This window comes from Nelumbo lutea, chromosome 1 (genome assembly GCF_056320005.1).
Source record: "Nelumbo lutea isolate HS-2025 chromosome 1, American lotus-T2T, whole genome shotgun sequence".
In the NCBI taxonomy this organism is placed as follows: domain Eukaryota; kingdom Viridiplantae; phylum Streptophyta; class Magnoliopsida; order Proteales; family Nelumbonaceae; genus Nelumbo; species Nelumbo lutea.
Window position 1 is genome coordinate 90493454 of NC_142684.1, and position 144179 is coordinate 90637632.

At 39.7% G+C, this 144179-nt stretch overlaps 2 protein-coding genes and 4 long non-coding RNA genes across 7 annotated transcripts; 2 read left to right on the forward strand and 4 right to left on the reverse strand.

The window, feature by feature from the left end:
- Positions 1 to 858: 858 nt before the first annotated feature.
- Positions 859 to 20897, reverse strand: LOC148876076 (uncharacterized). Its single transcript, XR_016099027.1, has 2 exons — positions 20684 to 20897; positions 859 to 1455 (listed from the first exon to the last, which is right to left on the reverse strand). It is a non-coding gene; the product is annotated as an uncharacterized LOC148876076 (long non-coding RNA).
- LOC148876077 (uncharacterized) lies at positions 20253 to 21180 on the forward strand. Its single transcript, XR_016099024.1, has 2 exons — positions 20253 to 20456; positions 20546 to 21180. It is a non-coding gene; the product is annotated as an uncharacterized LOC148876077 (long non-coding RNA).
- A 2853-nt stretch (positions 21181 to 24033) lies between these two features.
- Positions 24034 to 25288, reverse strand: LOC148876078 (uncharacterized). Its single transcript, XR_016105810.1, has 2 exons — positions 25092 to 25288; positions 24034 to 24294 (listed from the first exon to the last, which is right to left on the reverse strand). It is a non-coding gene; the product is annotated as an uncharacterized LOC148876078 (long non-coding RNA).
- Positions 25289 to 26116: 828 nt separating this feature from the next.
- Positions 26117 to 27617, reverse strand: LOC148876079 (uncharacterized). The gene is made up of 2 exons (XR_016105809.1): positions 26867 to 27617; positions 26117 to 26475 (listed from the first exon to the last, which is right to left on the reverse strand). It is a non-coding gene; the product is annotated as an uncharacterized LOC148876079 (long non-coding RNA).
- Positions 27618 to 28106: 489 nt separating this feature from the next.
- On the forward strand, positions 28107 to 31507 carry LOC148876080 (oxysterol-binding protein-related protein 1D-like). 2 transcript variants are annotated; one of them, XM_088945356.1, is made up of 4 exons: positions 28107 to 28882; positions 29855 to 30198; positions 30346 to 30487; positions 30917 to 31507. In XM_088945356.1, exons 1-2 carry the CDS (start codon positions 28589 to 28591, stop codon positions 30179 to 30181), a joined length of 621 nt encoding a protein of 206 aa, XP_088801482.1. In that variant the 5' UTR covers positions 28107 to 28588; the 3' UTR covers positions 30182 to 30198; positions 30346 to 30487; positions 30917 to 31507. The 2 variants fall into 2 exon arrangements, with proteins under 2 accessions (XP_088801482.1, XP_088801490.1); XM_088945364.1 differs by having other exon boundaries at positions 28243 to 28882; positions 30308 to 30487.
- Positions 31508 to 49884: 18377 nt separating this feature from the next.
- Positions 49885 to 108191, reverse strand: LOC148876081 (TOM1-like protein 3). The gene is made up of 10 exons (XM_088966016.1): positions 107808 to 108191; positions 107108 to 107254; positions 91879 to 91957; positions 72149 to 72247; positions 71935 to 72048; positions 70937 to 71082; positions 66404 to 66485; positions 52160 to 52245; positions 51889 to 52080; positions 49885 to 50893 (listed from the first exon to the last, which is right to left on the reverse strand). Exons 2-10 carry the CDS (start codon positions 107215 to 107217, stop codon positions 50209 to 50211), a joined length of 1593 nt encoding a protein of 530 aa, XP_088822142.1. The 5' UTR covers positions 107218 to 107254; positions 107808 to 108191; the 3' UTR covers positions 49885 to 50208.
- Positions 108192 to 144179: the final 35988 nt, after the last annotated feature.

Here is a 144179-nt window from a genome sequence, read left to right on the forward strand (position 1 = left end):
AAGCATTATCCATTAGGAGTTTTTGAAACCAACTTTGACCCAATTACCACTTAGGTTCAGTAATGTCAACCAACACACAGAAACAGAAATATAAGGATGGCATTAATGCAGGAAAGTCCATTGCAAGACAAATGATATAATGGATGGTCAAATGTAGCAAAAGCTACAAAGGTGCTTCGACAAGGCCGGTTATCAAGAACCTACACTTATTATCAACTCCTAATCCATATGAATAAAATTATAAGAACACATTCAAGCTGAACTGCCAATGCTTCTAGAAAAATTGATGTCCCCTATACTTGGTTGTCTATGCATGTGCTACATTTCCAATTCTATTCTTGTACTCCTAGGAACATAATGTAAGAGCTGTATATAGCTTCTCCCAGTATCCTGACTGAATGGAAAAAAAAGAAGACTCACAGGTGGTGATAAGGTGCAAAGTGGAGGAAAACAAACTGGGAATTCAGACACTACATCAGAGAAGTAAAAGTGCTCTGCAAAAATTGAACACCTCACTCAATTGGATCAGTTCAAAAACAGTTTCACTCACTCTTTTGCAAGGGAGGGTATGAACAGGGTGGTTGCATTATACATGGGGCCTGCCTTAGCAGCACAAGTACAGGATTAACGTAGTAGGGTATGAACAGGGTCCCATTAGCCGAAGCATCCATGAGCCCAATATGGCATTTGCCTCTTGAACAAAGCAAAAAAGGCCATTACCCAATTTTGGTCCTAGCTATTTGGATTCTTGGGGGGTATCCACTACTTATTGGAATTTTTGCATAAGGCTGTCTCTCTCTCACTCAAACACATGAAGGAAACAAGAAGAAGCAATATTTACGTGGTTCAGCATATTGTGCCTACATCCATGGAGGAACCATGCATATTTTCATTATTTCTGAAACAACTGTTACAGCATATATATATCCTTCTTTGTACAATGACTTTCTCATCACCTTGCCCGGCAGATGGTATTCTTTCCACAGGCAGCTCTCGGATATGTATTGTTTTTAAACACAGTCTGCTCGGGAAGATTGCGGAGATCCAAAACCTTTATGCAATGCCTCTTCTTGGCATTCTCAGCAATTCGGTAACCTTCGTGAAGCTTCCTCTTACTGGCATTGATTTTCTCACTGAGAGCATCACCCACTAGCATGGGTTCCACTGTCTTGGCCGTCTTCGTCTTAATACCATCTTTAGTCTCCTTCGCCTTCACAACATCTTTTGATGCATCCTTCGAAGTAGAATCAACCTTCTTCTCTTTACAGTCTGCGTCTGCTATCACTTTAATCTCCGTTTTGTCATACCCCACAGACTTTGAGCCGCTGCTCTTGTTTTCGACTCCCAATGACAAGATCTTCTCCATCAGTCTCTCCCTTTCCATACCGAACTCCTCCGGACGATCCAGAGCTGCAACCTTGATCGCTCTCTCGATGATGGTGAATATGTCAAAGCCTGTACCACCAAAAAAACCCCGCCAGTATTTCAGTAGACTGGATTCCGACGCCGCCATAACTGTCTAACCCGCAAGAACACAACTAGCAAAACCACAGAAACAATAGCAACCCAGACAACGAATGACTAAGCAGCAAACAATTGGACAAAAACAACATAACAGAGCAATGATTGCTCCGATCGATCAAGCTATTTATAAATCTTCGAAAGACTTAGAATCTGTTTCCAACAGTTCTTCTAAATTTGTCAACTTACTTAGTACGGAAGGTACGGCACCGACTAGAAGTCTTATAACTGAAAACTACCCACAAGATTGTCTCCACATCTCCGCCGTGTATTGAGGACATGTTCCGATGATGATATCATCGTTTCTGATATTATCAGCGGGAGATGTTCTAAATATACGGTGGAGATGTGCTGAGACGTTGTTGTAGGGGCTGATTTGGCCCCCTTTTATTCGTCTCTGCTCACGTGAATTGACACGGTTTTCGTGGATAAATTAATAATTACCTTCTGAGTAATAACAAAAGTATGGCGGTGAATTGGTGAGCTGCCGTGAACTGCCCAACTCTCTCGATACTTCAACAGGAAAGGCCCAACAGCCAAAGTTAACCCCTCAACGGTTTGGGTCAATTATAACCTCGGGCTATGGGTAATTGTTGGTTTTTCTTAGCTTGACTAGTGGCTTGTCCCAGATTCTTTTTTCCTTTGTTTAGCCTAGCAGGGCTAAATTCATTAATAATCCAAACAGAGATCGATTTCAGTCAGGGCAAAGCATGGGGAGATATTCTTAATGTAAGGATGGAAAAGGCGGTTAGAATGGTGCGGTCACAAGTTTGTCCTGTTGGAAGTCGATTTCATCCAAACAGGATACAGCCATAAAAAAGGGACTTGGCATTTAGTATTTAGTATGTTTTAGCATTTAGTATTAATAAGAACCGGGTCAATACTGTGCACGGTTCAACGGGTTAGGTTAGGTTGAGGTTAACCCTATCCCAACCCAATGTGATTTGAGTTCAGGTTAAAATCGAGCTACCCTAATCAGTGTTTTCAAACCTCCATTGACCCGGACGGTCGGGCCATTCAGCATTGGAAGAGTTTAGGCAACCGGTTTTATTTTATCTCAAACCCAGTCCATCCATTCGAATTGAATGGTCGAACTATCAACCCAAAAACCGATGGCTAGAACGGTTCCAATTTTAAGTCGGTTTTCAAAACATCCAATTCTTGTGGTTCTTTTTGCTTCTATAAAAGGGTAAATTACACTTCCTGCTCTCAGTGTGATTAAGAAGAAGAATCACATGAACATTTATTTCTCAAATGCCCATTAATTAGCAAAGCAAGTTTGGTTTGGTGCGGACATTGCTATCCATTCTGTTGTAACTATAGACATGAGCACGGTTGATTGGCTCACAAACCAAATAAAGCTTTTCAAATCAAGATTCATCATTGATATTGATTTACTGAAAGTCATATCTCTTCTATGGGATATCTGGATTGTAAGAAATGCTCTAGTATTCAATAATAGTAGGGGTGCTCATGGTTCAGTTAACCGAATCGTGGGGTTTTTTCTTGGACCGAACCAGTAATACCAATTTTTGGAAAACCGATAACCGAAACCAAACCAAAACCAGTTGGTTAACTGGTTCAGTTCATCATTTTTTTTTATTTTTTATTTTTTATAATATATATTATAAATATATATTTATATATATAATGCATATTTATTGATTTATAATATATATATATATATAATATAATATACATAAATATATATAAAATATATAGAAATATATGTATACTGGTTGGTTCAATTAACTGCCGGTTTTCTATATTGGTTAACCGGAACTGAACTGGTACCTTCGGTTTTTTAAAAACACCGAATCAAAACTAAATCAATCGGTTCAATTAACTGATTTTTCATTTTTTTTTGCTCACCCCTAAATAACACCCCATGGAATCCTCATATCATTATCCAATGCGCCACTAGTTTTGCTCATCAAAACATCATGGTAACTTTATGGATCCTACAAGGAACAGATTGATTCAGCCAATACACTAGATAAAGCCTCCCAATGGCTATCTAAAAGTTAACTTTGATGGAGCCAATTCCTCTCAGAAGTCAAGTGTGAGATTTGTAGTGAGCGACCACGCAAGTTCTCTCATCTTTGCGCGAGCTATTCCTATTAATTCTTCGCTTCCATTTGTTTCTGAAGCCATAGCTCTATTGGAAAGTATTAAATTTGCTATTTCCATGGGATTCTCTCATACCATCTCTGAAGGTGATAATGAAATTGTTATAAATCTCTTGTTGGAGGAAAACTCTCATCCTCCTTGGAATATTTTTATTCTATTATCTAGTTGCAGGAATCTCCTCAATCACCTTGATGGTTCCTCAATTACTTTCACTTCAAGATAATCATGTAGTTCACCACTTAGCTAAATTTGCTCTTACTTGTCAACTTCTTCAAACCTGGTCTTCAACTTATGAGTTTACCTCTTCTGTATTGGACAAGGATGTAACTGAGATTTAAAAGTTGAATGAAGGTGCCTAAGGGCTTTCAAAAAAAAATCTCATTTATTTATACAACAAATGACAACATCCTTTTGGGTAATTGATCCAAGTAAGTTGATATTTCAAAATTTTGATTTATTATGAATAGGGCCCTTGGGTGGCAAATTGTGAGATGCAGCTACGCAGTCCAGGTATAGTGTATAGGGAGAATTGCATTGGCCCATGATCAGACTTGTTGCTTGGCCTGAATTAGAGATCCAGCCCGTCTATTAGAGGGAGGGGCATATTGTATGCCCAATTTTGAGGCATACAATATGGATTTGCCCTAGAACAAGAACCAAATTCCATTATGAATAGAAGAATAAGGATTTCGAGAAGAGAAGAGATCTTCCTTTTTTTTCTATTTTCTCTTTTTTTTACATTAAATAAAACATCAGCTCCATGCTTATTCTTTTTTTTCTTTTACTTACTCTCTATCAAGATTTAAAATATCAAAATGCATCAGCGGTATCAATACCCTCCTGATACGCCCTTACAGTATGTGTTAATTTTGGGGTCTGACCTAGTTCAAGGGTAGATGGGCCTTAAACCGACTCCTTTGAACCAGGCCGATACGCCTTAACCGGCATTTCAGCCTGTATCTATATTTTGAACCTTACTCTCTATTTTTAATTTTATCATAAAAAATCATTATCTTCTTAGTTGCTAATTTTATAGGAGATTACTTTATTAAATACTTATTATATAGTATTAATTTTGAGTATTGAAATTAATATATATGAAATACTATCTTCCTAATATGATGGTTTTCCATGTTGTGGCAGGAAATTTAATTTTCTTAAAAAGAAAATTGCTATTTTTTAATTATATGCTTGTGGAATGGTATGTAAAACTAGGAAAGTGGGGTAAAACTATTTTTTTTCCTTTCATTTTATAGTTATGAAAATATATTGTAGCATCCAATTAAAGCTATGCTTAGTGATTAAGTGATTGTTAAAATAAGCACTTGTTTCCAAATCACTTATTGTGTTTTTTAAGCACTTATTGGGGTGGGGATGGTGAACTACTTTCCCCACATGTGCTTATTTTAGCATAAATGACAATTTTATCCCTCATTTCACCCATACATATAAACAATGTTTTTCACATATTATATTATACATTTCAATGAAACTAGGTACATCACCACCTCGTAACACATGAGAGCCCATGTGGGCCCACACATTGAGTGCGACATGGGCCCAAATATTTAAAAAAGTAATGAATAATAATAATAATAATAATAATAATAATAATAATAATAATAATAAAGCACCACCATTATGCAATGAGAATTTAACAAGCATTTAACTAATTATTAATCACAACAAAATATAAAAAACATCACAAATATTCATTTAAAAAATCAAGAAAATTTGCAAACATTTAACTAATTATTCATACAAAAAATCAAGAAAAAATTATCCAACCACATATTTCAGTGTATTTTTTGCATGATCCTCAACAAAAAAAAAAATCCTACTTATCTATAGCAATCACCACAAGACAATGCACAAAAACCTAACATAAATATTTCGGATTTCATTTATGAAAATTAAAAAAAAATCAATTTCAGCCAAATATTCACCCAAAAAGCGAAAACACAACATCAAACATGGAGGGGTGTTCGTTTAGGCAAACTGACATTCGTTTGTCAGTGTCTGGATGGTGGGTTCTCACCATTAAACACATCCCAAAATAGATCTGAGAACAAAAAAATGCAAGAAGTTTCAGGTGTGAGTACCATGGACTCCATGACCACCATGGCCTAGTTAGGCCTCCAAAGGTCCATGAGAATGGTGGTGAAGAGAGAGGAAGGGAGAGTTGGATGGTTGTAGGTAGAGGAGTAGAGAAGGAACCCTATGATCATAGGGTTATATGGTTGTCCGACGTGGGGGAGAATTATTCCCCTTTTTATAGAGAGGACCCCAAGGCTTGTAAGGAGAATGATATAAAAGGAGACATTTCCTATTAGGAAATGGATCTTTATCTTTATGTCGACTATTAAAGGAGCACCATTGAGATTTCACTATGTGTCTAACGAGATCCTTCAAAGACAAAATTTCTTTTCTCTTGAGGATTTTCGCATGGCACATGTAGGCTATGTCCCCTTACGGGTTTCCTATGGCCACATGTTAAGGACAAGATTTGGGTCTAACTAGCATGCTCAGATGTTTGCTCAATTGCCTTCAAGATGTCTCATCATAGCTTATTGTGACCATAAGGAATGTCGATCTTCTGTAGGTGGGTGTCGCCAGCCTCGAGATCTATCCACTATTCGTTACAACACGGCCTGTCATTTTGTGTCCATCACAAGGTGCTAGTAGTGTATTGGGTTCATCTTAGATTAGTGATATCATTTTATATCCATTACAAGTAGTCTCAGGCGGCGCTCATTACACATCGCATGTCTCAAGAGATGTTTTATGCTCATCGTAGGTCTTGGATGGCCCTCTATGCTCATCGCAAATCCCAGAAGGCATTCCATGCCCATCATACATCCTGAGTGGCTCTATGTGCTTAGGGGTATCAATCAGTTGGTTTTGGGTGGATCCAATTTGATCCAAATCTTATCAAATTGGATTTGGACGATCCATATAATTATTGGATTGGGCCAATCCAAAATAAATTGGTTCATATTCTTATTGGTCTGAATTGGACCTAAGCCAAACTTCCAATAATCCAATCATGAGGACAAACTCTTGTCCAATTTGAAACCAATCAAAATTGAAGCTGACATAAAATCACTTTTGTGAAAGTACTTTTATGAAAGCACTTTTATAAAAGTAATTTTATGAAAAGTACTTTTACAAAAGCACTTTTACAAAAATAATTTTACAAAAGCACTCACAAAAGTGCTTTTACGAAAGCACTTTCACAAAAGCACTTTTATAAAAGTACTTTTACACAAGAACTTTTATAAAAGCACTTTCATGAAAGTACTTTTACGAAAGCACTTTTATGAAAGTACTTATATAAAAGAATTTTTACGAAAAGCACTTTTATGGAAGTACTTTTATGAAAGTACTATAAAAGCATTTTATGAAAAGCACTTTTATGGAAGTACTTTTATGCAAGTACTTTTGTAAAAGCACTTTTACAAAAGTACTTCATAAAAGTACTTTTACGAAAGCATTTTTATAAAACCACTTCTGCGAAAGTACTCAAGTACTTTTACAAAAGCACTTATTTGAAAGTGCTTTTATAAAAGCACTTCTATGAAAAGTATTTTTATAAAAATACCTTTATGAAAGCACTTTTACGAAAACACTTATGAAAGTAATTTTACAAAATCACTTTTATGAAAGCACTTTTATAAAAGCACTTTCATGAAAGTACTTTTACGAAAGCACTTTTATGAAAGTACTTATATAAAAGAATTTTTACGAAAAGCACTTTTATGGAAGTACTTTTATGAAAGTACTATAAAAGCATTTTATGAAAAGCACTTTTATGGAAGTACTTTTATGCAAGTACTTTTGTAAAAGCACTTTTACAAAAGTACTTCATAAAAGTACTTTTACGAAAGCATTTTTATAAAACCACTTCTGCGAAAGTACTCAAGTACTTTTACAAAAGCACTTATTTGAAAGTGCTTTTATAAAAGCACTTCTATGAAAAGTATTTTTATAAAAATACCTTTATGAAAGCACTTTTACGAAAACACTTATGAAAGTAATTTTACAAAATCACTTTTATGAAAGCACTTTATAAAAGTACTTTGTCAATGCCAAAAGGGTATATTTTTGTAATTTTTAATTTTTTTATTTAAATATATTTTTTATAATTTTTATATGTTCTGTTTTTTATATATAATTTTTTATATTTCATTCGATTTGGATTGGATCCAATCCTATCCAAATAGTCCTTGTGACTTCTATTTGACAGGACAAAAATAATTGTACAACATGCTAACTAATCATCTCTTTTAAGAATTGATTCTCCAACTAGGATAGTTATAGAATTGGTACCATTTGACCTATTTTTTTAGGATCAATTTATTCAAAATCATATATTATTTGATCACAATTGTCCATTTACTGTACTAAAACCTAACAACGATCTACCCACATTCTCTTTTGTACATACATACATGTATATATCCCAACTTATTCCAACTTTTTAATACCTTTGTAAGATGGTGTGTCAAATGGAAAAATGAAAATTTGCTATTCTATAACCCGCTTTCACACTGATGGTGTATATTATGACTTTGCCCACAAGTTAGGCCAATTTCAACTTCTTGTAACCCACTTTCACACGATGGACCAAAAAAACAAAACAAATTCTCATTATCTCCTCTCTTTGTCCCTTCAAATAATGATGTTGATGATGATGATAATATGAGTAATTATAAAGAAGAAAAGCCTCACGAGTACATGATTTTGACTACCATGGCTATTGATTGTTGGCTCTTGGTGTCCATGTGGCTCAATTAATAAAGCGTTTATTTGTCATAGTTGTCGTTGCTCCAGAAAATAGCGTTACATCAGAAAAAACGGTGTTTTAGGAAATGGGCATTTGTTTGGAACTATTTTATATAAAAAACAGTGCTCTAAGTCATGCCTTGAAAATCGTAAAGGCATGGCTTGGAGCAACACCGAATTTGGTATTTCCTGGAGTTGCAGCTTGTTGCTGCCAACAGGGATGTGAGGTGGCAGTGATGTGGCACTAGATTTTTTGTAGCATTGGTACCAAATAGAAAAAATTGATATTGCTCTAGAAAACGTCCTACCTGATAGCAACGATTCCAAACAAAAAAGATACCATTTTCTCAGAAAATGATACTTCCAACCCATACATCAGCAGCACCATTGCTGTATTTACAGCATCGATGACAAACATATACAAAATAGTCAATCATCCACATAGCCTATTACACGTCATCTGTTGACAATAACCTTTCTGCTGGGGTGTTTCTTTTAGCGCAGATCAGGTCCCAATAAAGAGCCATAACAAGTCACTCACATCGAGAACATCTTGCCATGAAAGACAAGGGGATGTGTGGCTGTACTAACCAGGTGGGATCAATTTGAACTCCATTTCTTTTTTATTGACATGGGGGAACTCTTAGGAGAAACATGGCTAATTTAATCAATCTTGATTTATTTTCTCTTCAAACATGGATATCAAAATATAAGTTAATGGAAATGCATGTTAGGGAGTTCAATGGATGCCAAGCAATATTTGTCTTACCAAATAAGTAGAGTGTGTGTCCCATTCCTAATGTAAGAAGAGGAGTTAAGCATCAAATCTTGAGAAATTATACTATGGTATTTGAAATGCATGATCCAATACTCCCTTAGTTCCTAGAGCATATTAGTCGAATTTGATAGCTGTTAACCAATCGTTTTTCTCCACACTAGTTATAAATACATGTGAGAGATCCAAGTGATTTTGGATCATTTGCACTTTATGGCTATTATAGAGCAAATCGATTAGTCCCACAACTAGTTAAACAACCATCAATTTCAATTAATCTTTTCTCTGTGGGTACTACTAACGTGTGAAAAAGTAGGTTTTCACACAAGAAAGGAGAAACGACAACCTTCATGGGAATTAGGTCATAAAGTGGGATGCATGCAAAGAGTTGTGTGGCTCACAATTCATTTCTTGGCATATGATGTACCTATAAGGATCATTTTTTTAACAGGTAAAGTAAAATTTCATTGATTATAAGAGGTTGTAGATGAGAGTGTACTTACAAGAACTTTACGCCCCCCAAAAAAGTTTATATTCAAAACAGGAGAAGACAATGTATCATTTCTAAAAACATGATGTATAGATAGATGTCAGCACCTAATTTTTACTCATTTTGCCACCTGAACCCTTAATTTATCATGAACACCCAATTAGAACATTCCGATCACTTTAAAACACTAAAAATCCTAAAGAACCCAAGTTTCAGCTCAAAAACCCTCAAATCCACCATTAAATTTGTCCAATACCAATCTAATGGCCCCAATCAACACCCATCTGCACCCTAATTCTCATATCAAACACCACCATTAAACCACAAACAACCCAAAATACCTACCCACAAATTTCAGATCAAGATTCTTCCATTTACCCTCTCATCAAGCAAAGATTCCATTTCGAGTCATCTCATTATCCTAAAACACCCATAACCTAGATTATTTCGATCTTAACACATCCGAACCAATCAAACCAAACCATTAGACCCCGTACATAACAAAACACCTGCCCATAAAAGTTTTAACCCAAAATTCTCCCATTTACCCTTCCATCAAACCAAGATTTCGTTTTAGATCCACTTGTTGACCCAAATTCCTACAATCTTGACCTCCTGAACCAATCAAACATTACCGGTAGACCCTAGATACGTTAAATTAGGGTCTACCGGTTGACTGCACCAATACCCTTCAAAATCTACCCAATCTGGGCCTAGTTGGGCCAATTTGACCCAACCATTCAACTCAGAACATCCAAAAACCCCACCCTTCCAAATTTCAAATGAAAATACCCCTATTTGCCTTTTTATCATAAAAGATTCCATTTTGGCCAATCTCATTGGCCCACACATACAAAACCCCACTCTATGCCCAGACCCATCTCAGCCCTCTAATCTCTGACCCCAAAATCCCAACCATCCATCAGAGAAACCTAGTTTAACCCCATGAACCCAGTTTTATCCAAGTTTTCAGAAATTACAAAATTATCCTAAAATAACATGAAATTTACAAAAATGCCCTCGTAGCTCATTATAAATTTAAGGATAAATTTCTTAAACTACCCTTATGGTTTAGCTAATTGACTAAGTGTACCCTTACTGTTTAAAAATTGACTAACACTATCCTCACTATTTCTGACAACATTAAAAAGATGCTTTTACCCTTTATTCTTTTTCAAATTTTCAAAATAAAACAAGGTAAAGGGGAAAGAATAACATCCCTTAAAGACTTTAGAAACTGGATCATGGGAGATGAAGTCGAGTCTAAGGCAAACGACGGAGATCCATTCTCCGGGGATGATGACAAAGGGGGTGAATTTGAATTCGATGTGGTTGTGGAAACCCGCAAACCGAGCTTTCCAATAGAAAAACCATCAAAACCATTGCTCTCGAATAGAAAAACCAACAAAAGCAGCTTCACAACATCTACAACGTTTACAGATCCACCGGAGGCAGCATGGTGGAGAATAGTGCTCTTATTCGGGCCACAGTAATGATTTATATCAGCCTCGGACAGAGCAAGGATTAGCTTGAAGACATCAATACTACCATAAGTTACAACAACCATCAAAGGAGTTTTGTGCTTAAGGACTATCTACTTCGAGCCCTTCTGGCGAACATACCAAAGACCAATCTCATTGATAAAAGAGGCATCACTCTCCAATGAACGCTTGAAGCCTTCAACACAATTGTTAGCCATGAGCTCAAGTAAACTCTAGAAAGAATCTTTGGTTTCTACAGTCAAGTGATTCATGCTTTTCATGGGGGTTTTTCTTTCTTTAGAGGATGAGGAGAAGATGGCAAGAATGAGGTGACTTTAAGCCATGATCAAGCACTCCATTAACTTCATAGATCTCTCTTTTGTTCCAATAAAAACAGTGTTCACATTGTCACTACCATTTGAATGTGATCAACTCACTACAGGAATAGAACTCCCACTACTATGGATAATACCATCGATCGAAAGAGCGAGAGCAGTCCACTAAAAATGAATTTAAAATTTGTGACTTCCGAATCCTCAAATCTGAACAAAAGAACTCCAAAAACGAGATCCTTTATGGGGTTCGATTAGAAGTTAATGAAGATCCCCCTCTGCAAAACCCTTGTTTGCATTTAGAAAAAATCGGATGACTCCGATTGGATTCTTCTTCAAACTTTATCAATCGCGGCCTTTTCCTCTTTGATGCTATAGATGCTCATCAAACCAAGAGTGCCATTGTTAGCCCTAGAAGGAGAGGAGTTGGGTTTTGGATGAAGCGGTCGTCATGGAAGATAACTGGGCTTAGCAGCTTCACACGACTTACTTTTTGTAGCTAAACACTAAAAGTGTTATGAGCTTATGAATACCACTGCCTGCAACAGGGTTTCTGACAGCGAGAGGAAAGAAGCTGTCGATGGCGGTCTAACTAGAGCGGTGAACAATAAAGAAAGAGGGAGGGAGAGGACTGAATCCATCAGGAAAAAGAAGGGGAGAGAGAAAGAGGGGGAGGAGGTGGAGGGTAAAATTGGATTTTAAAAAATATATATAACGTGCGAATGAGTTCTGATGGAATATTAAAGGGTATAATTAGTCAATTAGCTTAAACCATAAGGGTACTTTAAGAAATTTACCCTAAATTTAATCGAAGATCGGATTTGCCTTAATCTCAAAGTTCACTATTCACGGCTACTATTCATCTTCTCCTTCTTCGAACCAAAACTAGAGGTAGCGACAATCTCCTTTTCCCCACCTCCGGTCATATTTCCCCTATATCACGCTCTTTCTTTCTCTCTCTTCTTCCTTTAGTTCTTTCTTTTTCTTCTACTTTTCAAATCCCCAAAGACACTATTCACCTTCATCTTCCCTGCAATTGAATCGAATCAAAGGCGATGAACGAGTTGTGACTTCCCCTTCCCTGATCTTTCTTTCCCTCTCTTAATTTCCCTTCTTGCACATTTTCTTTTTCTTCCTCTTCTTCTTTTCTCCTTCTCTCTTTTATTTTATTTTCCTTTTCCAATCGTCACTACTACTCTCGGCAACAGCAATCTATTTTCTTTGCACTATTTCTCTCTTCTATATCAATTATTCTCTCTCATTTTCTACTTGTCTCTCTCTTCTACACACACCATCTTTCTTTTCTCTATATTAATCTTTTACTCAGCACCGTTCCTGACTGCACCTAGGAATTTCTCCTACCTTTGCAACTGGTTGCAGCGCCAAGCTTAAACCCAACTAGTGACCACTTAATTCCCTTTTCTTACTCCCCCTCCATTTTCATCGCCGACCCCTCGACCTCCAACTTCTCATCATCAGAATCCGACCGTATACCCTATTTTCTTATCTCTACCATCAGCCGAACAAATCAGCAGTAGTGTGCATATGCATTGGTACCTATCTCCAAAACATGAACGTGGAAACTAGCAGCTAGATCTCTCCATTGCCATGAAGGATGTTAGGAGCGGCAGACTCCTAGTCCCCTGTTCCATTTTCCTTACTAGTTGAATAGATTTACAGTCATGGTAGTTCAAACGTTCCCTCTCGGTTCCAAACACGATCTCCCATTCAATATAGCGTTGCTTCTCATCGATCTCCTAACTGCAGCTCTGATAGCCATTTGTCATTCAAAGGAGACAGCCCCATATCAAATCAGCTCTAGTATCCCGTATCATCATTAGGTTTCAGGCCAAAACCCCGAATCAGGTAAGCTCCAACTTCAGTAATTTCTTTCTCTTTAGTTTTGTTAAACTATTTTTATTACACTCCTGCGATGCTCAGGATCTGAGGAGAGGGAAAGCGGGCAAAGCCGGTGATGAAGTTCCATTGAACTAGCTCTCTTAAGCTTTGGACTCCTACCCAGTCCTGTTACAGTTTTTCTTCCTATGTAGTGATCATATTGTGGTTTTGCTCTTCATCTGCTTGTTGTATAAAATAAATATAGAAATAATATCCCATAAGAAAATAAGAAAAATTAAATAATTGATAAGATCCAATAAAAATAAAAAATAAGAGAAAAGAATTAAAAATAAGATAATAATAAAAAATAAAAAAATATAAAACAAAATGGTTAAAAAAATAGAATAACAAAACTAAATAATAAAATGAAATCATAAAAATGAAAATAGGTAGAATTGACTTTCGTGTTGGTTTTATTCATGTGATTTGCTTTATTTAGTTATCTTTTTTTGTTTAACCCCTTCCCTCTTCCATTCGAGTCTTACCTAGACTATTTAGTCAGTGCCTTGGGTTTTGGAGTCACTATTAAAATGAAAATGTCTTTCAAAACCATTCTCGGAGGTCCGATCACCTCCATTTCCATAAGCGAGTCATTTTTCTGACGCTCACAATAGACAACCAACTCCTTAACATCCCATTGATCATCATAGAATCTTGTGAAGCTTTTTTCTCAAAAATCCTCAAGTTCCTTTTTGTCTAAATGGCCCACAAGACAACTAAAGGAACTACTGACCAATATGCTCTTCCTTTCCTTGACAAGCTTTGAATACCCCATTCTAGCAAAAGGTCCTTGACTGAGGAAGGAAAACACCAATGCAAGTTCGAAGCTCTTGAAAAGTGGCACCACACAATTGAGATGAAGCTACAATAAAGGAACAAGTGGCTTATTGATTCATCCTCCCTACTATAGAACACACACAATCCATCCTAGATAGGATGCCCCTTCCTCAATAGCATGTCCTCAGTTAAACATTTCTCTAGCACTACCACCCATGTAAAGAATTTCACCTTAGAGAGAGGCATTGAAACCCAGATAGCCTTGCTAGGAAAATGGTTCCTTGAGGCACCAACCAGGCCTTTGTAAAAGGACTTAACTGAGAAGACCCCTGTGGGGGTCCACTTCCAAAGTCTTGAATCCTAATTCTGCACCTCCAGAGGTTAAATTGAACTTGCAGTAGAGCTAACAAATCAGAGATTTGATTAATCTTTCAATCATTGAAATCCCTTCTAAACGAAGGCCTCCAGCAAATTGAACCACCATTCACTTCATAGCAATCTACCACCCAAGCCAACTTAATTGTTGTTTGTTATGCTATACAAAGAGGGGAATCTATCTTTTAAAGTGAAATCACCACATCAAGAGCCCAACCCAAACCTCACCTTCCATCCATCCCCTACTTTGAACAACAGCTCCCCATTAAAATTACTTAAAGCATTAGATATGCTTTTCAACAAACTACAACCATATGTAGATAGAGGCAGATATGTATCCCATTCATTTCTACTCAAACCAAACTTACTTAGCTCTGATTTTCCTCCACAAATTATTTGTTTGCAAAGGAAACCTCTAGAGCCACCAACCAAAAGAGCTTTGTTGAACAAATTGACCTTTCTTAACCCCAAACCTCTAAGCGACACAGGTTTCTAGACCTAATCCCAGTTTAAAAAGTGATACTTGGATGAGTCCTTCGCCTTCCAACCACTCCATAGAAAGTTTCCCATTCTCCTTTCTATCTAGTCAACTACTTTAGTAGGAATGAAAAGAACAAACATGTAATAAGTTGGAAGACTAGCTAGTACACTTTTAATTAGTGTTACATTTCCACCCTCAGATAGATACATGACCTTCCAAGAGGCTAGTTTCGAATCAACTTTCTCTATAACTAGAATCCACATGGCTTTTGAAAAGCACTTGGCCCCGAGGGGCAGTCCCAAGTACTTAGAGGGGAGGTGACCCATTTTGCAGCCTAAAAGGCTTGCCAAATCAACTACATTATTGACTTCCCCTACTACCATTAACTCATTCTTAGCCATATTTACTTTTAAGCCAAACACCACCTCAAACTAACACAACAGAAGCTTCAAGGATTGTCCGTTTCCTCTTAACTCTTATCTCTTAAGAGGAATATTACAACTTTAAGAGAAAAATCAGATGTTTGTTTCCTCTTATCTCTTATCTCTTAAAGGGGAATCTTATAACTTTTTGTTTTCCAATGATACCCTTAAAACATAAACAACAATTTTCATATATGGGGTTAAAATGGATATTTGAAAATTTTCAGAACTCAAAATTCAGAATTCAGAACAACATTCTTTGTATTCATAGTTCAGAGGAAGCTCAACAATAGAAATATACCTCTTAATGTAATTATTGCAGTTTTAGAAGTCAAACGCCAGAGCAAATGAACAAGCCCCGGTATTGATTACCTAGTCTAAAGAGGCATTACAAAAGAAAAGTGTATCATCAACAAATCACATAATAGAGATTTTTGTACCATGGTTATTGACCTTGAAACCTTCAACATACCCTACCTCAGTAGCCTTAGCAGTTAGCCTGCTTAAGCCTTCTGATGGTGCGCAATCCAGATGGTCTTAGCTATCAATGACCTTGCCTCCGACTAGAGCAACAGGGAACCTGAAATGGAGAAGACGAGGAATCTTCAGGGAGGAACCCAGTGAGATTGCTCCAAAGCTCAAGTTAGTATTCTCTTGAAGGCAAGATAAAACCAGATGGCGCAAAGTTCACATACCTTGTTGTTGGGGGGTAGGGAGCCTTTTATAACCACTTCACGCACTCACTCTGAGGCTTCCGTTAGGTCGGGTATGATTACTTTTGTGCTTCTTCCAGTTCGGGTGTCATCCCTTCTGTTGGGACAAAACCGCCACTACTCCTTGTCAGAGTCGTCTCTGTAACTGGAGATGGCAGTGGCAGGTGGTGGTGGCAAGTGGCCGTTTGAAGTGCAGCGTCAGATCCCAAGTCAGTCAGGTGCACTGCCCTTGGATACGGGCTTCCTCGGTTTCAGGCATGGTACAGTTGTTCAGTTCGACATCCTGTAGGTGAAGTGCTAGAGTGGTGAGCGAGTGGAAGTCTTGAGTTCGGATAGAGGTGTGCCTCGAACTGCCATGCGGCAGGCCAGTTCGGGTTATTGCCCTTTGTGTTCGTAAGGTTCAGGGCCTAAGGGAGAGCTCGGGCTCCTTGTAGGGAGTTCAGGCTCCTCATAGGGAGTTTGGACTGCTGGTTCCCCCTTTCAAAGTTTGCACCTCGAGTGTGCTGTTGTGCCGAGCTATTGCTTTTGCCACGTGTTGAGTGATTACGAGGTCGGGCCAAATCTTTCTTCATCAATTGCCCCCCACTCCTCGTGCTAAGGGACTTGCCCTAGAGCGGGGAGTTCGCGAAGTGGTGGGTGGATTTGTCCCGTACTTCAAATTGTTTGACTGATAGCGCGAAGTGCGCATTCGTCAGGATTTTTTTGGGTTTCTCAAGCGCCAAAGAGACGGGAATCGCGACAATTTGTCTAAAAATGCTGACAAACATGACGACGTGCGCTTATTTCAAATTTCAAAAAGCGCACCACTGGGAGACATGACAGCGAGTCTTTTCAAATTTGAAAAAATGCGTTGTTGCCGCTTTTAATGCGAGGAGACGTGCACTAGTGTTCTATCAATTTCAGAAAGACGTGCGCCGGTGTTCTGTCAGTTTCAGAAAGACGTGCGTCAATCACGTCTCAGTCTCAGAGGATGTGTGGTCAGCGCGACTGCGAGCCGTCAAATTGGCTTTGATCTGCGCTGTTGGTTCTCAATCACTGTGGGTATAAATAGTGGGGAACCCCAGTCGCTTTCTCACTTCTGCGCTTTGCTTCTTGAGCTCGCGCCCAAGCTTTTAGTTCGCTCTCAGGATTTTAGCTCGTGTTCTAGTTCCCGTGGTCTGTTCAAGCCTTGTTCCGAGTAAGTACTTTTCTGGAATCCATCTTTTCTCTTCGATGTCTAGCTCGGATAGCTCAGACGGTTCTTCAAGTGGGTCAGATGTAGGTTCTACGAACCAAGTTGCATCCCCTGGTGGTCCTAGCGAACCGGAGGTAGAGCTCGAGGAAGAGCTCGAACCCGTAGGCCGAGTCACCTCGGGTACTTTGCCGTCCACCTCTTGTCGAGGTCAAACGTTAGACAGGTTTGGTCCCTTGACCATGACGCCTGAGGGGCTCTAATCCCTTATTACCTATTACAACTTGCCTGAGGAGTATGCCCACTTCATACCTTCGGGCAGTTTCTCTTAGGAGCACGATCCTGATGAGATCGTGATATTCCGGGAGCAACTCGCTGCGGGGTTGCGCCTACCTTTTCACCCTCTCCTTGTCGAGGTCATGAACTACTTCAGCGTTACTGTCGGCCAGCTTCACCCGAACTCCATTCGTAACTTGGTGGGGACAATCTCCCTATTTTGCGAACAGGGCTTTTCTTTAGACTTGGAGATCTTCTCTTCCATTTTGATGCTTAAGAAGCAAGCGGGTCCGCTTTCCGGGCATAGGCGGGCGTATTACCTGTCTCCTCGCCCGGGCTTTAAGCTTTTACATGAACTTCCCAACAAGGTCTCGACATGGAAGCGGGACTACTTCGGGGTGCGAAGTGTACTGAGGTGGCCATTTCAGACCAGGTGGGGAATGGCCGCCTCTGACTCCGATGTTACGCTTGATAAAGAGACGGTGAAGGGCCTCAGGCAATGGGCACAGCTTGGGCTAAAATTCCATCAGTATCTGACGGAGGCCAAGCTCATTGCACCCAGCCTGAGTTCGGGTAGGTTCCTTGCTCATAAGTTTCTTGTTTTGCTTTGTTCTTTTGTTTTTTCTGATGCCGATTTCTTTTTTTTTTTTTCAAGTGTGGTGGACTCAGAAAGGACTCGTGATGGGCACCTGTTTCAAGGCATGAAGAGGAGGAAGCGAGTCACCAAGCGAACTCGTGTCGAGCTGCCTCAAGATGCAGAGCCCGAGGTACCAGACTACCTATCAGAGGATCCGCCCAGGGAGCCCGAGGTGGCTCCTCCAATGCAAGAAGCGGCAGGGGCCTCTTATGTTGAGATTACTTACACGGGGGCTCCCGTGAGCTCCTGCCTACTCTGATGCTCCCGCTTACTCTGGGTCCGCTTATACGCGAGCTGGGCCCTCAGGCTCGGGAGCCCAAGGGGAATTCAGGAGCGTATTGTCGCCGAACTATGCTCTTCAAAAGAGTAGGGAGGCCACCTTCCCCAAGGAGGTCGCGGCATGGACCGATTTTCCTTTGAACCAGGTCGCCTGTCGTGTTGCCACTTATGCCATGGTGGTGAGTCAGATTTCTTGTTGGGCTTCTTTGCTTCTATCCCTCTTTCTGTCGTTCTCTTAATCACTTGTTCTTTCCTTTTGGTAGGTGAACTCTTCTATCCATGCCTTGGCGGCCCAAGTGGAGAGGAGCTCGAGGCAGGCGCGAGTTGCTGAAGAGGCTTTCCGTGCTGTCGAGGCGACTTCCCGAGCTACTGAGGTGGCTGTTCATGCTGCTGAGGCGGCTGCTCGCGCTGCTATGGCCAGGTAGGTGAGGTCTCAGAGAGATGTCGAGGCCATGGGGGTTGTTGTGAAGCACATGGCGGACCTGAAGCAGGATCTGCAACATCAAGTTGAATAACTTCAGGAGGATATTAGGGAGATGACGCAGATCTTTTCTCAAGGCATCGAAGATGCCAAGAAGAAGGCCGTCGATGAGTACATCACCTCGCCGCGCTTTGATGACCTAATGGTGGACTTGTACAAAAGGGGTTTTAAACTGAGCCAGTGGATGATCCGGAACACGTATCCCAAGCTTGATATCAGTGCTATATCCACTTCGCGCATAACTTAGGAGATGGCCAACGCTGCTGATGGTGAGCCAGATACTGAGGGCGAGGCAGGACCTTCGGGTATCATTGAAGTGGCTTCTGATAATGAAGAAGTAGCTCCGGGCTTATGAAATGTAAATTATTTTTTTGAAATGTACACTCCCTTATTTTGAAATGGAATGACTTTTCTTTTGGTCAAGTGTTGGTTGTTCTTTCTCCCGAACTGACCATATGCCCGATCTGTTTCTTGCTCAGGTTATTGCACTCGCACGGCCTGTTTTGATGTTTAATACTTAGTCTCTAAGATGCCAATGTCCCTATTAGTTCGTTGTTTCTGCTTCGCCTGAGCCTTTAGCCGACACTTTTCTTTGCTTGCCTCTGCCGAGGTTCCTTCGTTAGCTCGGTATTCAATTCCTTAGGCTCTGGTAGCGATTTTGTCTAATTCGCTTGGTGGTCTATAGGTAGTATCGCCTTAAGTTGATGATGTTCCACGCTCGAGGTATTTGTTTTCCCTCTAAGTTTTCGAGCTCATATGCCCTCCCAACCGCTCTCTTTACTCTGTAGGGCCTTTCCCAATTTGGTCCAAGTTTGTCCGTGCCGGGTTCGGGTACCATGATCTTACGGAGAACCAGGTCACCGACGCGAAAGCTCTACTTCTTTACTCTGGCATTGTAGTACCGAGCTACTTTTTGTTGGTAGGCCGCTGTCCGGATTTGCGCGATGTCTCTTACCTCATCCAGTAAGTCGAGGTTAGTGCATAACTCGTCTCCGTTTGTCTGATCGTTATATACTTCTAATCGCAGTGTAGGTATTTCAATTTCCGCTAGGATTACCACTTCAATGCCGTAAGTGAGGTTAAAGAGGTCTCTCCCGTCTGACCATCTCTTGATTTTATATAAAAATCCTAAATATTAAACCCTACACCCTAAACTTGGAGTTCGAATCTACCCTCCACAAAGTTGCGCCCCAAAAACATTCCACGGCATCACAAGACATCGTGTGTTTTTCCACACGCGGATGCTTCTGCCTCGCCCAATAGCTCCCATTTCACCCAAAAAGTGAGTACAATTCCTCTCACTCCTCTCTTTGAATCTCAGTCTCCTCGAACTCTCGACTCGTGCTCTCTAAAACCGGCCAGAGGCCCAGAGTTTGCCGAGTTGAGTTCCCTCTTTCGACTCCGACGATCATTCTGGAAGATACACCGGAGGTACATCTCCCTTTTTACTCTCAGTTCTGACATTCTAGATCTGTTTTTCTCAGTTTTTTTAACTTGTTTTTTTTTTTTTTTTGCAATAGGAAAAACGCAGAAAGTGCGTACTCCTTGTTCCGGTAGATACAGGTGCGGATGGGGCGATCTTAGTTTCAGAGAGCGTAGGTCGAGATAGAGGAGTGAAAGACTGAGATTATAACTAAGAGTAAAGAGGGGAAACATACCTCTGGTGTATCTTTTGGAACAATCATTGGTGTCGAAAAAGGGAACTCAAATTCGATAAGCTCCGCGGGTTTCAAGAGCACATGTCGAGAGTTTGAGTAAGAGGCTGAGATTCAAGAGAGAGGAGCTCACTTTTTGGGCGAAATGAGAGCCAACGAGATGAGCTAATGGCATGAGGCAGAGGCGCCTCCGTGTGGGAGGACGCACGACGTCTTTGAGTGAGGGAGACCTAAACCCTAAACTCTTAAATTTATAAACTCTAACCTTAAAAAAGTCTAAATTGCATTTGGTCGGAAACAATTCCTCAGCCAATAATTTCTCATGTATATGTGGCAAATTGCGTACAACATTGCTTACTAATAAAAAAAATACTAGCATATCTCCATATAAAACATTTCATGGTTCCTAAATGGTCATGGGGAATCTCCAAGTTGACCATAATCTGGGGTGTATGAAGTCTTCCCCAAAAGGTGGCCAATACAATGGAATTATTTCTATCTAATAATAAGATTGCCTAGCTCGAAGCTTGATCTGGCCTATGGACATGTTTTCATTGCGTCCTTTTTCATCTTTCTTTCTATTATACGTATATACATGAAATTCATACTGACTTCTGATTTGATATTACTATACATCAAATGTCCACCGTCAATGCCTTTATTTCATGGTTAATTTGTTAGAGAATCCAAGAATTAAGGTATCGATAGGATATTCCTGATATGGAGTGTATTGTATTTGTATCCATGATCATGGATATAAGATACACTACAACTAAATACATATTTTATAAGTCTTGCGTATCGGTACAATATGCCTCTGCATTGAGTTGTATCGCATTGTATTAGTGGATACTGTCTAATGCACATTGTTGCAGAGGCGTATCCGTGTCTAGTTTGACAAAATTGTACATTGAGTACTTTTGGATTGTTTTTCATCTTTAATACAAGTTAAAAAATAGTATTATGAAAACTGAAATAAATAATTTAAAATTTAATTTTTCCAAAAAATTTATAAAAACTAAAAATTATAAAAATAATATATTTTATCTACCTTAGATGATTTATATATTTTATTTTACACATAATTATGTGTTAAAAATGAAACATAGTTATTCTTTGAAAAAATAGTTATTATATAAAAATACTAAATAAATAAAATTTCCCAACAAAATTAATGGAAAACAGAAAACTATAATTATAAAAACTGAAATGAATAATTTAAGATTCAATTTTCCCAAAAGATTTAATAAAAACTGAAATTTAAATGTAATTTATTTTATCTACCTTAAATGACTTATTTTTTTATTTTACAATTATGTGTACAATAAAAACATTATATGTTAAAAATGAAAACATATTTATTATTTTAAAAAATAGTTGTTATTTAAATAAAATACTAAATTAATAAATATTCCCAAAAATTAATAAAAAATGAAAATTATAATTATAAAATTGAAAGAATGATAATTATTGTAGAATGCTTGAATGTTCTAGAGTATCGGTATTCTTTATTGTAATATTTCTCTTCATATAACCTGTTGAGGTATGTATTTCTCATGTCTTTATATCTTATTCATAGATGATTCAGCTTTTGGTTTAGTATTATTAATGTATTAATTATGTGGTTTGAATGCATTTCACTAACGTATCCAAGTATTTTTTTATCTTTCGTTCATATCCATACATTTCCAAAATGTATCTACATCCGACTTATTCCATATTTTTCTGTTCACTTCATGCATTCTATATTATAGTACAACAGAAAGACTATTATGAAGTGACATGTCATTACTTAGGAGGTTCCTGCGTGCAAACTTGAGCCTGAGAATACAAGGCCCAACAAGCCTATATGTTGTATACGAGGGATTTTGAAGATGGGCCAGATCCCAATTACCCTCCCACTCGAGATGAGACCATATAGAACTTCCATTTTATCAGGTTCTCCAGAGAGCTGAAATTAACAGGATGGTGAATGAGCTCTTGGTCTTGGATAAGCAGCTGATACAAGTCAGTTCTAGCCCATATTCCTCTCCCATCCTCCTAGTTAAGAAAAAAGACAGGACCTCAACTGAGCCACTGATGAGGGTGAAGGTGAACCTAACTCGAACCAACCACCTAAACGCATTGCCACTCAGGCTTATTACCACAAGACCTTTAGACCGCATCAGCCTAAATTGTCAGAATTTGTTATAAGCACTGCAACTAGTTGTAATGGATGGAGCATAATGAATGGAGAGCAAGGAGAACTCACCCTAATTTCTTTTCTCCTTATTTTCTGAAGAAGCACCTGTGTTGGACAGTGCCCAACATCATATAACTACCAATGCATTTCAAAGAGAAAAGAATGCATGCCATGTCCTATATGCTATATATAATTGAAAATGATGAGAGGCGAGGTTCAAGTCTGTTATTTGTATTATGTTCCTCTAGGTGAGGAGGCAAATACTCATAAGTTGAGCTTGGCTTGGAATGGTAAAGCCACGACACATTTGAGAAATGTTTTTATATTCAACGGAAGGATTTGCGTTTGGCTCTAAGTTTGTGAACAACAGTCATTATGACGACTTGCTAACACTACCTTATTGAAACAAGGGGGAATTTTTCTTCCATTCAAGTTCAAGATTACTTGAGTTGTGAGGGAAGTAAACCCTGCACTAGATAATATGGCTAGACCGTGTTCTCAGTAAATGCATAAGACAATGGGATTTCTTTTTCTAACTGCCAATGAAGATTGTCCCGTAAGCTTGTAGTCTAAGTTTCAAGCTTTCTTCCTGCCTCGTTTTCTGCTGTTTTTAGCAGATATTGAGGGCCAAGGGCTAAAACATTTAAATAATCTTTGTTTGGAACTGATTTTCTATCCAGCCACTTGAATACAAATATAGCGTTGTTTGTTAATCTCTCCAAAAGAAATAAAAACAGCTCAAAGGTTGCTTTTAATTTGTTTCTTTTGTATGCTGCTCAGTTTTCTTCACATCCTTCAAACTGAAAATTTTGTTCAATTTCTGGTATTTCGTTTTTTTTCTGGAGCTCTACCATATACCAAACAATCCATCTTCTGTCTAGACCTCATCCAACAACCTTCTGACGTGTATGCAGTTCTTGACGGTTGGATGGGATAGAATGACTCTTACCACCCAGCAGTGAAAAATTACAGACAAAGCACAGACATCTGTGACCATCTCTGACCTGCCTTAATTATATTAAAGTGAAGTGTTAATGCTCTTAATAATGCGAATATTCTGAAGGAAAATAAAATGGATTTCAAGGATCAATGACAATCACCATTTCCTATTTGATGAAAGCAACAAACACGTATTATCCCCATTTGGATCCTAAGAAAGAAAAGAAGGCAGTTGAAAGGATTGGATCTTTTTAAATTTATCAATGTGGAAAGTGTACACGATTCACAGACAAAATCAGACCTGTATATGTTTCACCCAAACGCAGCAAAGTGAGACCACTAAAAGGCATCTTTAATTTCTAAAATAAAAAAAAAAAAAGTCATGACCGCTTTCATACTTCAGGTATTCCCTGAAAGGTTTCTCTAAATTCGTGTGCTTCAGAAATACATCTCTAAATCGAGATGTCTTGATCCACGGCTTGCTTTGAGATACCTGTGGCAACTGAGATATTAGACCTCCTAAGCAAGTAACATAGTATGACAATTGTTAGTTGTGCCCTAACATTAACACAAAATGAATATTATGAATATTTGTTAATTAGGGTTTAGTGAGGAAGATGACCAAAACAATTCCCAACACAATGCCAAGGAGAAACAAAACAAATAGCAAAACCAAGGATCTTGGTGGATTTGAACCACCATCCTCTTGAGATGTATTAGAGACAAAGCTCCATTTCCCAAGGTCTCTACCAATTGAGCTAAAGATCCAGATGTGAGTTGCATACCATCATCAATCCAAAAAGAAAGTCAAGAAGTAGAACACTTTGTACATTACCACATTCTATGATAATATATATTATTACCACACATAAAATGAAGCTCTTTATATGATAAAAATTTGTATCTCAAACACCTGGATTGAATGCAAGTCAAACATGCCCACAAAAGAATGTAAACCAAAATCAGTGCACTGAGAAAATGTGAAGGAAACACATTTTAAAGGTGGGATACCAATGCTAATCAGAAGTGAACCCACATTCAAGTAACAGGTTTCAATGTTGATCATGAAAAATATAATCCAATTATGACATGAACTACAAATACACACATAGCCCAATTAGAGTAGCAAAAGGATTCACATATATAACCCAATAAATGTTACCAGTTTAGGAATAATTACTTGAAATGAAGGCAGACCAGAAACTAGATTCTTTGATTTTGTTTAGTTTTTTGCCTCTCTTTGATCATCTTCTTAGTCATCCAAAGGTTACCAGTTTAAGACATGTATACCTTTGGATTTTTGACTCAGCTCCCAGACATGAGGTGCCAAAACATCCATCTCTCATCAATGATGAATAAGGTGTTGGATGTTAGGTCTCTGCATATCACCTTTGGTGAATGAAGAATTGTATCCTTGGAAATGTCAAGGGAGTATACTTCCAGGTTGAGACATCAGAGTTCCTTATGCCATGCGTCCTGTGCTGGTGCTTATTACAAGCAACAATGAAATTTAAAATAAAGTAAGCATCACCTTGCTTATTACAAATTACAAACCTACAACTAAATGTAAGATAAAGTTTGCATCAATTCACTTGGCTGACATTTCCAAAAATCACTGAATAATTTAAAATGAAATGAATTAAAAGTTAATTTAATTGTCTTGTAGTCTTATTTAAAAGTCCGCTTGACCATCCAAAGACATATGTTGAGGGATAAAGAACCTGATTGTTAAAAGAAACAATAGAAAGGCAAAGCACAGTTGAACATCATATGGACAAACCGAACTCATTACAAAAACAAGAACAATGTGAGAGTTAAATATGAATATGGTTAAATTTCTTATATTGTTGAGACCTTCAGCGAAAACAAGTAGTCGTAATAACACAGATAATTCATCATAAGATACACATTAAACCTAAACTCTTGCTTTGGAACTTGCTTGTATCAGCGATAGGAACTTGCTTGTATCAGTGAGAATTAAATATGCCTATACTTCCAGGAGCTGCAAACGCATTAAACCATCTTCATTGGGATTTATAGGAGTAGGTTCTGTTTGCATGTTATAAATGATTCCCAGTAAGGATGGTTGGTTTTCAACTTACAAAAAACCCTGCAAAGTGATGATATGCCTTGGAGTTTGAAGTGGATTTAAGATCTGTAAGAGAAATTAGTCAGCTCGGTCCTCCAATTAATGGTACTTCATGATATATATTTTTTTGTATGGTCTACCGCCAAGATGCTTGGATGTGTTAGCAAGCTACAAGGTTGATCTCAGTTTCCATCTTCAGTTATAGTTTCAGGGAAAAGTACGAGGGTTTTAGAAAATTACAGCATAAAAAAAGCATCAATCCAGACGAAGCCAAATCACTAAAAGCACAACAATACAAGGAACATGCGGATAGCCGCATACAGATGAATCAAAACATGGTGATGATTACATCCTTTGCAGATCATAAAAGAGAGATACCGATAAGCATATATAGTCGAAACGAAACATGCTAGTAACCACATCTTGGCAGATCAGATCATATATGAGAGATGCCGATAACTACAAATGGTTGAAACCAAGGTGGTATATACATGAACGCCACTGGTTGCTCTCTCCATGAAACCAATTTTACTCGCGAAGCATTTCACATCAATCATCATAAACATTGATCGCATCATCCACCAGCTGCAGACAAAAATAAAAGAGAGAGAGAGAGAGAGAGAGAGAGAGAGAGAGAGAGAGAGAGAGAGAGAGAGAGAGAGAGGAATTAATATTGCTAGACGAAATGTTCTACCTCAAGAAAAAATAGACAGTTTCCGAAGGGATTTCTGGAACAGAGATCAAAATCTAGAGAGAAACATTGAATCCATCGGAGGGATCGAGAACAAAGAATGAAAACCAGGACACCCAAAAACTTATCAACTGGATCACTATTTCAAAACATAATCTTGTAAAAGATGCATCAAAAGGTGAGAGCAACTAAAAAAAAGAGAACTTCAAGATGATCGGCAAGCGAAACGACCACAAAACCAAATAAACAAATACTTAATAAGATTATTGGAAATTTGGAGCTTACCTCTTGCAGAGGACAAGAGGAAGGGCGTGACGACTCGTGAGAAAAGCTTGAAAACAAGCTTTAATTTCTGGAATAAATTGACGAAGATTCGTCGCTTAATTCTTCCTCCTCCTCTTGTCATGGCCGGAATCAAAGACCCATGGTGCTTCTTCTTCAATTCCATTGCTTGGCGCAGTTGCTTGTCTCCAGCTTCCATCGTCAATTTCTGGAGTTTAGTGGATGAGGCAAGAGAAGCCGAGAAGGATTGAAGAAAGCTATTTGGGGGAAAAGAGAGGAGAAAGGCAGAAAGCTTGATCATGTCTCCTCCTTTTTCACTTTCTCTCTTTATATATAGACGTTGATCAGTTACTTGTGTGAGCTGTGTGCAAATGTGGAGGAGTAGGGTAACCTTCCTCTTTCCTTCCCCTTTCACACAGATTTGTGAGGGTGAACCAAGGAAAGTAGTAGTAACCCATTACCTTGCTTTCTTTTCGAGATCGGACGGTTAAATGTGTAAATCAACTTTAGTTGTGGGATGGCAGGAACAGAAACATATCATCAGAGATCAGACATTCCTTATCTTCTCTCTCTGCCTTATCAGCACGTGGTGCTAATCCAGACGCCACCAGGTCCACGCCACCATCTTTTGGAATTTGGAAGCTTCTTGCTACGATACTCAGGGCTGAGCGCGATTTTCAGCTTTTGAGAGTTTGCCAGCTGGCATATGCGTCTTGGTGGAATCACAACCAATTCACGTTTCATGTTCCAGTCCATGCGTGGCAAGCATCAGTTCCAAATACCAAAGTATTAGGGCTTAGGCGGATAAGGCAGGTAAGGGTGAAACTCGTGGGGCCCAACCTTAGTTTAGTCATCGTGCTACGGGGCTAGCCCTAGATATGACTGCAAATGGATCGAATCGAATCGGAGATAGGTGGGTCCCTGATTAATTTATATTGGAATTTGAATCGGATAATATTCAGTAGATATATCAATATTGAATAATATATATAAATTAGACTAAAAACGATCAAAATGTTATGGGAAAATCATGTAAAAGGTCACTTTTCCATATCTTAACCGGTTTCAAAAACAACCATTAAAATCACATTTGATAAAAGAAATTCATTTTATTCTCTCTGATAGTACCAGGACCCTTGTACAGTCACCTCCGGGGTTCTTCGCACCTGGATAGTACCAGGACCCTTGTGCCCCGGACTGCACTGCCCGCCCGAAGCCCGCCCTATGACCCACAACTCAAAATGAGCCTTGCGACGAGACGCGGACATTCCCCATGCTGCGGTTCCCTCCGGTCCGTTCCCGGGTTGGGTTAGGGGAACATCCGAGCGATTGCCTTCGCGGATCTCACCACCACTGTTGAATCATCGCTGACAACACTCGTTTCTCCTCGGTGTCACCTCGTTACCCTTGTACTACTTCAAGTGTCCTATTTGGTTTTATAAACAATGAGTTTCTCCCTTCCGTGCCATATTTGTTTTGCAGGTGAACGTGGATTTGTCATTTGTTTATGCCGTATGGTAGAAAGATGAAGATGAACTCTTCTTCCCTTTTTTTTTATATTTTACTTTATTCCTTAATATATACCCTCAGGAATCAAGAAGCCACACTGTTTTTTGACAAAAAATGTAAATACCTAGCTTTCTATGATTAAGCCAGAGCAAGACATTCTTGTAGTAAACTTCTAGCCTGTAACAAGTGGCTCTTATTTGGGTGAGCCACCACCCAATGATTGTTGCCTGTCACTGTGATGGGAGGGGCTGGAAATTCTGGGCAGACTCTAATCCGAAAGGCAAGTTTTGGGAGCGTTCGATACAGCTTGGTCCTGTTGGGGTTCTCACCCTTCAGTTTGAAGATGGAGAGACATTCCAGTGGAGCAAGGTCACCACTTCTATCCACAATATTATACTGGGTAAAATCTACTGTGCCCATTATGGCACCATGCGTATCAAAGGCAGTGGCAATTACTCCTGCAATCTCAAGTTCAAGGAACAGTTTATCATTGACCGAAATCCCCACCAGGTACTATTTTAGATGTTCCATAGCCTCATTTTGTCAGGACAATAGATTATAGGCCCAGATCTCCGTTTTTTGAGTGTTCTGCTAGTTTCGTCCTTTTTCTTTTATCTTACTTTATATGTGAAGAAACCCTAGTTGTTTTTAATGTGCTTATTCTCTAAAAGCAGTTCCTAGCAGTTCTACTATACAAATTACTGATAACCATCATCCAGACCTGAAATACTTGCCATTTTCCTCAAATCCTAGTACTAGTATCCTACCATTCTAAACATAAAAATTTCCATTCACCACTTGAATTGGAAAGTGTGGATTCTTGAGATGAGGAAACCCTCTTATTTTTCTCAATGAAATTCCATAAATTCATTTAGTAAGGGAGTTCATCAGGTTTTCTAAAAAGATAGCGGATTTATTACTGATAATTAGGACTGCCAAACAAGTCAAACTGTATACTCAAAGATCAGGTGCTTGTAGAAAGATGATTGGCAATGTGAGTGATTTACTAAAGTTGGCACTACCAGTGCTTTCTTTTTTTTTTTTTTTTTTTTTTGATCATTAACTCACAAAGAAATTTATTAAAAATATGGGAAAGTAGAACAACATGCAGTTGTGGAATAAACAAATAGACTCGACAGAGTCAAAATCCCCCTCAGAATTACAATTGATCCCAAAACATAGATTGTCTCTGAACCCCTTGCTTAGCTAGACCATCCACCAAGATGTTAGCAGACCATCCACTTCAATAATTAACCTTTCAAAACCCAATTCTTTGGCTTTCTCAACTCCGAAAACTATCGGTGCTTTCTTCAAAGGGGAGATTGATTTTCTTGGCTTGTAACTTGTTCGCATTGTCATCATAATGTTTGCCATACAAGTGGTAAATTCTCTTATTAGATCTGGTGTCCACTGGCTACACCTTCTCACTCCCCTCATGTTGTCATGGTATAGAAAAATAAATAAAAGAATATAAACATGCAGGTGCAAGCATTTGTTCAGGACAATAGAACTGGAAACAAGGTGGCAATGCTGGTGGGGAAATGGGATGAAGCAATGTACTATGTTCTGGGAGATCCCACTACAAAGCCAAAAGGGTGTGATCCCATGTCGGAAGCTGTGCTGTTGTGGGAACGCGACAAATCTGTTACCCAGACTCGTTACAACCTTACACCTTTTCCAGTTTCTTTGAATGAATTGACACCTGGCCTACTGGAGAAGTTGCCTCCTACCGACTCAAGGCTCAGGCCAGATCAGAGGCATTTGGAGAATGGAGACTATGAGCTGGCAAATGAGAGAAGCTCAGACTAGAGCAGTTACAGAGACAGGTATGCTCCAATTGATGCTTCTATTTCTTAACATTCACTAACTTAGGATATCATTTCTATGTACCTTGTACAAAATGAATAATTTTGTTTTTACTCAAAACAAACAAAGCGTGATGCTGATCGGTTGGCATATGCCATGGGGCGCAGTTTTAGATGTGAAGCTTTGCATGGGGATGTCTCTCAAAACTAGAGGGGAAGGACACTTTCTAGCTTCTGAGATGGGCACTTTAACATTTTAGTTGCTACAGATGTTGCAGCTCGTGGGCTTGATATTCCTAATGTTGATCTGGTAAGTTTTTTTTTTTCTGTTATTGTTTCTTGTCCACTTTTTGTTTGAGTTTTCTTTTTTGTTTCTTTCTTGATGTTTAAAGTGATCCCAAAAATCTGTCTTAAGGCACATTATTCCTGTGCTTGTGCTGCCTTGAATGGTTGAAGTGTTCTCATTTCTTTTTCCTGGATATTTTCTTCTTATGTGAAGTGATGTTCAATTCTTGGATCCTAGCCCAAAAAAGCATAAACTTTTTCCTTGTTTGTTCTATAAAGTCTTAGGTTGTCCATAATTGTTATATGGCCATATGAGCAATTTAGTGGATATATTCATACATTGAGAAGAACAATGTCTACTTGGATGGTGATGGTTTGTATAGTTGAGAGTAAGTCTAGCTTTGTTGTCCTTTTCATAATATCTGAAAGAAATGTTTGTACTTTGTACATGTAGGGAGAGACAGAGCTGTTGACCTATTAAATTTGATCATGCTGTTGACCTCCTCGTTGATGTCCTTGCCGTCGATGCCGTCCATACATGTCTTGTCATTCGACAGATCTGCACTCAACCATGTCTTTATGTTGCTCATCTTGAAATCAATGCCAGGTCCCTCCAGCTTCCGCAACTGCTCTAGAGACTGCTTGAGCTCATAGATGGAGTTCCCAATTTGGTTGACGCAGTCCTTCACGGTGGCCGCCTTCCTAGCTTTTAGGTCACGGCATTGTGATAACTTGGATACCAAGACTGATGTGGATTAGGGCGCTTGTTATGCTTATGTTGAGTGCTGTTTGAGCCAGCTTCCTAGGGCTGGCTTGGATGGAACTTGCAAAGGAAGAGAGAGAAGTGTAACAAAGGGTATGTAGTCACACTACAGGAAGTTCGAATTAAGCCAGTGGTGTTGGGGTTGCTAGTGTTTGTTGCTAAGCAGGTGTAGGTCTTCATGTTTGATGAGTTAAAGACCATCAGAAAGAGAAAGGCTAAAACTAAACCCTATCTATCTATATGCTTTCTTTACATTTAATGGATGCTAGGAAAATTTCCAAATTTCTTTCTTAGCAATTACTACTATTTGTTTTTTTTTTTGCTAAAATAAGCTTATGGGGCCAATATCTATCTAATACATATAAGTTTTTAGGGTCATTGATATGCTAAAATGGATAAGTTAGATAATTTTAATGTTTTGACCATTGTGAAGGACTCCTCTCAAATTATGAAACAAAAAACTTGCAAAAATAAAATAAAATAGTGTTTTAGTCAAAAGAAACTGCCTATACACAAAATGTCAATACATTGAACCTTGCTAAGTGAGAATAGTAGTAGTAAATAAACAACACTATTGAGTTTGGAAGATTACTTGATTTGATGATGATGATGATGATGATATGTGATATGAAATACTTTTACTGAATTTTTGTAAGAAAAACAAAAGCATATAAGAGTCCCTTTTTCAATTTTGCAAATTAATGTAAAAATTCCATCATAGAACCACAAAGGAGACTTGACAAATTATGTCTCATGATGAAGCAAATTAAGGCATCTTCAAACAAGGTTGGACCAAATCAGCTATGTTTCCAGTTCACTGATGGATCAAGTTCTTTAAAATGTTGATGTGAGGTTGAGACTTGCTAGAGGAGGGGTTGGCCAAATTGTGTTGCATTGAGCGAAGCCCATGATAAGCTTACCTTGTCTTTACTGGCTTACATCATATGTTTCCTATATTGCCCCCAATTAGAGACGTTTCTATAAAATCCTCTCACCTCTAAAGTAATTAGATGGTTGTATTTTTAGTGTTCTTCAATAAATGAATTCTCCTGGTTTGGTTACCTGTCAAAAATAAAATCATGTTGCCATGGGCTTTTATATGTTAAGACTTTAAATCTGGGCATCTTTGGCAATACTTATGAGAGTTAAGCCATTTACAAATGCAAGAGACTGGAAAATTTATGTTTTATATTTGGAAATCATAGAAATTGTATATTTAATGGTTTCCATCATACAACTAGGATCGCATTTCTTCAATTTCTACAGTTTGTCTTAAAACCTAAAATATAATGACATTAGTTTTCAAAGGACTGAAAACCCTTTATTGTCAATGATCTATATGATGCTGTATTTTCAGGGTTTTTTTGATCATTCCAGTTTAATTTTACAAGTCATATAAGTTTCAAGTAGGGTCATGTCTAGGGGTAATTTTGTCCAACCAACTATTTAATATTGTTTTGATGGTTTAGATTAAAAGAAATTAATGATTAGGATTCCTTTTAGTAGAGTTTGAGTACATGACATTATAACTCTGGCTTTCAGTCATTGGAAACGATCTTACATTGATTTTCAACATTCAAGAAAAGGACATGAGCTGTTTCGGGTTATTCAAGAATAGGAAATCAAAACTTTCATTCTATTTTACTTTGTACTTTCTTTTCTCTAACTTGCGTTACAGAAAAATCAGGACTTTGCAATTAAGGGGGTAGATTCCTTAGGCCACAAGGCAATGCAAGGTAACAAGAAATGACGCCTTGTTACCTAGGCACCCACCTAAGCTTCATAGGTGATGTCTTTTGACAAAGACCTAAAATCTTCAGTATATGTTTCTATGTTCCTATTAACTGTGTTACAATAACAGTATAATTGATAATACAAAGATAAAATGGAAGTTTGAACTAATTAAACAAAATTATAAATCACAAGCTCAAGGTGAATACCACTTGGGTTAAAAGGAAATTTCCATATAACAATAGTAAGGCCAGCAATACAGTATGGAGCAATGTTGGGCAGTCAAGAAAACATGTCTGAAAAAATGTGTGGCAGAAATGCATGTGCTGAAATGGATGAGTAGAAAAATTATGAAGGATAGTATTAGAAATGAAATCATTCAAAAAAAACCTAGGAGCAGCTTCAATCAATGATAAGATGAGAGAAAGTAGATTAGGGTGGTTTTGTGATGTGAATAGAAGACCATCTACACCTGTAAGAAAGAAGTGATTTGTTGCAAGTTCAAGGGGCTGGAAGGGCTAGGGGCAGAACAAAAAAGATATTGGTTGATGTAGTAAGAAATGATTTAAGTGCTCATAATTTAACAATAGATATTGCTAGATAGAGTCAATGAGAAACTAATCATAACCAACAAAAAACAAGTTGCTAAATATTAATTAGATTGCAAGAGTATAAGCAGCAAGGCAGGAATTTTATGCATATGCGTGGCAATGGGTTGCCTTGGCACCAAGAGAACCCAATAGCCTACCTAGGCACCCATCTAGATGACACCTTTTATCATGGTCTACCCAAAGGATTTTGACAATGGAAGCAAAAACTCTTTTTTTTTTTTCCCCTAAAAGGTGCAAATAATTTCATTAAGCCAAAGAGGGAAAGAGGATATCCCTCCCACAGATTACAATGGAATAAAGGGCCAGAGGTCCAAATACAACAAACTGATAATCCCATAAGATTCTTTGCCACTGAGATCTACAAATAGAATATGAAAGACCTATCAACTCATTGTGAACAGCTACCCACTTGAATAAACGTCTCTCCATCTTCCCAATCACAGCCTCTCTAGGGGAGCTTGAAGAATAAAATATTCTCTGATTTCTCTCCAGCCATATCTGCCAACAGATAACTAAGGGGGCCAACTTCCACAAAACAGAGCCTTTCCTATTGAGTAATTTAACAAGCCTATCTTTAGAAGAAGCACTCCTATTAGAATCTGAAATTGAATTTTCCTTCGTGTTGTTTGATGATATTCTAGCCACCATAAAAAAGATTAGCTTATTTATTGTGCCTTATTACATGCATTAGCACCTCATTAATTTCCGAGTTTTATTGTTTTCATGATTACACTGCCTTTGGGTGATAATAAAAAAGCCATTACCCAATGCTGGTCCCAGTTATCTGGGGACGTGGGAGGGATAGACTGGATTCAGAGTTGGGATCTCTTGCCAACAAAATATGCTCCAACACCCTACCAATTACATCTGGCACCGCACATCTCACCTTAAGACTAGGACCCACCATAAAAGTGAACCCCACCATGTATGAGATGTGTGGTATCAGATCATGTTGGGAGGGTGTGGGAACGTATTGGCAGGTGTCTGGACTCCTGGATGCAACAATTAAGGACCCCTTCTTGAAGGGTAGACTTGAAAGAAGATCCTTTCCATATAAGGCCTTGAATGGGGTCACTCCATCCAGACTAGAGTGTAATATAACACCGGGTCGATATTTACACCTTAAACAAACATAACTTAAGAGGATGGCAAGCTATAATCAGCTTTCAAACCACAAGACAACAAAGACCGAGTGGAGTACATTGCGTGCCAGAGAAGGCAGAGACGATTACATAGGCCAAGTTCTATCACTAAACATAATTCTCTGTAAACGCCGGATTTATCTAGGCTGTCAACTACAGTATTTAATTCCTTGGGAATCCAACAATTTTATTCAATGTTAAGGACAAAGCTAACATTTTAGTAAAATGAAGCCTTGTGAGTGCAGCCAAGATCTCTGCCTTTTTTTTAGAAAAAAAAAAGGTTAGGGAGGACAGATCTCTGCCTTTGTAGAATTAACATTCCCTATCATACCACTGAAAGCCTAACAAATACTCCCTTGCATTACACCACCAATTCCCACTGCCCCAGTAGTCCCTTGGGCACTCCCATCAATGTTTAGACTCATCATTCCCTCCTCTTTTGAATAATGTTTGTGGGTAAGAATACACCACGGGGAAGAGTAGAGGACTTCTATTACATTTTTAAATAAATAGGCAAAAATAGCTTTGGCCTGGTTTATGGTCCGACTTGAGTCAAGGCTTGGTCCACGGGCTAACCCGGCCTGCTGCACGGCATGGAACGACACTAGCCTACACGGGCATAGGCCGTGGACTATGTTGGGCTGGCCCCCAAAATTTTCACCAGGGAGGGCGGCACAGCCCATAGGCCAGCATGGCATAGCCCGCACTTTGCGCGGGCCGCCTGCAGGCTGTGTAGTGCCTGCCTGACACAACCCACTTTACACCTCTAACTCTAAATAGTTTATTTTAATAAACTGTGAACAACCTATAAAAATATGCATGAAAAATACAATTTGTTTTTCCTATGGCTATATGCACGAACTAAAAGAACAACTATAGAATTAAACTAAAAAGCAGGGAAGGTACTTACTTTCTTCAATATCACCTCTGGTTTTGATGTGGTAGCAAGAAAACAAATCAATGGGGTTGTGCAACACCACACCTGCAATACAATCAAAGATTTTAGTGAGGGTATTGTGTTTAGGAAAAAAAATCTAGGAGAAAGAAGGAGATGGAATCGACTGTTAGTGGTAATTGGCCAATTGAGATATAGAAAATATGAGAAGGGAGAGGGAACAACTGTTGGATGTTTGATTGCATAAACGTTACCAATTGGGATATAAAAAATATGAGAAGGGAGAGGGGAGAGGGGACAACTGTCGGATGTTTGATTGAAGAAGTTTGACCAGAAGAGTCAGGGAGATGAATAGTTTCTTGTGAAGGAGAAGAAGTTCGACCAGAAAAAGTTTGACTAGAAGAAGAAGAAGAAGAATATAGCTGTGATGGAGAGTGAGGGAGACAACTAGCCTCTTGGATGCTTATTGAAGGCATTATGGGTTTACGATTTCAAGAGGAGAAGTTCGACCAGAAAAGGGAACTAGGAAGAAGATAAGAATGTAACGGAGTATTCGCTTAACGGATAAGTTAAAACTCTTTTAAATTTTAATTAACATATAAAAAGCCAATTACCGGTTACTTAAATAAACCCAGTAATTGCTGTATACGTGGCAGCAGTACAACTTTTAGATTTGATATGGTTTTCCATGTCATAGTCGGACCCAAATGTTATATATTATTAATTAAATGAACAATAATGATTTTAATATTATATTTTATGAATGGGATGAATTGAAAATATAAGACTTTAACCTATAACACTTTTGAAAATACAACATCCACATCAACTTCAATTAAATTCTAAATATATATGGCATATATATATATATATATATATATTTTAAATCGAATCAAATTGGATTATATCGAATTAGATATGAGTAGATTTATATTTGAGTCAATTATAAATAGATTGAGTTCGAATCATTCTTAATAAATGGAATCAAATTCAAATTAAGACAATTGGATACTATTGGTAGCCATAATCTTGGACCAATAAGGGTGAGCATGTGCTTTATCCCTTAAATAGTCATACATTTTGAAAACACTTAAGAAAAATAAATAAAACTAAGGGGTCAATATAGTAAGAGAGACTAATCCAAATTGTAAATAACAGCTATATGAATTTAATGAATAATTAAGTTGAATGAGTGAGACAATTAAAGTAAGTTAACCTCTATGAGTATATGTTGAATTCAAAATTTGGGTTTTATAGAAAAAGGGAGAGTATGTATATATTTGTATCAAAGGCTAATTTGAAAGCAACATGAATATGAATTCAAAAAATAAAAAAAGGAATTGATGTAGATATTTCAATGTTTGACAACAAGAAGATAAAAAAAGAAGATTAAAAAATAAGAAACTATGGTAATACATTCAATTAATACAAATCAGTAATGGAAGTAGAGGCAGAGACACAAAACGGAACAATTCAGTGTATTATAAATAAAAGCTTCTATGTTCTACTTTGATTGAAGTGATGATGAAGACTTGCTAATAAGGGATCACAATAATCATCTAAAATTAGTAAACAAATTTAGTAAGGTTCTCGAAGCTTAGGAGAATTATATTAAGAAAAAGGATGACTGTCAAGCAAGAGATAACTATAGAGATCTGAACTACAAGTAGGGGTTAAACTACAACAATACCGTGGTTTGAATTATGGAGATTGGCACATAAATAATAGATAAAACTACAAGCAGTCATTAGTGGATCTTGAATGAGAATCCTTAAAACCGAAACAACAAAACTGATATAGTACTTATATGCGTAATGCGCCCGAATTCAATCTTGTTTGATGGAATGTTTGATGGAAGGTGTTGGTTTGTTCTTGCTGCAACCAGTATGCTGTTTTTGCATCTATCTTTGATATATCAACATGGATAAAACATGTCAATTTGGCGGTTCTATCCATCTTGTGTTTGAACGTTTCCAGCAGTTTGAGGAAGATGGTGGGTTGTGGAACAGCCTTGTTGTGAAGTCAAGTGAATGGATGAAGTAATATTTGCCCCATTGAAATGGGGTCACGAGGTTTCTATCACTCTTTTAGAGTGTGAGAGAAAGAATGAAAAATACCCCTTTTGTGTATCCTAGAATCTCCTAGGGTTTAAATATAGACTGAAAGAGAAAAAAAAAGGACATTGGGGGCATGGTTCCAAAAGGAAAGGGGAAGAATGGCGATTATGAAAGGTGAAAATTTGATGGAAGAAAAAAGAAAAAGGCAGAGATGGGAAAAAGAAGAGTGGGAGGGGAGAAGAGGAAAGGAAAGAAAAGAAGAAGAGAGAGATGAAAAAGGAAATGGGGCCCACAGGGGATAGAAATAAAAAAGAATAAAAAGAAAAGATGGAAAAAAGGTCCGCTACTTAACACATTTATGTCAATTTTAATTGGAGCTAATCGGCGAATTCAAGCGTTCAATGTGGACAAATTTGACTTAACCTCGGGTTGAGGTTTCAATCCCAATTTGTGCCACTAAAGGTAAACAACAGTCCTGATCTCCAACCCTAAAACCCACAAGGCATTATAATATCAAAAAATCCCATCAACGTCAATTTACAAGTGTTGCGATATTCTCAATTAAACCACTTTTGTTAGACAATGACATAATGACGGGCCACAAGGCTAAAACAACAAAAGCAAAACTTTTAATATATTATTATTGGTAAGGTCTCACCTCAAATTATTTTTGGAAAAGTATCCTGCACTCCACCACAGAATTTAAAATGTTAAATATTCCTATCCTAAACATTAATACTGGCCGGTGTATTAGCATCAATTTTGAATTGACATTTACTCCAATTGTACCGTGAGGTTAAGAATTTTGCAATTATTTTCGGGCAGGGATCTATCTGCTACCAATAAAATTCTCTCAATACCGTCCCAAGAGGCCACTGCAGTTATACTCTGATTAGTTGGGACATTGTTGTTTAGCAAATCTGAACTCATTATTCTTCCTTCTAAATGCATGCTGCAACATTGCTTCCGTGGTGTTGACTGTTGTAGTATCTCCTGGGTAGGGTGTAGGTAGAGTCTTGTGTGGGACCTATTCAACTCCGGTGAATAGGTTAATTGGAAGGGATGCTTATGGTTCGGTACATTAAACTGTTAACTTATTTTTCAAATCAAACCGGTATGATTAAATTTTGGAAAATTGTGAACCAAAATCAAATCGAAGCTAATCGATTAATTGATTGGTTCAGTTAATCGTCAATTTTTATATTGATTAATCGAAACAGAACAGATTAATTCAGTTCATTGGAATTTTTAATTTGGTTTTATAGGTTCGATTTATTTTTTCGTGTTTGATGATCACCCCATTGAATTGGAGGATGATGGGTCAATCATATCATATGCCATCACCTCAATACATATAGGGGATCTCATGTGGTGAATTCTGATTGTAGTATTGGACAAGTAATACTAGTTCAATTGAACAGAATAAAAACCATTTGGAATGACAGTTAGATAACTGATGCCACGTAATGTTCCAAATGTGTGGTTTAAGATGCACATGAAAAAGAAAAGGAAAAAGGAGATTAATTACCAACAATTAGGCTCTTAGTTTAGGTGGGCTTGGGTTGAGCATTTGTTAAATTTCATTTGAAGGGTCTGGGTCAAGTCTGAAGAAATGTAGTTTAAATTCTTTAAATTAAGCCTTTAAAAACCGAGTCGAAAATGGAACCGTTGTGGCCATCGATTTCTAGGTCAATGGTTCAATTATTAAGATCGAATGGTTCAGGCGGTTTGGTGAGACTTGAATATTAGGGCCTGGGCTTCATTACTTTAGTGTTTTATGAGAAAAGAGAGACATATATGTGGTTGTCGGCCGAAAGAGAGAAGAAATAAAGAAAAGAAGGAAAGAAAGAAAGAAAATAAAGGAAGGAGAGAAAAGAAAAAAATGAAGGAATGGAGAGAAAGATGGAAGGAGAAGACAGTGACGACATTCTCCAGTGATGGCGACGATGGCAACAGAAACACAGTCGCAAGGGGCAACCTTCGTACCTGTCTCTAATCTCGAATCTGAGAACTGAGATCTCAGTTCTAAGATATGAGATTTGATTTCTCTTCTCCCTCTCTCTCTAGGATCCCGGTAATCTCAGATCTGAGGTCATTTTGTCTCAGTCCCTCCACATCTCTCAATCTCCTCTGCTTCCTTATTAACTATAAACCACTGTTCGGGTCAAATGGGTCGATAGTTCGATCTCTTGGGTCAGTGGTTCTCTAACCAAGTCAACGGTTTTTGGACTAATAACAGGTAACAGCCCAATCATTCAGGTCAATAACAGTTCGAAAACACTGCTTTAAACATTCTTTAACCACTATTCAACATACCATGTTCTTGTAGGGCTACAAAGGGATCAGATAAAATCAGATATAGCTAAATCCAAATTTGATTCGCTTATTCTCAAATTTAAATTGAATGTTGTCTTTTAAATTTATACTGGATATGGATTGAATTCAAATTAAAATTAGATATTCAACAGCACTAATGAATTAAACTAAAAATGATCAAAATATTGCATATGTATCAATTATCTATTACTAATTTACTATATAATGCCAATACTTGCCTTTTCGATCATGTAGGTCATAAAAGTTACATATGATAAAAGGTTAATAATATCTATATCTTCACCTTTTTATCTTTACTTTATACATGTGCCCTCGTACTCGTACTGGTACTATATAATGCCGACATTTGCTTTGCTTCTATATAAAACCAAAAAGTTAAATCAGATTGTTTTGTAGCATTAGGTTAATACCGTCTATCTTAATTAATTAACTTATTTCCCTCTTTCCTCTTACTTGTGGAAATGCATGTATATCACACAACAATAAGTTATTGATAATATGAATTAAAATTGAATTTGATATTGTGTATCATGAAAATATATTGAAAATAAACACACACAATGTTCAAACGAATTTACTATATTAGATCATGGAATTTTGTGAAGTATGACCAAAATTTAAAATCATAACGTACATTAGCATGTAAGAACAAGCTGTTTGAGAACATTTTGCTGTAACACATGCAGTGCAATTACTTTCTTGCAACTCTCCGATAGAATAAAGGAACTGTGCTTGTCTTTTATGCAAGAAAATGCTTTAGGTGGTGTTTGGTACCACTGCTGTTTCTTAAAAAACATTATATCAATAAACATCCATGCAACAATAGTGTTATTGCCAGATGCAACAACATTGTACATAATCTCCTATTTGGTAAAACATTTTTATCACTGTTTTCTTAGAAAACGACGAGGGCAGATCAAGTCCTCACAAAGTTGTGCTCACACCCTTTTTAGCCGAGTATTGGGAACATCTTTATACAAGAAATGTCATGGAGGACATTTTATAGAAAATCGACTTTCTTGGGTTCCAAGGTGATTTTGTTTTTTGGAAAAACAACTTACCAAATAGAATAAGCCATCATTTTCTCAAAAACAACAATAGTACCAAACACTACCTTAAAACAGAAGCAATTTTGACACATGAAAATTTCTTTTTTTTTTTCAGATAAAATGTCTTTTTATGTAGATTTTTTATGTGAAACTTTGTAAAGTGGGGTGCCTTGCTTTATTATAAAACAACTAAAATACATAATATACTACTTAAAAGTTAAAATTGACTACCAAACGATCCTTATGGGTTATTGGTAGGGATTTTAATGCAATTCTGAGGCTGGATGACAAGAAGGGGTGTAGGGGCACAAACAGGGGAATGTGGATGTTCGCAGACTTCATTCAAAGATGGGAACTACTTGATCTACTGCTGAGTGGAGCTCAGTACACCTAGACCAACAACCAAGAGACTCCCTCTCTAATTAGGCTTGATAGGTTCATTATATTTATATACTGGGAAGACCTCTTTCCCAATACTTTTTAGGAATCCTTACCGAGAGTTATGTTCGACCACATCCCTTTGCAGTTGTCGACTGGCAGCCCTAGGAAGAAGGCTCAACCCTTCCAACTGGAACATTGTTGGATGGGCTCAAAGGATTTCCAAGCAAATGTAAAATCTTGGTGGGTGGAGGCTTTGTTTAAATGTTCAATGAGCCATATCTTGAGCAAGAAGCTTCAGTGGCTGAAAGGCAACATTAAGAAATGGCAGAGGGATAGGATGTCAAAAGATGAAAAAAAGGAAAGATAATTGTTTGAAAATCATAACAAAGATTGATTCAGAGTTGTAAGGGAGGCAAAGAGAGTGGAGAGACTCAAGGCTAAGATGGAACATGATTACTTAACTTAAGAAATGGCAGAGCTCTTTGGTTGAAATTAGGGGACAATAACACCGCTTTTATTTTCATAAGTTTGCAGATGCAAGAACAAGGAAGAATGACATCAAGAGGCTACAAGTAGGGGATGCTGTAGTGGATTAGGAAAAAGAGATTAACGAAGTTATTGTCAGTTTCTATGAGCAGCTCTATAGTGAACTATGCAAGGTTAGACCAACTTTGGATGGTCTCCATTTTGAGACGTTGTCTGAACATCAGTGGTTGAGGTGGAGAATCCCTTTAATAAGGAGGAGGTGAAGAGAGCTTTAGATGAAATGGAGGGGGACAAAGCACTAGGCCCTAACAGCTTCACCATCCTCTTTTCTAAAAAGTTTTGTATGTCCTAAGACCTGATCTGATGCAGTTTCTAGAGGAGTTTCATCATTCTGCAGCCTTTGAGCGAAGTTTGAATGCTTCCTTCTTATCCCTAATTCTGAAGAAGAGTGGTGCAGTGGAAATGAAGGACTTTTGTCCAAACAACCTAATTGGAAGCATGTACAAAATAAACTTAGAAAAGGCCTATGACCATGTCAATTAGGCTTTTCTAGATTATATGATAGCAATAATGTATTTTGGTAGAAAATGGAGATAAAGGATGAAGGTGTGTGTGACAACCCCAGGTTCTCTATACTAATAAACTAATAAATGGTGCTACTCGTGAGGACTTCAATAGCTCCAGATGATTAAGGCAACGCAACCTTGTCTCCATTGCTTCTTGTTGTAATGGAAGGTGATGAAGGAAGATTTGGCTCGACCTCGTAATCACTCAACACGTGACAAAAGCAACAGCTCGACACAACAGCATGCCCAAGGCGCAAACTCCGAAAGGGGGAACCAATGGTCCGAACTCCCTACGAGGAGCCCGAACTCCCCACAAGGAGCCCGAGCTCTCCCTTAAGCCCTGAACCTTACGAACACAAAGGGCAATAACCCAAACTAGCCTGCCCCATGGCAGCTTGGGACACACCTCTATCCGAACTCAAGACTTCCACTCGCTCACCACTCCAGCACTTCGCCTCTAGGACACCGACCTGAACAACCATACCATGCCTGACACCGAGGAAGCCCGTATCCAGGGGCGGCGCACCTGACTGACTTGGGATCTGACGCTTGATAGCCACACTTCAAGCGGTCACCTGCCACCGCCATCTCCAGTTACAGAGACAGCTCCGACAAGGAGCAGTGGCGGTTCTGTCCCAGCAGAAGGGATGACACCTGAACTAGCAGAAGCACAGAAGTAATCATACCCGACCTGACGGAAGCCTCGGAGTGAGCGCGCGAAGTGGTTATAAAAGGCTCCCTACCCCCCAACAACAAGGTATGTGAACTTTGCGCCATCTGGTTTTATCTTGCCTTCAAGAGAATACTAACTTGAGCTTCGGAGCAATCTCACCGGGTTCCTCCCTGGAGATTCTTTGTTTATTCCGTTTCAGGCTCCCTGTTGCTCCAGTCGGAAGCAAGGTCGTTGATAGCTAAGACCAGCCAGATTGCGCACCATCAATTGGCGTCGTTTGTGGGAACGCTTCTAAAAGCCTCCCTCTAAAACTCTCATAACCTCCTCTTCTTCCAAAAACTCCAACACCCATGGCTTCTTCCAGCAATGTCGGACGTGGCACAGAGATGAACACCATCGGGGAACAACTCCAAGTCCCCGTGGTGTGCATCGGACAGTGCGCCACAAGCAGTGGCGCTCGTAAACCTTCCTGCCCTGAACATCCCTCTTCCACTCCTTATCGAAACAAATTTTGTTGAACCAACTACTGTCCCCCTGGCGACCTACCAGAACCAGACGACCTGATCCAATGCATGTGGGCAATGCAAGCCCAAATGCAACAGTTCCAACAGCATCAACTCCAACAGTACCAAGTACTACACCACCTCTCTCAACACCACTATCAGCAGCAGTTCCCCCAACTACCCCTAAACCAGTCACTGCTTCCACCTCGACACCCCGCTCCGAAGCCAGTTAAGGCATCCCCTCAGGGTGGACGCCCTCACCAAGGAGAAGCCTCCCAGCTCCAGAACCCCCCTAACAGCTAGGCCTCATCCCCAGGCTGAAGGGAAAGGAAAATCACCCCCATCTCGCAGCTCACAAGCAGGTCGGGAACCTCGCCCGCAAAGTCAGCACCTCGGCGCTCCAAGCCTGAGTTCCCACTCACAGAGAACCGATTCAGCACCCTAGCAGCAGATTACCAACATTTTGGGCCATCGAGCTCGGCAACACAAAGGCCAGCAATGCCAGTACCAGGCCCACTCAACAACGAAGGCGCCGGCGAAGTCACCGAACCACCACCCGTGTCCTACCCGAGCTCAGAGGTAAGGAAGAGACGAGCTCGAATGAGGTAAAAGCTGCCCCAATTCTCTCAGTTCCTTCCCCCCTCGCATCAAAACTCATAGTAGTCCCCATGCCCAGAGACTTCAAGCTCCCACCTTTGGACAAGTATGACAAGTCCTTTGACCCCAAAGACCACGTCGATGCTTTCTAGTCCCAAATGCACCTCGCTAGGGCCAGTGAATCATGCATGTGTGTGGCCTTCACCACCACCTTCAGGGGGGTAGCCCGCACTTGGTACAGGAACCTGGCCCCCGGGTCGATAAAATGCTGGGCCCAGTTCGTGCAGGTCTTCACCGCACACTTTGTCACCAGCAAGCGGTGCCCCAGAACCAAGGAAAACATCTTCGGAGTAGTCCAGAGAGAAGGATAATCCATCCGGGGCTACATCAAGCAGTTCAATGAAGCATGCTTGCAGATACTACGATTAGACCCTGCGGTGGCCAAGAGAGGAGTAACACACAAGGAGTTCAAATGGCACATGGTAGCCAGCCAACCCGCGACCGTGGCCGAATTCCTCAAGCTCGCGGACAAGTTCATGAGAATAGAGGAAGAGATCAACCAAAAGACCAAAGGCGGGGTCGAGAAAAGGAAAAGAGAAAGTGAGCCCTCCAACCCAGGTGACAAAAGAAACCCGGCCCGGGAGGCAAAGCCAAGCCAGCAGTCCCAAGCTCCCTTAGTAGTTCGGACGGATTACACACCGTTAAACACGAGGCAGACCGAGATCTTGATGACGATCAAAGACGCCCCATACGTAAAGTGGCCACCTCGCCTAAAGGGGAATCCAAACGAGAGAAATAAAAATATGTATTGTAGTTTTCATAGAGATCATGGTCATAGTACTGAACAGTGTAATAATCTCCGGGATGAGATAGAGGGACTCATCCGTCGCGGATACTTGAGAAATTTTGTACAGCTTAATAATAATAATAACAAGGCAGGTCGGCAAGGGGAGCACGGAAAGGATGCCCTCAAATCCAGCAGCAGACTAGTCGAAGCGTTGCAACGACAGCCTCTAGAAGAGAGGCCAGTTCGAGGAACCATCAATGTGATAGTGGGAGGTTCAGTGGTAGCAGGGTGTACTTCAACAGCAACCCGGACGTCAGTTAGTGAGGCAGCCCGGGAAGGACAAAACCCTCCAAAGAGGCCGAAGACAGAAGAACCGATCTTCTTCATGGAAGACGATGCGCGAGGTGTCCACTACCCCCACGATGATGTGCTTGTCATAAAACTAAGGATTAGCAACTTCGAAGTCAGGCGCGTACTTGTGGACTCAAGTAGTTTGGCGGCCATCCTCTTCAAGTCAGCGTTTGACCAGCTACAGTTGCAGAGAAGTGAATTGAAGCCCGCAAACACTCCTCTGGTGGGCTTCAGCGGAGATGAAGTCAAGCCCCTCGGGAAGATAACAGTACCTATGGAAGTCGGCACATGGCCTTGTGCGGTCAGACTCAACCACGATTTCCTGGTGGTCGCAACCCCCTCCCCATACAATGCCATAATAGGGCGGCCAATTACGCATATTCTACGGGCAGTGGTCTCCACCTACTATCTAGCAATGAAGTTCCCCACAGACTTCAGTGTGGGGGTAGTGCGGGGCGACCAGCTTGAGTCTCGCAAGTGTTATGTTGCCGCCTTGAAGGGAAAACCAAGGCAGCCGACGACCTCGAGCTGGAGCGGCCTACGGAGCAGGGCGAGGAACAAGCTTCGGCCACAGAGGAAACGGTCACGATCTCAACCTCGGCTACGGATCCGGCTAACGCTACAAATCGGTGCTTCAGTCAAGGAGCCTCTATGGACCGAACTGGTGAGTTTCTTACTTCAAAATTTAGATATTTTTGCATGGTCCATGGCCGATATGCCCGATATTGACCATGGCCTTATAACTCACAAACTTAACACTGACCTTGGTGTCAGACTCATTAGACAGAAGAAATGCAACTTAGCCCCAAAATGCTGGAGGGCAGTCGATGAGGAGGTCGAAAAGCTCCTTGTAGCAGACTTCATAAGGGAAGTTCATTACTCGAGCTGGGTAGCCAACCCAGTACTGGTGAAAAAGGCAAACGACAAGTGGCGCATGTGCGTCGACTACACCGACCTGAACCGAGCTTGCTCAAAAGACTGCTTCCCCCTCCCCAGAATTGACCGCCTAGTGGACGCGACCTCGGGACATGAGCTACTGAGCTTCTTGGACACCTACTCAGCTTACAACCAAATCAGCATGGATCAGTCCGATGAGGAAAAAACCAGTTTCATAATCAAGTTCAGCATGTACTGCTACAAGGTCATGCCCTTCGGATTGAAGAATGCTAGGGCGACCTTCCTGAGACTTGTAAATAAGCTGTTTCGGCCCTTAATTGACACGAAAATAAAATGTTATGTAGACGACATGATCGTCAAGACACAGTTCTCACAAGAATTAATACAAGACTTAGATTCTATCTTCCAAATTCTGTGTCAGTTTAGCATGAAACTGAACCCCAACAAATGTGTCTTCGGTGTCACCTTGGGTAAGTTCCTAGGGTACATTGTCAACCAGCGCAGTATTGAGGCCAACCCGGACAAGATAAAGGCCATCCTAAACATGAGACCACCCTGAAAAGTAAAAGAAGTTCAGATGCTAAACGGTTGCATAGTCGCTCTGAGCCGCTTCATGTCCAAATCGGCAGACCGATGCCTGCCTTTCTTTAAGGCAATCAAAGGCAAAGGGTTCGAATGGACTTGAGATTGCCAGCTCGCGTTCGACGAGCTAAAGACCTACCTCGCTACTGTGCCAACCCTAGCCAGGCCCGAGGAGGGCGAGGTCTTAGAACTGTACCTCTCGGCAAGCGACGAGGTGGTCAGTTCGGTACTAATAAAAGAAGTAGACCGGGTCCAGTGGCCCGTCTATTATATTAGTAAAATTCTGTAGGGAGCAGAGACGAGATACCTACAAATAGAAAAGCTAGCATACGCAATAGTAATTGTAGCTCAGAAACTCCACCCATATTTCCAGGCTCACATTGTCATCGTCTTGACTGACAAACCTTTGAGGCAAGTCTTACTCAAGCCCAAGGTTTCCGGTCGGCTGACGAAGTGAGCCATCGAGCTCAGCGAGTACGACCTCCAATATAAGCCACGAACTGCTATTAAGGCCCAAGCCTTAGCAGCTTTTATCGTCGAGTGCACGTTCGGCCTCGAAGCCCCTGGGCTAGTTGAGCCCAAGATCCCCAGTTCGGGTGAGCCCGGAGCTCCCAAGCCAATAGAGTCTGAACCCCGTGAAGTAGCAGCCAATGTGGCACCTCTCCTGGTTAGGCCAAATGCGAACTGGGATGAGGGGCCCTGAATCCTTCACGTAGATGGCTCCTCGAACCAGTAGGGCAGTGGGGCTGGAATAGTCCTACATAGCCCGGGTGGCGTGAAATTGGAGTACGCACTACGCTTTGAGTTTGCGGCATCCAACAACGAGGCAGAGTCCGAGGCACTAACGCAAAAGGTAAGAGCAAAGCACATAGTTATCTGTAGTGATTCCCAACTCGTGGTCAACTAGGTTACGAGCGAATACGAAGCATGCGATCTCTCTATGATCGCATACTTGGCAAAAGTAAAGATGACTCTGCTCAACTTTCAGTCACACTTCATCAAGCAAATCCCGATGTCAGAGAACACCGAGGTCGACGCCCTGTCCCGGTTAGCCAGCACGAGTCACAACACCATGAGAATCGTGTACATAGAGGACTTACCTCAACCTAGCATTCTCGGTGGAGCAGAGGAGGTCGCTCTTGTCCTTGAAGCAGAGTCGAGCTGGATCGACCCACTTGCGAGCTTCTTGCTAGATGGAACTCTCCCTGTGGACCGCAATGCAACCAAGAGGGTGCAGCGCCAGGCAGCCAAATATGTCATAATAGACGAACAGTTGTACCGACGGTCCTACACGCTCCCCTACCTGCGTTGCTTGCGACCTGCCAAAGCCAAGCTTGTACTTCGTGACACTCATGAAGGATTGTGCGACGGACACCTGGGGGGCAAAGCCCTCGCCCAAAAAGTACTTCGACAAGTGTCAGAAGCACGCTAATATCCACCATCAGCCTGCTTCCGACCTCAAGTAACTCACCAGTCCATGGCCCTTTGTGCAATGGGGCATCGACCTCCTGGGGTCATTCTTGCCAACAACAGGTGGGAGAAAGTTCCTAATGGTGGCAGTAGATTACTTCACAAAATAGATAGAAGTTGAACCTCTGGCAATAGTATACAGAACTTCTTTTGGAAGAACATAGTATGTCATTTCGGGCTACCTCGGGTAATGATCTCCAACAACAACAAGCAGTTCAAGGATATCAAGTTCCAAGAATTGTGCCAAAATATGGGAATTTGTCAGAACTTCACATCGGTCGCACACCCGCAGGTAAACGGTCAGATAAAAGTAATGAACTGAGCCATCATCCATGGACTGAAAGCACGACTAAACCGAGCTAAAAGGTTGTGGACGGACGAACTACCAAGAATAGGAGAAAATATGTGCTTCATGAAAATGGCATGAGTCGATGACTCATAAAAAAAGCACACTATTAAATTATAGAATCTTGTATCAAAATGACATGGTAGAACCTATAAAACTTTTTTCAAGAATTCCATGTTAATCCCAAGATTGGATTAGCCAAACACGATAGCTATGTAACGGGGTTTGAAACCAATGATTCCACAGTAATTAAGTACATATGACCCGCAATTACTCATTCTCTCAGTTAAGCATTTATGGTTGGCATGGGAGGTTATCATTGGTCCCATGGCCCCACTACACAGTCACTGCACTCTACTAATTGGAATTATCTTAAGGTAAAAAACTTAAACATGCCTGAGTTTTTCTAAAGGAATTAAATATACTTTTCCGGCTAATTCTATTGGACTTAAACATATCCTTCATCAATGAAAATTCACATGTGAACTCATTTAAATTTTCTAAAATCCTATTTTGTCCTTTGGGGCAGAAAACAGAAGTGAGGTGAAGAAGAAGAATAAAGAACATGGGAGGAGAGAATTGAAAAAAGGAATAGTGAATAATGTTGAAAGAGAGAGAGAGATTGAAAAGTGATCTTATTCCATTTGTCGGATTTGATGGGTTGAAAGAGAAAGAGGATTGTTTCAACTTTCAAATTCCAACTTAAAGTCCCTGTTGCCCAGAAGAATTGTTTTACAGAGCAACATATTAACACTAGCATGTTTCTTCTTTTTCTTCTTATTCTTCTCTCTTCAATGCAAGTTGTGCTTTAGCATTCTGTACTAATATGTCCATCACCCACATGAGTTTGAAAAACTCGGGATATATTTTCAAATTTTGAAAGGAAATGGATTTTAAAAACTCAAGGTATGTTGAATCAAATTTATGAAAACTCAGGGTATGTTCATGCTTTAAATGCCACAATGCCAGATATCTTGCTGGCTGGTTTGTTATAGCAGAGATTTGGGTTCAAATTCCACTTTCACTAAATTATAAAAAAAAAAAAAAATCCTTCACTAGGGTTTAAGAGAGGCTGTCCCGTCATCTAACCCATTAAAACAAAAACAACAGAAAAAAGACTGAATAAGGAAATTGCAAGATACAATTCGAAAATGAAACCTATACCAGAAGAGCCATCCAGAACAAGGAGGTAGACACATTTGGAGGAAATCAAATGGGGAGAGTAGGGAGGCCCCTACATCCATGAAATATTCAAGCAAAAGACTATCACATTCATACACATGGATATATCGCATGAAGAATATCGTCTTTCTACAGCAAAATTAATAACAAATGGTGGAAGACAACGCAGGGAGTCCAAACCTCAAACAACTATTATCCTACCATAACACGGACAAACCACCAGCCAAAGTTCCAACCCGCTTTTATTCAATATCAAAGTCTCATCCTTGTGTAAAAGCCTGGTAAACCAACAAGTACCTATCAAGTAATGCCTCGGTAATCCACAAGATTGAGCAAGCACTCAAAATGATCTCTGACCGCCAGATTTAGAAGAGGAAGACTTGGCCTTTGCAAAATCAACCAGGTCCTTGAAGAGGGCATCCTCAGGTTTGACTTGTTTTGTTGAGATTGATGAATCCTGAGTATCAGTCTTTCCTTGGCTTAGAGAGAGATTCTGGGTCTGTCCTACTAATGCATCACATGACAATCCTGATCCACCACTAGCATTGGAAGGACCACCAGACAGAGCTTGCTGTTGTTCGAAGAACTGTTGTCGTTGATTATACTTGGAAGGTGGGGGTGGCAAAGTGCTAGGAGGCTGGATATCCCAAGGAGCTGAAGGAAGTTGCTCAGTGGATTTCATACTTTGTACAGGTTCATCATATTTGGGCTGCCCTGTAAACACAGAAGATGAAGTTAATTCCTTTGCTTGAGTTTGAGGGGATGAGAAAGGGTATGTTGGCATCAGAGGTGAGGTAGAGTTTGTGTTGTCCGAATGAAGTGGCACTGCAGGAGGTGTTCGTTCTGGCAGCTCAGGTTTTTCAGATCTGTAGACATCACCACTGAGATAATCAACTATGCCAGCATCTGCATTGACTGGATTCTTGGATGGAGGTGGTGGAGGAAGAAGTGGGCTAACAGCTATCTGGTCATTCTTAGCATTGGCAGACTTCCTAGCTTGCCCCAGCCCATTATCTCTTGAAGATCTGCAATTGCATGATTACATATTTAGCTTGGGCTTATAATAAACAGGACCAAGAACTCATTAGAAACTCATAAATAGAGAAATGAATTAAAAGATCAAATTTTGGGAAGTCAGCAGCAAAGAAATCTACATGCCATCTCACATACAGGTCAAGAGTTTACCAGCAGAGAAAGGAACTCTGTTGCATATTTCTTTGTATATTAGTACAAATCAAAAGTCGGATGCTTAGGGTGTTCCAACTTCTGTCATCCAAACCTTGGCTTCTACCAGCTGTAGCCATCCAAGCTCTTTCATCTCTTGCTCTCCATGTTATTTCTCTCTCTTTTTATTCTTAGATTTTTTTAGGTGTTTTTTTGCTTCTCTTTTCTTCTTGTTCTAGTTTTTTGAGGTTTTTCTTCTTTGCTCACAAATCACAGCAAAGGGGTTTCTTCTTGCTTGATCTGATTTCTAGAATTAGGATTTTCAATGTTTATACAATCAGTAGAATTCAAACTGATTGGAATATTTGGTACTTCAAATGAATTTGTATTTTCGAATATCCAATGGATATCTAATCAAATTCAAATCACTACTCTTTAATTGGAATCAAATACGAATATTCCTTGATTTGACTTGAATTCGCTCCATTTACTTGTTAGCTAAATTATGGATGGAAGGGATATACTGTACTGTGCTAACAAATCACCACTTGAGTGATTGGGCCTTTTCCTTTTGTTGCTAAGCCCTAGTCCTGTCATACATCATCTCATGTACATCCCCCTCCCCCCTTTTTTGGTTTAATGAATTTCTCAAAAAAAAAAAAAGAAAAGAAAAAAAAAACATAAAAGGTTTAGTTTGGGCACAACAGTCTCTTTGACTGAGACTTGTCACAAGGACAGAGGGTGATAAGGGAAACGGACAGAACCCTTTTGGGCACACAATAACAGAGCCAGTGGAATATTCCTTAGTTGTTTGTTCAACACTTTAACCAGGCAAAAAAAGGGAGGCAAATATCACCTGTGAGCTAACTGGGCAAAATCATCTTCTGATTCATCCTCTTCATGGTTCACATTTACAAGAGTTGCAACTGGGTCGACCGTTTTTCCTGCTCCTTCAGTAGGTTTTCCATTTACCATGTCATCATGTCGGCAAAGCACACGCTGCAGTTCATCATTCAATGTCAATCCCTGGCGTAGAAGCTCCTCATCTCTGGATAAGCAACTAGAACTGTCACTTCAAATGATTTTAAGCAACAGAAATCATATTAAGATTCAAGGCATTTACATACGTTGTGTTGTTCACAAGAATCATGACACGCTTCTGGTAAGAACGACACTGTTCAACAAGGTCCACAATAACTTCTTGTTTTACCCCCTGCCAAAAAGATGGATAGTTATAAGGAACCCAGACAACTAAATCAGTAACATGCATTAATATGTTCAACCATATTTAACTATTATTGTCATTACCCATGAACCCTGCCATATATCAGGTTCCATCAAAATGGAGGTTCCACAAGTTTTACATGAATGACTTATAGGGAGTAGTTTTATTGGAGGCCACAGTCTTAAGAACTTTCCCAACTTTCAATCTCATTCCAGTGCTCTTAAATGCCCTAGCAAAAAAAGTTCACTTAATTGCAGACTAGCAAGTGAAGGACAGCATCAATTGTTTGTACCATTCTGTGTTACCAGCTATGGCTCTTGCATTAGTTGGCCTTTGCCTTGGGAGATAATTGGATGAGTTTGGCATGTTAAGGAAGATGTCTGAGGGAGAAGTTTCTTAATTTCAGTCTGTTGGAAGAAGGTAAAGGAAAAAGTAACTTACCAATGAACAATTGGAGAAGATAAAGGATAGTCTCCACACACAATTGGTGTATATCAAGAGCGGATTTTTATTTATTTTATTTATTTATCAGTTATCAGGAGAGGATTTTGCAATGGCTATGGATGGTTACTTAGGCCCATGCAGCAGAGGTAATGCAGGACTGAATAAGGAAATAAGTCTAAGTAAGAATATAAAGTGAAAATTCAATTAGATTACTTGCTGCTTTGAAAATTTATGGGATTTGGTCTGAAATCCCAGAATTTTGGCTTTATCAAGAGAGAGAGAGAGAGAGAAAGCAAGAGACTTGAACATTTTCTTTGGGTAAATTGCTGAAACCTCCCCTGAAGTTTTGGACCACTGCTGAAATTTCCCCTGAAGTTTGGTAATTGCAATCACCTCCCCTGAACTTTTTGGCATAGTTGCAAATAGATCCCCTTTCTTTGAATCCTCTAAAAATAGGCATGAAAATGTCCAAAATACCCCCAGTTACTATTGAAGTTGGTTTCTACAAAATAAAATAAAATAAAATAAAATACGAACTTTGTGGACAAAAAAGTAGCAGTTTTACTTTTGAGCGATTGATACGAAGGGAAAATTTGGAAAATATATCAATTTTGGAAAAAAATTGGAAGGGTTTGGGATAGCGGTTGATATGAAAAGAAAATTTGGAAAATAAACATTTTAGTCAAAAATAATTGTATGGTAAAATTGAAGGGGCTATAAACTTGAAAGATTTTAGACCTATAAATCTCTTGAACAGCTTTTACAAAATTTTGGCAAAAGTGCTAGCTGAAAGAATGAAAGGGGTCTTCAACAGTGTGATCTCAAGTAATCAGTGTGCCTTTGTGCCGAGTAGACAAATGCTTGACTCTGTTCTCATTGCTAATGAGCTTATTGACTTGAGAAGCAGGGAGGGGATTCCTAGCCTGGTTTGCAAGCAGGATATTGAACAAGCCTATGATCATGTAAACTGGAGGTGCCTGGACTTTGTTCTTAGAAAAATGAACTTTAGTCAAAATGGAGGAACTGGATAAAAGTTTGCATCTCTTCCCCCAAATTCTCTATTTTGATAAATGGTCAATCTGCGGGTTTCTTTGAAAGTTCCAGAGGGTTAAGACAGGGAGATCCTCTTTCCCCCCTACTTTTCATTTGCCTCATGGAAGCGCTTTCTCAGTTTACCATGAGGGCTGCTGGAGTTGGGATCTGGGAAGGCTTTGCAATCTCTCTCTGGGAGAGGAAAAAGTGAACATTCTCCAATTTGTAGATGACACTCTTTGCTTTCTAGATGCCTCTCCAGATCAGTTGGAGGTTTTACTTGGGATCCTATGCTGGTTTGAAGTGGTTTTGGGTATTAAAGTAAATATGAACAAAAGCCTGATCATCCCAGTGGGTCTAGTTTCAAATTTGGATGAGTGTGCTCGGGTGCTGGCTTACCAGGTGGACTTCCTTCCTATGAAGTATTTGGAGCTCCCCCTCGGGGCAAAGTGCTCCTCTTCTGCTATTTGGGATCCAGTTATTGAGAGGATGGAGAAAAAACTCCCCTCTTGGAAGGCTAAATATCTCCCAATTGGGGATAGAGCGACTCTTATAAAGAGTACACTCTCTAACCTCACTATTTATTTCCTCTCTCTTTTTCCGATCCTAGCTAAAATAGCTAAAAAGCTTGAGAACTTGCAAAGAAATTTCCTTTCGAAAGGCTGGAAAGAAGAAAAGAAAATTCATCTTGTTAGTTCGGATCAAGTCTGCCTTCCCATGGAAGAAGGTGGGGTTTGGGAATAAGAAAATTAAAGGTGTTTAATTCTGCCCTTCTCAGCAAATGGATCTAGAGGTTTCGATCTGAAAGAAATTCGTGGTGGAGAAATCTAATAGCTGCTAAGTATGGGGTGGATTGGGGCCACTGGAATTCTCAAGATCCCCTTCCAAACTGGGGCTGTTATTTCTAGAAAAAAAAATTATGAAGAACCATCCTGTTTTCTCTGAAGGTTTGGGCTTCAAGGTGGGCAGAGGTGACAGGCTGAGATTTTGGAAGGATCCTCGGTGTATGGTAGCCCCTTGGCTGAGGCCTTCCCTCTCTCTTTCAATGTGCTGCTAACCAAGATGTCTCAGTGGCTGACTCATATATCTTCACTGGTAATTCAGTGATTTGGACACCCTCAGTTCAGAAGAAATCTGTTTGACTGGGAGTAGGGTGAGGTGTTAGAGTTGCTGGAACTTTTAAAGGGGCAGGGTATTGATGTCAATCAGGAGGATGAATGGATTTGGAAGTTGAGTGGAGATGGCTGTTTCTCAGTCAAATCCCTGGCTTCTAAACTCAGCAGCTCTGGTGATACTGATTTCCCTAGCAAGCAGATTTTGAATCCAATCTCTCTTTCTAAGTCTAACTTCCTGGTTTGGACCATGGTTTTAAATAAATGCCTTTCTAGAATCAGCTTGGAAAGAAGAGGTCTGCCGCTTTCAGATTTATCTTGTGGCCTCTGTGGACTCATGCCTGAATCCATAGACCGACTTAGAATCCATTGTTCTGTTTCTTCCAAGGTGTGGGAGCACTTCTTCCATGCTGTTGGGATCTGCTGGGTCATGCCAAGTTCTGTCAAAGACCTTCTGTGCTGTTGGAAGCAAGGTTCAAAGTAGATACGTATCATATCGGGAGCTTCCCGATAAGCCCCTACAGAGGGTTTATCAGGGTTTTGACCGGTTCAGGGGGTGGATAGACCTTAAACCGGCCCCTCTGAACCGGATTTGAAAAAAAAATACTAAGAAAAAACAGCCGATACACCTCTACCGGCATATCGGGTGTATCGATATTTGGAACCTTGTTGGAAGATCCTAGGCTTGAAGAAAAAAGGAAAAGTGGCTTGGAGAACCATCCCTGCAGCTATCTTATGGTCAATTTGGACCAAAAGAAACAATAGAATTTTCTGTAACAAACTGAAAAGTCCAGATGAATTAGTGCAGTGTGTGGGTGTCAGTAAATCCAGAGTTTAAACACCTGAATGTGTCTGAGTTGTTGAGGTCCCAGTCCCTATGGAGTCTGTAATCTGAGTTGATTCCTGGCTAATCTCCTTGTGGCTAGGAATCTGTTGTATCATTTGCTCCTCTGATTAATAAAGTTTTACTTTATCTTTCAAAAAAAAAAACATTGTATGGTATTTTGGAATTTTCGTGCCTCTTGTCATGTTAGAAGATACTAACAAAGGTGGTCTACTTGCAACTGTCAAAAAGTTCAGGAAGGTGATTGCAATTATTAAACTTCAGGGGAGGTTTCAGCCATTTACCCTTTTTTATCAACAGCAAGAGACTTGAACATTTTGAGTGCTAAAGGACATTAAGGATTGAAATTATGTATAGGAGTTGTATGGATGGTGGTTCAATTATATAGAGAAGTGGGGAAAAATCAATAGGAAAATTTAAAATTTTTTAAAGTGTACTCTTACCTCTATAACCCAATTTTATAATGGTTTCAAACAAAAACTTTTATTGGAACTTAGATGGCTGTAGTGGTTGATTCTAGCTTGAAGAAGATAATAGAAGAATGTGAAAACCCAAAGAAGCACTCCAAGGGATGTAATGGAAAATTCTATAAAGCATTCATGCAAAAGAAATCAATATTCATGCCTCTATTCATTCATCTCCTCCAAACAGAAGAGAAAGAACTATTTATATGTGAAAAGTATAGAGTGGAACACTGTTCACCATAATTCAGAAACACCACTGGGCCCCCAAAAAAGTATAAAACAAAAATAAAAAATGAGAACTCCATTGAACCTTATGACTGTAGAACTTGAAAACTTAACAAAACAATAACTAGATAATGACTCCTACTTAGTAGATTCCACTACAAATAAATTAAAATGACAAATACCCCTGGAGGCCAAATAAGAACATGCTGATTGGCTTTTTTACTGCCTAGAATAGGTCTTCAAGGCTTACAGTGAACCCCATCCAGAGGTCCCTAAGTAACTTACAAAAAGAAAAACTGGCAGAGATGGAAATTCAGCTGCATTGGACTAAGAGAGATGCTAATTGCTTAGAAGTTCAGCTGCATTCAAGTCGATCAACATTAGCCACAAAAAGAACCCCTTGTATCTATCAAGACCAATGGATTCAAGATTGGAAATGATGGTCAATGGTCAGAGGTTCAACTGCTTTGTCCCCTTAAGCTCATCGTGAAAGAAAGAGAGTTGCTTCAAGCCCAAGTGATTACAGCTGATAGGATGGAGAGTTGGCACCGCTGGGTTGCAATCAGTTCCAAGACGTTCAAGCTAGATTACAGTCATTTCAACAGTGACAGAATTGATGATTACAGAATGAGGAAGATAAGAATTACAGAGCCATGTCTCCTTGGCTGTCTCTGCCCATAAGTAATTTCGGCTGATATGGGGCTGCATAGAATTACAGAGCCATGTCATAACCAAGTAGTTTTCTTGGACCCACTTGGTATACGTAGGGTCTCCCTTGGAAGGTTCTGCCACATCTCCCAGGAGATACCCTACTTTGCCCCTTCCCCCAATAGCCATCATGGCTGATTAGGCCCATTCCAAATAGTTTGATCCATCAAACTTTACGATTGTAATCTGAAAACCTGTCTCAGAACCACCACCATAACTGCCGTTCCCAAAACTGTCTTCTGCCTGATTCTTAAACTCCATTTCGGTCAAGAACCAGAAGTCTCCAAATTAGGGTTACTAGGACTACCAACCACAATCACAAAATCAGTATAGAACCAATCTGTACTCACAGTAGATGTGCATGAAATATGTATAAAATTGATCTGAAATCAACAACCACACACAACAGCAACAGTCCGAACTGTTTTCACCCCTTTAGAAGTGTTCAAAACCCCAAAAGAAGACTGAAAATCAGTTTGAAGAACAATCTGATATGCTGAAGGCAATTTGAGGTTTTAACCAGTCCTAAAAACTGTACACTCCGGACAGTACCGTACGGATAAGGTTTGTATTAGGGTTAATATGAAACCTTAAACTGATCAATCTGATATGCTGAAACCCTAAAACTGAACTATTAGGATTTTCCGCAGGGATAAGATCACAAGGTTCAGTCCAATACTAGGGTTTGCCGCAAGGATAAGACAAAACCCTAGAGTGGTTCGGCCACCCTTGCTGGATAGGTTCAACCTATCTTCTCTGATGTTACTTCTCTCAGAAAATAAAAGACTTACAATAGGATGCAGTTCGCTGCCTACCAAGGTTACCCGAACCCTAGCCTCCTCTGATTCTTCCTGATCACCAACTCGCTGCAACTGTGGCACTTCTTCAAACAGCTGCTAATCCTCTGGAGATCTCCAAGAACCAGTCAACGAACTCTGCTTTCTCAGCTTCCAGCCTTAGATGGTTCTCATGTGGTCGGCTGGACTAGCCTCACATGAGAAGCCCTAGCTCTGATACCAAGTAGAAGTTCAGGATTGTTATCAGTCTTGAACCCTAATGGATTTCAGGATCGAAGATAAGAAGAAAGGTAAGAGGAAAGAAGAGGAAGAGGGAGGAGAAGCAGTAGAACACAAGGGTTGAAAGTAGGAGCAGAAGCTTCAAATTCTGCCGCCGCCACTTTAATTAATATTTATAGGTTATGCTCATTACATGGAAAGGACAGATCTGCCCTTAGTCTTTACATAACAAATAGAGCAAAAAATAAGACTGAAATAAATAACAACTGAAACAACTAAATGACCAATAGCTAACCCTAGGCAGACTAGAACATCTTCTACCCTACGAACACAGTGGGGCCGTAGCTGTGGGGCCCACATCAGTGTTCTCTACAAGGAGCTTGTATGAGACTCTCCCTAAAAGAGACAGAGGTGAGTTGGACAGTGAATCTTTTTCAAGAAGATTCCAAGCACTTGCTCTTGGCCAAGTGAACCTCAACGATGAGCAGACAGAGGAAGAATAACTACTATCCGAGCTGCTGAAAACAGGTAGGGAATATTCATCAGACTTAGCTGTTGGGGCGGCACAAGTAAATCACACAGCATCTGCATCCCTGAAGAAGGAAATAGCTTCGGGTGGAAGACCTTCACAAACACCCTGAAATTGCTACTCACCAGCAAGGAGAAGCCAAAGACGGATACCGCCTTGTCGAAGGACTTTCCAACTATTGAAAAAGGTAGAAGCAGAGTAGTGATTACCGGAGGACAGCCAATCATTTACATCATTCATCAGTCTGGACGGTTTGGAATATGGAAGACAGCTTTCATTTGCACCAAAGAACAAAGTTCAAGTTGGAAGGATGTAGAGTTGGGTCTCTCTGCAAACCTCCATACTTCTAATCTACTGCATCAGAAACCTCTGAACACAATTAGGGTGGTGGGGTTCACCCCTTCAAAGAAATTAGTTAACAATTGGTCCAAACTAGATTTTGTAATGGGCCCACGGAATAGGATCTCGTCACGGGTCGGTCCACAGGGAAAACCTCATGTTTTCCCTTGTTCCTCCCTTTTCTTGAGGAACTTATCTTGGCGCCTTAATGGTGATTTGTTCAAGAGAGCACCAAACTCTCCTCTGCTCTCTTTCTTGACTGAAATTTTCGATGATCTTATTAATATGCTCAACTCCTTAAATAGGAGATTACAAGAGATAAGAGTCCTACTTTTAGGAAGACTCCTTGCTAATTAGGAAGACTCCCTACTAATCTATCCTACTGAACTGATAAGATAAGATAAGATAAGACTCCCTTAATCTATCCTACTGAACTGATAAGATAAGATAAGACTCCCTACTAATCCATACTACTGAACTGATAAGATAAGAACACTGAATAGATAAGACTCCTACTAATCCCTACTACTGAAAGCAGATAAGGCAAGAATAATGAATAGATAAGATAGGATGAGAACACTAAATTGCTGCTGCTGAGAACACTAAATTACTGCTGCTGCGGCACTAAATTACTGCTGCTGCTGCCGGCGTCCACATCATTACTCCCCTCCTGGACTACGAGCATGTCCTCAAGCTCGAATTCAGGATGGGTGTCTTGAAACATAGTCAAAGGAATCCCGGATAGGTGGAATGATTTTTCCCTCCTGGATCGGGTTCCAATGAAGAGGGTTCATCCTCAGACAGCTGTAGTGAGATACCAAGATTTGACCATGCGTAGTTGCATTCTTTACCGCGGGCAACTGCAGCCTTAAGGTACTTCTAAGATGCCTTGAACTGTAGAGTACAAAGATTGTGAACGCCAAGCTGGTGCCACTGAACTGCATCATCTGGATCCTCTTCTATTGCCTGTTTTAGTGTGTACAGAGCTCGCTCTTCCACTTCCGTCAAATCATTATGTCCAGTTTCAAACATTGCTACAATTTCACGCTGAGCCTTGTGAACCATGGCAAGTCCAGCCCATGCTATCCGAAGCTCAATTGTTGTAGAGTCCCCTTCTTTGAGTATTGAAGCCATTTCATTCGCAGCCCATGAAAATTGTTCAGTGGGATCTTGAGACCTTTCTGCATCCTTGATACGATGAAGCGCAACAGCATATCGAGTTGACATGCAATTAGGCTCCAACTTTGTTGCCTTCTCCAAGCACTTTCCAGCACTTCTATGATCACCAGCCAAATAGTATGCATTAGCAAGATTCACTCAGATATGTGCAGCCCTAGGATCTAATCTGACTGCAGCTAACAAGCACTCTTTTGCAACATTTGCAGCCGCAACATGAGGCATACAATCTCCTTCACCAGCGATGACGACCTTGGAGTAGTTGCTCTTATTCTTCTTTGAACTCTTGTTGATGGAATCCTCGACAACACTGGATTCTTGCTTAATCAGAACATTCTGGGTGTTGCTAACCTACGCTAGGGAAACGACCTGCTGCTCACCGGACGATTCTGCCATGTCTGGCCGGCAGCCAGTTGTGGTTGCAGCCCCTTCCGGGTTCCTTTCCTTGCTGGAAAAGTACAACTCCATCAAGCACCTTAATTCTCGGACATCGTCCTTGATCTTGCGCACCCCCTTGTTGTTTTCCACGAGTTTGTACTCCAGATCATGAACCCTAGACGTCAATTGCTCAAAGTCACCCATGACGCCTTGCTCTAATACCAAATGTTATGGGCCCATGGAATAGGATCTCGTCACGAGTCGGTCCACGGGGAAAACCTCATGTTTTCCCTTGTTTCTCCCTTTTCTTGAGGAACCTATCTTGGTGCCTTAATGGTGATTTGTTCAAGAGATCACCAAACAATCCTCTGCTCTCTTTCTTGACTGAAATTTTCGATGCCTTTATTGAATATTATCAGCTCCTTAAATAGGAGATTACAAGAGATAAGAGTCCCACTTTTAGGAAGACTCCTTGCTAATTAGGAAGACTCCCTACTAATCTATCCTACCGAACTGATAAGATAAGATAAGATAAGACTCCCTTAATATATCCTACTGAACTGATAAGATAAGATAAGACTTCCTACTATTCCATACTACTGAACTGATAAGATAAGAACACTGAATAGATAAGACTCCTACTAATCCCTACTACTGAAAGCAGATAAGGCAAGAATACTGAATAGATAAGATAGGATGAAAACACTAAATTGCTGCTGCTGCTGCACTAAATTACTGCTGCTGCTGCCGGCGTCCACATCAGATTCTCTACTCATCTACGGGAGACGTGTGTTGATTGAACGATGGTGACCAACGGATAACACTGCCCCTGATAGCCTAGCCTTTGATGGTTAGGTAGTGATCCTTGGCCACCCTTTTCAACTCTGGACGACAGAGGTCTTCAACCTTTTGGAAAGCCTCTGTGGTGGTCTTGAGGCTATCAATACCATGACAAGGGATCTCTAGGAGATCCGTTATGCCAAAATCAAAGTGAAGGGAAGAGGAGTGCATGCAATCCCTCGCTCAATCCCAATTCTGGACAGGGATGTCTGGTTCTACTGCTCGATCGAGGTGGAGAAGACAAGTATGTGACAACTAGGCTTGGCCGAGTTGACTCACCACATTGTTCCAAGTGCACGTGACAAAACAGGAGAAGCTGAAAAGTCAACCGCCGATTAGAAATTGTGTGAAGTTCAAGGTCGAGGAGCTACAGAAGTGAGGATTCTTCACCCAGGAGGAAACACTTGAAAAAAAATATCCATTCTAGGAAACTTCATGGGAATAAAAAAAAGAAGGTAGATCAGAAAACGGAAAGGTCATTTAAATTTCAAAATCTTACAGAAAAAGAACTTTAAGGAGAGGGACGATAAAGTAGAAGGCAACGATAAAATCCAACCCTTTTTTGCCCCCCCGTGGCTCAAACTTTTCTTCAGTCAGCTTCGAGTCCTTGGGCCGAATAAAGACAAAAACCCAACCCATCTCGGCCAAGGGCATCAAAGATTATGCCAGCCCCCCTACTCCTATGTTTGTTGACGAAGATTTCCCAGACACCCCTCTTTCTATTGAAGTAGGCATAAGAGACACGAAACACCCTCCAACGCCATCAAGCTCGTCATCGAAAGATTCAGAGGAGGATCCAGACTCAGATTTAAGCTCTTACGAGTCCAAGGCTGACTTTGATGGCCACAAGGTGGCTCTGGAAAGATCTAAAGCTTTGTTCGAAAAAAGAGAGGTTTGGGAAAGTGTTGAAATCCTGGAGCTAATGCAGCTTGTAAATCCCAACTATGGACATTCTGCTATTAGAGACCTCGAAAAGAGAGGAACGAGTGAACCTGCGACAACACCCAGTTCATCCCACTCAGCACTCTCTTCAAATCCCTTGCCTTGTACTTCTTTTGAAAATTCTTCTCATACTGCTCACTTTGCTCCCTCTGTTTATGCCCAGGTGCTCGTGGTCATATATCCCAACCTGCAGCAAACCTTCAACAGTCAGAGACTGTTCCAAGCAACGAAGGTCAGGTGCTGGGGGTAAACAAGAGTAATGGAAAAGGCACGAGTGGTTTTGACAATTTGGCTAAGAATTTAGGGATCAATTTGCCAGACAATAGCGGTGGAGCCAACATTTCTAAAGAAAATCCAAAGGGAAGTAGCTCTTTCAGGACTACTGGACCTCAGTCAAAGAAGGGAACAAACCAGGAACACAAAATGCTACAATGGGGATTTGTTGATCAGATTACTTTGTTCGTGAACAACTCAGATAGAAGATCAGGTAAGGGAAAGGCTATAACAGAGAATCAATGAAGATATTGAGTTGGAACATCAGGGGTCTGGGAGGGAAATGGAAGAGATGCCTAATCAAAGAAACCCTTTGAAGGGAAAACCCGAACATAGCAGTTCTGCATGAACCAATAAAAGAAATTGTGGACAGAAAATTAATCAAAGCTATTTGGGGTATCCGAGGGATGAACTGGACTGGCCTTCCAGCAACAGGATAAGTAGGAGGGATTATCATCATTTGGAAAGAAGAGGTTCTTTTGGGTCTGGAGGTAGATAAAGGAGACTTCTCTGTCTCAGCTCTCTTCACCAATGTCACAAATGGTTTCAACTGGATCTTGGTAGGTGTTTATGGTCCAAACTCTCCTTCCGAAAGAGTAGGATTGTGGGAAGAACTGGGCTATTTACATGAATTCAAAGATTTGCCTTGGTGCATTGGTGGCGATTTTAATGTCACTAGATTTCGCAATGAGAACTCAAACTATAGGAGACTAACTAGAAGTATGAAGGATTTCTCAGCTTTTGTCGCAAGGCATAACCTTCGGGACCTCCCTCTTAATAATGGTTCCTTCACTTGGTCAAATATGCGAGAATATGTGATTAATAGCAGATTTGACAGATTTCTTATGACTGCAAACTGGTAAGAACATTTTCTTAATCTCCTGCAATCAACAAGGTCTAGTTTATTTCTAATCACTGGTCAGTGATTCTCCAAAATGAAGTAATGAGGAAAGTAAAGGCTCCATTCAGGCTAGAGAAAGTCTTAACAACTCATAGGGAGTTCCAACAAAAGGTGGCTATGTGGTGGGAGGAATACAGAGTGGTTAGCTAGGCAGACTTCCGATTCCTCCAAAAGCTGAAATACCTAAAGAGCAAGTTAAAAGTTTGGGGTAAAGAGGAATCTAAACTTTATACAAAGGAAAAGAACAAAGTGATCCAGGAGTTAGATGACTTAGACCAGAAGGAGCAATGTGGAAGTTTGGATGGAGAGGGCAGAAAAAGAAGGGAAGATCTAAAAAAGAAGTGGGAGCAGTCCGTAAGGAGGGAAGAAATCTTCTAGAGGCAACGATCTAGGGTGATTTGGTTGAAGGAGGGAGATAATAACTCTAAATTCTTCCATAGCTATGCTTCAAGGAGAAAGAGGAAGAACTTTATCTCAAAATTGAGGGTGGGGCAATTAGAAGTAGAGGATCAAAACGAAATTTCAGATGTTACTGTGAATTTCTTTAAGGAGTTATATTTGAAGGGGGATTTCAGTAGAACTTAAGTAGCATGCTGGGACGGCTCTAAGTTGGCAGAGGAAAAGAAGACTTGGTAAGAGAAAGCCTTTGATGAGGAAGAAGTGAAGCAAGCAGTGTTTAATCTAGATGGTGATAAAGCCCCGGGGCCAGATGGGTTCCCTAATCTTCTACCAAACATTCTAGAATACAATCAAATCAGACCTATTAGAGATTTTTTCAGATTTCTACAAGTCAACTATTGTGAATAAAGGCAATAAGTCCACCTTTATCACCTTAACTCCAAGAGCAGTATTGTGGGAATAAATGTGGATGAGTCCCTTATCGACAGGTACAAGGAGTTGTTGGGTTGTAGGGTGGAAAGACTCCCCATTTCCTACGTGGGGATGCCCCTTGGTGGGAACCCGAGAAACCAAAATTTTTGGGACCTGGTAGTGGAGAAGTGTGAGAAAAGATTGGCTGCCTGGAAGAAAAACTCTCTAAAGGAGGTAGGCTTACGTTAATCAAGACCTCTCTCTCCAACCTGGAAACCTACTTCCTCTCAGTCTTTCAAGTCCCAGGTAAAATAAAAAACAAGTTGGAGAAACTTCAGCGGGATTTCTTATGGGATGGAGGCAGTGACAAGAGGAGTCGAAGCAACTTGGTTTGCTGGAGGCAGGTTTCCAGGCCAAAGAAGGATGGTGGACCAGGCATAGGTCACATCAAGGTAAAGAACGTTGCCCTCCTTGGGAAATGGTTGTGGAGATACCCCACCCCCCCGGAGCATGAAGCTACATGGACAACAATCGTTAACAGAAAGTATGGGAGAGATGCCAATGGTTGGGACAACATTGCCCTCCTTGACCCAGGTAAAAGCAACTAATCCCTGGAAAGGTATCTCTTCTACCTACTCTCTCTTCATTCCTCTTGTTAGATATCAGGTGGGAAATGGTAACAAAATTAAGTTTTGGACTGACCTTTGGTGGGGAGAAAACACCCTTGCACTCTCTTTCCCCAGAATCTTTAACCTCTCCCAATCCCAAGAAGCCACAGTTTCCACTTGCCTCAGATATTCTCCTTTTTTAGATTGACTCATGGAGTGTAACCTTAGTAAAAATACAAATAGAAATAACAGATTATACTTGTATGGATTTTCTCTAAACTGTATATCGTTGGGCATTTAATTTTAAATTAATAAAGTGCTATAGTTTCCAATCTAAAAAATAAAAATAACAGATTAGTTAAGATTGATGAACTGGTGTGATTCCTTAAAATAGGAAACCTTGTATTAGTAGAAATTTGTGCGATGAGCATGTGTTTGGGAGGGGTTGATCTTGATTGGTGATCATGCTATGGGTATGATGTCCCATTGCCTGTTATTTGCAGTTTCTTTTTTATTTTAATTTAATTTACCTTTATTATCAAAAAAAAAAAGAAGAAAAAACAAGGAATCTTGTATAGCCGGCACATATTATTAAAGATGAAGGTGAAGTTTCACAGGACATCTACAAAATCAGCCACGCTTCAAAAAGCCAGATGTTGGAAAGCAAAAACATATCCATAAAATGAATGTAGTAGAGATGCGGATGATGAGATAGGCAAGTGGAAATACCGAGGGAGAGGTAAAAAGTTATATTTGAGGAATTTAATATTGGTTGTAAGATAAGAGAAAGTACGATAAATAAATAGAGTTTAACACGTGAAACTGTCACAATTGGCGAAAGATCATACAATATTAGTTGAAACTTCTAAATGAACAAAGGCAAGACAGAGAACAACTTGGGCTCAGATAGTAAGAAAAAATTCGATAATTTGTTATTTCTAAAATAGAGAAGAGTGTAGGATCAAGATTTGTACAGTCAACCCCATTCAGGTGAGATTAGGTAGATGGATATTTGTTAACTATGACCATGAGATGATGATGATGATGGTGACCTTTTGTCTCTCTGAAAGTTTTCCTTTCCACCCCAATAATTGTTAAACGTTACTCCTAAAAGATTAATTAGACACATTTCAAACAATTAATAAACACAAAGTGCATACTAAAATACTAAGAATGGCTGCAATGGGTATAGCTGTATAATTATGCCAGTGTAAAATGACTGCAATTTCTATAATAGTATTTCCATTCCAAGAGGCAAAATCCAAATTAGAGTGTAGGCTTGTAGCATTTGCCAAGTAATTCCTAAGTCACTATTATAGTAGGTCTGCAAAAGCAGATAATACAATTTTCAACTACAAGATAATAAGAATAAAACACTAGAGTAATACATTCTTTTGTTTGGGGAGGGGAGGGATTTCACGGGATTGTGGAACGAAAAAGATAGAAATTTATGAACCAAGCAAGATCTTCTCCAGTCTCCATAACCATCTGAAAGAACAAATTACCTTAGGATTATGAGGATCCAGGGCACTAAGCATTTCCATTAATACATCTGCTACACCATGAGCATTTTTAATTTCTGGAAGGCTACAGCAAAGACAAATCTTATAAGATGATTGAACAGACAAGAAATGCTTAGTTCATGGAACAAGTAGAATAAAACAATGGAAAGAAACTAACTTAACCAAATGAGTGCAAAAACAGTTTCATTAGTTTAATTGATATAATCAATCAATCCCAGATTTACTGTTACCTATGGCCATCTACATTGTACAGTATGGAAGCAGGCATTAAATAGCTTAATTCATGGTTTAAGTTGTGAGTCCTTCAATAATTTCTGACTAGTTCGACTCATGTTCTTTTTAGCCTGCCCCCAGTTCTAACTAGGCCCTTCAACTTGCATCAGATCACTTCTTATTAGTGCAGTAGTGATGCAGATGCAGAAGCAAGGAAAAAATTTATGGAGAGCCAAACCAATTTTCCAATTCTTATGCAAATTTCAGAATTTTTGGGTTATAGGATATTGATATTGTTTCAGTTTTTTAAAGGTTTTTATTGTTCAGTCCACCCATAAACTTTAGTACAGCTGGAACAGTAACAGGTGGGAGAATGAATAAAAATTAAAGGGGGGTAGTGAACCATAGGTGGAGTTGTTGGTAAATAAAACCCAAAAACCTAATAAAAATCCCTGATGTGAACTGAACTCTAAATTTCCCTTTTTTATTTATTTTCTGATTGTTGGTGTCTTAACAACAAGGTTCTGTTTCTGTTTTTCAAGTTTTTATTTCGAAATTACTGCTTATGGTAACTCTTGGACTTGCTACTTATAGTAATTCTCATAATTACTATTTTTAGTAAATTCATGAATTTACTATCATTAGTAATTTCAGGTGTCTTTAAATTAAGTTATTTCAGTGGGATTAGGGAAGTTTTATCAGAGTTGTTTAGGAGTTAGAGTCCTTATTTAAGTGTCTTTATGGGTTACATACAGATTTGGCTTAGTTCTAAAACGATCAGAAGTTTTGGGTCAGTTTCCTAGTCCAAATTGGAGTCAGTAAAAGGTCATCTGAGCTCCTGTTTTGAGTCTATAAATACAGTCATTGTAAATGGAGTTCAAGGAGTTTATTTGAAGAAATAAAGATTGGTCAGTGAATTCTGGTCAATGCCAGAAATTTTTCACTTTTCCCCTCTATCTCGCCTGCTTGTTCTTCTAAGTGACCTATCTCTTTGCTGTTTACCCTAACAGCAAGAGTTCTCTTCTTCTATATTCTTTCTCATTCTTTTGTGATAGCAAGCATTCTACTTGATTTTCCACCATATTCTTCATCAATCACCCATAGCCCTTCATTCACCCCACAAAGCCTACCACCAGATCCTAAGTTGGTAGGACCCCTACCCATGCTACAACAAGTAGGTGGGCTTCTATGCACATGCCCAAACAATCTTATCTTCACCTCATTTTATCCCTGATTTTAGCAGTTATCTTCTTAAATCTAACCCAGTGTTTTGACTTCTGATCAATGTTTTGAAATGCGTGAGACTTATGTCATGAGGCTTGCAAAACTTGAAGAAAATACCGAGGCTTATATCTACAAGGCTTTTTTTTTTTTTTTTTTTTTTTGGGGGGGGGGGGGGGTAAGAGATGCCCCACGCCTTAAGATGCTTTTTTTAAGAACATATATTTCATAAATTCATTGAAGTACCTAAATTCAAGAACAATTCAAATTTTTTCCACGTGTATCTGTGTCTTGTTTGAACCATTAATGGTTTTAACCAATCTGAGGTTTCATATTATGCGTTAATTACCAAATGGATAAAATGTCAATGGCACCAATGGAAGGGAATTATTACCAAATCACCACAGCTGAAGAGTATCAAATAGCATTTATATGGAAGTCCTTTTTCTTTCTTTCTTTCTTTCTTTCTTTCTTTCTTTCACTTCAATTACCAAGCAGGATTATTTTATCAGGGAAAATCAATGTATTGGTTGGTTACCAAAGAGTTAATTATTTCCTATTTTAAGGACAAAATTCAAAGATTAATTGGATCAAGAAATGCATGGTCCTAGTGAAGCTCAATTAAGAGATTCATTATATGTGTAGCAAAGTAAATGATTAAGTTAGGAGCTTTTTATAGCCACAGAAATGCAACTTCCAGTCGGTATGGCATCCCCTGATGGCTGATGCACACAATGCTCTTGAGAATTGCCCCATACATTTGGGTACATACAGACTGCAGAATTCCCAAAGCACAAAACCCAAGTGTAAGCCATTGTTTACTTGCACCAGGTAATGCAAGTAGTCTTCATCCTCCCATTTTGTTAAACTCAAAACATCTAGGTTAAGGAATAAAATGAAAATTATCTTCTCAAAAAGAATGGAATACAACCCAAAATTGATGTCTACTGCACCACTCATAGAAAAAAAGAGAAAAGCAGAAGGGAAAAGCAAAAAAAAAAAAAGAAAAAAAAAATCATTTTTTCTTTTGAATCACTTTCTGATCTGAGAGTAAACTTGGGGAAGAGTTGTGTAGCAGGGATTAATATGGAGGAGAAATAATTAAGATCTTTGGCGGAGACTCTAGGGTGTGAAGTAAGAATTTGCCATTGGAAAATCTTGGTCTCCCGTTAGGTGGAAATCTGAGGTCAGAAGTCTTTTGGTAGCTGGCCTTAGAAAGGTTCCCTAAAAAACTTGCTCTCTAGAAAAGAAGTTACATCTCTTTGGGCAGAAGAATAACATTGATCAGGGCAACATTAGCCAATTTACCTATTTACTATCTTTCCACCTTTAGAATTCCAGCTCGAGTTGCAAACCAACTCAAGAAAATCATGAGAAACTTCCTTTGGGAACCAGTGGACGAGAAGTGGGATCATCTTGTGAAGTGGGAGCAAGTTAGCAAACCAAAGGAGCAGGGTAGGCTTGGAATAGGGAACCTAACCTCCAGAAATATAGCACTGTTAGGGAAATGGTTATGGAGATTTCTGATGGAAAATGACAGACTTTGGCATAAGGTAATTGCAAGCATTCATGGGACAATGAACAACGGATGGGATGCAAAAGTTGCCTCTTCTGCAACCGCTATGTCTCCTTGGAAATCAATACAGGTATTGTTTTGGGAAGACCTTTGGCTGGTTAGAACCCCCCTTCAGTTTGCCTTTCCTAGCCTTTATTCCTTGTCGAACTATAAACAACAACTTGTCTCGAGATTTGTTTCCTTGACTACTTCAGGGATTAACTGGGTAAACTAACTACACCAAACTTTCCTTGATCAGTCAAGGGAGGACACTAGAATTTGGTCTTGTACCCCTACTGATATTTTCACTTGTGCTTCCTTCCTTAATGCTTTCTTGCAGTCCAATAACTTGAGGGAGAACTTTCCTATGAAAGAAGTTTGGAGCAAGCCTATCCCACCTAAAATCCAGGCTTTTTGTTAGGAAGTTTGTCTTGGAAAGATAAATACATGTGATTTGCTACAGAAAAGAAGGCCAAATGTTAGCCTCTCACACCACATACGCTTCCTTTGCCGTGCAAGTGGTGAAACCCTATCTCATTTATTGTTGCCTTGCTCTCTTGTTCTTGGTATTTGGGAATTCTGTTGCTCACTTTTTGGCTGCAAGTGGATATCTCCATAGGATATAGTGTGCTCATTCAGCCCAAGCTTCTTAAGACAACCAAGAAAGAGGGGAAGAACTATGTGAAAAGCAATTTGGGCTGCAGTAGTATGGACTGTTTGGGAGGAAAGAAATGGAAGAATTTTTAATGAGAAAAGTAGATCAAAGGAGGAATTATGTGAAGTTATTCTAATTAGAGCAGCTCACTGGATAAAGACAATTGGTGCATTCAAAGATTTCTCAGTTAAGGATATCATAAGGGCATGGTCTGAAGTGGCTGCCTCCTCAAGAGAAAAGGAAAAGAGGGTTATGATATGGTCACCCCCAGCAACAAATAAAATAAAATTGGATTTTGATGGGAGTTTCATGGGAAACACCGGTATGGCAGGTATTGGAGAAGTTTTTAGAAACTGCATAGGGAAAGCTTTGGCTATGTATTCAGGTCCTTTGGGATTGGGAGACTCATTAAAGGCAGAATTGATGGCACTACTTCAAGGCTTAAGACTTGCCAAACAAGTAAACTTTCAACAGTTGGAAGTAGAGGGGGATTCAAAGCTTATCATCTCTTGGGCAAAGAATATTCAGCTCACGCCATGGATATATAGGCATAATTTTAGGGAAATTGAAAGCATAAAACAGGAGCTGAACATTACTTTCAATTGGGTAAGAAGGATTGCAAATGGGATGGCTGATACTCTTGCAAAACAAGGGGTAAATAGGCAACAATTGTGTTGGGCGAAATTGTAACTTTTGTACCTTGTGGGTTTTGATTGGACTTATTGTAATTTCAAAATTTAGTTCATTTTAATAAAATTATCAGTTCTTTTTCTGATAAAAAAAAGCAAAAATAAAATCATCAAGCATAAAGAAATTGTTTGTTCCTTGTACTGGGGCAAGGTAAAATGGGATTTAGGATAGAGGGCATTACCTGAGACCAGATGGATCAGATTGAAGAGAGGCCTGCACAGCTGCTTCATCGTACATTGGAGCAGAACAAATTATTGGCTGGCTTTGGGGTGGAGTAAACAAAGGTACACTGTTCTCATCTCTAGGTGGAAATTCAACTCCAACAGACTGCCAATTATGGTAAACTTTGTTTAATGATCAACAATCAGGATAAAAAAATTGAGAAATAGATTTTACATCCAAAAAATCAAAAATTCAAAACACTGGGCATGAATGAAAGATTTGAAAAGCAATGTCATACTGACAAAGAAAAGAACACACTGTATGTGCACAGGGGCATCGCACAGACGAACTGAACTGGTTTACATATGTTCTGTTAACTCCATGTTTAGTGAAACTTAAATAATTATAACACTATAGTTCATGGAGAAAATAGGTATGAATTTGATGCAACCAGCCCCAAACACACATCATTAAGTCAATATGGATATAACAACTTCCTTTGATCTAAACATAACAACTTTTCTTCATAGACTGCCACTTTCCTCCTCAAACCTCAACACTTTCTGCCTAGAAAGCCCTATTGTCCAAAGTGGCCAGAAGCCAAGATTCCCGTGTTGCCATTAATTGTGAGGTCTTAGTCCTCTTGAACAAGGAATTCTTTTTTTCTAGAAAACACGTAATGGTCAATGGCCTATAAAATTAACTTTTTAATGGACTTCTAATACTTGATTGATTTGAAAAAGAGAAAAAAAGATCATATGGTGATGATGAGAGAAATTGTCTTCAGAAATTATTTTGCCTTAAATTATTCGAGCTATTACACTGAGTGGTTGAGATCATCTCTTGTCCATCTTTGTCCTACATCAAGCACCCATCTAGATCAGAATTAGAAATACCATATTCCCTGTAGAAAGGGAGAATGATTCAAAAACAAGCTTCCCTGTCTAACCCAGCAGAACAACTACTTCACAAATAACATCAAAGTAATAAAAACCAGAGAAAAAGTTAAATAAGCACCTTCAGCTCATTGTATGCAGCATAGTACTGGGGATACCTTCCACCAGGACCCCCAAAAGCTTCTTGCCATGTATCTATGAGAATTAATATCTTTTCTCTTACATTAAGGTCAGGCTGTAGAATTCAAAATTTGAAGAAATCAATAAATAGGATATTGAAATTGGAAAAAGAACATATAGGATAGAACTAAACCACAGGCAAGGAAAAACAGGACCTTCTTCTTCACTATTTTGACCATTTCATGTAAGATATCTCGCTCAACGATCTGCTGATATACGTTATCGCCACAATTTTTACTGAGAGTCTCTAGTACCTGGACAGCAATTTGCAGAATAATAATTAGGCAATTCAATAAAATGCAGAACACCCCATAAGGTTATTGTTATGTTTTGTCTTGAAAAGACTACTAAATAAGAATAACAATGTCAGGGACAGACGAAACAACAAAAACTTAATTAGAATTCTTTGACCTTCCATAAAAAATGGATCATTTATCATCTTTCTCTAAAAATTCATTATTGTTTTTAGCCCTTTCCATCCTAAACTCCTATGCACTTTTCTTTATGAACTTGACTTCCTAGCAAACTATACACTGCTGAAACTTAAGTGACCACGGTGGACCTGAAGAGGGAATATAAACAGCATAACATTTTAAAAGCTGTGTGTGAACCACCTCTGAAGCATCTATTTATGTATTACTGAGTTCACATGTTGACATATTTGCATGTTTGTGTGCAAGAGAGAAAGAGGAGGGGTAAAATTAATGTAAAGGATTTTATATTTATCAAATTTGATATCTGTGTGTGTGTAAGTGTCCCATGAGCAAATCCATCAATATATGAAAAATTAACTAAAATATAAAATTTTGCCAGGGCAAAAAAACTAATCAACCACATTGATAAGGGATCATAAAATATCGCATATTTTCTCTTTGGCAGCTTCTATATCAATTGGTATATATGTACTACCTTATAATGACATGGTTGTTCCAACCCAGTCACTTGCACATAATTATATGATTAATAAACCTATAAACTCCAATGATTAGATGGATCCTTTTCAAATACATATGAACGAAACCATATTTAGAGTCAGGATATCCCTTTAACAATCTGAAGAAAGACTGTGTTGAATAAGATCTGGAGGAAGGATGGGGTTGAGTGGGTGGAGCTGAAAGCGGATGGGTTGGCGGGAGGTAGTTTTTTTGTGGGATCCAGGGGTGTTCAGGAAGGTTGGGGAGTGGGCTGGGAGATTCTCGGTATCAGTCTGCTGGTCTTTGTGTGTTTGTGTATGGGTGGGTGGGGAGGAGGCTCTCTGAAGGAAAGGAATGGAGCATTGAAGAGTTGGTGGCGTCGGTTGGCAAACTCATCAGAAGCTGGATCATCTCCCTTCGAGAATTGAGCAAATCAGTCCTTCGGACTTTGCTGATTATTTCTGGGATTTATTAGAGATTCAAATTTGTAATGTGAATTAGTTTAGTCTGAACTGAACTTTGATGCATGTTTGCTTCGATTTGTGGGGTGTTATCTAGACACCTGAACAGCTTGTACCTGTTTTTTTTAATAAATTCTCTTTATTTACTCTTCAAAAAAAAACAATCTGATGGGGTTGGAGTAGGAAAAAAATTCAAGATAATAGAAAAAATGTGTTCATATCAATTCTCATATTTTGGATTGATTGATCACTCATCCTAGGTTTAAAGATGTTGGTAGATACTCTTTTGGTGTAGATTTATGGTCAATTCATGCTATAGTACTGGAGGATGTTCAGGCACTTCAGGGTGCTGTTTTTGTTTGGGGGATATTTTTGTTTTAAGATGATGTTAGATTTTTTTTTTTGTGTGAGAACAGGTACGGTAAAACTTTCTATTAAACCAAGAAAATAGCAGCCATGTACAAGGGACTGTATCCCAAGAGAAACAAACAAGCCCAATCAAGGCTTTACCCTCAGCATGAGAAAATTCAATAACTTGATTGAGTCCCTCGAGTTGAAGGAACCCACTCTTATACAGGCTGACTTTACTTGGTCTAATTTCCAAGATATCCCAATATGTTCCAAGCTGGATAAGTTGCTTTTCTCGGTAGATTGGGAAGATTTGTGGGAAAATTTGGTAACTAGAGCCTTACCTAGGGTTACCTCAGACCATTGCCCAACCTCTTTGGGGCAGGAACTGTTGTTTGGTGGCCCTTCTCCCTTCTGGTTTGAGAATATGTGATTGGAAGATCCCCACTTCAAGGAAAGGGTAAAAACTTGGTGGAATGAGGAAAGACCAAGAAATAGAAAAAAGAGTGTTAGATTTATAAGGAAATTGAAAGCATTAAAGGGGAATATTAAGGAGTGGAATAGGGACCTTTTTGGAAGACTTGAAGAAGCTCAAGAAAGAATCTCATCAAAAATAGAGGATTTGAATAGAAAGGAAGCCTTGAGAGAAATTAGCAAGGAGGAGAGAGAAGATCATTGGAAGCTGAAGGTGGAAATTGGAAGATCTGTTCAGAAAAGAAGAAATCTCGTGGAGGCAGAAGTCTAGGTGCAAGTGGCTCCAAGAGGGAGATGGAAATACAAGGTTTTTCCATAACCTAGCAAATGGAAGGAAAAAGAAAAATTGCATAACAAGTTTAGAGGTGGAGAGAGTTGAGGTTAAAGGGGAAGAGGAGATTGTCAAAACCTTTGTGGACCATTTTAGAGGTATTTTCTCCAATTCTGAAGGAAGTAGACAAGAACTCCCTGATTTGGATTGGGATATTGACTGATAGTCAATCAAATATGTTGGAGGCCGGGTTTAGTATTGAGGAAATTAAAGAGGCTGTCTTCTCCAATGGAAAGATCAAAAGCACCTGGGCCGGATGGGTTCTCTATGGCTTTTTTTTTCCAGGATTGTTGGGAGGTGTTGGAAAAGGATGTAAAAGAGGTGTTTGATGAGTTCCACCAGAAAGGGGAGGTCTCACGAGGAACAAATTCCACCTTCATTGCTTTAGCGCCCAAGAAAAAGGAAGCTAAAACTCCAAGGGACTTCAGACCAATTAGCTTGGTGGGTAGCCTTTACAAAATAATAGCAAAAGTTCTTTCAAGCAGATTGAAGAAGGTTTTACCCACAGTAATTTCCCAATCCCAAGGGGCTTTCATTGAAGGAAGGCAAATTGTTGATCAAATTTTAGTAGTTAATGAATGTGTTGCAAAGAAGAAGAAAAAGGGTGGAAAAGGTTTTATTTGTAAGTTGGACTTAGAAAAGGCTTATGACTTAGTGGATTGGTCTTTCCTTATTGAGGTTATGAAGAATTTTGGGTTTGGGGAAAATTGGAGGCGCTGGATCAAGGACTGCTTAAGCACAATTCACTACTCAATTCTGATTAATGGTTCTGCTAGAGATTTCTTTCCAGCCAAGAGAGGTTTAAGACAAGGTGACCCTTTATCTCCATTCCTCTTCACCTTAATTGCAGAGGTCTTAAGCAGAATGATCACAAAAGCAGAGTTTAATGGTTTGTTTAGAGGATGGAGGGGGGATGAGATTGTTGTCACTCACTTGCAATTTGCAGATGACATAATCCTCTTCGGTGAGGACTCCAATTCTGAGTCCCTAGGAAACCTTAAAGAGTTGGTGAGATCCTTTAAGAAACTGTTAACTTAAAGGGTCAACTTGGGAAAAAGTTGTGTGGTGGGGATGAATATGCAAGAAGAGGAAGTACTGATGCTAGTGGATCTCCTAGGTAAAGTCAAAAATTGGCCTTTGGATTATCTAGGACTCTCCCCTAGGTGGAAATCCAAGATCTGAGAGCTTTTGGAAGCCCGTATTGGAAAGATTTACTAAAAAACTAGCTCTCTGGAAGAGGAATTATATTTCATTCAAAGGGAGGATAACCTTGATCAAAACCACCTTAGCCAATCTTCCAATCTACTTCATGTGCACCTTTCGTATACCTGTCAAAATTGCTAGGCAATTAGAAAAGATAATGTGGGATTTCTTGTGGGAGACGGGGCATGGAAAGAAAGACCACTTAGTGAAATGGGAAAAAGTTAGCAGATCCAAAGAAGAGGGTGGGCATGGTTTAGGCAATCCAATTTATAAGAACTCAGCTCTTCTAGGAAAATGGCTTTGGAGGTTTCCTCTAGAAAGAAACAGGCTATGGCACAAGGTGATTTTTAGCATTATAGTCGGTCGGAAAATGGCTGGGATGCAAAGGTAGCCCCCAATGCAAACTCCTCTCCTTGGAAAACTATCTATGAAGTGTATCATTTCTTTATTAATCTCATTCGTAATGATGTTGGTGTTAAGCAGTTTTATATGCCCTTAACTTCAATCAAAATGATGTACTTTATGAGTTTATTGTAAATGAATAAAAGTGCATATTTGATTCATGTTGCCTTGGTATGTTTCTGCGTAATACCCTTAAACTGGACACTTAATGAGACTCGTGTTAGTTTAGAATGTTCACAGCCAGTGGGTCGGTCTGGGGAGACCTATCCTAACGAGGCTGACACTATGGTGCCACCAAGTCGGTTGGGGTGGTTTGTCTCAGCTACCGGGGTGAGACCCTAGGCACATACAATGTAGGATTATTTGAATCTTTGAACTAGACCAGACTTCTAGTATTGCCCTGGACCTTGGAGATTGATGGGCAAAACTGGAAAATTGCACCCGACCCCTAGACTCGATTATGATACTGCACTAGGTGTCGGATTGGGCTGTCTTTGATGTACCAATCAGTGAGATCCTTAGTGGGGGTCAAAACCTGGGTATGTTGGGACAGTCTGAGAATTCATCTGAGTGGGTGATCATAGTGACAGGATCAACCCCTTTGTCGGACAAAGGTAATGATCGGGGATGCACTCGCACTGATGGAAACCAAGACTGCCGGCAGCCGATTTCAATCGTTGAGATTTGTTTTGCAAAATATATTTTATATGAGATATAAAAGTAAATAAATTATGGTTTCGAAATGATTTGCAAAAGGTTTTAATTCCCGGGATCCATACTTGAGAGAGTGCAACACTGTTCCTTGCAGCCGAGGGAGAGGTCCTCTCTTGTCAAGCAGTGTATGATCATTATGGGCTGAGAGGTTAAGTGTAAGGCCATTGAGGATAATACCTGATGGGCTAATCTTGCATCTGCCCACAGTCCCTGGGAGTTACAAGGTGGTTTAGCCCAAGGACCACTTAGGGTAAGTGTTGGGCCCATAGAGCCCATCTGATGGGTTTCAGGGGGTGTATTGTCCATAACAGTGTATTCGGTCAGGCCTTGTAACAAAGGCTGGGCTGAACCCATGTGGTTGATGTGTAGATCAATGTTTGGGTCCCACGCCATACAAGGAAGCCCAACTGGGCAGCAGTTTGGAAGGCTAAATGAATACATAACCCTAAATGGGCCTTAAGCCCATTTCGAACTAGGCTAATTTGATTAGTCTTTAAGAGTCGAATTCTGAGATAAGATCAGCTGATAGGATTGGGCTCACACCCTATCCACTCAGAGAGTCCAAGATCTAAATGAGATTTAGATTTGGAAACTTCCTAATTAGATTAGGAGCTGGCTGATCTAATCTGCAGATAAGATAAGGATTATCCCTTATCTTAAAGGGACTTCTAATCCAGATATGATTTGGGTTAGCAACTCCTAATGGGATTAGGAGCTGATCCCTTTAAGTCTATAAAAGGAAGAGGGGGCGGCAGCCTTTAGACACACAATCACCAGCAATAGTCTTGTCTTCAGAGCTGAGATCACAGAAGAGAGAATTCTGCACCCTGCAAATACTCTCTAGCCGCTTCCTTCCTACAGCCGCCGTCTACAGCAGTTCGATCTCCATTGCTTGGGAGAAATCAAGATTGGATCTTGATTCCAATCTTTTGGAGAAAAGATTGGTGGGAGTTGTATTCACAAGCCGTCCAGGTGATTTTTGAGAAGGATCAGGTTCTTTTGGAAGAACACTGTTGATTCTGCTCCACCCTACACTGCGCCATTTTCAGTGGGAGCAGATTTTGGATCCTACCTTGGGCGTGAACACCTCCATTGAAAGATATTATTTCTCTGTATCAGGTATTATCTCTCCCTACTCCTTTTGGTTCAGATCTGGTTCAATTTATGGTTCAAGAATGATCCTTGAAAATATGATTTTCTAAATAGGGAATTCGATTCCCAGTTGAAGGGAGAGAAAAATTTTTTGAAATTCGCCCCCTTTATTCTGCAATCTTGGGCATCCATGTGATGGATTTCCTATCCCTTCAATGGTATCAGAGCCATGGTTCAAATCTTGAACCATTCTGTTTCAGATCTGAACCTGCGCAAATAGGGAGAAGGCGTTCTACCCAATTTGCGCAGATATGGGTTTTGGGAAATTTGTTCCTAAAACAGATGGGCAAATAATCTGAAATTAATTTTAAATAAATATGATTATTATTTAGAATAGTTCTTTATAATTTTCTTGATTTATGGGTTGTTCGTACAAGAGGAGATCGAATTCTTGGTTTGCGTAGGGAGAACTGCAAGGTTTGCAGTTTATTGAATTTATTTATTACATTTGGTCTGTAAATAATTTTTTTATTTTTAGACTTAATGTATAGGCATTCGATCTGATGTAATAATTAATAGAAATAGGATTTCTATTTATTTTTAAATTTGGATCGAAGATGGCGGCACAGAGAAGCAGATTTCGCAGATGGGAGATTCGATATCTGCGATTTGCAGTTTGAGAAACTGCAATTTGTGATATAACCTCTGTTTTGCAGGATGGAGTGTGCGAACAACCCTGATTAACTGATTATTGATTTTCTTTTATCAGTTATTTAATTTCAGATTATTTTCTTGAATTAAGGATTTAATTAAAAATCAAACCCTAAACCCATTCGAACCAAGATTGGTTCAAACTGTTTGGACCAAATCTAGGGTTTAATCAAGGTTGAAAGTCAGCCCTAATTTTCCCACTAATGGGCCTGAGGATTGATATTTAATTAAATGGTTAATTCGGCCCAACCTATAAAGGCCCAGTTTTAAATAGTTAAAACTGCAAAAGCTCACTTTAAAGGATACAAGCTATATGGGCCGAACTGGGTAACCCTAATTCAGCCCATATACCTGGATAATATTAATGGTTAATATTATGGATTTTTTAACGGGCTTCCAATGGGCCTTGTAATCTAAAGAGCTATACTCGAAGTAGCAAGGAAGAGAAGAGAACCACAGAACTGAAGAGAATATCGAACTGTACTATCCAGTCAACCAGTCCTTTATTTATAGATGAATATAGTACAAGGTACAAGAAATTACTGGGATGCCCCTGATTAGTGATGGGACACCCAGATGACTTAAATCATTAAACAGGATTAAGCCCATTAACACAAGCCCAGTTACAAGATAAGTTAAACATAAGAATGGGCTAATAAGAACTCTTATCAGCCGAACATCACTCTAACATTCTAACACTCCCCCTCAAGCTAAGCATGAATATCAATCATGTTTAGCTTGCCAAGTATGTCCCTGAACTTCGTTGATGCCAGCCCTTTAGTTAATACATCTACAATCTGCATCTCTAATGGAGTATAAGGCACACAAAGTTCTCCTGAAATAATTCTCTCTCTGCTGCACAGGATTGTTGGCAATGTTGATAGCAGCTTTATTATCACAATACAGCTTGAGAGGACCCTCAGTCTTGATACCAAGCTCATTAAGGAGAGTCCTGAGCCATAAGAGTTCAGCAACCCCGTGTGCCATAGCCCGGTATTCTGCTTCTGCACTTGATCTAGCCACAACATTCTGCTTCTTACTACGCCATGTGACTAGGTTTCCTCCCAAGAATGTACAGTAACCTGAGGTTGATTTTCTGTCTCCAACGGACCCAGCCCAATCAGCATCAGTGTAAGCTTCAATTTCAAGTTTGATGTTTTTTCTGAATAGAATTCCTTTCCCTAGGCAAGTCTTCAAGTATCTGAGGATTCTTTCCACTACTCTCATATGAGGGGTCTTTGGTGAATGCATGAATTGACTGACAACATGCACTGCATAGGCAATGTCTAGCCGAGTAAGGGATAAGTATATCAGTTTTCCTACCAACTTTTGGTACCTTTCCTTATCACAGTATTCCTCACCCATTGATTCTTGTAATCCATGGCTTGGTTCTATTGGAGTGTCTGCTGGCCTGCATCCCATCATGCCTGTTTCCTCTAGGAGATCTAGCACATACTTTCTTTGACATATGTAGATTCCTTCTCTTGATCTAGCAACTTCAATTCCAAGAAAGTATCTCAGATTTCCCAGGTCTTTGATCTCAAATTCTGAAGCTAAGAACTCCTTCAGCCTCTTCATCTCTTTCACATCATTTCCAGTAATCACCATATCATCCACATACACAATGAGTGCTGTAAGTTTGTCATCCTGTCTCCTTGTAAACAATGTATGATCTGCACTGCTCTAAGTGTACCCTACTTTCTTCATGGCCAAACAAAGTCTCTCAAACCATGCCCGGGGAGATTGCTTCAAACCATATAATGCTTTCCTTAGTTTACATACCTTCTTTCCAACATCATATCCAGGTGGGGGTTCCATGAATACCTCTTCATGAAGATCACCATTTAGGAAGGCATTCTTCACATCCAGCTAATGAAGTTCCCAAGAGAATTTTGCTGCTAGTGACAGTAGAACCCTGATTGTGTTGAGCTTTGCTACTGGGGCAAAGGTTTCTTTGTAGTCAATTCCTTCCTTTTGTGTAAATCCCTTTGCCACAAGTCTGGCCTTGTACCTCTCAATTGACCCATCTTCCCTGTGCTTTACTGTGAATACCCACTTGCACCCAACAATGCCTTTCCCTTCTGGCAGGTCCACCAATTCCCATGTCCTTGCTTTCATTAGGGCTTTCATCTCCTCATTCATGGCTTCTTTCCACCTTGGATCAGATGCCGCCTCTGAATACCTGGAAGGGACACATACAGAGGAAAGAACAGACACAAAGGAATGATAGGCAGGGGATAAGTGTGAGTAAGAAACATAATCGGCTATGGGATGCCGAGTGGTACAAGAACGAACAGGCTTACGGAGAGCAATAGGAAGATCCAAATCTGAATTAAGTGAATCAGAATTACCTTGGATTGCAGAGACAGATTGATCTGAGTTCAACTGGTTGCAATCATGAGGTTGAGGGGCCTTCTTCCTTCTACTGTATGTAAGTATCTCTTTCTCTTGTTTACTGGAACCTTCAGAAGCATCAACCGAATCTGGAGAAGCAACTGGCACAATGGAAGTCTCACTAGGTTGACCCGGAATGTTACAGCTAGTAGTAGTGGAAGGTGATGAAATGGGAACAAAAAAGAAGGGAGAATGAGAAACCTCTTCCATCCCACTACTCTCCCCCTTAAGAGGATTCTGAGAAGACTAGAAATAGGGTTGAGACTCAAAAAAGACTACATCCCTAGTGACATATTTTTTCTTGGAGACAGGATCATAACACTTAAACCCCTTCTGCGTAGGAGAGTACCCCAAAAATATTCCCTTTGTAGCCTTAGGATCCAGCTTGGTCTTCTTTGGATCTTTCACATGTATGAAGCATGTACAACCAAAAACCCGCGGGGGAAGAGGAAATTCTGGAAGAGTGGGACACAAAACAGAGAAAGGGGTCTTCATACCCAGTACCTTAGATGGCATCCGATTTATCAGGTATGATGCAGTGAGAACAGCTTGAGACCAATATTGCTTGGGCACATTGTGCTGGAAAAGAAGGGCTCGAGCTGTCTCCAATAGATGCCTGTTCTTGCACTCAGCAACCCCATTTTGCTGAGGGGTGTAAGCACATGATGATCGATGTAACATACCTGCATCTTCCATGAATGAGTTCAGGGATCTTCCAAAGTATTCAACTGCATTGTCTGAACGGAATTGCTTGATCTTTTTATCAAATTGTGTTTCAACCATCTTGCAAAACATCATAGTTATTCGGGGAACTTCTTCACGTCCTTTCAACAGATAAATCCAAGTGCACCGAGAATAATAGTCAATAAAACTGATAAAGTAACAGAAGCCATCAATGGAAACAATGGGTGAAGGACCCCAAACATCAGAATGAACCAAATCAAAAGGGGCTTGAATTTCATTACTAGAAATTGGATACATTGATCTACATTGTTTTGACATTTGACACACATCACAAATTAAACTCTGACTCGGAATGCCCTTACATAATTCGGGAAACAACATTGCTAAGGAAGAAAATGACAAATGACCTAGCCTAGCATGCCACAAGTGCAGCCTAGCTATTGACTCCACACTTTCCGGACTAGTAGTAGAAGCTTGCAGGGCTGAGCTGACATCTTCATCAAAATAGTAGAGGCACCCATACTCATGACCACTCCCAATCGTTCTCCTCGTCAATCTGTCCTGGAAGACACAATGAGAAGGAAAGAAAGGTATACTGCAGTTCAAGTTTTTTGTAAGCTTTGAAACAGACAACAGATTTGAGGTAAGACTAGGAACATGTAGGACTGATTTAAGAGAGAGATCCTTGCTTAGGTCAACCACCCCCTTTCCAGAGATGGTGGAGAGGGACCCATCAGCTACTCTCATCTTATCCTGGCCAGACAACAAATGATATGTGGAGAATAAGGAGGACATATGTGTCATATGGTCAGTGGCTCCGGAATCAATCACCCAAGAGGTAGAATTAATGGAACTAGATGCACTAAATGCAGAGGTTGTACCTGACTAGCTGTGAAGCCCAAAGTACTTGGTCCAGAGGAGTCAGCAGCCTGCCTTGCGGTGGAAGATGACACTGTCTGAATACTCTGTGAGTTGTCACTACTGTTGTTGGTGGCAAGATTCCCACTTGCTGTGTGGCCCTTATGTTGCTTTTTGTCCTTTCTCAGAGCATCTGGCTTCAGATGAGGGTACAGGACCCAACATTTCTCCTTTGTGTGTTTCTCACCACCACAATGTGTACACTTGAGGGACTTCTTGTCTGAAAATCTATTCCCCTTAGTGGAGACTAAGGCTGAATGTTCTCCAGGTATTTTTGTTGATTGTGTCTGGGAGTCAACTTGCATCTCCTTTCTCCTTACTTCTTCATTCCTCACCAGGTAGTAGACATGGTGAAGCTCAGGTAATTCATCTCTCCCTAAAATCTGTGACCTTATACCTTCATATACAGGGTCAAGACCCGCCAGAAACTTGAAGGCTCTGCCCTCCTCAATCTGCTTATCATGCCTCCCCTTATCATTAGCATTTTCCCAATCCAAAATCAAATGGTGGTCAAGCTCTTCCCAGAGGCCTTCCAGTGTTGCAAAGTAGGTTGCCACGGACATGTCTCCTTGCCTTAGGGTTGCAATGTCTTGGTTCGGCTTGTAAATTCTAGCATTGTTCTTTTCCTGGCCATATGTCTTAGATACTTTCTCCCAAATTTTAGCAGCTGTGGGGAAGTGATGAACAGTTCTGGCCACCCTAGGAGTCATAGAGGCCAGCAACCAAGACATGACTGTGGCATTTTCCTTGCACCACACGTTGTATTCAGGACTGCCAATTTCTGGTTGTTTCTTGTCTCCATCCAAATAGCCTGTGAGCTCACGAGAGGTAATAAACAGCATTGCTGAGACAGACCACTCTCTAAAGTTATACTCATCTAGCAGCACACTTGTAATCTGCAAGCTGTGCAGATTAGGGTTTTCCAGGTTTGAGGACCTTGTAACAGGTCTGTTATCTCTAGAGGAAACTTCACCGGATAGTGAGGACATCCTGACTTCAATCCAAGAGTTGTTCACAGTGCTGTAGGTGGTTCTGTTTAGGACTGACCGAAGTGGTCACAGTGTTCACAGTGCTGGTAGAAGTGTTCACAGTTCGGGTACTGTGCAGTGCTGTTTAGGACTGGTCGAAGTAACTGAACCAGTTCACAGTGCTAGTAACTGAAGTTACTTCAATTAGGGCTTGTTCTGCAACCTGAAGTAACTGTGCAGTGCAGTAACTGAAGTTCACAAAGTAGGACTGATAACCGACCTGAAGAGAATCTGTAACTGAAGTTACCACAATCCTGCCCAAGTCTTGTTGGGGCACGAAGCTGCAACTGTAGAGAAGGCTAAGTCTTTACCACTTGTTCTGCGCAAGTCTTGTTGGAGCACGAAGCTGCAACTATAGAGGAAGCTCTCCCCCTTTCGGCTAGTGCTAGGACTGCTGAAATCAATCCTCAACTAGGTCTGTCCTATACAGACCTCTCTTAGTAGCCCAATAGCTACTATTTGCTGGAGATAATCTAGTAGGACATCTACTTCTGGGTCTTACTTCCCTTGAGTCCTACAACCAAGAGAAACCCTAGGTTCGAACTTGCTTTACTCTCTTACACTCCTAGGTCTTCACTGCAGCAACCCAGAAAAGGAAGAGAGAAGATGAAAAGACAGCAAGAGAAAAGAGTGCGCCTGCTGAAACCAAGAAAGAGCTAATGCTCTGATACCATGTAATCTGAAGAGCTATACTCGAAGTAGCAAGGAAGAGAAGAGAACCACAGAACTGAAGAGAATATCGAACTGTACTATCCAGTTGACCAATCCTTTATTTATAGATGAATATAGTACAAGGTACAAGAAATTATTGGGATGCCCCTGATTAGTGATGGGACACCCAGATGACTTAAATCATTAAATAGGATTAGGCCCATTAACACAAGCCCAGTTACAAGATAAGTTAATCATAAGAATGGGCTAATAAGAACTCTTATCAGCCGAACATCACTCTAACATTCTAACAGGCCTTACAGATAATTAATTGATTGGATCAATTTATCCCTACATGAGATGTATGGATGTGTGATGTGCTGCGTACATGGGCCATAAGTACTTGGCCCATGCTCATTCGATAGTGGCTCTTGCGCACACCATGGCTGAATGCACATCATTACCATGGTGTCCCTTTTGGTCATTGGATGACCTCCCTCAGTGGTGGGCCCCCACACCTCATCAAGAGGTTACGTGCGGAACCCTAGCCAATTTAAGGCCCACCGAAATCTGGCTTTATGAAAGTCAGTGGGAGCCACTTTGGTTTGACCTAAATCAAACTAGGGCGTAATTATTTGTTCCCTCCAGCTAATATGAGTGCAAGTGATAAGGAGATTCATATGATGAACTCTCTAAAGGCCTTCCATCATTAGCATGAGGATGGGTCCTTCAGTAATGAGGAAACGCACCAGAAAATGGGCTATCCATTTGTTGTTGGGCTTGTCCGAGTGTTTCATAAGATGATAGGGGCATCATAGACCGATGTGGGAGGGACTTCACCAGAAAATGGGATTCTAGCAGATTTATGCAGCTAAAACAGTTGGCTCCATGCACCCTATGTGATTTCCCACATTTCCAGAGACAACCCGTAGTCTCCGTCACTGAGAAAGGAGGGAAATCTCAGAGATGAATAAATGGAAATGGATCGTAGATTAAAATCCATATCTATGAAATGAACATGAATCAAATTAGGTTGTGGACTGATGTTTGTTCTTTTATCAGAAAATGGCAAACGGATCTTTTGCAAAGCTTCTTGACGACAACAAGCTTAAGGGCCCAAACTATGCCGACTGGTACAGGAAACTTATGCTGGTCCTAGCTTCAGAAAAGCTGGACAAAGTGGCAAAGAATCCTGCCCCGGAGCGTCCAGGTGACAGGGCTTCTGAGGCCCGAAGGAGAGACTATCAGGAATGGGAGGAGAAAAACTCCCTAGCCCGGTGTTACATCATTGCCTCCTTGGACAACCCAATACAGAAGCAGTTCGATCAGATCAAACTTGCCAAAGACATATTGGATAGCCTGAGGACGATGTATGAAGAGCAGAATCGTTCTACTCGACAAAAGGTCTTGAAACAGATCATGAACACACAAATGTCCAAGGGCCAACAAGTTCACGACCATTGTCTTCAGATGATGGGTTACATCAACGAACTGAAGGCTCTTGGATCCGGGCTGGACCTCGCAACCCAGATAGATGCTATCCTTAATTCTTTGCCTCATTCCTTTAATCCGTTCATCATGAACTATAACATTAACAAGCTGAATGTCAGCTTGCAAGAGCTCAGCAATATGTTGCAAAGAGCTGAAGAACTGATTAAAAAGGATGAGCCTGTAGCTATGCTTGTTGAAGCTAGCAAAACGGGCAAGAGAAAGAGGAAGGCAAAGAAGCCTCAGAAGAAAGCCACTAAGAGCAAGAGGCAGAAGAAAGAGAAAGCATCGGATGTCTGTCACTTCTGCAAGAAGACCGGCCACTGGAAAAGGAATTGTCCTGCCTACCTGGAATCCAAGAAAGGTAATTTCGAAACTTGTGTTATAGAAACCAATTTATTGGTTGCTTCTGCGTCCTGGTGTATTAACTCCGGGGCTTCAACTCATGCATGTAACTCACTGCAGGGGTTCAAGGTAAGCAGAAGGCTGAGTGAAGGAAAAGTCACTCTCTACTTGGGGACTACTGCAACTGTTGCAGCCGCAGCAATAGGAACCGTGGAGTAAATTTTTAGAGAAGGAAAAATTGTACTCAAAGATTGTCTTTATGTACAAATTTTAAGAAGAAATTTGATTTCTGTTTCAAAACTGTGTGGAGATAGTTATTCTATCTTCTTTAGTAATACGATTACTATTAAAAGAAATAACAGATTCATCGCATACGGGGAACTGGAGAACGGTCTCTATGTTTTGCATCCTTCTCTAGAAACTAACATAACCAAAACTACATCGGCTGAAATCCCCAAGAAGAGAGCCCGTGATACAGTTAATCCCACATGCCTGTGGCATTACCGACTTGGCCACATCAGTGTTGACAGAATCACAAGGTTGGTAAAGGATGGTCCTTTGGATTTTCTAACTATAGAAGATCTTCCCACCTATGAGCCTTGCCTACAAGGCAAGATGACGAAATGGCCATTTAACGGTAAGCCTGAAAGATGTACAGGCACACTTGACCTAATACATACTGATGTATGTGGTCCCCTGAGTGTTAGGACACGAAATCAACACGTGTATTTCATCACCTTCACAGATGATTTCTCACGATATGGTTACGTGTACCTAATGAGATACAAGTCTGAATCCTTTCAAAAGTTCAAAGAGTTTAGACAAGAGGTCGAGAAACAGTTGGGGAGAGAAATTAAAGCCCTTCGATCTGATCGAGGTGGCGAGTATCTCTCTGACGAATTCAGGGACTACTTAAAAGACAATGGGATAGTATCACAATTAGCTCATCCTACTACACCACAACTTAACGGTGTTTCACAGAGGAGGAATAGGGTCTTATTGGATATGGTCCGGTCACTTCTCATACACTCAAAGTTACCCACGTCCTTTTGGGGTTACGCATTAGAGACTGCGATTTACGTGCTGAATCGAGTTCCAACCAAATCGGTTCCGAACACTCCATATGAACTTTGGACCGAAAAGAAACCAAGTGTCAGACACTTGAAGATTTGGAGTTGTCCAGCACACGTTAAAAGAACGAGTGCAGACAAATTGGAATCCAAGACCAGTCGTTGCCTATTTGTAGGCTACCCAAAAGGCTCTGTAGGTTACCTTTTCCATGACCCAAGTGAGCAGAAAGTGTTCTGCAGTCGAAATGCCCAATTCTTGGAGACCGATTACATCCTGGACACCCATCGTCAGGAAATTGTTCTTGATGAGGAGAGCTTAGGAGCAGTGGGAGATGTCCCACAAGTTCCAGGTAGTGACCAACCTAGAAGATCCACTCGAGTATTCAGACCACTAGTCCGTTATGGTTATGACCAGGATAGTTACCTGGTGGAAACCTTGACTAGTGAGGAGGATCCGGTGACTTACGCGGAAGCTATGTTGGACATAGATTCCCAGAAGTGGGTGGAGGCCATGAGAGCAGAGATGGACTCAATGGAGACCAATGGAGTCTGGACTCTAGTAGATCTGCCCTGCGGGGTAAAAGCAATCAGTTGCAAATGGATTTACAAGAGGAAGAAAGGCCCCGATGGTAGGGTTGAGACCTTCAAAACTCGTCTGGTGGCGAAAGGGTACACTCAGAAAGAGGGCATCGATTATGAGGAAACCTTTTCGCCTGTAGCCATGCTTAAATCCATTAGTATCCTACTAGATGTAGCAGCATACCATGATTATGAGATTTGGCAAATGGATGTCAAAACTGCATTCCTGAATGGAGATCTTACTGAAGATATCTATATGCAGCAGCCGCAAGGCTTCATAGCTGCAGGTCAGGAAAACATGGTATGTAAACTTAATAGATCCATTTATGGACTTAAGCAAGCTTCTAGAAGTTGGAACATCCGTTTTGACTCTGCTGTCAAGTCATTTGACTTCGAGTAGAATCCGGATGAACCCTGTGTTTACAGGAAATACAGTGGAGATAAGGTTACCTTCTTGGTTCTGTATGTAGATGACATTCTACTCATTGGGAATGACGTAGGAATGTTGACTACGATGAAAGCATGGCTTTCACAGCAATTCTCCATGAATGATCTTGGAGAAGCCTCCTATATACTGGTTCTTCGACTCTATAGAGATAGATCAAAGTGGATAATAAAATTATCCCAATCTGCCTACATTGACAAAATAGTCAAAAGATACAGCATGGAAAACTCCAAGAAAGGAAATGTTCCTTTCAGGCACGGAGTCACTCTCTCCAAGAAGATGTCTCCCAAGACTTCTAAGGAGATTGATGGCATGAAAGACATTCCCTATGCCTCTGCCCTAGGGAGCATCATGCATGTCATGCTGTGCACTCGCCCTGACATTGCTCAGGCAGTGAGTGTAGTAAGCAGATTTCAGACCAACCCAAGGCAGGAGCACTGAACTGCTGTGAAAAACATATTTAAGTACCTTCGAAGGACAAGAATTTTGTCTAGTATTCGATGGTAGTTCACTACAGATCCAAGGGTATGCAGATGTCGATTTCCAGTCGGATCTAGATGATAGAAAGTCTACATCTGGATATGTTTTCACGATAGGATCGTGTGCTGTTTGCTGAAAAAGCAGCAAACAGGGGTCCACTGCAGACTCCACGACCAAGGCCGAGTACATTGCCGCAAGTGAGGCTGCCAAAGAAGCCGTGTGGATGAAGAAGTTCGTTCACAAGTTGGGAGTAGTTTCGTCCAGCACATCGCCCATCCCATTGTTGTGTGACAACAATGGAGCTATTGCTCAGGCTAAGGAGCCACGAGCCCACTCGAAGTCGAAGCACATCGAGAGGAAGTACCATGTACTGAGGGAGATTGTTGGTAAAGGGGCGTCCTGATTCAGAAGGTAGCGTCAGCGGAAAATGTAGCAGATCCATTGACAAAGCCACTATCACAGAAAGTGTTTGAGAAACACGTGGAAAGCATGAGACTCCAGCTAGTACCTGATTGGACCAAACTGCAAGTGGGAGCTGTTAGACAGTTTTATATGCCCTTAGCTTCAATCGAAATGATGTACTTTATGAGTTTATTGTAAATGAATAAAAGTGCATATTTGATTCATGTTGCCTTGGTATGTTTCTGCGTAATACCCTTAAACTGGACACTTAATGAGACTCGTGTTAGTTTAGAATGTTCACAGCCAGTGGGTCGGTCTGGGGAGACCTATCCTAACGAGGCTGACACTATGGTGCCACCAAGTCGGTTGGGGTGGCTTGTCTCAGCTACCGGGGTGAGACCCTAGGCACATACAATGTAGGATTATTTGAATCTTTGAACTAGACCAGACTTCTAGTATTGCCCTGGACCTTGGAGATTGATGGGCAAAACTGGAAAATTGCACCCGACCCCTAGACTCGATTATGATACTGCACTAGGTGTCGGATTGGACTGTCTTTGATGTACCAATCAGTGAGATCCTTAGTGGGGGTCAAAACCTGGGTATGTTGGGACAGTCTGAGAATTCATCTGAGTGGGTGATCATAGTGACAGGATCAACCCCTTTGTCGGACAAAGGTAATGATCGGGGATGCACTCGCACTGATGGAAACCAAGACTGCCGGCAGCCGATTTCAATCATTGAGATTTGTTTTGCAAAATATATTTTATATGAGATATAAAAGTAAATAAATTATGGTTTCGAAATGATTTGCAAAAGGTTTTAATTCCCGGGATCCATACTTGAGAGAGTGCAACACTGTTCCTTGCAGCCGAGGGAGAGGTCCTCTCTTGTCAAGCAGTGTATGATCATTATGGGCTGAGAGGTTAAGTGTAAGGCCATTGAGGATAACACCTAATGGGCTAATCTTGCATCTACCCACAGTCCCTGGGTGTTACAAGGTGGTTTAGCCCAGGGACCACTTAGGGTAAGTGTTGGGCCCATAGAGCCCATCTGATGGGTTTCAGGGGGTGCACTGTCCATAACAGTGTATTCGGTCAGGCCTTGTAACAAAGGATGGGCTGAACCCATGTGATTGATGTGTAGATCAATGTTTGGGTCCCACGCCATACAAGGAAGCCCAACTGGGCAGCAGTTTGGAAGGCTAAATGAATACATAACCCTAAATGGGCCTTAAGCCCATTTCGAACTGGGCTAATTTCATTAGTCTTTAAGGGGCGAATTCTGAGATAAAAAGAATGTATAAAGTATAGTCTTCTGTAAGTGAAAATAAAGGGGAGAGCTAATGTATGTACCTCTGAAAAGGGTGCTTGTAAATATGTATATTTTATTGTTTTATAATTAATAAAATTGATGGTTACTTATCAAAAAAAAAAAATAGAAACATATACACAAAAGTAGGTGATAAGAAATCACCAAGGAGACAACAACCAAACACACAAGAAAACAAAAATTCCATTCCAAAACCAATCTCCACAATAGATAACCTTCTAAACCAACTAATGGAAATGCACGCCAACCTCCACATAAGAATAAACAGACACCTCCCGATGTTACAAGATACCAATAGAACAAATACACATAGTTGACACTTAAAACCACAAGACACATCAACCCCCAATTTCATACAGGACATAATAATAAACATTACACAACTAGACCCTTCTAGAAATAACAATAAAATTCAATACCTCCCCTAACTCCCCGTGAAAAGCTTCAAAAGCATCATCTAATCGGAGTGCATCCCAACCACAAAACCAGTCACTTCAAACAGGGCACAGTAATAAACATTATCACGGTATTCACACAACTCAATCCTTTCAAAAACAATAAAATTCAATACCTCCCTTACCCCCCCCAAGAAAAAAAAAAATCCAGAAACATCATCTCCTACTCCACCCTAAATATCTATTCCACTTTTTTTTGATAGATAAAGGTTATTTTATTAATCAGCACAAAGGATACATCTTACAAAAATCCCCACAAAGAAGCATGAGATGCCGCCTCTAAACTATATCATAAAGCTTACAAATGAGCCCATAAAAACTGCTTCCTATGTACCCCTTGTTTGGCTAAAGAATCTGCCAACCCATTTGCCGATCTTCTTTCCCATTGAATTGTGATCGTCATATTTGATGTTGACTATCTGAACCTTCTCAAAGCTCCTCTATAGGACCATGCTGCCATTTCCAGCTCTTTTAACCACCTGACAACCAGTTTAGAGTCACCTTCAATGATTAGTGTTCCATTGCCATCTCCTTAGCAATCTCTGCTCCTTTTAGAATGTTTGAACTTCCGCATTGACTAAATCTCGCACACCTATAGGACCAGAATATAAAGCTAATCTGCTCCTTTTAGAACTGCTTGAACTTCATCAATATGCTCATCAGTATCTGGATTTGTGGTTTCAGAAAGCATTGTTTTCTGTTACTTCAAAGAAGATATTGTACAATATCATAGTTGTTTGGCAAAGTACTAGTAGTCCAGTCAATCCAAAATTCAAAAATAAGGAAATTACCATCTCATGATACAGCAATGGAAAACTGCCCCACCTCCAAATAAAGATATATAAAAAAACATTGTACGCTATTATGTTTCTGGTCTATAAGACATCAACAATTTTGAACATAAATCTCATGACCAAAAAAAAAAAATCCTTTAAATGCATAAAACAATGAAAATAAATCTTACAAAGAGAGCAAGAAGTTGTATTTTGGGATTTTTACTCCCAAGGCGCTTCTTAAGAGTCTTCAAGGCATCCTTTGCTTGCCTGTAATTCAGAACCAAATTAGGAAAAATGAAATACCAAAATTAGTGGAAATCTTTTTTTTTATTTTGATAACTGCAAATCTATTTTAATAAGAAAAGGGTGAGGAAAAATAATTGAGTGAGTATTATACAAGTCTGCAATTAGAAATAATTAAATAAATTGTAGAAGGCCAATAACCATAAAAATGGAGAAAACAAAGAAGAAGGCCAACTTCCAAAACTTTTGCAAGTGGTAATGTGGAAAAGTAAGAAAGCTCCATCCATTTATTTCTACAACTGACAACTACTGTGGATTTAAAAAACACAGAGAACTATCTTTGTAGGACAAAGGTGGTAACATATAACAGAACCAGCTTCAACAGGGAAATATCACAAGCTTTTGAATTGTTGATACAGGGACATGTTTGCAATCTTCTTAAGTAGAGGATAAACCAACATTTTCTAAATTGATCCTAATATAGCAAAAACCTTATTCAAATCATGCACTCACATTTCATAGAATCATAGTTTGGAAACTGACTTCATGCTCAAAAACCAGTCAGCCAAAATGACAAATTTACTTGATCAGAAATCAGAATTAACCAACTTTAACATAAAGAGATGCATAAAAATGTGCAAAAGGGAGGGCTAACCCCAAATACAACTCTTCAAATTAAATTCCTTCTCTAGCTAAACAGTCTGCTAAAAGGTCGGCCGATCTTCAAACCCAATGGAATGAAATGTTGGCTCTTGAGGCCAAATGTCCAGTTTCCCTCATAAAAAACCAATGTTTTAAAAACCAACCGAGAGGCTGAACCATTTTTTGTCTCCAGGTCACTGGTCAGCAGTTCAACTGTCTGGGTCAAATGGGTCAGACTGTGAAATGCAGCACACACACACATGTATAAACATGTATTATATCAATTAAATAATGTATAATTATATTTTACACGTGACGTATGTATGCATATATGGTTAATATTAGGTAACATTTTTTATTTTATTTCAGTTTTTTATTTTTAAAAACAAAAAAGATTAAAAAAATGAAATTTAAGGCCAAAAAAGGGGTTTTTTGGCAAAAATATGGGGCATCGATGCCTTGGAATGTGTAGACCCAGAAAAGATATCCAAAATAAAAAAAAAAAAGATCACCCCAGTCCAACAACTGAGCACAAAGATATGGCCTCCTAAAGTTTCAATACATTGAAGTGTGTAACCCATGACCCAGTGACCGGGTCAAATGGGTCAACAGTTCAACCGCCCAGGTCAGTGGGTCTCTGACCAAGCCAATGGTTTTTCACAAATTTGCAGCTTTTAGGAAAACTGAACCGGGAAAAAGGGCCAGGTGACGATTCGGACGGGTCAACAGTCCCCCTCAAAAGACATCGTCCCCCTCAATTTTTGGTGTGGTAAGGCCTAAGGCAAACACCAACCACAGTCCCTGAAGTAATGAAAGATCTCGGCTTGGTAGGATCCCCTGCACCTATGGGCCAAGAATTAATTTTTTATTTTTCAAATCATGAAGTAGATATAAGTTTATACATTTGAGTTAGGTAACTGTTGTGAGGATTATTTAATTGTTATTTGATAGTTGTTGTTAGTGGGTTTAAGATGCTGTCAGTTAGTTATTTTCTTTCTTTCTTATTAGTTTGTTTCTAGGGAGTGCCGCCAAGGGCATACTTGTAATTTCCATTCTTTTTATATTAAGTTAATATAAATAATGAACTGGCGGCAGCCAGAAGGAGTTTTTTCCTTTTCTCTCAATCATATCTTCCACTTCTTCTCTTTCTATCTCTCGTCTCTCTCTCTCCATGAATGATTACATGGTATCAGAGCAAGATTCTGGGCTATAAAAGAATTTTGGTCTCTCCTATTAGAACCTGCTTCGTCCTCTTTTCCTTCCTTGATTTCTTAGACGTGGAAGATAGAGAAACCCTAGCAGACTACTTGTGCCTCTTCCTTTGGGTTCTTCCTTGGTCATAATATCAAGGAAACCCTAGTCGAAGAAGGGCGATGCAGAAAGAGACTCCCTTTCTTCTCTGTTCGATGTTGTGAAGTCAGTTTCTGGTTGGCACCTTCGTATTTTTTTTTTTTTGGCCCATGGTGTGAAGGCCTTATTCCTTGGTTCTATACATTCGTTTGGATGCTGGATTGTTAGACTGTATGGACTGTAGTCGAACTGATAGTTACTATTCTAACGTCTGCCTTGGCTGGTGTTGGACTGATTACCGTGCTGGTTTAATGACCGAACCATCACAAAGTTGATTTCAGCAGTTTTTTTGTTTTTTGTTCCACATCCCATAAGTAAATTTCTTGAGGGCTGGTATTTTGTTTGTGGTTGTTGTGTAGTTGTATGGGATTTGGTCTGATTTCAGCGGTACTCTATGGCAAATTATGATTCAACTTCATCGGGGGTTACACCGACTCGCAGCACAGCTGGTATGGGAGGTGAAAACATGATGTTTCCCATGCCCATTACCCCTTTAAATGGTCTAAACTACCTGGAGTGGGCTAAAAGTGTAAACTTTATGTAACGGCAAGGGGAAAAGCTGGTTACATAAATGGAAGGGTGAAATAACCCAAGAGTGAGATAGCTGAACATGATAGGTGGGACCAAGAAAATAGTATGGTGATGTCTTGGCTCCTTGCAGCCATGGAACCTGATGTGAAGAAGAACTTTATGTGGGCAGACACCGCTAGTGAGACCTGGGAATAGGCCAAAACTACCTATTCTAAGCAAAGGCATTATGCCAAGGTTAATCAGTTGCAAGCTGAATCCTCAACCTGTAAACAGGGAAATCGTAGTTTGTCTTCCTATTATTCAGCCCTTACTTCCATATGGAAAGAATTGGATAATTATCAGGCTATAGAGTGGAAACATGATGATGATGATGCTAAGGCCTACAGGAAGCTGGTTTCTCAGCAACGTGTGTTTGCCTTGTTGTTGGGACTGAACCCTGCCTATGAAACCTTGAGAGTTCAGATCTTAGGAAGCAAAGAGTTATTGTCGGTTCACGAGGTATACTCTCTTGTTCAATCGGAAGAAAGTAGGTGGAGTGTGATGGTTACAACCGAGGGGGAGCAACAAGTTGCTTTGGCTGCAATGAGTAATAACAACATGGGGAAGAAAGGTGACACCAAAAAGGCTGATGATAAAGACAAGTTGTTTTGTACCCACTATCGGCGCTCACGGCATACACGTGACACATGTTGGGACATTCACGAGAAACCCAAGTGGGCAGTGAAGAACCAAGAACAGGGTAATGGGCAAAGTCAGAAGAAGATGAACACAGCACATAATGCAGCACATGTGGCAACCCAAGATACTCAGGTTGTCGGTACTACCCGGGACTACCTTAAAAATTATGACCCCAAGGAAGATATAGTGAATTCCTTCAGAGACAACTTGGAGTCATATGGTAGGGCTTTGCGACAAATGGATAGCTCAGTCGCTAGTACTCCTACTTCATTTGCATCTACATCAGGTAATACGGCTTCTGCATTCCATGTCACTCCCACCGGTTCCCCTTGGATCATTGACTCAGGGGCCTCTAACCACATGACCAATAAGCCGAACTTGTTTTAGACTTATAGCCTTTTGTCAGGAAGGGATAAAGTGAGACTTGCAGATTGCTCATTCTCCTCCATTGCAAGCCAAGGATCAATATCTCTTCCACATGGCCTTAACCTGAATTGTGTATTGCATGTCCCTTAACTTCCTATAAATTTGCTTTCAATTAGCAGTATCACAAGCTCTTTAAACTGTAGTGTAACATTTTTTCCTATCTCGTGTGTTTCAGGATCTAACTTCTGGGAGGACGATTGGTAGAGGGAGCCTAGTGGATGGTCTCTACATTCTCGACAACAAAGCTGGTCTCTCGGTGTCATCCTTTAGAGTCACATAGTCAGTCAAATAAGAGTCAATTTTTTTTGTGGCATAGTCGGTTAGGTCATGTTTCTTTTGAAATAATAAAGTCTTTGTTTCTGGTTTTATTTAAGTCATGTTCAGTGTCAGAGTTCCGGTGTCAGACGTGTCAGTTGAGCAAACAATGTAGAACAACTTTTCACTCAAATAATAAAAGATCAAGTGTTCCTTTTCATGTTGTGTATTCTGAGGTATGGGGGCCTACTACTGTAATCTCTAAGGGCGGATATAAGTACTTTATCACATTGATCAATGACTACTCTCGCTATACATGGGTATTCCCTATGCGTAGTAGAGACGAAGTTCCAAAGATTGTGAAAGACTTCCAGAGGATGGTATTTACGCAATTCCATGTTGAAATACAGATCTTCCAATCCGACAACGCAAAAGAATACTTCCATGGTGAGCTCAATGAGTTCTTTGCGTCCCACGGATCTATTCATAGGAGCTCATCCGCCAGAACACCACAACAAAATGGTGTTGCAGAAAGAAAAAATAGACACCTCCTTGAGGTAGCTCGCGGGATGATGTTACACATGAATGTTCCAAAAAGGTTTTGGATGGATGCTATACTTGCAGTTGCTTATGTCATCAATCGCATGCCCTCCAGAGTGCTGAACTACATGGCCCCTCATTAGTTGTTGTTCCCTCAGTCCCCTCTATTTTCCATTCCCATGAGAGTTTTTGGTTGTCGTGCCTTTGTACATGATTTGTCTCCGTCTCGAGGTAAGTTAGACCCTCGGTCCATTCCTTGTATCTTTCTGGGGTACCCCTCCTCTCAAAAAGGGTATCAGTGCTTTGATCCCGTTAGTCATAAGTCTTTTGTGTCTATGGATGTGTCCTTTGAGTCTGAGCCATTCTTCCCTGCTTCTCCTTAGGGGGAGAGTAGTAGTGTGGAAGAGGAGAAGCAAGTTCAGGTCAGCCAAGTCTCTCTTCCTTCTATTCCGGACCTTGCTCCCTTTCGTGTCTCCCAACGTACACGTCATCAAGATCAGCAATGTGATAGAGATGTGGAGCAGCCAAACATTGACCAACCGACACCGTTAGACTCCCAGAAGGTAAGTCCAATCCCTATTGCACCTACTGATACCCCTACTCCTACTATGGATGACCTTGACATTCCTATTGCTCAAAGAAAGGGAGTCAGGTCATGCACTACCAAGCACCCCATTACCCAGTTTGTCTCCTATGATCACATTTTCCCCTCATACAGAGCCTTTCTATCCGCAGTTGATTGCATCCCTGTTCCCAGAAATGTTGCAAAAGCCTTAAAATGCCCCGAATGGACAGATGCCATGAAGGAGGAGATTAATGCTCTTCATAAAAATAAAACTTGGGAACTAGGAATTGCATCAACTAGACATAAAGAATGCTTTTTTGAATGGTGACTTAGAGGAGGAAGTATACATGGTTCAACCCCCTGGATTTTGTGCCAAGGGAAGTGAAAATAAGGTGTGCAAGCTGAGAAAGTCTCTTTATGGTTTAAAACAATCTCCCAGAGCTTGGTTCAGTAAATTTCACATGGCAATTCAGCAGGTGGGCTTCGAACAATGTCAGTCTGATCATACACTCTTTGTGAAGAGATGTCAGGAACAGGTTGTTGTATTGATAGTGTATGTGGATGATATCATCATTATAGAAAATTAGAGTTTAGAAATACAAAAATTGAAACAATTCCTTGCATCTAAATTTGAAGTGAAATATTTATGTCCCCTAAAGTATTTTCTTGGAATTGAAGTCGCCCACTCAGAATATCTTCATTTCTCAAAGGAAATACACCCTTGATATATTACAGGACACGGGCAAATTAGGTGCAAGGCTAGCAGATACTCCCATGGATGTTGACCACAAGTTGGGTGACTGTGATGGTGAACCTCTGAAAGATGTGAAACAGTTCCAAAGGTTAGTGGGAAAGTTGATTTATTTGTCCATGACCCATCCAGACATTGCCTATTCAGTTGGGGTTATAAGCCAATTCATGCACTCTCCTAAGAAACCACACATGGAGGCAGCAGAGAGAGTTCTTAGATACTTGAAAATGTATCCCGGAACAGGTATACTATTCAGCAAACATAATCACCTAAAGGTGGAAGTCTTTACAGATGCTAATTGGGCAGGTGTTGTGGATGACATAAAGCCCACGAGTGGATATTGCACATTTGTGGGAGGAAACCTAGTGACCTGAAAAAGCAAGAAATAAAGTGTGGTAACAAGGTCAAGTGTTGAAGCTGAATATAGAGCTATGGCACATGGGGTGGCTGAAGTCCTTTGGCTAAAAAATCTTCTAGGGGAGTTTGGAGTTGTTGTTCATAATCCTATGTCTCTTTACTGTGACAACAAGGCAGCCATAAACATCGCCAACAACCCTGTCCTACATGAGAGGACCAAGCACATTGAGGTGGACAAACACTTCATAAGGGAAAAATTGGAAAAAATGAAATCCACATCCCTTATGTCAACTCCAAGGAACAACTCGCAAATGTCCTCACAAAAGGGCTTCCATACTCGTGGCACAATGAGTTATGTGACAAGCTGGGCATGATAGACATATTCAACCCAACTTGAGGGGGAGTGTTGTGAGGATTATTTAATTGTTATTTTATAGTTGTTGTTAGTGGGTTTAAGATGCTGTCAATTAGTTATTTTCTTTCTTTCTTATTAGTTTGTTTCTAGGGAATGTCGTTAGGGGCATACTTGTAATTTTCATTCTTTTTATATTAAGTTAATATAAATAATGAACTGGCAACAGCCAAAAAGAGTTTTTTCCTTTTCTCTCAATCATATCTTCCTCTTCTTCTCTTTCTCTCTCTCGTCTCTCTCTCTCCATGAATGATTACAGTAACTATAGTCATATTAACTTGGATGTAGAAATTGTAGTTCAATTATGATTTTCTTAATCCAACACAAACATCAGACCACAAAGCCCTCAACTTGTTAGTTTGAGATTTAGTTTAGGTTTGCAAAATAAAATAGGTTGTACAGTACTTAAGAGAGTTTACATAATCAGTAAAAAGTGAAAACAGAACCAGTAAGTTGGTAAAAAGGATTTGATATGTTAAAATAATTTAGTTGTTGATCTTAGGGTCTATTTGGCTAGTTAAAGTGTTTTTTATTTCATCTTTTTCCTTTTTGTTATGTCTGTTATTGTACTCAGGGGCACAAGGGTCTTTTCCCTTGTTATTTCTGCCGCCCTATATATATTAAAATAAAGGATGGCGCCGCCAGCACTGTTACATTGCAAAACCCTTCTCTCTTCTCTCTTCTCTCTTCTCTCTTCTCTCTTCTCTCTTCTCCACTTCTCTTCTCTTCTCTTCTCTTCCTCTTATTTCTGGATGGCCATACTGTCAAGATGGTACCAGAGCGGGAATACTGATTAAAGAGAGCAGATCGAACAACCTTAACTATCTCTTCTCTTCTCTTCTCTCTTCTCTCTTCTCTCTTCTCTCTTCTCCACTTCTCTTCTCTTCTCTTCTCTTCCTCTTATTTCTGGATGGCCATACTGTCAAGATGGTATCAGAGCGGGAATACTGATTAAAGAGAGCAGATCGAACAACCTTATTGAGAGAATAGATCGAACAGACTTGCTGAACCTGGGCAGAACAGAAATCTGATTCTGGACTAAAAAAACAGCTCTACAACTAGTACAGTTCTCCCTGTTTTCTCTTCTTTACCCTCCTTGGTCATGTGCCAAGTGAAAACCATATGAGTCTGGGCGGCTGAATGCTATCGAACCTGTATACCCCTGTTTTTTTTTTATCGTGTGATCTTGTTCATGTGTTAAGACAACTGTAGGTCAAGGATGACCTATCATCTCAATGATTTGATTTGATTATAAGTGATAAGGATCTCCCCTGCTGATTAGTGGCTGTTAGACATTCTGGAATTTTGGTAGGTTGGGACTGTTAAAACTGTACAGGTCTGAATCTACCGAATACTACCTCTGTTTTGTCCTGAATTTGGTACTGTTTGTGCTCAACCTGGTTTTTAAACCCAAGTGTGTGGGTGTGGACTAAGTGGAGCATTGTTTTGTGGAGTAAGGAGTCCTAAGTCCGGTGTTTGGGACTGATTATCTGTTTGACCAATGTTGACTGAGAATTCTGTTACTTCAGAGATTTCAGGGAGCCACAATGGAGTGAGTGGGGGAATGGATATGAGCTTTCCCATGGTTGTTATTCCCTTTGATGGTCTAAATTACCTTGTGTGGTCTAGGGGAATAAAACTCTACATCACTGCTAGGGGGAAAATAGGATACATCAATGGGAGAGTGAAGGAACCGAAGTATGGAAGTGCTGAGTATGATAGGTGGAACCAAGAGAATAGTAATGGTGATGTCTTGGCTCTTGGTTTCAATGCTGCCACAAGTAAGGAAGACTTTTATGTGGGCTGAAACTGCTTGTAAGATATGGGAACAAGCGAAGTTCACCTATTCAGAGCAGAGACACTATGCAAAGATATATCAACTATAAGCTGAATCCTCTACTTGCAAGCAGGGGGAGAGGAGTCTCTCAATGTACTATTCTGATTTGACATCAATATGGAAAGAACTTGATCATTATCAGAATGTGAATTGGAAGTGTGATGAAGATGCAAAGGCCTATAAGTCACTTGTATCTCAGCAACGAGTTTTTGCTTTCCTCCTAGGGCTGAATCCTTCGTATGAGTCCATCAGGGTGCAGATCTTGGGTAGTAAAGACTTGCCATCAGTTCAGGAGGTGTATGCCTTGGTGCAATCAGAAGAAAGCAGAAGTGTGATGAATGGTGTAGAAGGGGAGTCAGTTGCCCTAGCTGTCCGGGGAAATTCAGATACAAATGTCGGAGGTGGTTTTAAAAATGGTGACACTCAGAAAAAACCAGATGATAAGAGCAAACTTTGGTGCACACACTGCCAGAAGACACGACACACGAAAGATACATGTTGGGATTTCCATGGAAAACCTAAAAGGGCCCAGGATTTGGGTAAGAAGTCAGCACCTGATCAAGGCAAGAAACCAGGCCAGCAGAATCAAAAAAGGTATAACTCAGCTAATATGGCATCGACAGAGACTAGTCCTTTGGTAACTCAGGAGAGGCATCCCAATTCTGACCCTAAGGAAGATATTATCAACTCCTTTCTTGAACATTTGGAATTGTATGGTAGGACTCTCCGCCAGATGGATTCTGGTCCTACTCCCTCTACCTCATTTGCGTCTACATCAGGTAATGCCACAGCTTTCCATGTGTCATCTCATACTACTGATTCTCCTTGGATTATTGACTCCGAAGCCTCAAACCACATGACAGTAAGTCAAATTTGTTTCAGACATATAACCTTCTCTCTGGGAGAGATAAGGTAAGACTAGTTGATGGTTCTTTTTCTACCATAGCTAGCCGAGGTACCATACATCTCCCACTTGGCCTTACCCTTCCTAATGCACTGCACGTTCCAAAATTACCTATTAATTTGCTGTCTATTAGTAATCTAACTCACTCCTTAAACTGCTCAGTCACTTTTTTTCCGTCTTCATGTGTGTTTCAGGATTTGGCCTCGGGGAAGACGATTGGTAGAGGAAGCATGGTGGATGGTCTCTACGTGTTGGAGAATAATGCTGGTCTAGTGGCGACAGAGTCCATGAGTTCGTCAAGTGAGAGTCAAGCCTATTTATGGCATAGTCATTTAGGTCATCTTTCTTTTGAGTCGTTAAAAGTTATGTTTCCAAAGTTGTTTGAGTCCTTGTCAGTGAGTCAGTTATAGTGTCAAACTTGTCAATTGAGTAAGCATTGTAGAAGTTCTTTACCTTTACGAAATAAAAGATCTGAATTTCCATTCCATATTGTTTATTCTGATGTTTGGGGCCCTGTTACTCTACCTACTGAGGCTAGCTATAAGTATTTCATTACCTTGATTGATGATTATTCTAGATACACTTGGGTTTACCCTATTCGATCTCGAGATGAAGTGCCACAAATTGTGAAAGATTTTCAACGCATGGTGTTCACTCAATTCCAAACGGAAATCCATATCTTCCAGTCGGACAATGCGAAGTAATATTTCCATAGTGATCTCACAAAGTTTTTTGCTTCGAGTGGGTCACTTCAGCGAAGCTCTTGTGCCAGGACACCCCAACAAAATGGTGTGGCTGAACGGAAGAACCGCCACCTTCTCGAAGTCGCTCGTGGCTTATTGATTCATATGAATGTGCCAAAACGGTTTTGGATGGATGCAGTCTTGTGTGCTACGTATATCATCAATCGCATGCCCTCTCAGCTACTAGAGTATAAGGCCCCACATCAGCTCTTGTTCCCTACAGCCCCGTTGTCCACCATTCCGATGCATGTTTTTGGGTGTCGTTGTTTTGTCCATAACCAATCCCCTACTCGTGGTAAGCTTAATCCTCGGGCCATTCCTTGTGTTTTTCTTGATTACCTTTTATCTCAAAAGGGGTATCGCTGCTATGATCCCATTGCTCGCAAGTACTATGTTTCCATTGATGTCTCATTCTTTGAGAATCAACCTTTTTTTTCGGTTTCTCCTCAGGGGAGAGTAGGGTTGAGGAGAAACAGGCGACGACTCAAATTCAACTACCTCCTTTACCCGACCCTCCTCCATTCCGGGTTTTTCATTGTCGCCATAAGAGCCAGCAGAGTTCAAGAGCTGTGGAGCCTGACACTATGCAACCAACATCATCGGATTCACCCAAGGAAGATCTGTCTCATCAGCCAGGTACACTTGCTCCCATTGATATGTCTGTTCCTCTAAATGTTGGTTTACCTGTCACCAATGATCTCTATATTCCTATTGCTAAGAGAAAGAGTGTTAGGTCTTATACCACTAATCATCCTATCTCTATTTTGTGTCCTACGAGCATGTTTCGCCTTCATATCGTGCCTTCCTCTCTTCTGTGCACAGTGTCCCCGTTCCTAAGACTATGACAGAAGCTTTGTCTAAACTTGAATGGACAGATGCAATGAAGGAAGAAATTGATGCTTTACACAAAAATGGCACTTGGGAGTTGGTAGACCTTCCTGAAGGGAAGGAACCAGTGGAGTGCAAGTGGGTGTTTACAGTGAAACACAAGGCTGATGGAACTGTTCAAAGGTACAAGGCTAGACTGGTAGCAAGAGGCTTTACACAGGTATATAGAGTGGACTATGCATAGACTTTTGCTCCAATAGCCAAGATGAACTCTATTAGGATTCTTCTTTCCTTGGCAGCAAATCTTAACTGGGACCTTCACCAATTGGACATAAAAAATACTTTCTTGAATGGTGACTTGGAAGAGGAAGTGTACATGACCCAACCCCCAGGGTTTTGTGCCAAAGGTAGTGAACAAAAGGTTTGTAGGTTAAAAAAATCTCTATATGGGTTGAAACAATCACCTCGGGCTTGGTTCAGTAAGTTCCATTTAACAGTTCAACAAATGGGATTCAAACAATGCCAGTCAGATCATACTCTATTTGTGAAAAGAGGTGAAGGTAAAATTGCAACTCTTATTGTGTATGTGGATGACATAGTGATCACAGGAGATTGGGAGGCTGAAATCCGGAGACTAAAAAAATTCTTAGCCACTAAATTTGAGGTGAAGGATCTAGGCCCCTTACGTTACTTCCTTGGAATTGAAGTTGCCCGCTCACACAAGGACATCTTTATTTCCCAACGGAAATATGTACTAGATCTACTAGAAGATACAGGCAAGTTGGGGATAAAACCATTTGATTCACCAATTGAACCTAATCATCTTCTAGGAGACAGTCAGGGAGAGTTTTTGAAATATGTAAAGATGTTCCAGAGACTCGTGGGGAGACTTTTGTATTTGTCTATGACCAGGCCTGATATTGCCTATGTAGTGGGTGTCCTTAGTCAATTCATGCACAGTCCTAGGACAACTCACTTTGAGGCTGCAGAGAAGATCTTGAGATATCTCAAGAAGTTTCCTGGAGCCGGTTTGTTGTTCCAGAAACACAGTCACTTAAAAGTGGAAGTATATACTGATGCAGATTGGGCAGGAGCAGTCAATGACCGAAAGTCTACCAGTGGGTATTATGCTTTTGTAGGAGGAAACCTTGTCACATGGAGAAGTAAAAAACAAAGTGTGATGGTTAGATCCAGTGCTGAAGCAGAGTATAAAGCGATGACTCATAGGGTTGCGGAAATCATGTGGATAAGAAATCTGTTAGGTGAATTGGGTTTCGCAGTGAACAATCCTATGTCACTCTACTATGACAATAAAGTTGCCATCAATATTGTTGCTAATCCAGTCCGGCATGATAGGACGAAATACATTGAAGTGGACAAGCATTTTATTAGAGAGAAACTTGAAAGTGGAGAAGTGTGTACACCATATCTCAGCTCAGAAGAACAACTTGCAGATATCTTCACCAAAGGTCTTCATCATGTGCGGCACAAAGATTTGTGTGACAAGTTGGGCATGATTGACATCTATGCTCCAACTTGAGAGGGAGTGTTAAAATAATTTAGTTGTTAATGTTAGGGTCTGTTTGGCTAGTTAATGTGTTTTTTATTTCGTTTTTTTCCTTTCTGTTATGTTTGTTATTGTACTCAGGGGCACAAGGGTCTTTTCCCTTGTTATTTTTGTCGCCCTATATATATTAAAATAAAGGTCGGTGCCGCTAGCACTGTTACATTGCAAAACCCTTCTCTCTTCTCTCTTCTCTTCTTCTCCTCTTCTCTTCTCTTCTCTTCCTCTTATTCCTGGTCGGCCATACTGTCAAGATGATATAAGGCCTATAAGATGGTTAAGTAAAACGAAAGGCTAGTGGAGGTCTGGAGAGGTCATAGGGACTTGGAAAATTAAAGATGTAGTCTCTGGTGTTTTAAGAGAAGTGCATAAAACCTGGAAAAAGAGAAATAAATAGGAAAGAAGAAAGAAGCTAAGAGAATGATGTACATTTTCTCATGTATTCTTTCTCTCTTTAATGAAAACCAGTTATCTTCTCTCAAAAAAGAAGTTAGAGAATGAATAAGAAATTAAGATGGCCATAACATAGTTGTCAAGGCAACAGCTGAACAGCAAGGCACCCTTGGAGGGTCGCCTCACCCAAGTGACTACACATTTTTGTATAAGGCACCGCATAATATTTGTATATTTTTATTTTTATGATATAATAATAACACAATAGATATTTTATTATACTAAGTTATTCATTTGTGGGTTTATTACATTTTATTATTCTTATCATAGTCTCTTTTTATCATTATCATTTTTGTTTGGATTTAATCGACACATAAGTCAGTGGCATAGTCTTGAACCCTTTAAGACTTCAAAAGGGTTCAATATAAATAAGGAAGAACTTGAAGATTTCATCCAATCACTACACATAAGTCAGCGGCATAGTCTTGAACCCTTTTTATTATTTTCTTTCTTCTTTTTCTTCTCATAAATATGTTGATTTTCTATGATTTGATATGAGGTTTATACTTATTTCATGAGGATTATGGTAATTAGTAATTAAAGATTACTGCTAATTACTATGATACCTAGGAAATTACCCTAGCACTTACGTTCATTATAAAAAAAAAAAGGGAAAAAAAAACGTTGCCAAGGCAACTAGACGACAAGACACCCTCCCTGTCACCTAGCTTCATCTTGGCACCTTGTAAATTATGGACTAAAACAATGAAAAAAGAATATATTTTATGACAAATGATAGAGATTCAACCAATATTATGCACATTTCAACAAAACACCTGCCGTAAAACTAAGAATAAGTAAGAGACCCTAAGGGAGTCGTGCCTTCAGTCTTGGAGTCAGCATGGAATGAAAGAAATTTTACGAAAAATACAACTTCCATTCATTCATTAATTCTCAAAAGAGTCTTTACAATGATATATATATATATATGGGCAAACATCAAATCTCTTTGAGATCTAGAAGATAATGACCCTCCTGATAAATGCAACTAAACAAGGAAATACCAGCCAACAAAGGAAATATATTCAAGTTTAAATGAAGTTAAAATATTTTCTCAATCCCTATCGAATCCTTAATTTGATTAAGAAAATCTCCAAAGAGCCCCACTTGAAATGGCCAAATCTACTAGAATGGGCCCAAGCTCATGAGCCGTCATGGGTGTCTTGAGTGTGGGTTGCAAGTATGGGCTGTGAGGCCCATAGTCTTAGAACAGGGCCTTCTTTTTAGCCCATGTTTTTCTATATCATTAGGCAAGTTTTTTAACTTATAATTTTATCCCATCAACCTATATCGAGGTAGACATCACATTCAGCATGTCCAACCCACAAATTTACAATAGCTAAACTTCCTTATATAAAACCTGGGAAGCTTAATATGTGTCCATAAATTTTTAGTCTTAACCTTTTTTGGGGAGTGGTCCTGTTTGGATTAAGGTATTACGCACTGCTTGAGGCTTTCCCCAGTTTTGCTAAGGTAATGGCTAGTTTCTTATCCTTCATATTCCTAACAATAACAATTCCATTAGATGTTTTATTTTTTTCCACTGGATGCTTTATTAACCCTCCTTGTATGACATTCTATAACTTCAGCCTTCAACAACAATATTCCAACTCTAGTAGTAAAGAATATTGAACTATAAAAATGATTTCTACCCATGATATTGATCTCAAAATTTAAACCCAGTATTGACTACATTAAAACAAATGTTAGCTTAACAAATTTTCATAAACCAAAGTAATAGTGGCTAAAGTTAATCTTTGACAAGAATGCACAGCATTCGCTGGTGCTATCTAGAAAAAAAGTATCTTATAAATTGACAGTTACTAGCATGAGACCGTTTAAATGTCTTATGCCCAGTTTTTGGGATAAGTTTATCACAACCAAAACACTTCTCATGAGCCTCTGATTGTTCAAGGATAACTATTAATGGCCATTAAAGGTTAAAAATTATTCGACCAATGTCATCATAAAAGTGAAGGTCAGGGTAAATCTAAACATCAAATCATGTGATCTGTCCTATTAGAGATTTGGCAAAATGGTTATGTTCTAACAATCTTTCTACTTTCTTGTGTACTCTCATTCTAGAAATACATATAACTCAAAATTAGCATGATTTACATACATGCATGTGTGTATGTGTGTAGAGAGAGGGAGAGAGAGAGCACAAGAAGATAAGCTTTTCTATAACAAAGGAAATTCTTTTCAGGTATACCAAGTGGTTTAGCATTAGAAAATTGGAGATGCCAAACATTACGAAGACAACTAAGCGAAGGAAAAGTACAATATAACATTTCCATCCACCAAAAGGAAGAAAAATAAGTCCAGAAAAAAAAAATACCCTGGGTCTGTATTAATAATATCGCATATCTCAATGTTTATTGCCCAGTCCGGACCAATCAACATGTCACTGGTCGCCCTCTCAACACACGCAGCAGCATTATTAGCCATGTTTACACCCTCGCTTACTTCTCCAGCTTTTATCCTCCTAAAACCACAAATAACAATAATGGCATATACCATTCAGTCTCCGAGATCTCCCAAATAGAAAATAATGGCAAATTAAACATCTTTCTAATGCGTCTTTTTGATAAATTGAAAACAATTTTAAGTAAATTTTTTGCAAGGTCTTAACTTCATCACCTATGTGGACGAAAGGAATTACAAATGCAAAAGCAGACAATTTTCAAGAATGAAAATTGAACTAGGACCAAATAATCCACTGTAAACACTACCACTTAATCAAACCTTTTCTCCAGCCCACTGCTGGGAACTGAAAGAAAACCATAATTCAAAGCAACAAACAGCAACCCATTTGAAATTTAACTGTGAAAACCATAAACCCATTAAAATAAAACAAAAAGAACCCACGTTTCTGCTTTCCCTGATTCTGATCATAAGAGAAGAAACCCAATAAGGTTTCTACCTTTCCCAATTCAAAACAGGTGAGATGAAACTGAAAACCCATTTCGGATACATCGAGAGGAAGAAAATCCCAGGCGAAAATCACGAAGACAGAGATCGAATACCAGACGAGTTACCTGTCGATAGAGAGAAAGAGCTAAACTAAAAGGAGGGTTTAGGTGGTTGGCTTGCTCTTGCGTGCGTGTGCTTGATGGTGGAGAAAGTTGAACTCTGCCAACGACAATATGTATTTGACTTTTGAAGTTTTAATTCCTCCCTTGATACTGGCTTCTTCCTCCGATCACTTTTGTTTCCTCCTGCCTTATTCTTCGAATCCCCCGGTTTGTAATTTTTATATTTCCATGTTTATGTGCCTATCTGTGCTTCTCTGCTAATTTCTGTCTTGACTTTTCTGTGAGGTGAACGACGCTTCCTATAATACGCCGTGGGCGCGTTATGCGCAAACCCCCCAGTCGAAGGAAGTTGAGTTGAGACGATGGCGGGTGGGCTCTGGCCGTGTGAAGGAGCAAGGCCGAGTGGCTTACATTTGAACATCAGACATGTGCCGGTCGACCCTGGTCCAACAGTTGTCTGGCTGAGCCTGAGACTTTGGTGGAGGGCCCAATGAATCTAGTCAAAACTGGCCCAGATCGCGAAAACGTTAGATGTGTCTCGATTCTCGGCTCTCCTCATGCTCAAAGGATGTCAACGGGTCGGGTTTTGTCTATATTTGATTCATCCCAGCCCGGCCTAATTCACACACGAAGCCACCCGGTTAAATGAGGGTTTGTCAAAAAAAAACATAATATATAAATATATTAAGCTGAAATGTTTACGTAAGAAGGGAAGGTTGAAAAATAGAATCTAATAGTATTTTTTGCCGTTTTCTTAGAAATTATAAGAATGTCACTATCTACTAGTACTCTCTCTTTTGCTTTTTTTTTCTTTTAAATTATAAGAATGTCACTCTCTCTCCTACCAATTCACTTTCTCTTTTTCTTACAAATTACAAGAATGTCCTGCCATCTCTCTCCTTATTAATTACAAGAATGTCACTCTCTCTCCAACTGAGGGAGACATCAACTCGGCATCCCAGTTGCTAGGGGACCCGTAATCAAAGGTAGTCGAGTTCGACTAGACTCGAGCTCGAACTTCTGAGCTCGAGCTCAAGTCTCTAATTCGAATCAAGCTTAATCTAGATGACACCTCGACCATTGAGGGAGACCTCGGCCACAGAGGGAGATCTTGGCTTAGCACCTCAACAACTGAGGGAGACCTCAGCTCGGAACCTTGTCAACTAAGGGAGACCTTAGCTCAACACCGCACCTGTTAGGGAAACCTCAACTCGACACTTCAGCAGCTGAGGGAGACCTCGATTTGGCACCTCGGCTCGGAATCTCAGTTTGGCAACTCGGCTACTTGAGAGACCTACAATCAAAGGTAACCGAGCTCAAACTTCTGAGCTTTTGACTCGAACCGAGCTCAAGTCTCTAATTCAAATCGAGCTCAAGCCTGATAGTTTATGAGCGAACCCCTGCAACGCAGGGCTCCCTCCACTAGTAAAATATTAAGTTACACAAAAAAAAAATGTAACATAAGTACAAAAAAAATGAAAAATGAAACATTTTAATAGATAGACATGTATTACAAATAAAACGGAGAATTTTAATATTATATTTATACACACAAACATAGAGAATCTATTTTTATAAATTTGAATATATTTAATATTATAAAAGGGGCTAGTTATTTAAATATACTTTGTTATCAAAATACAAAAGTATAACCCTTATAACCCTATGATTTGCAAGATTTCTTGGATATGCCTTGTAAGATGGCCCCACATAACACAAATAGGTCATCTGTTAAGGAAACATATAGGGCCATTTCACATGCCCATTAAATTTTTTTTACAGATGCTACCCCCCCCTCCCCCCCGCCCACCCTCTTCTAGTTCTAAGATTGATGGCCAAACAATTATAAAGGCCAATCTAAGCTTGGGTAGGGAAATAAGGGGGTAGAGAAGGAACAATCCAGACTTAGATATTAATTGAGCAAGTTGAGTGTTATGAATAATGTGTTGTTGATAATGGTTTAGTTGTTAAAATTATGTCATTGATACAACTTACTCTATCTTGTATAGGAAGGTATTTGACTCTAAAATTAATTGAAGGCTTGCAATTGCTAGTTTTGACAATTAATACCATCAAGGAAAGTGGATGTGAGACTGATGGTATTGTGCTAAGTGCTGAGGTGACAGTGTTGTGTTGCTATTTATTTTCCATGTATAAGATTAAGAAGAAGGGCATTATTGTTAAATTTAATAAATAGTTAATAAGAGGGGCATGTTTTGAAAATTTAATAAACAATTAAGGGCATTTTTGTTCTTTTATTTGTTTTTCCATTAGGCTTAGAGTAAAATGCTTTAACAAGGCATATTTAAGTAGTAGTTATGCGAAGTTACAAACCATAGGTTAAGTGTTTTGGTCAAACAGCATGATGTATTTAACTAATTAACCCTATAAAAATATATTTATTATTATAAAACACATTTAAAATAAAAAATCATATATTTTATTTATTAGTTTACAATTAGGTAATAAATTCCAATTTTTCCATTTTGGCTAAGAAGAATTAATGCATTGATAATGGATTTTTAGTTGTTTCTACATAAAAGGAAAGCTATATATTTGTAGCCCATTTTGATTTGTCATATTCAAGTTGTATTTTTATTTTAAGTTGTTTTACTAAATTTAAGCAGCAACTAAATAGGTAATAGATGCCATTTTTGCATTTTGGCTAAGAAGAATTGTTGCACCAATAATGGATTTTTAGGAGTTTTTGCACAAAAGGAAAGCTATATATTTGCAACCCATTTTGATTTGTCATATTGGAGCTGTGTTTTTCTTTTAGGTTGATTTACTAAATTTAAGTAGTAATTAAATATGCTTTAGACTATTTTCTTCATGTTTTTCATGCATATGGTTCATTAGGTAAAACTCTTGTTATTGATATTTTTCTCCAAGATTTTTTTTATCACATTGTACAAGATTTGGGAATTTGGGGGCGGTGCAGGGTAGGGTGCACACGAGGTCCAAAAGCCACACCACAAAGAGCCTATAGTTCCAGGTATTTGATCCCATGCCTCCTATTTGGAGGGATGCCAAATGACCATCTCAACAAACCAATAATCAGCTTTATTGTTTGGATAATTAAAGATGCTTTGAGATTGTCGTAAGAATCTATTAATGTTTCTTGTTGTTTTTTATTATTGAATTCCAAGAGGTTTTGTACGTATAACTTAAGAAATAAAATTCTATATTTGCCAAGAATTGTAGGGTGCATAATACCTTCCTATTATGCCATTAAGTTCCAAGTTTATCAAATAATATTAGCTTTCTTATTTTCCTTTTTCTTAAAGAAAAAACTTTACTAGTGATTTTATTATCCATTTGATTTAAAATTCATACTCATATATCCTAATGAGTAAAAAGTCGGTTTACATGTTGAATTTTTTATTGGAAAGTGGTTGATTCAAGTTTCATAAAATATATTCTCAATAATATTTTGTTCATATATAGTATCAAATTAATTTTTAGTTCATTTTATTAAACATTAATGTAAGGGCACGTACTATGCACATGTTCAAGCAAATGTAGGGTAAACCTATCTGCAACATGATATTTTTATTAAACTTGTACAAAAATCAAGGCAAGTATCTACTTTATATAATATAGATGTATAATTTAAATGAACCAAAATTTAGAGATAATTGACCAAACTCTTTTACATCCAGCCCTCACGACAAAAAAAAAAGTTAATATTTGTAGGGCTATTATTTAAAATTCACATTCACTTTTCCCCATATTTCCTAAACTTACTCTGACTTTTTAAAACCTCTAAATACCTCATACTACAAGGAGACCATTGGTTTTTATATATTTATTGTATACTACCATCCCTTTAAATATGCCATGAATGCAAATTGTGCATGGACGAAACATATTGCACTACCCTCCATTTGATATTTGTGGGTTCATTTATATATATATAATTGTACTACCATCCTATGAAGCTATGGAACTGTCACAAATGAAATGTTTACATGAACTTTACATTATTTCACATAAATTTAGTACTAGGAGACAATGCCTTGCCCCATGCCACAAGACAATTAGAGTGATGCGATGTGCCAAAAACCAAATTTTCCATATTCCGCTATATTACATGCTCAAGTCTCAACATTTCTTTCCATATATTCTCAAAATATAAAATCTTCTACAGATCTGAAAAGAAAATATATCAAAATATGCAAGAGAATATTAGGAGATATGCTACTCTACCACATCATTAATTTAGCAAGTGATTCTTCAAAGAAGAGGCAAGACTAGTTGGCATAATCTCAAGACTTGGACAATAAGTTACATCAGAATATTCAGTTTATATTTTTGAACTATATACTATTTTCCTAGATTTTATTTTGTTATTGCAAAAGGGTTTGGGATGTAACCTAAGCTAGTATATATATTCCAGTCACACCCTTTGTAATCAATTTTGATTTTTTTTAATAATGAGTGGAATAGCCTTGTTTTGATGCAATTTTTTTCTTTATCATTTTTTTTTTATTTTTAGGAAGAAAAATAAAAACTATGCACTAACAACACAAACCCTACTGTATGGGGTCCCACACATATCCTTCCATATTATAGGCACAATATTAGCATGATAATTAACATAATAAGAAAATCTAGAGTTTTACTTAAAAAGCTTTGTTAGCTAGCCTATCATCACACCTATTAGCTTCCCTATAGTAGTGAGATATAATTATTGCGATTATGCCTATCACTTTGGCCACCTTCACGGCTTCAAAGTTGTGATAGTTGATATAGAGTCATGCTAAATAATGAGCATAAAAAGCCATTGTTAATAGTTTGGTTAAGCCCATTATTGATAGCCCATAGTTCAACCATGTCATTTGAAGTACCCCCAATGAAAACATATATAGTATTCTATACATCACCTCCCAAAGTGACCCTGAAAGATTACAATAGTCATTGCTAAGCCTAATTGACCACTTAAGCTTCAATCATAGTTAAGCCTAAACCATCAAGTTGGAGGAGACTTCCATAACTCATTTCCATAATTTAATAACATTTCTTAAGACAACATTAGTATAGAGAAAATTTTGAGAGTGAAGGCTAATATCATGCCAAGCACATTCAACATCAATAGGTTTATTTTGAAAAAAAAAATCATTACAAGACTTATCCATTGGGAGTAACAAACCAATGTTAAAGCTCAACTTTCAAGAGACTTTAATGGTTATATTAAATAGTTTGTAAAATTATAATGAGGGGGTTGGGTAGAAATGGTTTTATATAGCATAGGATAAAGTACATTGGGGGAAAAAATGAAAAACATCAACTAATTCTAAATTACAAATTGAGCAAATTGGGTTATTGATGTGGTCTGTAATTTCCCTATCACTAATAACCATAAAAACACTGCTAAACACAATAATGACAAGGGGTTTTCCAAATTTAATTCAAACAAATATTTGATTGTCCAAACTGAGTTTGGAAGAGGAAATCATAAGCAAATTGAATAGATACTGACCATTTTAGCTTAAACCTCATATCCATGAACCAAATTATTTGTTTCCTTGAGGTAATGGAATAGCATAAATCCTTTGAAGGATATTATGTGGAAGAGGCATGGAAACTATGTGAAGGTCCCATTCAAAATTCACTATACAATTAACAACCTCTGCAGGCTATTTCTTTGGCAAATGACCAGGTAACCAAATTTCCTTAAAGGGATTATTAAGGATATAATATCATGTCAAAAATTAGTATAAACTCCATCATCAATCTTTCTTTGTAAATCCTTTTTAGGAGTTAACAACCCTTAACCAAAATTTTCAAACACTAGGAATCAAAAAGACAAGGGTTGAAAATTCATAAAAAGATAAGTCTCGACCATATTTGGAAAGAAAAGTAGTAGTCCAAAGTGGAAATTGGCTATTCATCAATCTCCAAGATAACCTGATGAGGAAAGCTTGATTAGTAACGGATGTATCTTTTAGACCCAAACCCACCATGTTTTTTGGATTTAATTAAGAATTTATAGGCTATAAGATGTTCGCTACTTTGCTTGTTTGAACCCAAAAGAAAATTCCTCTTAAAATGATCAATACATTATGTGACCTCTCTAGGAATTTGAAAACTTTGAATGGAATGATTGGGAATATTTTCCATAATGATATTGATCGAGGTATGTTGACTAAGAGAGGGTAAAAACTCTTGGATTTATACATTTTCACATGGACAACTTGGATTTAATATGATCCAAGAGATGGTAAAAACTCTATTTTGTGACTTTTCCACTTAACATGGACATACCCGGGCATCTTTCTAAATTTGAATACAGAGAAATACCACAATTATTTGATTGCATCTAATGCCATATTTTAAAGGTATTTGATGAGGATATTATGAAAGATTTACCAAAATTTATGGTTTTTTCAACTTGGGAGCAATGAGAGTAATGAGCATTTGGATAAGTTCCCTAGACATTTTTCCTTGTTAAAAAATGGCATTGACAATTGTACCCCCAACTATATCCCAATGTTTACCATATGGGCCTAGGCTTTTATTTTTGGGGAGAAACCAAAAAGTTTGTTTTGTTTCCACCTTAGATAAAACTCTAAAATAGTCTTAAAAAGTGTCAAGAATTGATTGGATACAATGACAACAAAAAGAGCTAAAGGGGTTAGAAAAGCTACAAAATAAGTTTTAGATCCTTAGGGCTTAGGGTATAGGTATTTTGGACATTTTTGTAAAGACTATCACTTTATTATAATGACATCTACATAAAATTGTCAAATCACCCTCACGTTACCAATGAACCCTAAATTGATGCTTCCAGAAAATTTTTCTCTTGATTTAGAATGGCCATATACTCTTTTTGTAAAATTACTTCAAGATTTCTAAGGTAAGAAGATTGATAAGGCTTCAAAAATCTTTGAATCCCTTTTAATCTCTTAAAAACATGGCTCTTCCTAGTAAACAAATTGCTAATAATTATTTGACTTCATGATTTGATATTAGGAGAATAGCATCAGATGCATGAATATAATGATATAACAATGAGATGGAGTGTTCCAAGCTTCGTTTATATCCAAAATGAAATTAGGGTGCTCAAGCCACGTGTTTTTATTTTGAGCGGTATTGAAGAGGACAATGCATACTTGTAGTGTTTAGAAACAGAGGGCAATGATCAAAAGACACCCATAAGAGATAAATTAGTTGAGCTTGTAGACAAGGCATCATAGGCTTCATTATAAAGAACTTGATGAACCTTGGGCCATGAGACTACATTTCGATGAGTTTGTATATATCAATTGTGTCATGAAAATTTTTCAACTTGCAGGAACTACGAGGCCAACGACCTTGTTTATTGGAAAATTAAGGCCATATTTGAGGGTGATTATGTTAAAAATAAGAACTTATTTGACTAAACACTTATTTGCATTTAGCACCCAGCTTTTTTAAGTGCTTATTTTTTAAAATAAGCATAAATTGGGCATTTGGTAGTCTTTTTCTCCAATAAGCACTTGTACCTATTTTATCCTTCATTTTCTTTCAAATTTTCAAAATTTATCGTGGGTGGTGGACTTTCTCTCACTATCTCTCTATTCATTTCTCAAACAGTCAAATTTTATAATGGGTCTCATTTCCTTTCATGTTTGATAATGAATAGCCATTAGAAACCTTAGTACTCACATTATCCTCCCTCCTTCCTCTTACTCTGTCTCTCTCAGACATAAGCATCCAGATTTCCTCTCCCTCTCTCCCAAATAAGCAAAGCAACAACTTTTGTTGTATTTTGTTCTCTACAAGACCAACAATGAGTTTGCAAGGTTCTAAACCGTCAAAATCCTTAAGACCACCAAAAACTTCAACAACATCAACATCATCACCATCATCAATTATAGCTTCATTAGCTCCAAGATCATCCTCTTTCCTCCCACTTTGCCATGATTAAGGTCAAGTTCATTAAAATGCAAAGTTTAGGCAATTTTCTTTAATCAACGGAATCTAGTAGTAATTGTAACTCTTTGATAATCAAGTCTAATTGGTTGGTGTTCTTCAAGCATTTAATCATAGATGTACACCATGTTGCCATGGTCAATACAACAACCTCCATCAGGGCCTGCTCGAATTGTCATGTCATCACTGAGTGCTCAACCCATTACAGAGCCTACGAACTTGAGCCTGTTTCCATCAAATTAACCCCTCTTGGTAGTTTGTACAAAGTCAAGAAGGCCATAGAAGAGGGCCTTACAGTACAATAACTTTTTAGTACGTTGGTAGGACTATGGAGCTCATCGGTCTGAAGAAGTTCGAGAAGGAAGGAAAAGCATGACGGATTTTGATCAATGAAATACTCACTGGCCTTGTTGAGTTGCATGTTCTAGTTCTCGTCAAACATTGCTCTAAATAGCAAGTTGTAACCGGCGTTACCTAGGGTCATCCTTGTTGTTTCGAAGATCCTACCTCCAACATTAAACCTCACCAATCTTTCTAAATTTCCATGGTTTGTCAAAAAATTGAAAGATTCAACTGAGCTTTATAGAAGGAGATCGCCATGAAGCTATGCCCCAAGAATTGCAAAATTCTTAACAATTAGAGCATCCTCACTAAGGCCGTGATCTTGCTTATTGTCGCAAGTCTTACTAACCAAAGAAGAAGAAGACAGTATCTCTAATTGGGGATAGTTTTAGTAGAAAAAAATCCAATAAGTACTTACTGATTAAGCACATAAAAAGGCTAAAAAAATTGGGCTTAAAAATAAGCACTTATTTCGGGCTTATCTCCCAAACACCGATAAGTGCTTAATGGTGTGGTCATGTCCCAAATAAGTACTTATTTTTAAGCACTCCTAAACATAGCCTAAGAGCAACATTAAAATCCCTTATCGTCATCCATGGTTGGGGATGAGTTCCTTAGACTAAAATTACATCTATGTTTCATGGTTATGAATAGGGTCTGGGTGATAATAGAATGCTAATAATAACCAAGGAGATTGAGAATGATAGAATTGAATAACTACATGCACACATTGCATAGAGATATTGGTGGCGTCCACAGGAAGATGCATTTGGATATGATCAAGAAGAGCATTTTGGAATGCATTGTTTCCTACCCCTTGCATTCCAACACAAGATTTTCATTTGAAGAAAATCAAAGAAAGATAAAGAAACTTGAGAAGAATTACTTGACCATTAGGGACAACATAGAGGTAGCCAATGGGGCCACAGTTTCCCCTTGTCAAAGAAATTAACTATTAGATTCATCATTAGGTTGTAGATACATGTAACAGTCATTTTCTATATATTCAATACACTGGAAAGATTCTTTGTTGTTATTTCAACGTTCTTGTGGGAATGAATTATAAAAGGATCATTATAAGGTTGGTGAATGGACTGAAGTCAAGTGAGATATTTTGGGTTTTGGGTATTATGAAGTGCCTTGCTATTGTGACTAGTAGGTTTTTAGATGCAAAGATGGGAGCTTTTTGTAACAATGGCTGTTATTGGCTAAGAGTTGGTCTTGGATCTAGTACAGGTAAAGACTAAGAATGATCTATATGATGGGGAGGAAGATTGTTCTCTAGGAAATTTTGTTAAATGAGCATCATTAGCATCCATAAGTTAATTATTGGGTTCCATACGATCATTGGGTTCGATAAAAGAATCAAGGGAAATGGTTGGATGATTATGTGAAAACATTTCATCCAAATGTGAAGTTGGATCTAATAGACCCCTAACTATTAGATCTTGCCATGAGATGATGAGATTGTGCTGAAGTCACCATATGACAAGTTTTATTATTAATAAAAGACTTCAAAGATTCCTTAGTATGGGTATTTGTTGAAGACACCTACACATGATGCAAGTTTATATTGGTTCAGCCATATTGGGATCTCACATTGGAAGAGGAGGTTAACATGACATCATGATCAAATGCCTGAAAATTTTTAACATTATTGAGCCTTTTGTTGAGCAATTGGTTCTCGATCACCTTCCATGCTGGACAAATACTCAGGGACACCTATGTCATTCATCGTAGCATTAGATCTTGCATAAGATTTTGGTTGTTGTTGTTGTGTAAAACTTAGAGGGATAATATGCTTAAGAAGAGAAACAACACTGGCACCTGTTGTAAATCTGGGAGATTATGATATGGGAGAGATTTTTCATGAGAATATGTAGAGTTCTAGCAGCCATTAATGATAATTGCTTAAGTTGGATTCCGAATTGTATCAATATCTATATCCCTCTATCGTGAGTTATTCAATATATGGGTTGATTAGGGGTGGCAACGAGCTGAGCTTTTCATGAGCTGCTCGAGCTCGGCTTGTGGGGCTAGCGAGCCGGTTCGAATAAATAATATATATATATATATATATATATATATATATATATATATATATATATTTGATATTTAATATATATAATACAATAATATATAATATATATAATAAAAATATTATAATTATTAATTATTATAATTCTTAAATTTTTAAATATCAAATAAAAAATATTTTTGTATATAAATTTTTATTTTAATAAATTGTTTTTTCAAAATCAAGCTCGAGCCTTATAGAACAATCTCGAGCCAAGCTTGAGCTTGGTATATTTAGCTCGGTATGGCTCAAATCCACCCCTAGGGTTGATCTCCCCATTCATAGTAGTATATAATTTCGATGCTAAGAATTGCAAGCTGAAACTTGTATCTAAGGACCAAGCATGTATTTGGTTCCATGGGCGTTTATGGATAGGTCATTTATTTGTACTTTTTTCACTTTAAATGTTTCTTGTTTTTGTTGTTTAGTTGGGCTTCACTTTAATCATTTAAACTCTCCACGGCAAATTAATACCCATTAAAGTGGGTCATATTAGCATTTGGTTTCAAGAAACGTTGGGGCATTAGGGGAACAACAATTTTATGTTTCTCCAAATTCTTCATGCACAAAAAATCAAAGAATTTAAGTTTTCTACTATTTATTTGATAAACAGTGAAACCAAACAATTGTTTCATTTTACTTCATATGCAATAAACGCCAATACATATGTGGTGGCATTTTTTCAATAAATGACCACGAAACCAAACATGACCCAAGTCACCCTTGCATATGTTTTTCACAATCACTTTGATCAAACAAAACTTCATGGTTTCCCATTTCATTAGTTTGATGTGCACTATGAGGACAATGGGTTTGTGGTGACCAACTCGGCCACACACAAAAGAGATGACTAGAAACTTCTCATATATGAGAGCATACCACTGGCCATCTACCTTGATGTGAGTTTGTAATGATTGACTAATATCTATTTTGATGCACAATGAACAATTTTTCCTCGAGTTGCTGAAAGAGTGACTTCATTGATTTGTAATAGATGAATAATATTAGCAGCAATTAATCAATAAATTCAATATAAAAATACTTAATAAGCAATTTTACAATGCTTACCCATACTATACTGTTATTTAATGTAGCACATGCCACCCTTAAAGAAGGTCTTCACTTATTAAGAGACAAATATACTACTTTGCCATTGTCTACAAACCCTCAAAGAAGGATGGCCTTGTTATAGTCTATGCCTCCATGGGATCATTAAGCTTTAAAATATAGAAGCTATTTGATAAATTGATAATATCAAGAGAGCCAATTGGCCACCATAGTTGATTCAAAAGTTGCACTACTATAGATAATAGCTAAGAGGACATTCCGCAATCTTCACAATTAAGGTAGACCTCCATTGTTGACAAATCCACCATTTCAACACTTCGAGTAGAACAAAAGAAATAACATCCTCATTCATATATTGAGTCAAAACATCTTGCATAACAATTTCCATATTAATATCAACATTTGAGTGAGAAATAACATGCTTTGAAGCATAATGTGGATTTAGAAGCTTAGGCTTGTAAGTTGTAGGATCTTCATTAGAGGCATCCCAAAACAAGTCCTATACAATTTCTGAAATAGGAGGGGGTTAGATTAAGTAAGGGAATAATTAAAGGAAACATGCTTGGAGATTAAATGAGCTTATCATGTATTAATTTCAGTATCATGCATAGGGTGTTTGGAAAGGTTACTTTTAAAATGATGACTCTCCATTCTTTCCTTAACGCCATATGCCTTGATTTTTTCTCTTTAGCTCTCTTAAATTGACAATTCTCATTAACTTGTTTACAAAGGAAAACTAAACCCTAAATTAACTATTAGAGTAGTATTTAGGTTCAATTGTCATTTAGTTGCACAAGTTGGTAACAATGACTTAACAGAAGATATGTACGACAATAGGAATAAGGATGGGCTTAGAGTCTTGGAAGCGGGGAAGGAAGATGTTGTTGGGAAGAGAACTTAGCCTTGAGTGGAATAGAAATAAAATTCCCTTCACAAAAGGTGCCTTCCCTATTTATAGAAGCAAGGGGATAAGACTGTGTGTATGAAGCAAGAATTTCAAAATATTCCTTAATCTGAATAGTGCTTCGAGACAGATCCGGTTGATTTCTCTTCTTAGGACAAGTGTCTTTCAGGACCACAAGGTTGTTAGAGCATGATCTTAGTTCTACTTAGATGGTGATGCATGTTAGTATAACACTCGGGTACAACCAGTCATAGTTTCCCTAAGGTATTAATCACATATTTGATATCCTTAGTTTAACCTTCACTACATCCAAATGTCAACTCACTAGTATTTAGCTTACCTTACAAGACACACACACACACGTATATGACTTCTAGCACCTCATGAGGCCAATAAGACAAACATGGCTTCACAAGGCAAGGTAGCTTACTCTTGTGAGGCAAAACTGTTATAACAATGCAAGGCAACTTGCGAGGTAAAACATACTAATTCGATGAGGCAACTCATGAGGTAACATCATGAACTTGCCTTTGGCTTTACGAGGCTAAGTTAACTCGATTTTGCTTCTATACTACATTGTTGTGCCACGAGGCTAATATATATTCACTATATTACATGGTATATTTTAGATAACGAAAATTCTCTAACAATATGATATTTGATGGGGGCTTTGAAAAAAATAATACAACAGTTGTTTTTGTTTCAAAAAATAAAACCAATCATGTCGTCCAAGATATTAAGATAAATGGGAGAATAGTAAATGAGTCTTAGATAATAATCCTTTGGGTAAAAAGACTTGAAAAATATGACCTGGCTTTCTAGAAATTGACTTAAGCATAACTTGAATTTTTAAAATGAACTTAAATATAACTTGTGGGTTGATTCCACCGAACTCAAGCATACCCTCCATCACTAAAACATCACATGTGAACTAATAAAAAAAAATTAAATGCTAATTTGTCCTCCTATGCTCTTAAGTATGATTCTATGATAATTATACTTTCTTCTTCTTCTTCCATAAGAGAAATGGGGAAGAGAACAAGGATATAGAAAGCGAATAAATAATAGAATGAATATATGATTCATGCTTCCTAAAATCATATTCATCGAGCTCTGGTCAAGTCAAATGAATTGCTTTACATGTCCAACATCACCACCTCTCAAGCAATCATACCACTTTCTTATGCTTTTGTTTTAGTTTGGGTTCACATAATTCTGGTTTCAAAATGTAGTTACAAGTCTATTAAGGGGCGACCATTGATCTAGGTTTAATGCGGGTTATTTTGCTTCACCATTGCATTATTGGATACAAAAAGAAATTGTTGATGTGCAAACACACTATATCTGTAGTATAGCAATTGTGTCTACATTGGAAAGCTTGAGGATGCAAAAATGGAATCTAACAGTAACTTTTGTATTTTTTTCCTTTGAAATTACATGAATGCCACATAAAGACAAACCTCTTTATGTAATTGACTTGTAATTGCTTCTATGGTATTTAAAAAATACAAGACTCTACAACATATAAGACAAACCTTTCAACTTGTAATTGACTCTATGGTATTTGAAAATTACAAGGCTATCACATATAAGACAAACCTTCCAATTTAATTGACTCTATGATATTCGAAAATTAGTAAATTATAGGAGTGCCATATATAATTATTTACGATTATGCCATCCATCTTCTCTCTCACCTAATTCTCTCTCTCTCTCCCTATTCTTTATCACAACTTTTATTTATTCATTTATTATTATTATCTAAGCATTTATCTATTTCATTATTATTTATGATTATGCCATCATATAAAATAAAATGCCATCCCTCTTCTCTCTCACCTAAATCTCTCTCTCCTCTCATTCTTTATCACAACCTTTATTTATTAATTTATTTATTTAATAAAATTAAATAAGTTATTTAGAAGTTAGTAAAATAAAGGAGATTTGACATTGAGAGAAATATTTTAATAGACATTATTTATTTTATTATTATTATCTAATCATTTATAATTATTTAAATAAATTATTTATAAATCAGCAAAATAAAGGAGATTTGACATTGAGAGAAAGATTTTAATAGACATTTATTTATTTAATTTACTAATTTATTTATTTAATTTTATTATTATTATATAAGTATTTATTTATTTAATAAAAGTAAATAAATTATTTATAAATCCATAAAACAAAGGAAATTTAACATTGAGAGAAAGATTATAATAGACATTTATTTATTTATTTTACTAAATTATTTATTTATTTAAAAATAATTTACTAACAAGTTATTTTGTCCCTTTGAACCTAATATTTAGAGTTATCAATAAGTAGGTTTGAGCCCAATATTTATGAGGGGGGCCAAAATGTAAGTGGAATGGGGGGCCATGGTTTCCCTAGGTCTCCTTGGCTCCAGTCCTAGGGTTGGGATTAAACCTATTCATAGGTCACGTCAGGCTTTGCCTTTATATCAATAGAACATATTCAAGTCCAAGTTTGATCATGACTAGACTATCGGGTCGAGATCTTGAGCCCAAGCTTGACTTCCATATAAATTCCAAAGCCCAATTAAGAAATTAAGAAAAAAAATTGTATCCTTTATTTAACAACAAAATTGATTTATTTATATTAAATTGACTTCAAAAGTGAAAATTTTAATTAATTTATTAATTATGATTTTATTTTATTAAATTAAATATATTGTTATCCATAAATTTTTATTTATTTAATTTAACATGTCAATGAATCGGGTTTGGTTCTAGATAACTTAGACCAGTCATGCCCCAATAATAAATGAATATTTAATTAATTATTTTATTAAATTAAATAATTGATTTATTTATTTTACAAAATTAAGCAAATTATTATCCATAAGTTTCTACTTATTTAATTTACTAAACTATTCAATTAATTAATAATTTATTTTACTAACAAATTATTTCTCTCTTTACCTGAGACTAATAATTTAGGGCTATCAATAGGTTAGGTCTAGGTAGGGTAAGGACAGATATAGGAATTTTTTTATGAGGGTGGCCAAAGTCTAAGTGGATTGGGGGTGAGGGAATAAATATGGATGGCCATTGGGGGTGGAACCATTGGAGTAGGGAGTGGGGGAGGGGGGAAATGTACATGAAAAGTGGGGATTTGCTTTATCCAGGGGGGCCATGGCACCCTTGGGTCCCCTGGCTCCACTCATAGGGTTGGGGTTAAACCTATTCATAGGCCACACTAGGCTTTGCATTTATACTAACAGAATATATTCAAGCTTAAGCCTAAGCATGACTGTACCATCGGGCCTAGATCTTGAGCCCAAGTCTAACCCCATATAAAACCCGAAGCCTAACCAAGAAGTTGAGAAAAAGATTTGTATTCTTTATTTAACGACAAAATTGATTTATTTATATTAAATTTTCTTCAAAAGTGAGAATTTTATTTCTTTATTTTTTTACTGTTTTATTAAATTAAATATATTATTATCCATAAACTTTTATTTATTTAATTCAACATGCACTTAATATTTAGCGTTGTCAATGGTTTAGGTTTTGTTCTAGATAACGTAGACTAGTTATGTCTCAATAATAAATGAATATTTACTTATTTATTTTATTACATTAAATAATTGATTGATTTCTTTTACAAAATTAAGTAAATTATTATCCATATATTTCTATTTATTTAATTTACTAAATTATTCAATTAATTACTAATTTAAGGCTATCAATAGGTTAGGTCTGCATTGGGCAGGGACAAAGCTAGGGATGGCAATTTTCCCCATCCCCGATGGGGACCCGACTTCCCCAACCTGATGGGATCAGGGATGGGGGTTGTTTTGGTAGGACGGGGATGGGGATTAATAGGAATCCCCGATTGGGATCAGGGTCAGGGATGGGGATTGAGGTCGCCACCCTGCCCCGACCCTGATTATGTATATATTGTTCTATTATATATATATATATATATATATATATATATATATATATTATTTATATTATATATCAAAATATATTTACAAAATTATTTATAATTTAACATTTTTATTTATTTTAAGTAAATTTATTTTTCGAGTAAATACTGTTATCTAAAAAAATTTCGGGGATTCAGGTCCCCACGGGGAACCCATCCCTGTCGAGGATCAGGGATGGAGGACAAATTTTATCCCCGGCGTGGATCGGGGACGGGGACAGGGGTTAATTTCACAATCGGGGTCGAGGATGGGGAATATGATCCCTACCCCGAACCCACCCCGTTGCAGCTAGGAAATTTTTATGAGGGGGGCTAAAATCTAAGTGGATTGGGGGTTAATTTAGTGCTACCAATAGGTTAGTTTAGGTCTGGATTGCGTAGGAGCAGAGCTAGGAATTTTTTATGTTGGGCCATCAAGGGGCCATGGCTCCTTAGGGTCCCCTTGTCTCTACCCTCGAGGTTGGGACTAAACCTATTCATAAGCCATGCTAGCTAGACTTTGTCCTTATATCAATGGAACATATTCAACCCCAGGCCTGAGCATGACTAGACCTTCGAGCCTAAATCTTGAGCCCAAGCCTGACCCCCATATAAAGCCCAAAGCCTGACTAGGAAATTGAGAACAAAGATTTGTATTCTTTATTTAACAACAAAATTGATTTATTTATATTAAACTGACTTCAAAACTGAAAATTTTATTTATTTATTTATTTATTTTATTGAATTAAATATATTATTACCTATAAATTGTTACTTTTTTTAAGTAAATATTTTTCCCTAAAATATTTTAATTAAAAAATTTACATTTTGCAAATTCATTTTTTCCTATACAATATTTAGCTTTTGCTAGCCTTGCAACGCAAGGCCCCTCTGCTAGTATATCTTTAATGGGGAAGTACATAGAGATAGAGTTCAATTAAAATGCTTTTATTTTAAAGTCAATTTCTAATTGAGGGTATATTTAAAATTTTCACCTAATCATTCGTTTATAAAAAAAATTAAAATAAAAAGCAAAAGCATTATCTCACATAAAGCTTGAATCTATAAAAAAAGGGTTTCTAACCAAGAAGATCAGCTTTTCGGCCTTAATAACAAAATAATAATAATAATAATAAAATTCTTTATATAATAACTAGGGTCAAATATCTTTTTTGAAAATATATCAAAGAAGGGCAGCTTTATACAAAAGAGTAGCATCGTATAAGATACAATTTGTATCTCTTTTTTTGACAAAATTTCCCTTTTATTACCTACAATAAAATCTACCCATTCCGTCTCTTCTCTCTCGCTTGCGATCATTTTCTTCTTCTTCTTCTTCTTCTTCTCTCTCTCTACCTCTCGACTCTCATCTCTCTCGCTTGCAATCGTTTTCCTCTCTCTCTCTCTCTCGACTCTCTTCTCTCCTCTTTAATCGCTGAAAGTTTCTCCACATCTCTTGTTCTCTACTCGTTCGAGTAAAGGAGTCTATCTTCACCTTTGTATCTTTTAGATCTCTGCTCGCTTGTTCGAGAGAAGGAGTCTCACTACACCTCTGCATCTTTTAGTTCTCTACTCGCTCATTCGAGTGAAGGAGTCTCTTTCATCACTGTCTCTCTCGTTCTACTCGCCTCTATCTCTCTCATTCCATTCTTCAAATCTTGTATTATCTAGTAAGATATCTTTGTTTTTCTCACAACTAAGGCTAACCATATAATTTATTTTTTGAGTTCTTCAAGAATGTTGTATCTTTTCACTTATTTCTTTGGAATCATTCACAAATTTCTGGGTGTTTTGGCAAAACTATTGGGAGGAATAATGAATAAATTTCTTTGGAGGGAGGAGGATTGGTTAGTGCTCATAGTTTATGCAACTAACATGATGGCAGTGCACAGATTTAAGATCGTGAAAACAATGTATTGATGGAAGTGCTATTGATATTAGGAAACACTAAAAGTGATGATAAGATAACCATCAGCGTTGCCAATGTTGATTGGGAGAGGAAATTAGTAGTGGTTATTGAACAACCGCTAACGGATTGGAGGAGAATTGCATATGGTGTGATAAAAGGCTTAACGTTAAAATCCACCATAATATTAGCCCCTTTTGAGAAGTGCATAGGTGGAGCCCTTTGTTTAACTCCAAAATTCTGCATGTGCAATTGTCCCTTAAGGGTCTTCTCAATTGTAAATTTAGGTTGTTAACAACAGGGATGTGAAAAGTGCAAGAGGATATGCTTGAGTGTTTGTTTGGGAAGAGGTTGAAAAGTTTACGGAAGGAGGGTGTTAAGGTAGAATTCCCCTTCTAAAGGTCTTTCCAAAATTATACTTTTGAACCATGTGTAGAATAACAAATTTATTAATAAGGCCGAATATTAAGACAAGTTGTGAATGTGTCAATTTCCCCTTTCACCCATGAGGTAATTTCTATTCTTTTACACATTTTCATTAAATGGCTATTTTGCATTTTACTTTGCTTCAATAATGTTCAACTAGAACTTTCCTTCTATGGCATATACAATTCGATAAAATGCTTGTTGAAATCAGACGCTTCTATTAATTTAATCTGGTTAATTAGGTGATAGCAAACGAGCCAAGAAAGCTAACAACTCATAAATTAAAAACTGAAGGAAAATAATTACACTATGGAATCTGCCCTGTCCCCTAAATAAGCTTAGGACCCAATTTTTGTAGTTCCAGAGTTCTCTACAGCAAAGAGAGAGAGAGAGAAAATACAGGGTAATAAAGGCCTGATACACGAGGCCTTATAGGGAACATCTGTAGTTTGAGGACCATTCTTGGTTTTTGAAACCAAGAAAAGTTAACAAATCATTGTTGCTAAATTAGACTATAAATTGAAATCAATATGTTTTCAATGTCTAGATATACATCACTCAGGTCACTAACCCAAGCACAAAGAGAGAAATTGTCACTTGCCCCAACATCCTATGGTTTAGGTTAGAGAAATTTTCTTAGTTTTTGAAAACCAAGAAAAGTTACCGAACTCTTATGTGGCCAAATTAGTCTATAAACTGTAATTAATCTAGCCACTAGTGTCCAAATATACATCTTTTGGGTTAGTAACCAAAGTATAAACAGAGAATGGCCACTTGCCCCTACATCTTGTGATTTAGGACTGATAACTTTTCTCGATTTTCGGAAACCAGGAAAATTTACCAAACTCATATGTGGCCAAATTAGACTAATCTTTCATCAATCTGACTACTAGTGTCCAAGTGTATGTACATCACACAGTTTAGGGTTCAAAAACTTTCTTGGTCCCTACATCTTGGGATTGACACTTCGCCCCTACATCTTGGGATTTAGGGTTCAAAAACTTTCTTGGTTTTTGAAAGCCTAGAAAAGTTACCGAACAAATATGTGGCCAAAATTAGTCTAAAATTTAATCGATTTGGCCATCGGTGTCCTAATATATATCTTTTGCATTGTAGCAAAAGTATAAACAGAGAATATCACTTGGCCCCTACATCATGTGTGATTTAGATTTGACAACCTTTGTTGGTTTTTGAAAACCAGGAAAAGTTTCCAAACCCATATGTTGCATTGTTGCCAAATTAGACCATAAATTGTAATCAATTTGGTCACTGACACATCACCCTGAGTTAGTAACCCAAGCACAAAGAGAGGCCAAGTGACAGTTTATTTCTTCGTGCTTGGGTTACTAATCTGGGTAATGTACAATTGGACATCGGTGGCCAAATTGATGAGAGATTAGTCTAATTTGGTCATATATGGGTTTGGTAACTTTTATAGACTAATTTGACCATTCTCTATTTATACTTTGATTACTAACTTGAAAGATGTATATTCGTACACCGGAGGCCAAATTAATTATAGTTTATAGACTAATTTTGCCAAAAATGGGTTTGGTAACTTTTCTTGGTTTTTAGAAACTTAGAAAGGTTCTCTAACCTAAATCATAGGTTGCAAGGGCCAAGTGACAATTTATCTCTTTGTGATTGGGTTACTAACTCGAGTGATGTATATTTGGACATTGATGACCAAATTGATTATAGTTTATAGTTTAATTTGGCAACAATGCAACAAATGGGTTTGGTAACTTTTCTTATTTTTTTTAAAAACCAAGAAAGGTTCTCAAATCTAAATCACAAGATATAGGGGCTAAGTTGACCATTTGCTTTTTATACTTTTGTTGCAATGCGAAAGATGTATATTAGGATACCGATGGCTAGATTGATTAAATTTTAGACTAATTTTGCCACATATGGATTTGGTAACTTTTATTGGTTTTCAAAAACTAAGACAAGTTCTAAACCTTAAATCTCAAGATGTAGGTGCCAAGTGATAATTTCTCTCTTTGTACTTGGGTTACAAACCTGGGTGACGTACACTTGGACATCGGTGGCCAAATTGATGAGAGATTAGTCTAATTTGGCCGCATATGGGTTTGGTAACTTTTGTTGGTTTCCAAAAGCCGAGAAAGGTTCTTAGCCCTAAATCACAAGATGTAGGGTCAAGTGACCATTTTTTGTTTATATTTTGGTTATTAACCCGAAAAATGTATATTTGAACACCGGTGGCTAGATTAATTACATTTTATAGACTAATTTGGCCACATAAGGGTTGAGTAATTTTTCTTGTTTTTCAAAAACCGATAAAGGTTCTTTTACCTAAATCATATGATGTAGGGGTAAGTGTCAATTTCTCTCTTTGTGCTTGGGTTACTAACATGGGTGATGTGTTGATGACCAAATTGATTACAATTTATAGTCTAATTTGGCAACAATGCAACATTATGGGTTTGGTAATTTCCTTGGTTTTCAAAAACAAGAAAGGTTCTCAAATCTAAATCACAAGATGTAGGGGTCAAGTGACCATTCTTTGTTTATACTTTTGTTACAACGTAAAAGATGTATATCAAGAAACTGGTGGCCATATTAATTAAATTTCAGACTAATATATACTTGGGTTACTAACTAGGGTGATGTACACTTGGACACCAATGGCCAAATTGATAAAAGATTAGTCTAATTTGGCTACATATGGATTTGGTAACTCTTCCTAGTTTCTAGAAACCGAGAAAGGTTCCTTTCAGCCATCGCCCGGCCACGTTGGTATAGCTCGGCCGAGCTAAGCTATTATTGTGGCCCCCATCTTATCCTTTCAGCCACGTCAGCTACACGTCACACAGATGAGCACAACTACGGATAAAGAGGAGTAAAGAAGACCACTCCACTGGGAAGGATCCAACTCCTGACACCCATATTGCTATTTTGCACAAATTGACATCCCTGTAGCTTGGCCCAACCATCCACCGCCCCCTACTGAATTGAGCGTCAGAGTATCTCTTGGGGATAACTCCTTGGGCCTCTAACTTCTCCTTTCTTGATCGCAGGTCTTGAAGCGAGGCCTCATCCTTGTAGCTTGGTCCCGCCCTACCAGCAATGACAATCTAGTTGCTCTCCTCAGTTCGTGCACCACATCGGATTGAGCAACATCAGATTGGCGTCGTCTGTGGGAAACACACAAAAAGACTTTCCCGAAAATCTTTTCTTCCTCACCGCGAAATCAAGAAAGCGATCAAGATACCCAAGAACTAATCCGAACGATCAATAGGCCGATCCCCATCTCGGGAATCTCAACATTGTAGCCCTCCACATCAAAAAATTCCATAGCCTCCAACCGTGGTTAATCCTGTGCAGTTCGGAGCAATGCAAGAGAAGGTTGATAAGATCTTCTAGATGATGCAGACACTTGGATCAGTGGCACTGCCCAACCGGGCTGTCCCCCCTCACGTTCCGACACGTATGAGGGACGATCCTCATCTTGAGGACCCTAAAATGCGACGGTCGGAAAGGAGGGGAGCACGGTCCGAGCATGAGAAGCAAGACACAGCAAGAAGGTCCGCCTCCACAGCCTGCTCTCGCAAACCCGATAACCACAATAGGGCACACCGCACACAAATGCACCATTGCATACGCACCGCGTAAGCTGTGCTACACAGCCGAACTACACAACCGCGCTACACAATTGCACTACATAGCCATGCTACACTGCTGCACTACATTGTCGCGCTACACAACTATGCTACAAAGCCACACTACATAGCCGCGCTACACAATCGCACTACACAGCCACGCTACACCACCGTGCTACACGATCGCACAACACATGGGTACCTCGGTACAACTCACTAATTCGGCTGATCTCTAAATGGTCTGAGCCCACAACGCATAACTCGGTAGCGTATTGCTGACCAACTTAACTCGGCTGCCCACGACCTGAGCCTAAAGTGGAGAAGAATGCCCCCGCCCATTGAGGCCTGAGGATGGTCATTAAACTCCGCTCACCTACCGACTAACAGTCGGTCAAAGCTAGTCGAGCAACAACTAGCCCTTGAAGGGCCCCACAGGCTCCCAAGATTGGAAACTGAGCATCCCAAAGATGAGAGCTCGAAACACACTCCTACTTCACTAGTTGGAGGCTGAAGATCTCGGCCAAGGCAAGGCTAAAGAAACCAAAAAAAAAAAATTTGAATGCACACAAGTTTAGAACCAGAAAGTTTCATTAAGTCAAATAGTCAGTACAACGGATGAAAGCTCAGCATGTCGAGTCATTATAAGAGCAAAAAAAAACAAAAAAAAAAAGAAAGGAACCCATAGCAGTTTAACCCGTGGAAGGGAGATTAGTGGCCTCGTCACCACCATCTTCATCATCAGTGCTGCCTCCACCCTCCTCATCAGCGAATTGATCCGAAGCCGGTGGCATATCGTCGTCGTAGGCCTTCCAAGTCTACGCAACACCGGATAGCTCAGGACAGTGGCGTAGTGCTCTCCACCGGAAGACGTTAAACCCAACCTTGAAGGAAGCCAAGGCATACTAATCCATGTCCCACCGAAGCTCTACCGAACCGTTGTACCACGCCACTACCTCCTCGGCTGCCTCTTGCTTCAATTGTTCCCTCTCTGCCTTCAACTCGGTAATCTCGTGCTTCAGGCCACAGACCAAATCTACTCACTCGGCCACCTCCTTCTCCAACGCAGCGGACCGCTCCCTAGCCATCTGAAGCTTGACCAATTGGGCCTTCACTTCCAGGTACTCGGTATGCCGTTTCTCATACAATCGCCGCAATTGACAGAGACAATCAACCACAGAAATGGTCGAGCATGCATTCTGCGGACACAACAAGCATTTTTAGTATGAAGAAATGTGCTTAAAACAATGAAGGCAAGTACAAACTTACCTAAGCCACAACCCAAATAAGTGAGCACTCTAAGGTGCTGCTCCCAGTACTCCTAGCTTTTTTGGCGATGTATGTGCCATCATCCCATGAAGTAGCCGCTTGGGAACTCTGGGGGTCTCTAGCCCGTCCTAGCTATGGACCGTCCAGCATGACATATGGATATCTAAGCTACTGCTCCCCACCTCAACTTGCAAAGTGTTATGGACACGCCGCCTAGCAACACACTACGGCGCAGTCATAGGCAGCGGCACACACAACAGGCCGCACAACAGCATGCATCACCCGGAAGTACCGCACAGCAGCACGCACCGCCTAGCAGCGCGCAGCACACACCGCCTGGCAGCGCGTAGCATGCACCGCCCGACAGCGTGCAACATGCACCGCACGACAACAGTACTCGGCAGCAGCACTGTGAGGTGCGCGCGCCGCCGGCAACAGCAGTAGGGCAAGACCCACACGATAGCTCATCAGGGTGGGTCTACACTTATCTCACCACGTCAGCTCTGCTCGCCAACTCACCGCCAGCTACTCCATTCCTCATCCCTTATCCTTTTCATTTCTTATCTTAAGTAAGTGTTGTGTTACCATTAGGAGTAGGTAATTAGGAGTTTGAGTTAAGTTGGATTACCTAGCTTAGTCGAATCCAACAAGGAGTTTCCTTCTGTAATCTCCTATGTAAGGAGATACGAATTGAAGTAAACGCATTCAGTTTTCAACCAACCCATGATGAGATCTTACGCGCGGGCCCATAACATTCTGGTATCAGAGCCTACCGTCATGGGGGAACAAGAGCCATTGTCTTCCAAGGTCCATGAACTAGAGCACAAACTTGCAGAGACCAACATGGAGGTACGTGAGGTCAAGGATGATGTCCGGGAGCTTCGACACTTGCTGGAGACATTCTTAGCCAATAGGGAAAGAAACTCAGAAGGAACCGCCACCAACAACAGCCACAGACCGGACTGGGCAAAAACACATGGCAGACATCAGACGGCCACCCCGACTGCCGTTGTTATCCCCAAATACAGTCGGCTGGAATTTCCGTCCTACAACGGCGTTGGAGACCCACTGGGATGGTTGCACTGCTGCAAACAATTCTTCTGCAACCAGCACACCGATGACAGAAACAAGGTCAGCCTAGCTACCTTCCACCTCACAGAAGAGGCACAACTCTGGTTCTACCGTCTAGAGCAGGAAGAACCCGGGCTTAGTTGGGAACTATTCAAATCCTATTGCCTCCTCCTGTTTGGATCCTCGCTGACAAGCAACCCGCTGGGCGAACTGATCAACCTCAAGCAGACCAGGACTGTGGCAGATTATCAACGCCAGTTCCAAACTCTTCTTGCTAGAGCAGCCTCGGTACACGCAGACCAGCAAGTCGATATGTTCACACCAGGGCTAGTGGAACCCCTAAGGGTGGACGTCGAGATGCAGCACCCCCCTAATCTAGTCACAGCTATGAACCTCGCACGTGCCTTTGAAAGGAAGACGCAGATCTCCCACAGGGGCTTCAGTATAGGACGACTGACAACAACATGGACGCCTACAAAGACAGAAGGAGTGACTCCCTCTTCGATCATCGGCAGAGAACCAAGGCTGATTGCGGGCAACCCCTCCAGATCAGTGTCAAGCATAGGAAGCAGCAGGTCTGCACCCCCCATTAGGCGGCTGACCCAAGCCGAGATGGCAGAACGACACGCAAGGGGGCAGTGCTTCAACTACGATGACCTGTACTCCACCGGCCACAAGACCATTATGGGGGTCAAGAGGAAGAGAACGAACTTGCAACGTCAGAACTAGAAATCTCCCTCCATACCGTTATGGGGGTCAAGACCTCCCAAACCATGCAACTTAGAGCATTGATAGTAGAGCGGATAGTTCGTATTCTGGTAGACATGGGTAGCACCCACAATTTCATCAACAAACAGGTGACCCGCAAGTTAGAACTACCCATGGAAATAAGACGACAATTATAGGTGGCCGTGGCAAACGGGGAAAGAGTTCACAACCCCGGAATTTGCAAAGACACCAGAATTCAGGTTGGAACAGAGTCCTTCCAAGCAGATATATTCATACTATCCTTGGACGAAATTGACATCGTCCTAGGTGTTAAATGGTTGATCACGCTAAGACCAATTCTATGGGACTTTGCCGCCCTGACCATGACCTTCCACTTGGATGGCAAACCAATCACATGGTGGGGAACCAGAATAAGAACAAGGGCGCAGCTACATATACTCCAAAGTGGGGACTCACGCGCCATCCACATTCTAGGCCCTGATTAACGAGGTGTTCACTCCCATCTCCGCAGATTTGTCTTGGTAATTTTCGATGACATCCTAGTCTATAGAAAATCTTGGGTAGAGCACGTGCAGCATCTACGAATTGTTCTTGAATTCCTGCAGCAACATCAGCTCTTCCTCTAACGATCAAAATGCTCTTTTGGGGAATGCAGGGTCCTTTACTTAGGACATGTGATTAGCAGTCAAGGAGTCACTGTGGATGACTCCAAGATTCAGATCATCAAAGAATGGCCCAGAACGCAATCCGCCAAGGCCCTCCCTGGTTTCCTAGGGTTGACTGGCTACTACCGCAAGTTCATTCACAATTACGGATTGCTGGCGTCCCCGCTAACAAGTCTGCTCAAGAAAAACGCCTTCCCCGGGGATGGTACAGCTGAAGCAGCCTTTGTAAAATCAAGAGAAGCCCTCTCCTCCACACCAGTTCTACGTTGCCAAACTTTGATCTTGAGTTCACAGTGGAGTGTGACGCCTCCGGCACCGGCATATGCGCGATACTACAGCAACAAGGGCACCCAATCGCCTTTTTCAGCCACAAATTGGCCGACTGCCACATTAAGTTGCCCGCCTACGAACGAGAACTTATTGGCCTATTTAAGGCAATGCAACACTGGAGGCCATATCTGTGGGGCAGATCCTTCATAGTCAAGATGGACCATTACAGCCTCAAATATCTGCTGGAACAACAGCTCACCACCTCACCACAGCAGCATTGGGTTAGCAAACTCCTTGGATTCGACGTCTCGGTAGACTACAAGGCGGGGGCCTTGAACAGTGCCGCAAATGCCCTATCCCGTCGTGACGACGACATTCTACTCCATGCAATCTCACAGCCCCGAGCCTCCCTGCTGGAAGATATTTGGAATGAACTGCCACAGTCACCCGAATGGAGTGATTTGCTCAGGACAATACAAGTAGGAACGGCCAACTCCAATTGGAGCATACAGGACAGGTTGGTACTGTACAAAGGCAGAATTTATTTTCCAACCGATTGCCCCTTAATTCCCTCCGTTATCTCCAGCATACACAATGCCATGCATGAGTGTATCCAGAAAACACTGCACCGCATTCATGCAGATTTCCACTAGCGGGGCATGAAGGCTTCGGTACGGGACTTCATCCAGAACTGTTCAATGTGCCAGCAGCAGAAGTGGGAAAACTTGCACCCAGCAGGCCTTCTTCAACCCCTCGCCCTCCCCACTCAGATCTGGGCAGATATTTCCATGGACTTCATCGAAGGCTTACCCAAGGTGGGAGGGAAATCAGTGATATTTGTAGTGGACCGCTTCTCAAAGTATGCCCACTTCCTTCCTTTATCTCACCCCTATAGCGCAGTCTTAGTGGCCCACGCCTTCTTCGGCCACATCTTCCAATTACATGGGCTACCTGAGTCCATTGTAAGTGGCAGAGACCCGATCTTCACCAGCACCTTCTAGAAGGAGCTCTTCCGACTGTAGGGAACAGACCTCGCCTTCTCCTCCGCCAACTATCCACAGATAGAGGGCCAAACAAAGGTGGTGAACCGGACAATAGAGATGTACCTCCGTTGCCTTGTGGGAGACCAGCCCAGGCACTGGGTGGAGTGCCTTCCATGGGCTGAATACTGTTATAACACGTCCTACCACTCCTCCCTTGGCATGTCTCCCTTCCGGGTGGTATATGGCCGAGACCCTCCCCGTCTCCTATCGTACGAGCCAGGCTCAACACGGCTGGAAGAAGTAGATTGCAGCCTCCAAGATCACGACGCCCTCCTGACCAAAGTCTCCTTGCGCCTATAGCAGGCACAGGCGCGCATGAAGCACGCCTATGATCAGCACCACCGTGAAGTCACCTTCGAGCCAGGACAGTTTGTTTGGCTGAGGCTCCAACCCTACCAGTAGCTCTCCCTCAAGCGTCGAGGACCCCCCAAGCTGGCCCCAAAATTTTGCGGGCCGTTCAAGGTCCTCTGGCATATCGGGAAGGTTGCCTATCAACTCGAGCTACTAGAACACAACAAAATCCATGACATCTTCCACGTGTCCCTCCTGAAGCCTTTTACAGGGACTCCCCTTGACCAAGTACCTCCTCTACCACCTCTAAAAGATGGCAAACCAATCCTCCTACGTCGGGCTCTTGTACGGTCACGCATCAATCAGGGTACCTTCGAGGTTCTAGTATAATGGGACGGACTACCATCAACTGAGGCCACCTGGATCCCCTGGACCGATCTTCACAACGCCTACCCCAAACTCGAGCTTGAGGACAAGCTCGTAGTCCAGGAGGGGTGTGATGTTATGGACACACCGCCCGGTAGCACACTGCGGCGCAGTCATAGGCATCGGCAGGCACAACAGGCCACACAGCAGCACGCACTGCCCGGAAGTACCGCACAACAACACGCACCACCTGACAGCGCACAACATGCACCACATGGCAGCATCAGTAGGGCGGGACCCACATGACAACTCATCAGGGTAGGTCCACACTTATCTTACCACGCCAGTTCTACTCGCCAACTCGCCACCAGCTACTCCATTCCTCATCCCTTATCCTTATCTTATCTTATCTTAAGTAAGAGTTGTGTTACCATTAGGAGTAGGTAATTAGGAGTTTGAGTTAAGTTGGATTACCTAGCCTAGCCGAATCCAACAAGGAGTTTCCTTTTGTAATCTCCTATTTAAGGAGCTACGAATTGAAGTAAAGGCATTTAGTTTTCAACTAAGAAAGGTGTTAGGAGAGTTCGGGTGATCTCTTGGACAAATCACCCATGCGATTGCCACAATAGGGTCTGTACGCAAGGGCAAAGGCAAGGGAAGACAGAAGTCTCTCCCGGTGGACCAACCCGTGATGAGATCATACGTGCGGGCCCATAACACAAAGAGAGGGCATCCTGGCGAGCTTCCTCGAGATCCATAACCACAACGTCCTCATCATTATTTCCCAACTATCGAGCTCTTTTTTGGCGACGAGGCACCCTCTCGAAAGACCTCAAAAGAGAAATTGCCTCGGAACGGACCTGCGGTGGCGCACCAGCCCGGTTCTACCTCTGGCGATTCTCCTTCATCCGACGTACAATTTCCTCCTCACTCACCATTTCTACATCTGCATCGTGGAAGCACGAGAATAAGTACAAGATCAAAGAAGCAAAGAAAGTACAAGCAAACAAAGCAACGAAAAGGACGGACCAACCACCCTAAGTTTATCTCGTGAATCATGCTCAGAGCCGACCTCTCCTCCCAGGTAAGTGTAGACCACTGAGGTTGGGGCACTCTCATTCTTGGCTTTTGTAGCATGGTCGGGAAGGGGAGGCCCCTGGGACAATGCACAAAGAAGAAAGTTTCCTTCTAGTGCTTCATAGATGAGGGGGCCCTGACCAACACTCTGATGTTCTTCTTAGTCGAGAAGTAGTAATAGCCCTGCTGGTGATGTTTGAGATAAAAAAGAAAGCTCACAATACCCAAGGTCAGTTCGATATCATGAACGACATAGTAGGACATGAGGCTGACCAAAAGCCTGAAGAGTTCAACATCAACTGCACTGATAATACTCGGTACCATGCAAGCACCTCGGAAACCCCTTCATTCAGAGGAAACCTCAGTCTAGCTTCCAAACTGTTCTTGTACACAAAAATAGCATCGGGCCGAGTATCGGTTTCCATCTCATCGGGCTGCCTCATCCAGAATTCCTCGAGGATGTAGTACATAGCTCGGGCCGAGCCATATCCTCGAGGGTCAAGACACACGATGTGGTCCCAAACCGTCGACTAGCCCGCAAGGGAAGCTCGGCTTCCACCCTAGAGGAACCAACTTCGGCATCCTCGAAATCCCTAACCTCAGACTCATAATCAAACTCACTAGAACCGAAAGAGCTAGAAGCGAAAGAAGAATGGGAGGATGAGGAAGACATCTTACCGAACTTGAAGCCGAGGAACAAAAACAAATGCCGAGCAATGCTGACAACACCCCACCGAGCTATCCAATCAACTCCTCTCGCAAATGATAAAGGGGGAATGCCCGTCCACCCCTTATTATAACCCACAGGAACTCGAATCGACGCCAGATCTATGGTGAGGATCAAGCATTGCTTTGACAAAACTCGGGAAGACCAATCGATGCGACAATTCTCGAATGCGCAAGGCCTCGAAAACCGAAGTGACGACATCAACAAGAAATGGTCAGGGCATTAATTGCCCCAGTCCACCTTGTAACAGTTGTCCAACCAATGTCACAGATGCTCAAGGTTTGCCCAGGACCACTGGGTCAATCAATTTCTCTGGTTTCTTCGGGATGCCCAATAGCAAATATCGACCAAAGGAGGCCTCGTTGTGCCTCAGTCGAGCAGCCCACCCTTTGACTTCGGAACTGGGGGAGTGGTGCTCGGATTCTGAAATTTCAAGTACAAGTTCCTCAACCGAAGAGCAGGGACCCCGACTCCGTAGCTTGGTACCTCTGAGGCCCCTAACTTCGAAGCTTGGCATACCATGGCCGAGCATCAGCTCCGTAGCTCGGCACCTCTGAGGCCCTTAACTTCGAAGTTCGACATACCATGGCTGAGCATCATAATGGCCTCATCCCCATAGCTTGGAACCCCTGAGGCCCCCAACTTTGAAGCTCAACACACCATGGCCGAGCATCACAATGGCCCCAGCTCCATAGCTCGGCACCTCTAAGGTTATTGACTTCGTAGCTCGGCACACCCTAGCCGAGCATCACAATGACCTCAACTCCTAAGCTCGGCACACCCTAGCCGAGCATCACAATGACCTCAACTCCTAAGCTCGGCCTCCCACCAGCAACAGAAAGCCTTTCCTCGGCACCCGGCCGAGCTAAGCCCCGACCTTAAAGCTCGGCACATCATGGCTTAACATCATAGTGGCCTCAACTCCGAAGCTCGACTTTCATCGAGAATCAGAGAGCCCTTCCTCAGCCCCACCAAGAAGACAAACCTCAAAGCTCAGTTCGACACCTTGGCGCTCTACCGGGCTACACGACTGTGCAACAGTTCAGACCGAGCACTCCCTCTCCTCGGCTCCAGAACTTGGGGTGTGGTGTTCAAATTCTGAAGTTAGAATTCTTGGAATTCTGCAGCCGACGATGGAAGGATTCCTCGTCCACATTCCATATTGCCCGGATCCCAATATTAAGGCAAGCACCAAAGAACGCCAAAGGGACCAAACACTCAACTAGACTTCAACTTGGAAGTTCTTCAGCCGAGGAATGAATTATGACAACTTCATTCCTCGACTTCAGAACTAGGGGAGTGGTGTTCAAGTCATGGTTGAGATAGTCCTGAGAGACACGTGGCCGCCCAGTCGTCGCCCGGCCACATTAGCTTAGCTTGGCCACGTTGGCATAGATCGGCCTCGTCAGCATAGCTTGACCGAACTACACTATTGTTGTGGCCCCCTATCTTATCCTTTAACCCACGTCAGCTACACGTCACATGGGTGAGCACAACTATAGATAAAGAGGAGTAAGGAAGATGAGTCCGTTGGGAAATGGGAATCTATCCTGAATACCTCGGCGGCTAACCTCATCCCGACAACCCCGGAAGCTCAACCCAACTAGGACATGGATCTTGGGCTATAAAAAGGTACTCCATGCTCAATGTAAGGGATCCAACTTCTGACACCCATACTTCTATTCTGCTCGGACCGGCATTCCTGTAGCTTGGCCTGACCATCCATCACCTCCTACTAACTTGAGCGTCAGAGTATCTACCTGGGGATAACTCCTCAGGCCTTTGACTCCTCCTTTCTTGATCAGAGGTTTTGAAGCACAACCTCATCCTTGTACCTCGGCCCTGCCCTGCCAGCAAGCACTATCTGATTGCTCTCCTCAATTCGTGCACCACCTCAGATTGAGCAACATCAGTTCCTAATTGAGTTTCCGAGAACTCCTACTCCTGAAAGTCCTAGGTTGCCTGGGCTACAACCATGAATTTTCATTTTATCCTGCATATCTTGTGGTGGGAACCAGTATATCAAATGCACTATTAGTAAATGAAGAGGATGCTATCTATTGCTAATTCCTTTGAAAACCATCAACTTGAAGTGTTTGAATTCTTAAAATGGTTTGATCCAAGACAAACCAAAAATAATAAAAAACTTTAACAACCCACTAACAAGATAAAGATTCTTAAAGGGAAAAAACAAAATTTGGATATGGATTTATTGAACTTATAGCCATAAGATAAGAGTGATTGATTGCAAATTAAAGAAGAATTTAGATGCTCAAGTTATAAAATTGCCCGAAACAGTTAATTCTATTGACAACTTGCTTTGCTAGTGTGCCAACCAACCCATCTACTGATCTCGGGACCAATCTTATCTTTAGATTTCAGTCTTTGCAAATGACTTCTATGATAAATTGAAAATGCTGGATGTTCCCTATAAGGGCCTCGTGTATTAGTTCCGTTATTACTTTATATTTTCTCTCTCTTCTTATTATAAGAAACTCTGTAACTACAGAAATTGAGTCCTAAATCCAGAGCTCATGAATTTCAAAATCGGATTCAACTGGACGGTCTGACAAAAAAACCACGAACTGATCAAATGATTGATTCCATTTTTCCCCAAAATTGGATATTTGCAAAAAACATTGATTTGGTCAACAAACCACCGATCGATTGAACCATTCAAATCATTCAACTGTTTTAACCATTTTTTTTATTATTTTGTCAAAACGGACTGGCCATTCAGTTCAAATGGTCAAACCATTCGACCCCAAAACTGGACCCCTGACACCAAATCGGATTTAATAACTTTGCCTAAGCGTATTCGGGGGTTAGAGCAGATTTCATGGTGTAATTTTTCTCCTTCATTTTTTAATTTTTGAGTCTGGGTCCTCTGTATCACCTAACCAAATTAAATGAATAGAAGAAGCGTATAGTTTCAACAAACATTTCATCGAATTCTACATGGCATTGAAGGAAGGAAAGTTCAAGTTGAACATTGTTGAAGCAAAGTAAAATGCAAATTAGCAATCTAATGAAAATGTGTAAAAGAAGCAAAATAGCCATCTAATGATTAGCCCTAGCTATGAGAAAAATAGAGATATCTTACCAAAGATTACAAGCTATGAAGAATGCTGATAAAACACTGTAAATTAAAAATGCCATAAATCAAGCAAAAGACAGAGCAAGCGGAACGAGAGAAACTCCTTCACTCGAAGGAGCGAATAGAAAACCAAAAGATAGATAGACTCCTTTACTCGAACGAGCAAAGAACAAGAGATGCAGAGGCTTGAGCGAAAGGAGAGAAGAGAGTCGAGAAAGAGAAGAAAACAATCGCAAGTGAGAGAGAAGAGAGCCAAAATGGGCTGATTTTGTTGCAGTTAATAAGGGGGCAATTTTCTCTTTAAAAAAGAGACTACAGCTTGGAAAAATTAAATTATTATATAGAAAAAAAGAAATTGACAAGGTATTTTTAGTGAAAATATCTTTAAAAAATTAATTAAAATAAATTAAAATTTATATCTAATAATAGTGGTTGAAGAAACAGGTTTTTAATTATTTTTTTGGGTAAATTATTTCTGAAATTAAGGTAGAAAGAGAAAGTAAGGTTATTAAAAAAAATAAGTCTGTATTTCTAGAAATTAAGGTAAATTATTTTTTTTCTAAAAGTTAAGGTAGAGAGAAGGTTATAAAAGGGATAATTAGACTGTACTGCCCCTGAAATCTAAATTTATAACCCACTCCTAGTCTACTAGTAACCCCCAATAAACCGCATCCTGCCATTAGATTTGACATCAACCCATGGTCAGAATTCATTCCACCTGTACGGTAGGGATCTGATTGCTGATTTCCTATAAACTTTCTAGCGAGGTCGGATCTGCTCCTCACACCTGGCACCTCACATGCACATCCTATCATGCATTGGGAACACCTCCCACACTTATTAGTTATTATTCACGGGAGATGTTCCCAATGTACGGTGGATGTGCCTGTGAGGCGCCCATTTGTGAGGAGCAGATCCCATCACCTTTCTAGCCTAGATGGGGATTAAGAACAAAACATACCCATGTAGGCACATCCACCGTGTACGGTGGATGTGGCATTGAACTGGTGCCATCTTTTCTACAGGCTTTCTTCCCATTAGGAGTTCCAAAAGTACAACTCCAAAAGCATAGACATCACTTATCTCTGTCAGTTTACCTAAATTTTTGATGCAATCTCATGCTTTTATGGATGCACTGTTAGACAGTTTTTTTTGTATGCCCTTAGCTTCAATCTGATTTGATGTGCTTTTCTTATTTAGTGGAAATAAATAAAGTGCATGTTTGATTCATGTTGTTTGGTTTAATTCTGTGTAAAACCCTAAAACTGGACATTTATAGAGACTCATGTTAGTTTTAAATGTTCACAGCCGTTGGATAAGTCTGGGGAGATTTATCCTGCCAAGGCTGACGCTGATGTGCCACCAAGTGTTGGGATGGCCTGTCTCAGCCACCAGGGTAAGACCCGAGGCACATGCAGTATAGGATTACTTGAATCCTTGAACCGGACCAGATTTCCAGTATTGCCCTGGACCTTGGAGATAGATGGGCAAAACTAGAAAGTTACAACTGACCCCTAGACTCGATTTTGACATTTCACTAGGTGTTGGATCAGGCTGCCTTTGATATGCCAATCAGTGAGATCCTTAGCGGGGATCAAAACCTGGGTATGTTGGGGCAGTTTGAGAATTCATCTGAGTGGGTGATCATAGTGACAGAATCAACCACTTTGTCGGACAAAGGGTAATGATCAGGAATGCACTCTCTCTGATGGAAACCAAACTGCCGGCAGTTGATTTCAATCGTTGGAATTTTGTTTTGCAAAATTAATATATTTATATATATATGTACAGTTTCGAATTGTTTGCAAATGGTTTTAATTCCCGGGATCCATGTGAGAGGAGAGTGCGGCACTGTTCCTTGCAGCCGAGGGAGAGGTCCTCTCTTGTCGGGTAGTGCTTGATCATTAAGGGCTGAGAGGTTAAGTGTAAGACCATTGACGATAATACCTGATGGGCTAATCTTGCATCTGCCCACAGTCCCTGGGTTTTTATAAGATGGTTTGGCCCAGGGACCACTTAATGTAAGTGTTGGGCCCATAGGGTCCATATGATGGACTCAAGGGGTTCATTGAGTTTTTCAGTGAATTCGGCTGGGCCTTATATTAAAGGCTGGGCCGAACCCATGTGGCTGGTGTGTAGATCAATGCTTGGGTCCCACGCCATACAAAGAAGCCCAACTGGGCAGCAGATTGGAAAGTAATTAGACACTGAACACTTAATGGGCCAGAAGCCCATTTCGAGGTGGGCTGATATGATCACCCATCCTTGGGGCGAATTTGAGATTTAAGTTAGTAAAAGGATTGGGCCTTTAGCCTTATCCACTCTTAGAGACCAAATTCAAATTAGATTTGAATCTGGTAACCTCATGATAAGATCAGGAGTAAGCTAACTTTATCTGCAGATAGGATTAAGATTATCCCCTATCCAAATACTGATTTGGATTGGGATAACTCCTAATTAGGAGGATTCTTAATCAAGAAGAAAGGAGGAGAAACCCTAACCAAGAAGGAAAAATAGCCGATTTCGAACCAAGAAAAATCGCAAGAAAGGTTCCTGCGAATTGAGATCAGATCTCATACTCTCCAGAAAAGAGAAAAAGCAGTTCAGCCTTTTTCGATTTGGAGATCTCCTCCTGCCGCCGCCATCTGCCATTGCAAGATTAGATATTTGCAGAAAAGAAAATCAAGAAATCTGTTCTTGACATTAGTCTTGCAACAAAGACTAAAAGGATTCTGTGTTTAGTACTTCCAGAGGATTCTTGTGAAGGATCCAGTGTGTAGGACGCACCCTGCTGGTTCTGTTCCATTCACAGCTATGTCATCTTCAGTAGGAACGGATCTTGGAGCATTATTTGGGCGTGAACACAAACTTTGGGAGATACTGCTTCTCTGGATCAGGTATATTCCTCCCATTTATCTTTTGGTACAGATCTGGTTTGATTATGGTTCAAGTAGGATCCTTGAATATTGTATTCTAAATTTAGGGAATATGATTCCTAGTTAGGAGAAAGTAGGAAATTTTTGAAATTCGCCCACCCATTCCGCAACCTTTATGGCGTCCATTAGATGGATCTTACCATTCTTTCATGCACTTCACTTAATATGAGTACAGATCTCTTTCTAAATGCAAATCTGATCCATGACTTTTAGGTATGAGTGTTATCTTATCACACTTGCTGTTGATCTTGTTTTCGTATAGTGATTGCGTTTGATTACAATATGAAATACAAGTATTCATGCCAGATTTTCAATTTCTAATATACAATTTTCCAGGGGTTCTGATTTTCACAATATTTTTACAAGAGTGCCAGCAGTTTCATGACATATGTCTACTTCCAGAGTCAGATAAACCAAGTAATAGTACCATGTCTGCTACACACCAAGCCCCAGGAAATATGACAACCTTCAAACCGACGAAAATTTGAAAGGTTTATAAAGATTTTCTTGACAATCGATATTCAATGAATATCAATGAACATTTCTCCAGATTCTCCTATTCTTCTTTCAATGATAAAACAATAGATTCTAAATTACCATAATTTGGGTGTACAACCCACTCTGAAAACCCTATTAAT

Coding starts and splice junctions, on each gene's coding strand:
- LOC148876080 (XM_088945356.1), top strand. CDS start 28,589: ATGATTGTTGCCTGTCACTGTGATGGGAGGGGCTGGAAATTCTGGGCA. Junction 28,883..29,854: donor TTGACCGAAATCCCCACCAG/GTACTATTTTAG, acceptor ATAAACATGCAG/GTGCAAGCATTTGTTCAGGA.
- LOC148876081 (XM_088966016.1), bottom strand. CDS start 107,217: ATGGCTAATAATGCTGCTGCGTGTGTTGAGAGGGCGACCAGTGACATG. Junction 72,248..91,878: donor TACAACTTCTTGCTCTCTTT/GTAAGATTTATT, acceptor ATTGCTGTCCAG/GTACTAGAGACTCTCAGTAA. Junction 72,049..72,148: donor TCAAAATAGTGAAGAAGAAG/GTCCTGTTTTTC, acceptor TGAATTCTACAG/CCTGACCTTAATGTAAGAGA.